Source organism: Pelophylax lessonae (assembly GCF_965119305.1).
Source record: "Pelophylax lessonae genome assembly, chromosome: 1".
Classification (NCBI taxonomy): Eukaryota; Metazoa; Chordata; class Amphibia; order Anura; family Ranidae; genus Pelophylax; species Pelophylax lessonae.
Window position 1 is genome coordinate 890,122,860 of NC_138768.1, and position 144,179 is coordinate 890,267,038.

General features: G+C 46.6%; 2 protein-coding genes across 2 annotated transcripts in view; both read right to left on the reverse strand.

Moving 5' to 3' along the window:
• Positions 1 to 30,959: 30,959 nt before the first annotated feature.
• Positions 30,960 to 88,899, reverse strand: LOC309549422 (uncharacterized protein; the record flags this gene model as incomplete). Its single annotated transcript, XM_082249708.1, is given in 7 exon segments — positions 30,960 to 31,036; positions 45,293 to 45,881; positions 65,328 to 65,749; positions 83,116 to 83,287; positions 83,289 to 84,220; positions 88,553 to 88,634; positions 88,750 to 88,899. Coding segments are annotated over 7 exon segments (2,424 nt in total).
• An 18,279-nt stretch (positions 88,900 to 107,178) lies between these two features.
• LOC309550850 (uncharacterized protein) overlaps positions 107,179 to 144,179 on the reverse strand; it is a gene marked incomplete at both ends in the record, with an annotated part of 169,452 nt that continues 132,451 nt past the window's right edge. Inside the window, 6 exons of the mRNA XM_082251209.1 lie at positions 107,179 to 107,951; positions 108,036 to 108,623; positions 108,786 to 109,103; positions 122,232 to 123,119; positions 123,877 to 123,961; positions 142,285 to 143,803. Coding sequence (XP_082107335.1) covers positions 107,179 to 107,951; positions 108,036 to 108,623; positions 108,786 to 109,103; positions 122,232 to 123,119; positions 123,877 to 123,961; positions 142,285 to 143,803 — 4,171 coding nt within the window. The remainder of the gene's footprint in view (positions 107,952 to 108,035; positions 108,624 to 108,785; positions 109,104 to 122,231; positions 123,120 to 123,876; positions 123,962 to 142,284; positions 143,804 to 144,179) is intronic.

Below are 144,179 nucleotides of genomic sequence, written 5' to 3' on the forward strand. Positions count from 1 at the left end.
CGCATAGTAGGGGGTATGTATAATTTATCGTTGTAATAGAGGAAGCCTTCTGCGTCGGTAGTTAGTTGTGGTGGAGGTGAGTCCAGTCCTATGCTGTGCAAAATTTCTTCCTTCAGGGAGCGAATGACACCGATAATACGTTCAAGTGGTATTATAGGAACTGAGGAAACCTCGGTAGAATCCTTCTCGGTTAGTCGTGAAAGTGCATCCGCTTTTTTATTTTTGTCTGCGGGCGTATAAGTCACTAAAAAATTAAATCTCAGAAAGAATAACGACCACCGAACCTGTCGGTGGGAAAGAGTTCTATTAGTCTGAAGGTATTGAAGGTTTTTGTGATCAGTATATATCAGAATTGGCAATTGAGTGCCCTCAAGTAGATGTCGCCAATTCTCCAATGCCAGTTTTATGGCTAATAGCTCCTTCTCTCCTACTGGGTAGTTCACCTCGGGGCTGCTTAATGACTTTGAGAAGAAAGCAACTGGGTGAAGAGGTGAGGTGTTTGTTGGTCGTTGTGAGAGAACTGCTCCTACTGCCATATTTGACGCATCTACCTCCAAGATGTATTGAAGGGATGGGTCTGGATGGCATAGTATGGGGGCAGTAGTGAAGTTTGATTTCAGCAGACAGAACGCTTTATCTGCTTCTTTTGACCAATTAAATGGTTTCTTCGTGCTTGTAAGTTGTGTGAGGGGTTTTACAATCGCAGAAAAGTTTTTAATGAATTTCCTATAATAGTTGGAGAATCCTAGGAACCTTTGCAATGCTTTGCGAGTGGTTGGCACAGGCCAATCTAGAATGCAGGATATTTTGCTCATGTCCATCTTGATTCCATTTTTTGATATAATATATCCTAGGAATAGTACCTCCTCTTTATGGAACAAACATTTTTTTGATTTAACATATAAGTTATGTGCAAGTAGTCTTGATAACACAAGTCTCACATGTTTTATGTGCTCAGATAAGGAATGAGAATAGATAAGTATATCGTCCAAATATACTACAACACAAATGTCAAGCAAGTCTCTGAATATCTTATTTATAAACCGTTGGAAGGCTGCGGGAGCATTACAAGGTACTCAAACAGTCCGTATCTGGTTCTGAATGCCGTCTTCCATTCATCGCCTTTACGGATTCGAATTAAATTGTATGCCCCTTTTAGATCCAATTTTGAGAAAAGAGAAGCTCCACGCACCTGTTCGATAAGTTCAGGAATAAGAGGCAAAGGATAACGATCCTTTATTGTAATGGCATTTAATTGTCTGAAATCAATGATAGGCCTAAGGCTAGAATCCTTATTGTGGACAAAGAAGAGTCCAGCAGCAGTTGAGGAAGTAGAAGGTCGGATGAATCCTTTTGCTAGGTTCTCATCCAGATACTCCTTAAGATGAGAGAGTTCATCCTGTGAGAGAGGATAAACATGTCCGAAGGGCAACTTGCTATTAGGGAGTAGATCGATACAACAATCATAGTCCCTATGAGGAGGTAGCATTTGAGCGTTTTTTTCCAGGAAAACCTCCGATAAGTCCTGATAACACTTGGGTATAATGTCATCCGACACTACTGACAGGATCCTATCATGTGTGGGAAGATTACACGTCATTTCACAATAGTGAGAAGAGAAGGCTAGCGTTCTCGTTTTCCAATCGATAATTGGTTGATGTAAGTGTAACCAGGAAAGTCCCAAAATGATTGGGAAATGTGGTGATGTTAACACATCAAAGGTGGTGGTCTCCACATGACACTCTTCAGCAGTTACAAGGAGTGCCTGTGTCTGACTGGTGATAGGACCAGAGGATAGGGGGGTGCCGTTAATAAAACTAACGGAGACAGGTTTGGGTTTAGAAACAATAGGTATTTTATTAAGGGAGACAAAACAAATGTCAATGTAGTTTCCACAAGATCCTGTGTCGATCATAGCCTGGGTGGTAATCCTAGTTTGGTCCCACTGCAATGTTAAATGAACAAAAAGATAAGGATTAGAAAAGGAAGTTGTGAGTCCGCCTAACAGGACATTTGAACACTCACCCTCTTTTCTGCGGACAAGGGGACAGCCGTTTATCAAATGATTCGGGGATGCGCAGTACATGCAGAGATGTTCGGTCTTCCTTCTGGCACGTTCAGGAAGGGTCAGAGGTGGGCGTATCATTCCTACCTCCATAGGAGTAGGGTCAACAGGCAACATCCGGGAAGGACTGGAAAATGGTGAGCCCATCTTCTCAGCCTTTCTTTCTCGTAGTCGTCTGTCAATATTGATACTGGTCTGTATCAGTCCCTCCAGAGTGCCAGGTAAATCCGCTCGGGCGAGCTCGTCTTTAACGGCCTCAGACAGGCCGAGTCTAAACTGCGTTTTCAAAGATGTGTCGTTCCACCCTGAATCAGGTGACCATCTTTTAAAATTTGCCACGAAATCTTCAACGGGTCTCCTTCCTTGTTTCAAGGCCCGTAACTGGGTATCAGCGGTACTTTGCTTATTGGGGTCTTCATATAAGCTAGCAAGTTGTGCTAGGAATAGAGGGTAAGAATTAAGAAGTGGATCATCCTTTTCAAAGAGGGTGTCTGCCCAGGCCCGGGGTTCACCCGTTAAATAAGAGATGGTTGTGCAAACTTTAATTTGCTCAGTAGTGTAGGTTAAAGGTTTTAACAGAAAAAGTAAACGACATGCGTTTTTAAATTCACGAAACTTGCTCCGATCACCAGAAAACATTAGAGGAGGGTTTATCTTAGGCTCACGGGGCTGAGTAGCAGTAAGCTGTGTGAGACAGCCAACCTGCTGTCTCAAGGTCTGATTTTCGTTTTGTACCTCTGCAAGAGCAAGGATCAATGCATCTACTTGCTGTTTTAATTGACGTACATGAGTGGGTAATTCTGCTGAATCCATATTTTTTTTTTTTTTTTTAAGGCTCGTTCAATCTGTAACGTTCATGCGTTTTTGTTAATGGATGGATTTTCAGCTGCAGAATTATCACACTCAGCAGTCTTGCAGAGATAATGTTGAATAAACCTATCCAACTCTCAGGACTTCATCACGGTGTACAGCCTGTTATGCAATATACATATACTCAATCAGATGTTTAGTGGAGGGACAGAACATATGAGAATGTATAGATGAGAGACAGGTTTGTATGGTGATTACTAGGAGTAGTATAGGAGAGTTGCAGATGATGGTAATGCAGATAGGTTCTGATGTCTAGTATAGTGCAGATGGTAAGAGGACACAGATGGAGTATACTTTAGACAGAGTAACCTAGTGCAAGGATAGTTCAAGGTAGTCCCAAGAGCTAGCAATCTATGCAGATGGTATGGAATAGATAGATAGTCCAGGTAATTGTAGTAGATGACAGTAGGAGATTGGTTAGTAAGGAATCCCCTGTGGGGTACTTATCACTTAGATAGTTAGTAGTACTAATGTCCAGATAGTGAGAGATGATCCCGTAGCGAGATACGGATCAGCGGCAAGGTTCCGGCGTCAGTTCAGCAAAAGGGAAGGTCAGCAGCTCCGACTTCACAGGAGAAGATGCGGTGAACATGTGGGTTTGAACGAGCGATGAGTGAGAGAAAGCCGGCGATTGAAGTAGCCGTTCATAGCGGTGCTCGGCAATGATGTCATCGCTCTTAAAGGTATATGCGTCTCATATGTAAGAAGATGGGACGCAATTTAGTAAGGAGAATTTATGGAATAAGGGTACCATAGGTACCAGAACATTACAGCTGGACCGCAGAGTAAAGGCAAAAGGGCCAACAAGTGCTAAGCATCTCTGGGAACTCCTTCTAGACTGTTGGAAGACCATTTCAGGTGACTCCTCTTGAAGTGTGACTCTACAATTTTCATAGTCATGAAAATAAAGAAAACTCTTTGAATGAGAAGGTGTGTCCAAACTTTTGGTCTGTACTGTATATATATATATATATATATATATATATATATATATATATGTGTGTGTGTATGTATATTAGTATTGAAACAAGCCTTCCCATTTTTAGTTCACTCCCTCCCCTTCCCTACAAATTCTGATTAATCAGTCTGAGGCTTGCTGGCAAACTGTGTGCAGCCTCGTCAGGTCGTGTTGTTGATCAGGTACGTCTTTTTCTGCTATTTCCTTAAAAAAAGGAGCATTAGAATATCCTTTCTTTTTTTTTTTTGGCACGATTTTGAAGCTTTCTTCCTCCTCCCTATTTTCAGCTGATCCTCTTGCTATAGCCAACATGAGCCATTCACCTCATGATCAAGATCCGTAAATGTCTATTCGGTATGGGACCACCCTTGTGTGAGTATCAAAAGAGCGCACTGACAAATGTGTTTTAAAAAAAAAAAACACATTTCTCTCTCGATATTTTTTAGCCCTGTTTACTCGAAGAGATTGAGAAAGTCATTCCGGACATTATGCTTACCACCTAACAAGCTGGTCTTTCAGAGCTGCTTTAAGGAATACGCAGCTGACCGAGACCAAGAAAGTCTACAAGTGGCCAACCTTTTGAAATAGACCATGAAAGATTCTCTTTCTGAACTGGCTGCCATGATGCCTGCTCAGGCAATACCTCAGGACCTGCAGGCAACGGACGTTGATCCATAGGTGCCAGGCCCCTCTATGGCCAGCATGCCAATTCCCCTTTCAGGGCACAGGGCCAGAACCCCTTCTCAGGAAAAGGTGATTGAGGAGGAGTGGAAGAATATGGAAAATAAGTTTTCACTTGCAAAGTTTGGGAAACTTTACCCTCTAGTTCCAGCTGATTCGGAGCCCCTGGTTTCGATGCCAGTGGTGGATGCAGCAGTGACCCAACTAGCAAAGAATGTTACTCTTCCTATGGATTCAGCATCCTTTAAAAATCCTTTAGAGAGGTGTATGGATCTGGGTCTTAAAAGGAGCTATCTAGCTTCAGGTGCAGCATGTAAGCCAGCAATCGCCCTTACATCAGTGTCCACAGCAATAAAAACCTGGACAGAAAATATAAGAGTCGGCTATCAGATGAGATGTGCCAAAGCAAGACATCATAAAGGCAATGAATGAGCTGAAGATGTCAGCCGATTTCGTCAGAGAAGCAGCAATTGACACCATTTGCTGCTCAGCCAGAGCAATTCAGTCATGGCCAAAAGGGCCTTATTGCTAAAGCTGTGGGCAGCGGATATTGCTTCAAAACAGAACTGGTGCAGGATTCTCTTTGACGGGAAGGCGCTGTTTGGGGAGAGATTGGACAAAGCAATCTCCAGAGTGACTGGTGGCAAGTCAGGCTTACTTCCACAAGACAGATGGGTTGGGAGATCCAGAAACTTCTCTTCTAGATTTCAACAATCCAGGTCAAGAAATTTCAGACAGTCTCGCCAAAATAGAAATGGCCGGGAAACCTGGAGGGGTACCGAATCTTCCTTTCTGGGGACAAGAAAAAGTAAACCTTTCTCCGCCCTCCAGGATAAAACAAAATCCTTTTGACATAGGGCAGGCCCAAACGCTCCCTGTGGGATCCAGGCTCAAACATTTTGTGCCAGTTTGGGCAAACAGATGCCAGGACCCTTGGGTCCTATCTATAATAAAACACTGACACTACTGGACTTTCTCTCCTCGGCCTCCTCAAGATTATTTCAAGAGGACAGAGATCCCAACATCACCACAAAAAGCGGAAGCTCTTCTTCAGTTATAACGTCTCTCCAAGTACAGAGCGCAGTGGTTCCAGTGACCACTTCGGAGCAATATACAGGTTTTTTACTCCACTCTATTCCTCGTTCCAAAGAAAACTGGGGGATGGAGACCAGTAACAGACCTGAGGAAGCTCAATCGACATATCGATCTAGAAAGTTTCAAGATGAAATCTCTGCAGACAATAATACAAGCAGTACAACCAAAGGATTGGTTACTCTCAATACATCTTCAGGATGCCTATCTGCACATTCCAATCCTTCCGTCCTTTCAGAGATACCTGAGGTTTACGGGGGGGGGGGGCATTTACATCTTCAGTTTCAGTGCCTTCCACTCGGCCTATGCACTACTTCTCGGGTCTTCACCAAGGTCCTGGTCTCTACCATAGCCCTTCCCATGGAAAAGGACCTTCGGGTATAGCATTACCTGGACGACATCCTCTTGCTCGCGGACAGTCAGAGTCGCCTTCTTGCACAAAGGGACATCTTGTTACAGTCTTTGACCCAGGCAGGGTGATTAATAAACAATCAGAAGAGCCATCTCATGCCTACCCAGCAGATGATTTATCTTGGAGCATTATTCAACACCAGTCAGGGTACAGTGTCGTTACCCATACAGAAGGCAAAGATCATCATTCAGAGAGTTTCCAAGATTTTGCGCAACCCCCACCTGACAGCTTTTCTCTGTTTTAGCCTCATAGGTTCATTGTCAGCATGCATTCCGATAGTGCCATGGTCACGTTGGCATCTGAGGTACTTTCAGACCGGCTTCCTAAAACAGTGGAAGAAACAACATCTCTCACAGCCCATCCTCTTAACACCATGCATGCGCAGAAGTCTTCATTGGTGGACGAAGCTTCAGAACCTCTAGTTGGGTTCCCTCTCCTGGGCCACAATTACTTCAGATGCCAGCGGAAAAGGGTGGGGAACCCATTGCGAGAAAATCGAGGTCCAGGGAAGATGGTCCTTTATAGCCGAGAGCCTAGTCTCAAACATCCTGGAGTTGAGAGGAGCATTCCTAGCCTTAACCTCTCTATCTCCCTACATCAGAGGCAAAATAGTTTTTCTATGACTGAACAACAGGGCAGCAGTCTCCTATATTCAAAAACAGGGCGGGACTCGCAGCAGGGCACTTCTGTCAGAAGTAGAACCGATCATGCTCTGGGTAGAGAGAAATCTCCTAGACCTCAGAGCAGTGTATCTCCCAGGCAGGCTAAACAATCAAGGGGACATTCTCTCCAGATCTTGTCCAGACAACAACGAATAGGCCCGGCATTCGCACGTATTTCAGCAGATCGCCAATCACTGGAAATATCCTCAGGTGGATCTGTTCGCTACACCACGGAACACCAAGCTTCCCAGGTTTATCTCCCGTAAACTTTAATTTGCTCAGTAGTGTAGGTTAAAGGTTTTAACAGAAAAAGTAAACGACATGCGTTTTTAAATTCACGAAACTTGCTCCGATCACCAGAAAACATTAGAGGAGGGTTTATCTTAGGCTCACGGGGCTGAGTAGCAGTAAGCTGTGTGAGACGGCCAACCTGCTGTCTCAAGGTCTGATTTTCGTTTTGTACCTCTGCAAGAGCAAGGATCAATGCATCTACTTGCTGTTTTAATTGACGTACATGAGTGGGTAATTCTGCTGAATCCATATTTTTTTTTTTTTTTTTAAGGCTCGTTCAATCTGTAACGTTCATGCATTTTTGTTAATGGATGGATTTTCAGCTGCAGAATTATCACACTCAGCAGTCTTGCAGAGATAATGTTGAATAAACCTATCCAACTCTCAGGACTTCATCACGGTGTACAGCCTGTTATGCAATATACATATACTCAATCAGATGTTTAGTGGAGGGACAGAACATATGAGAATGTATAGATGAGAGACAGGTTTGTATGGTGATTACTAGGAGTAGTATAGGAGAGTTGCAGATGATGGTAATGCAGATAGGTTCTGATGTCTAGTATAGTGCAGATGGTAAGAGGACACAGATGGAGTATACTTTAGACAGAGTAACCTAGTGCAAGGATAGTTCAAGGTAGTCCCAAGAGCTAGCAATCTATGCAGATGGTATGGAATAGATAGATGGATAGTCCAGGTAATTGTAGTAGATGACAGTAGGAGATTGGTTAGTAAGGAATCCCCTGTGGGGTACTTATCACTTAGATAGTTAGTAGTACTAATGTCCAGATAGTGAGAGATGATCCCGTAGCGAGATACGGATCAGCGGCAAGGTTCCGGCGTCAGTTCAGCAAAAGGGAAGGTCAGCAGCTCCGACTTCACAGGAGAAGATGCGGTGAACATGTGGGTTTGAACGAGCGATGAGTGAGAGAAAGCCGGCGATTGAAGTAGCCGTTCATAGCGGCGCTCGGCAATGATGTCATCGCTCTTAAAGGTATATGCGTCTCATATGTAAGAAGATGGGATGCAATTTAGTAAGGAGAATTTATGGAATAAGGGTACCATAGGTACCAGAACATTACAGCTGGACCGCAGAGTAAAGGCAAAAGGGCCAACAAGTGCTAAGCATCTCTGGGAACTCCTTCTAGACTGTTGGAAGACCATTTCAGGTGACTCCTCTTGAAGTGTGACTCTACAATTTTCATAGTCATGAAAATAAAGAAAACTCTTTGAATGAGAAGGTGTGTCCAAACTTTTGGTCTGTACTGTATATATATATATATATATATATATATATATATATGTGTGTGTATGTATATTAGTATTGAAACAAGCCTTCCCATTTTTAGTTCACTCCCTCCCCTTCCCTACAAATTCTGATTAATCAGTCTGAGGCTTGCTGGCAAACTGTGTGCAGCCTCGTCAGGTCGTGTTGTTGATCAGGTACGTCTTTTTCTGCTATTTCCTTAAAAAAAAGGAGCATTAGAATATCCTTTCTTTTTTTTTTTTGGCACGATTTTGAAGCTTTCTTCCTCCTCCCTATTTTCAGCTGATCCTCTTGCTATAGCCAACATGAGCCATTCACCTCATGATCAAGATCCGCAAATGTCTATTAGGTATGGGACCACCCTTGTGTGAGTATCAAAAGAGCGCACTGACAAATGTGTTTTAAAAAAAAACCACATTTCTCTCTCGATATTTTTTAGCCCTGTTTACTCGAAGAGATTGAGAAAGTCATTCCGGACATTATGCTTATCCTCGTGAACGCAGTCCGGGCCACAGATCGCATTCATCTAAACATAGATCTTCCAGTCAATCTAGATCTCATAGGAGCTATCACTCTCCCTCTCCTCATACGTGTTCGGGGAGAAAAAAATGCTGGGCCTGTGGCACCACACCCCTACCTAACAAGCTGGTCTTTCAGAGCTGCTTTAAGGAATACGCAGCTGACCGAGACCAAGAAAGTCTACAAGTGGCCAACCTTTTGAAATAGACCATGAAAGATTCTCTTTCTGAACTGGCTGCCATGATGCCTGCTCAGGCAATACCTCAGGACCTGCAGGCAACGGACGTTGATCCATAGGTGCCAGGCCCCTCTATGGCCAGCATGCCAATTCCCCTTTCAGGGCACAGGGCCAGAACCCCTTCTCAGGAAAAGGTGATTGAGGAGGAGTGGAAGAATATGGAAAATAAGTTTTCACTTGCAAAGTTTGGGAAACTTTACCCTCTAGTTCCAGCTGATTCGGAGCCCCTGGTTTCGATGCCAGTGGTGGATGCAGCAGTGACCCAAGTAGCAAAGAATGTTACTGATGTCGTGGCATACCTATCTCACATTTTCTGGATACCTTATTGGCCTTTACAGGATGCCTTGACTGGCATTTAGAATGGTTATCTTAAACAAAATGTCTTTCGAGTTAATCTCATTTTACTTTGATTTCTTTACATGTGTCACTGAGCTTGCAAAGGCTAAGAATATATCAGATGAACGAAACAGTGGAAATTCCCTATCTCTCAGAATATCAACTCTGTCTGGACAGCTGACCACAAAGCCAATAATATCTTCTAAAAGCCCCTTTGGAACTTTTATTGTGTGTCACCAAGAAATTTCCCTTTATGACAGAGAATCACGATCTAGATTGACATAATGCTTACTATAATTAGTTGTTAACTTTGATTGGATAAAAGATGTTAATAACAACCCATTTCTTGAACGTCAGATTGTAATGACAAACCCATATTTGAGTATATATAAACTCCAGCAATGTTGTAATAAATCAGGTCACTATGATTCAGCCATCTTGAGTCTTGTCTGATCTCATTATATATATAGCTATATATTGTCTGATTTGGTATCACTGACTAACAGGTAACAGGTGTTTTGTACCTGAGGAAAAATTCCACAACAATTTGGCGAGCCAGCCAGGAGAGGTGACGTCATCTGCGGACGGAGTGAGACATCTGGACTGCATTGGATACACTGAAAATATCTGGCCAGGTAAGCCCATTGTCTGCTTACAATGTTTTTCAGTCCATCCAATGACGTCCAGGTAACTCTGTTTTATTTTTGACGTAATACCCTCTTAAAGAACCGAAACCCTTAGTCGGTGTATATATTGCTACTAAGTACTAACATTTGTTGTTTGTTGCGAAAGGTGAGGTTGGGTCAACCCTCACCACTGTGGGTGTCTTGGACACGCAGGAACGTGACCCCCAGTTGTGTTCTGGTAAAGCGGTCTCATTTCGGAGTGTCCATTTGAGACGTAGCAAGCATTGAATGTATATGACTGTTTTAGCCTGACATTTCATATACATGTAAAGGTTTCTATCTCTATGTTATAGTATATATGTAAACATATGCATATGGTAATAGGCTGATTTTAAGTTAGAAGTTATCCTGACATTGTGTATCGGTTGTGAGGGCCGAAGTCCAGGTCAGGGTACTTGGAAGTTACCCTGACATTGTGTATCGGCTATGAGGGCCGAAGTCCAGGTCAGGGTACTTGGGAGTTAGCCTGACATTGTGTATCGGCTATGAGGGCCGAAGTCCAGGTCAGGGTACTTGGGAGTTAGCCTGACATTGTGTATCGGCTATAAGGGCCGAAGTCCAGGTCAGGGTAGTTAGAAGTTAATCTGACATTGTGTATCGGCTATGAGGGCCGAAGTCCAGGTCAGGGTACTTGGGAGTTATAGGTAGTTATTCTATTTTTGGATAACAGTGAAATGGGAAACTGGGTTTCCGTAGATACCGACCAGGGGTCGATGAGAAAGGTCATTAGGACCATGGCCTTAGAGTGTATGGGTAACAGGGTTACCAGATAAATGGGGCAGACCAGGGAGTTTGCATTCGAAGATTAAATGCTCTGGGAGCATAGTTTTTGGGCTACACAGCCAATTAAAGTGTTCTGTAGTTGGACAGCTAATAATCCTAGTTGTAGGATAAGATAAGATAGGATATGGCAGATTTTTGTAAAGTGTATGAAACAGATTTGGCAAGAACAAACTTAAAATCAGTTGCAGAAATATGGAAGCAGGAGAGTATGAAGTTGAATGAGTATTATGATAAATGAGTTGAAACAAGTATAAACAATAATGTGTTGAATTGTTTCATAAGAAAGCACAGCAATCTTGTATTCAATAGTAGAATGTAAGGATGCTCATTGCCCTTTAATTCTGAAAAAAAAACAGGCTCTGTGTCTTTGATATAAAATGAGGAAGTAGTTTATAAGCTGGGAGTTTGTAGCACGGAGGAAAAGATTGTTTCTTTATATGATAAATGAACGGCATATGATATTTTTGGGGTTATTCTGTATTAAATTAAACTAAGATGAAAAATAATATGTTGCCCTTTAAACCAGGAATCTTTGTTTAGACATTAAGGGTTACCGCAATTAACATGACCATTGAACCCTATTGGCACTGAGCCAAAAGTTTTAAAATAGAATAACTTTTTATATAATTATGGTATATTAAGTGGTATTTCAGGGGCATCCTCTGTAACCAAAGGGGAACCTCTGATAAGATTTTTGAAATTCGGGACAAAGTTTTAGAGGATATTTGTTTGAAAGATAAAAGTACATTACTTCCTGTCATTATGGGTGTATAAAAAGTGACCTACTACAAATAGTGTAAAGACAGGACATTAGAGCAAAGAATTGCAACCACCCCCTCTACCCCCAGATAGACAGTAAATAAGGTATACAGCTAACCTGTGTCCGCATGTCCCCATCAGAAGCGTCCGAAAGGTTTACAGAAGGAATAACAGTAGCAGGGGTGAGAGTGGTTTCCTGCCTGGCTTCAAAGGAAAAGGGGAAGTCATTTAAAAAAAAAAAAGTAATGTTTGTGTTGAGTTAAAATTTCAGTGTTCAGTTTCAGATGAAGTGCCCATTAATCCAGTATGTAGCATATGTCTCTTGCCAACTTGACCCAGTGATAAAAGGATCCTCAGCTGTGTGCGGGCCACAGCCTGCAAAAGAGCTGCTGGATAAAACAGGTGCAATGTTTTTAAGCCAGTTTACTTCCAGTACAGGAGCAGGCATTAGAGGGGGAGGGGAAAAAATGTTTGTTAAATATCCCCCATGACTGTTTTTGAGCTGATGATGGCAGAATCTGAATTGTTGAGCCCTGCCAAAAAGGCTCCTCTCTGGAGCCCTGATGAGACCCTTTATGTAGATATATCATGTTTATAAACAGAGGAGGGTAAGCCTGTAACTGGGTATGCAGTAGTAACAGCAATAAATAAACAAAAAGAATGCAGAGGCATTAAATCTAAAGTTCTAAGCACAAGCAGCTGATGGTTTTGGCAAAGGCCTGTGAATTTTAAAGAGTTAACATTCACATTGACATGATTTTGGTCATATTTTTGAAAGCTTGTAACTTTTTGACCTCAGCCCAAGTTCTCTCGGTAAGCCAAGAAAAAGCATGCAGATATAATAGAGACTGTTCTTAGTCTTCCAGTGTTTCACCAAGGTGGCCATTTATTAAAAAAAACCAAGGCACATGCAAGAGAGGACACAGAAGAAGCTGCAGGAAACGCAAGGGCCGACAGAGCAGCGAAGAAGGCTGCACTGCAACAGGTCCCTATCCGGGTACTGACACTCCTAGGAAAGCAACCAACTCCTGTAAGTATGGCAATCTTGATATCATTGCAGAAAAAGCCCCCTCACAGGAGCGTGAGAAGTGGCGGAAGAAAGGTGCAACACAGGATGTAACTGGTTGCTGGAGGATGGAGGAGCATTTCTGTCTGATCTCAGGCCCTATACCCGAGGGTGGCAGCCGCAGCTCACGGATCGTGTCATATCTCAAAGACTCTAATGACCACCTTGGTAATACAACACTGGTTAGCACCAGGTTTTCCTGGAGTAGCTGCAAAATATACTGCTTCTTGTCTTACCTGTGCTAGGTACAATGTTGGTAGAGCTGTAAGCACCCCATAAAAGCACCGCCTAAGTCAGACTGTCCTTTCCAAGGAGTTCAAATAGATTACATTGATTTCCCACAGTCTGGTCCCGATGCACATGTTTTAGTTTGTATAGCCATTTTTCAGGATGGCCTAAGGCCTGGCCAGTCTCTTAGGGTAAAGTACAAACCACAGGAAAAAGGCCTTTGCCCCAGGTAATGTGCAGGTATAGAATCATTTGGAAGGATTGGGAAACAGGGATTTCGGGCACAAGAGTTTTTTTAAAAAAGATTTCTTTTATTCAACAAAAAACTAAATATTTTAAAATCATAGAAAAATACAGGCAGATAATTGTGTATTAAGGACACAGTGAGACCACACAACAATGGTCTATGTTGTACAATATCTCAGTGCATAGAACTTATACAAGTAATTTATATACAGTTCAAAGTACAAGATCATTAATAGTCATATAATTCTTGGAAACGTGTCACTTGATATCAGAAGAACCGCCGACGGACACCCAAGCAATATGGTGCCGGTCAGCGGGGTCGACTGAAAGTATAAGTTAACATTCACCATGTAACATATGACCTTTGCTCGACATGTTTCGCTTTCTTAGACAAAAAAGCTTCATCTGGAGCATATCATTTCTTTTGTCTGTGTGAAAAATAACAGTGTTTAGATAAATTACATATATATGTTACCTCATTTTCAGTGTGTTATAATTACAATTGCATATCATTTATCTCTCCTTTTAATTACATACAATCGTCTTACACATCTCAGATAAGTCCTTCTATTTTTGCAATATCAACACAATATAACATTGGGTCTTAGGTTGCATTCAGACACTAGAGGGGTTTAGGGGAAAAAACAATGGAGGCTGCCAATAGTGAGTATATGTGGGGATCCATGCTGTAGTTATAGTATCAGCATATATATCCTGTTTATATACCTAGTATATGGACAAGAAAAATGTATACATACCTGTACATATAGTAATCAGGCACATATCTCAATTTCCATAGAGAATTCTTTAACGAGGAGGACTGTGCGTTTTGGGAAGCTCAAAAAAGGCAATGTATAGTGACATAGTAGTGAGGGTAGTCACTCCATGTCTCATATCTGAGTGGATGAGAGCAGAAGAACAATGTTTCTCAGAATAGTAGGCGTTTTTATTCTATGATATCACTTTAAGGGAGAGCCCATAAAAGTGCTAAACCATAAACTCAAGTGTTCAAAAGTGGTAAAATCAGTGTGCCTCATGCTTGTTATAAGAGTGTGTAAGTACCTATAGAGCCCATAGATTATCTGCTTTGAAAGGGGCAAAAGAAAAGACATATAGTCATTCTGGACCGTAAGAATGGACAGGTGCCATGCGTTTCTAAACGATTATACACCAACATACAGAGTTTACCCATTCGTGTATGGGCTACCCCTATAGTAAAATATATATCATGTATATTGGTTTGCTTTCATATACATATGTGAGTATGTGTGTGTAGTCAATTTGGTATCCAGCCCACCCTCCTCCATAATAGTAGGGGGGTGACCAGGATTATATATAGATAGGCAGTTGCCACATAGGGTCCAAGATGAGTACATGCAAAGCGTACTTAGAACAAACATAGGCAGCAAACATGGTGGTAAATACATAGAGTGCCACCCAATACAATAGATCCCTATGCAGTACGAAAGTTCCAAACACAAACAGACACCCTAGCACGGCTCACCAAACTTGGGAAGGACCAGAGCTTAAATGTAGGGAGCGTATCTCCTCTGCTTGTATGTCGGCTGTTAAGCACAGTAAGATTGAGGTAAATTCCCGGGTATCACAAAAGTGTAATGTTAAAGTATTGGTACTAGCCATATAAAGCTTACCCCTTGCCACGCTGTTCCCAGCTTCCGCACAGTCCTCACCGGATGGGGAACCTCCACCATACCAGGGCTTGTAAATGGCGCCCTTAAGTAGCATGGATCCCGGGCGGTTTGTCAAAAGGACGTCACCGCCCCGGCCACTCCCACCGGACATCGCTCGAGAGCAAGCGCGGGGGCACCCCAGCGAAGCTCTCGGCTCAGTCACAGGTGTATGCAGATCATACAGAGGCAGGAAGTGCCTCCGTAGTCCGCTCAAGTGCCACAGGAAGTTCCGCCCGGAAGGGGCGGGACTAACCTGCGGCCTATCTGGCCGCACATATCTCACTGATGAGGCCGACCTCCATGCTTACCCACACTGCCCCCACAGGATCGGTCCGCAATTACATGAGAATTCTAATTGCCTGAAATGAAAAAACAACACAACAAGACAGAAATTATATATTTAAAAATACAGATATAAAAGCATATTTCACTAAGGTGCAAAGATGTTCCTGGTAGGCCAGGAGATATATATCGGTAATATATTTGTTTATCAAAAATTATTATATAACCATGTTTATTTTTTGACATTAACCACTAGTAAGGGCGTTCAATAGTAATAGCCCTAATGAAAGAACAGGGGCTGAACTGCCCCCTACTAGAAACACTTCCATACTTCAAACCCCAAGGGAAAGTTGCATATTTTGACTTATTACAAATCCTCAAGATCATAATATTGATGAGATAGGGATTATAACACAAAAAACTATTTGTTGTACGTAAGAAAGGAAGAGGGGTATATGTGCCACAGAACCTATTTAATGTGAAGAGGTATCAGAATAATTAAATATATACAGGGGGAGGATGACCACGCCAAAACCAAGCAGACACCCTGACCCATATATCCCACATAGGGCCAATTGAGGATAGGGGCACACCCTAAATTGGATACGTCATGGCCAAGATGGCTGCTATCTGTGGACACATGACTTGTAAAATAATGCAGGTATAGAATCCCAGAAACTATGGAAAGTGACAGGGGTACTCACTTTAAAGGAAGGGTTCTACAGAGATCCTATCCGCACTAAATATTGAGAAAGCCTTTTACACTCCATATCACTCACAGAGTAGCGGAAAGGTACAAAAGGTTGTATGGTAAAAAAAAAAAAAAAAAACACAAGTTGAGTAAAAAAATAGCAGAAACAAGTAGATTGTTTTACGTTTTTTCCTTTGTCAGGAACACTCCCAAGAGAGGTGTGGATACCTGAAGCAGGTCTCTATTTACCACAGAAATTGCAAGCTGCACACTCAGATCTCACTAGATGTGTTGCAGCGCTTTAAAAGCAATTGACAAAAATGCATAATAGTGTGTTTTCATCCCTACCAGATCCAAATGAGGATACTAAGTCATAAAGTAAGGCTACTAAGAGTGCAATTGGTTACACCAACATCCCTCAAGGTAGAAGGGATACATGGATTCACGCCAGTCATTGAAAAAAGGTGGTACAATGATTTTCTTTTAATTTTTAATATGTATGGGAATGTTGGGTATAATGAAGGGGCAGGACAATAAAAGAGACAGACAACCTAAGGCCCAATGTACTGTTAAGTTTAAAAACCAGGTAGCCAGGAAGTCAGGGTACTCAGGGTGCTAGATATGTCCACAATTACACCCAGAGTCCCAGACTATACCTGTGCTAGTAAACCCACTTGCATTAGAGGATCTAAATCAGACAGAGTTTTCAAAATCCTATAGAAACATTACCAGTGCACAAAAGGACATGTTAATTCCCCCAAAAGTCGCAGGTTTCAAGAATCCTACAGTGTGTATAGAGTTCTATGGAAAAAACTGATGTAGGGAGGGTGGACTGTTCACAAGCACTGATAAACATATCCTGCCTACAGCTGACTGTGAACAGCCCATGAAATGAAACTTGCATGCATTACAGAAATAAAACTGTTAAACATAAAATATGAGCCATATTAAATGACAATATGGACATTTCTCACCTAGGAGAAGCCCTCAGGTTTCTGTTGTTCAGACAGAAACTGGGGTATTATGCAGAAAGTTATTAATACCCATTTTCACCCCAGGGTGGTCACATTCAGGGTTGGGAATCTATTGTGTCTGTGGCAATAAGGCCCATAGTTGACTTTCTCAGTGTGTCACAGGAACAGGCACTATAGCCTCTTTATTTCCAATAGTGTCCGCCCATCTTAATGAACACAGTCTTTTGGAGGTTTTGCTTTATCTCCTAAAATAATGAAAGTGGTGTATTCATATTGATGTTTATGATAATTATGATCTCTAGTTATCTGTTGAATTAAAATAATTATGTGTTTGGTTGATAAGGTTACCAAGGCCAAGAAGACAACCTATTTCAACTCTATACGGAAATAAGAAGGGATTGATGATGCTGAGTATGCTGTAATGAGAAATCTGTCACCTCAAACCCCCATGTATGAAGTAATCTCCGCCTCAGAACCTTACCAAGACTCGGACACCCCCCACTGAGGTTTGCCCTCTGGGCCAGTGTTCCAAGCGTAAGGGGCTGCTCCCTTGGATGAATCTGATAAGCGGAATAGGTAGTTAGTTAGCCTGATCAATAAATTCTCAAGAGGGGGGAGATGTCGTGGCATACCTATCTCACATTTTCTGGATACCTTATTGGCCTTTACAGGATGCCTTGACTGGCATTTAGAATGGTTATCTTAAACAAAATGTCTTTCGAGTTAATCTCATTTTACTTTGATTTCTTTACATGTGTCACTGAGCTTGCAAAGGCTAAGAATATATCAGATGAACGAAACAGTGGAAATTCCCTATCTCTCAGAATATCAACTCTGTCTGGACAGCTGACCACAAAGCCAATAATATCTTCTAAAAGCCCCTTTGGAACTTTTATTGTGTGTCACCAAGAAATTTCCCTTTATGACAGAGAATCACGATCTAGATTGACATAATGCTTACTATAATTAGTTGTTAACTTTGATTGGATAAAAGATGTTAATAACAACCCATTTCTTGAACGTCAGATTGTAATGACAAACCCATATTTGAGTATATATAAACTCCAGCAATGTTGTAATAAATCAGGTCACTATGATTCAGCCATCTTGAGTCTTGTCTGATCTCATTATATATATAGCTATATATTGTCTGATTTGGTATCACTGACTAACAGGTAACAGGTATTTTGTACCTGAGGAAAAATTCCACAACACTCTTCCTATGGATTCAGCATCCTTTAAAAATCCTTTAGAGAGGTGTATGGATCTGGGTCTTAAAAGGAGCTATCTAGCTTCAGGTGCAGCATGTAAGCCAGCAATCGCCCTTACATCAGTGTCCACAGCAATAAAAACCTGGACAGAAAATATAAGAGTCGGCTATCAGATGAGATGTGCCAAAGCAAGACATCATAAAGGCAATGAATGAGCTGAAGATGTCAGCCGATTTCGTCAGAGAAGCAGCAATTGACACCATTTGCTACTCAGCCAGAGCAATTCAGTCATGGCCAAAAGGGCCTTATTGCTAAAGCTGTGGGCAGCGGATATTGCTTCAAAACAGAACTGGTGCAGGATTCTCTTTGACGGGAAGGCGCTGTTTGGGGAGAGATTGGACAAAGCAATCTCCAGAGTGACTGGTGGCAAGTCAGGCTTACTTCCACAAGACATGGGTTGGGAGATCCAGAAACTTCTCTTCTAGATTTCAACAATCCAGGTCAAGAAATTTCAGACAGTCTCGCCAAAATAGAAATGGCCGGGAAACCTGGAGGGGTACCGAATCTTCCTTTCTGGGGACAAGAAAAAGTAAACCTTTCTCCGCCCTCCAGGATAAAACAAAATCCTTTTGACATAGGGCAGGCCCAAACGCTCCCTGTGGGATCCAGGCTCAAACATTTTGTGCCAGTTTGGGCAAACAGATGCCAGGACCCTTGGGTCCTATCTACAATAAAACACTGACACTACTGGACTTTCTCTCCTCGGCATCCTCAAGATTATTTCAAGAGGACAGAGATCCCAACATCACCACAAAAAGCGGAAGCTCTTCTTCAGTTATAACGTCTCTCCAAGTACAGAGCGCAGTGGTTCCAGTGACCACTTCGGAGCAATATACAGGTTTTTTACTCCACTCTATTCCTCGTTCCAAAGAAAACTGGGGGATGGAGACCAGTAACAGACCTGAGGAAGCTCAATCGACATATCGATCTAGAAAGTTTCAAGATGAAATCTCTGCAGACAATAATACAAGCAGTACAACCAAAGGATTGGTTACTCTCAATACATCTTCAGGATGCCTATCTGCACATTCCAATCCTTCCGTCCTTTCAGAGATACCTGAGGTTTACGGGGGGGGGGGGGCATTTACATCTTCAGTTTCAGTGCCTTCCACTCGGCCTATGCACTACTTCTCGGGTCTTCACCAAGGTCCTGGTCTCTACCATAGCCCTTCCCATGGAAAAGGACCTTCGGGTATAGCATTACCTGGACGACATCCTCTTGCTCGCGGACAGTCAGAGTCGCCTTCTTGCACAAAGGGACATCTTGTTACAGTCTTTGACCCAGGCAGGGTGATTAATAAACAATCAGAAGAGCCATTTCATGCCTACCCAGCAGATGATTTATCTTGGAGCATTATTCAACACCAGTCAGGGTACAGTGTCGTTACCCATACAGAAGGCAAAGATCATCATTCAGAGAGTTTCCAAGATTTTGCGCAACCCCCACCTGACAGCTTTTCTCTGTTTTAGCCTCATAGGTTCATTGTCAGCATGCATTCCGATAGTGCCATGGTCACGTTGGCATCTGAGGTACTTTCAGACCGGCTTCCTAAAACAGTGGAAGAAACAACATCTCTCACAGCCCATCCTCTTAACACCATGCATGCGCAGAAGTCTTCATTGGTGGACGAAGCTTCAGAACCTCTCCAAACCGCGATAGTTGGGTTCCCTCTCCTGGGCCACAATTACTTCAGATGCCAGCGGAAAAGGGTGGGGAACCCATTGCGAGAAAATCGAGGTCCAGGGAAGATGGTCCTTTCAAGCCGAGAGCCTAGTCTCAAACATCCTGGAGTTGAGAGGAGCATTCCTAGCCTTAACCTCTCTATCTCCCTACATCAGAGGCAAAATAGTTTTTCTATGACTGAACAACAGGACAGCAGTCTCCTATATTCAAAAACAGGGCGGGACTCGCAGCAGGGCACTTCTGTCAAAAGTAGAACCGATCATGCTCTGGGTGGAGAGAAATCTCCTAGACCTCAGAGCAGTGTATCTCCCAGGCAGGCTAAACAATCAAGGGGACATTCTCTCCAGATCTTGTCCAGACAACAACGAATAGGCCCGGCATTCGCACGTATTTCAGCAGATCGCCAATCACTGGAAATATCCTCAGGTGGATCTGTTCGCTACACCACGGAACACCAAGCTTCCCAGGTTTATCTCCCGTTTCCACACCCCCAGGTGGAAGCAGTGGACGATCTGACTTGCACCTGGGACTTCGACACAGGGTATGCCTTCCCACCGCACCCTCTTATTCTAAAATTCTTCCTGAGGCTCCTGAAGGAACCAGTACTTATCCTGGCGATTTTCCCTTATTGGCCCAAGAAACCTTGGTTTCCACTAGCCATGCGGTTGTCTGTGAGCACACCTTTGACACTTCCCCTGCTCCCTCAACTTCTACAGCAGGGCAGAGTCTCTCATCCAAACCCACACAGATTGGATCCACGGGTGTGGAATTTGAGTGGCGGAGGTTTGAAGCCTTAGGCTGTTCTTTGGAAGTAATTTCAACACTCCTTCAAACAAGGAAACCATCCACAAACTACATCTACTCAAGAGTCTGGGAAAAGTTCCAAACCTTTGTGGCTGGAAAAAATTTTGATCGATTCTCACCTTCAGTCTCCAATATTTTGGGGTTCCTACAGACTGGACTAGGCCTAGGTCTCAGTTCATTAAAGGTCCAGGTGGCCGCATTATCAGCGGCAACAAATTCAAGATGGGCAGTCATCCCTCTCGTAATTACGTTCCTTAGAGGGGTGTTAAATTCACGCCCTCCGGTCAGAGGCACCTTTCCAAAATGGGTCCTAACTCGAATCCTGGAAGCCTTGGCGGAACATCCTTTTGCTCCTATGGAACAAATATCGATTTGGAACTTATCCTTAAAAATGGCCTTTCTTCTAGCCATTACATCTGGCAGGAGCATTTCAGAATTGCAAGCCCTGGGAATCGGCGAGGATCACGTTTCTTTCTTTCCAGACAGAGTGGAACTGCGACCTATTCAATGTTTCACCGCTAAAGTCGCTACCGCAAGTCACCTCAGGGAACCATGGGCCTTGCCAGTTTTTTTCCCAGTCAGAAATCTATCCAAGCTTGGACATAGCGAAAGTCCTCAAAAAGTATCACTAGGCTACAGAAAAATTTAGAACATCTAACAGGCTGTTCGTTATCCCATGGGGAAAGAACAGAGGGAAGGAAGCCTCTAGCAGGACTTTTGCATCCTGATTGTCAAACTAATACGTAAAATGTACAGGGCTAAAGGCATGGTTCCTCCAGAGCAGGTGAAGGTTCATTCAACGAAATCAATTTCTGCCTCATGGGCAGCTAGAGCGAACCTCTCCCTGGTTACCATCTTCAGGGCTGCCACATGATCGTCTCAGCACACATTTATAAAACATTATAGAATTGACCCTGGAACGCTCACCACTGTAGAATTTGAAAGAAGGGCAGGAAGCCCTTTCTTCATCTAAATTAAAAAAAAAAAAAACACATTTCTTTGTGTTTTAGCATCTACCCACCCTTTTGTCAGCTAGTTATTTATCACAGGTATGCTGCCATGGAGGCGCCAGGAAAATGGAAAATTGTATCATACTTACTGTAATTTTCCTTTCCTGGTGCCTATCCATGGCAGCATACGCTCCCTCCCTCGGTATTCTATAGCACAGGAGAATTCTGGGAGTAGGGGGCGTCTTTCTTTTAAGCTATTCACTAGTCCTGAAGGCGAAGTAGAGTCGGAGCTCTATCACAAGTATGCTGCCATGGATAGGCACCAGGAAAGGAAAATTATGGTAAGTATAATACAATTTTAAGTTTTTTTTCCCAAATACCATGTGACATAAAACATTGCAACGACCGCCATTTTATTGCCTAGGGTCTCTGTTATAAAAAATATATATAATTGGCGGTTCCGAGTAATTTTCTAGCAAGAAATTATTTTTACAACTATGGTACTTAAAAATATCCATAGGCGATGCTTAAAAAGCCTTCACAGGTTACCTGTTTAGAGTTACAGAGGAGTTCTAGTGCTAGAATTACTGCTTTCGCTCTAACGTTCGCGGTAATACCTCACATGTGTGGTGCGATTACCGTTTACATATGCATTCGTGACATACATATGCATTCGCTTCTGCGCACAAGCACCACTGTCCTTTTTAATCGTTTTTTTTTTTTATCACTTTTATTCCTGATACAAAGAATGTAAACATCCCTTGTAATAGAAATAAGGACGACTGGTCCTCTTTATGGAGACATCTGGGGTCAAAAAGACCCCAAATCTCTTCTTTAATTTTAACTTTAAAAGCAAAAGATAAAAAAAAATGATTTACTTCCAGCCTGGACCAGAAGTGACATCATGGCGTTGCTCCGGTCCTCCAAGGCCATAGAGGCGATGAAAGAGTATCCACTCTTTGATCGTCTTTGAGAGCAGCCAGTCGCACCATTGGATCATTTTCCAGGCAAAAACAGTAAGCCCAAGCAAGCGGCTGGAGGTGGAGGAACATCCCTTCCCACTGCTTCCGACAGCTCATGAACCGCTCGGAATGAGAAAGCCAGCTGCTAGCTGGAAAAACCAATACAATGATAGCTTCAGCCATAACCCTGGTAAACCACAACGTATACAGTGAGGACACCAACAATGGGGTCCACTGACACAAACGATGGGGCACAATTCCTCCCCCATAACACCAATGATGGGGCATGATTTCTCCCAATGAAACCAAATATGGGGGCATTGGGTTTTTTTAACCACTGACGGGACCTTTTCTACTCCCAATGGCCACAGTCTGGTCCCCCCCAAATCTGAAGGACAGTAAAGTGGCTCTTTGTTTAGAAAGTTTGGAGACCCCCCTGGTCTAGAAGAACACTACTATGAGCCCCAGAACTCTCATAAAAAAGCAAAAAATTGGGTGACACTTGGACTGAAGAGTCCGAGCCTGGGAAAAGAAAGTTTGACATTTCTCTTGGGGAACAAAAACTCTGGCCTAAGTTGTGTTTAGGATGAGGCCCAGATATTCCAAGCAATGAGTTGGTTCCAGTGCTGGGATCTGAAGGTTCGGGACCCAGTTGAATCTTTGCAATGTCAGGACAGTTCTAGCTATGCTGTCAGCCATAACCTGAGCGAATGGAGGTCTTCCAGACTTCCCACAATGGGAATGCCCTGGAAGAACAGCAAGGCTAGCCCCTGGGGCCAGTGCCTGAGTGAACAATCAAAGTGCCTACTCCCTACTTCTGAATAGGATTTCTGAGCCTCCAGTTCAGGGACAACCTGATTTTCAATGTCAGGTGACCTGGACTGTCCAAAGAAGGGACTAAATTATCCCACCATTACACAATGTTGTGTTTTTGGGGTCTGTAGTGGAACTGGGCAAATGGATCTGTCTAGAACAGTGGTTTCCAAACTGTGGCCCTTTGATTGCTTTTATCTGGCCCTTGGGGCACCATTTCATCCACTGAGACCAACAATGGGGCATAATTCCTCCCACTGACCTCAATGATGGACAGAATTCCTCCTATTGTCACCAACCATGGGTGCACATTTCCTTTCACTGACACCAACGATGGGGCACAATACCTCTCACTGACATAAATGATGGGGCAGAATTCCTCCCAATGGCAGCAATGATGGGGCACAATTCCTCCCACTGACACCAACAATGGGGCACAATTCCTCCCACTGACACTAACAATGGGGCACAATTCCTCCCACTGACACTAACAATGGGGCACAATTCCTCCCATTGGACCAATGATGGGGCACAATTCCTCCCACTGATGTAAATGATGGGGCAGAATTCCTCCCAATGGCACCAACGATGGGGCACAATTCCTCTCACTGACACCAACAATGGTGTACAATTCCTCCAATTGGACCAATGATGGGGCACAATTTCCCCCACTGACCCCAACAATGGGGCACAATTCCTCCCATTGGACCAACAATGGGGCACAATTCCTCCCACTGACACCAACGATGGGGCACTGCGTTACTTTAACTGAGAATTGCGTGGTTGTGTGACGCTGTACCCAAATAAAATTTATGTCCTTTTTTCCCACAAATAGAGCTTTCTTTTGGTGATATTTGATCACCTCTGTGGTTTTCATTTTCTGTGCTATAAACAAAAAAAAAAAAAAAAAGACAGATGATTATAATATTTTTTACTTTCTGCTATAAAACATCCTATTAAAAAAAAATAAAAATAAAATTTCTTCATCAATTTAGGTCAATATGTATTCTGCTACATATTTTTGGTAAAAAGAAATCCCAATAAGCGTATATTGATTGGTTTGCGTAAAAGTTATCGCGTCTGCAAATGATGGGATATTTTTATAGAATTGTAATTTTTACATTTTTTCTAGTAATGGCGGCGATCAGCGACTTATAGGGGGACTGCGACATTGCGGTGGACAAATTGCACAGCTAACTGATACTTTTGTTGGGGGACCAGTGACACCAATACAGTGATCAGTGCTAAAAAAAATATGCACTGTCAATGTACTAATGACACTGGTAGGGAAGGGGTTAACATCAGGGGGGGATAAATGTGTTCATAGGGAGTGCTTACTTACTGTGGGGGAGGTGTTTTAACTGTGGGAAGGCAGAGATCCGTGTTCCTGCTTAGCAATGTTACCCATAAGTTATATTTTGAGATTTAATAGATCTCAGATAGGATTTGGGTTAATAAGGGTTCTCTGACCATGAGTGAAAGCTTGAACACAACAGAAATTTATTGGTAAATAGCAAGGAGGCCTAAACTAATACACAGCAATCTATCTATAGTACAGAAAAGGGGAACAAAATCATAGGGTAAATGAAGGAATACAGAGTATAACACTCAAACCATTAATATACAAACAGCAAGATGGACAACACATAGGACAAGCGTTTTAGATATAAGTGCCAGAGGTATCTTCCATAATTACCATGCACACAAGGGCCCCTTCCAGGCTGATGTTTTCAGAGCATTCTCTCTTCCAACACTTAACTAATATAAATCTATTTCTCATAGACTTGCATAGGGCCATTCCGATGGGTGGAGCTATCTTACCCCTCTCCTCCCTCCGGGCGTATCTCATCCAGGATTGGACAATTTCCCCATCCCCTAGCTTTAGCATAACTCAGCCTCTTGCTATCACCTCCTCTCGGGGGGGGGGGGGGAGTTAGGCAACCTCCTCTTGAATGGGGCATTAGGTATGCAAGGTCGCCCCCTTGTAAAATTGTCCATTCCCTAACAGATGGCCACCTTCATTGGATAACTAAAGAGAGCGTCTTTGAAGTGGAGTCAGAGATAATGAAGGAAGTGAAATGGCCTGGTCTAAATTATTACCTCGGCCCCATAAGGTCTGCGAAAACAGAAAATTGTATACTCACCTTTCCGTAATTTTCCTTTCCTGGTGCATCTGCATGGCAGCATACAATGGGGGGGTTGTGGCTCCGCCCCCACAACCTGATAGGACAGGTTAACTCTAAATCAAAGACAGACCCGACTTGCAGCATTCTCTGTAACTCTTATCATTTGGGTGGGAATCTGTATGCTGCACCAGGAAAGGAAAATTACGGAAAGGTGAAGATACAATTTTCCATTTTCCTGGGGCATCATGGCAGCATACAATGGGAACTAACTCGCCATATGGGAGGGTGCAAGAAAATTTTGTAATGGTCAGTAGCGTAAGTATGCATTTTCCAAATTTTACTGTCATGAGCCGGTTTCACCTAATAAAGTGTAATGAAGGTTTCCTAGGAGGACCATATATATTGCTGACTTGCAAATATCCTCAGGAGACGCTCGGCACTGCTCTGTCCACAGAGCTGGCACTGTCCTAGTTGAATGTGCTCTTAAGTCCTCCAGAACAGGAAGGTCTTGTGAAGAGTAGGCTTTTTTAATTGTCTTAACAATCTAGGACAGCCTTTCTCAAGCTTTTTAACAACAGAGGATCCATTAAAATAAATTTCTGGTCTCGGGGAATCCCTGCTAAAAATTAAAAATTTGCAACTCAAGACACATTAGCCACTTAAGCCCCGGAGGATTTGGCTGCTAAACGACCAGGGGGTATTTTGCGATTCGGCACTGCGTGACTTTAACGGACAATTGCGCGGTCGTGCGACGCTGTACCTAAACTAATTTGGCGTCCTTTTTTTCCCACAAACAGAGCTTTCTTTTGGTGGTATTTGATCACCCGTGCGATTTTTTGATCACGCGCTATAAACAAAAAAAGAGTGTAAATTTTGCAAAAATAACAATATTTTTCCCTTTTTTTTATATGAAATTCCCCCAAAAAAAATGTAAAAATCAAAATTTTTTAAAATTTTCTGCCAATTTGTTTTATGCTACCTATGTTTGGTAAAAAAAATCGCAAAAAGCGTATTTTGATTGGTTTGCGCAAAAGTTATTGCGTTTACTAACTAAGGGAAAGATTTTTGTCATTTTTGTTGTTTTTTTTTTTAACGCGTAATGGCGGCGATCTGCGATTTTTTTTGCGGTACTGCGACATTGTGGCGGACAGATCGGACCCTTGACTGACATTTTTGACACTTTTGGGGTTACCAGTGACATTTCTACAGTAATCAGTGCTATATATATGCACTGTTACTGTAAAAATACACTGGTAGTGAAGGGGTTAACTTTATTTGAGAGGGAGGGGCTGTGTGTGTCCCTAGGGGCGTGATTCTAACTGTGATTGGCTGTGGCTTCAGCTGTATGCAGAGTGATCAACGGATCTACATAGTAGATCCATGTGATCATCTCTGATACAGTGAGGAGAATGACAGGCAGCTTGTTTACACAAGCTGCCTGACTTTCTCCCTCTCCCCCGCCGATCGCCGAGTGGCCGGTGGACATCGGGTCCGCCGGTCACACGCGCGGGGGGGTCCGTGACCACGCGGGAGCGCGCCTCCGGCGGCGCGCGCTCGCTCCCTAAACCCTCACAGGCGAGCGACGTAGACCTACGTCACTTTGCCTGTGAGGGGCTGACCGCCGACGTAGATAGTCGTGCGGCGGTCGGCAAGTGGTTAGTGTGAACCAAAAAGATGGCCGCCGTGTCCTCCAGGGTAATGTTCGTCACGCCAGCCAAAATCCTTGTTTCTCTTTAAGGATCATGAGCCTATTATAGCGTAATATCATCTTTTGCATTGTATTAAAGAGGAAGTAAACCCTCCTCAGGAAGTTGTACCTATAGGTAAGCCTATGATAAGGCTTACCTATAGGTACTGTAAATATCTCCTAAACATGTACGGTTTAGGAGATATTTACCTTTAATGCAGCCAGTGACGTCACTGGCGCATGCGCTCTGAAGGAACGGCTGATCGTGCCGTTCCTTCAGAGCCCCGTGCCGTGACCGTCGGCTTCCGCGCGCGTGCGCAGGAGTGACGTCACCGCGGCTCCGGCCAATCAGATGGCCGGATGCCGCGATCCCGGAAGACGGGCGACTGAACATGTCGCTCGTCATACAGGTAAGAGAGCGGCACGGCGGGGGCTCGTTCTAAGGTAAGTATTTCATAATGAGCTAGTATGCGATGCATACTAGCTCATTATGTCTTTCTCTTGCAGGTTGCAAAAGAAAAAAAAAAACTTTTAACGAGTTTACAACCTCTTTAACAAATTGGGCTAACTTCAGTGTTTCTTTTTTTTTAATTGATGAAACCGTTTTTCCTGGTGCCTCCATGGCAGCATACCTGTGATAGAGCTCCGCCTCTACTCCACCTCCATGGCAGCATACCTGTGATAGAGCTCTGCCTCTACTCCGCCTTCAGGACTAGTGAATAGCTTAAAAGAAATACGCCCCCTACTCCCAGCATTCTCCTTTTTTTCCTCACACCTCTGGACTGGTGAAGAGTTTGCAGTATGTCCTTACCACTGCCTCTGTGCAGCTTCCGTTGGGTTAATCCTCTCCCAAGCGCAGTCCCTGTACTCAGGCCGCTCTTAGCGCTACAAAGTCTGGGAACCCCTTCTGTGGATCTTTTGGGGTATGCAGAGTTTCCTCTGAGGAACGCAGTCTGCCATAAACTCTTTTCCATAAAGAGCTTGTTTTGTGATTGGCATTGATGGCGGCAGCAGCAGGATCAGCATTCTTTGACCCCCCCCACCCCGCTATCTTTCTTCAGATATCTATGTTTATTTTCCCCCCTCTCCAGGTGAGTTTGTTCCATTTTTTTTTTAATCTCTCCTTCCCCTCCATCTGCTTAATTTTCCCTTTTCTATTTACCAGCCAGCCAGGTGTTCCTTGGGGTGTAGATTTTCCTTCCTCCATTCATTCAGAGGATCATTTATTTAAAGGAGAAAAATGTGTGTGTGTGTGTATATATATATATATATGTGCGTGTATGTAGATTAGTAATGAAACAAGCCTTCCCATTTTTAGTTTAAAAAAAACCCAGCAAACAAATATTGCCTTTTTTTCCGGTAAGAGCAAGTCCCAGGGATTTCACTCCCTCCCCTTCCCTACAAATTCTGATTAATCAGTCTGAGGCTTGCTGGCAAACTGTGTGCAGCCTCGTCAGGTCGTGTCATTGACCAAGTACGTCTTTTTCTGGTATTTCCTTTAAAAAAAAAAGAGCATTAGAATATCCTTTCTTTTTCTTTTTTTTTGGGCACAATTTTGAAGCTTTCTTCCTCCTCCCTATTTTCAGCTGATCCTCTTGCTATAGCCAACATGAGCCATTCACCTCATGATCAAGATCTGCAAATGTCTATTAGGTATGGGACCACCCTTGTGTGAGTATCAAAAGAGCGCACTGACAAATGTGTTTTAAAAAAAAAAAAAACACATTTCTCTCTCGATATTTTTTAGCCCTGTTTACTCGAAGAGATTGAGAAAGTCATTCCGGACATTATGCTTATCCTCGTGAACGCAGTCCGGGCCACAGATCGCATTCATCTAGACATAGATCTTCCAGTCAATCTAGATCTCATAGGAGCTATCACTCTCACTCTCCCTCTCCTCATACGTGTTCGGGGAGAAAAAAATGCTGGGCCTGTGGCGCCACACCCCTACCTAACAAGCTGGTCTTTCAGAGCTGCTTTAAGGAATACGCAGCTGACCGAGACCAAGAAAGTCTACAAGTGGCCAGCCTTTTGAAATAGACCATGAAAGATTCACTTTCTGAACTGGCTGCCATGATGCCTGCTCAGGCAATACCTCAGGACCCGCAGACAATGGACGTTGATCCATAGGTGCCAAGCCCCTCTATGGCCAGCATGCCAATTCCCCCTTCAGGGCACAGGGCCAGAACCCCTTCTCAGGAAAAGGAGGGGATTGAGGAGGAGTGGAAGAGGACGGAAAATATGTTTTCACTTGCAAAGTTTGGGAAACTTTACCCTCTAGTTCCAGCTGATTCAGAGCCCCTGGTTTTGTTGCCAGTGGTGGATGCAGCAGTGACCCAACTAGCAAAGAATTTTACTCTTCCTATGGATTCAGCATCCTTTAAAGATCCTTTAGAGAGGTGTATGGATCTGGGTCTCAAAAGGAGCTATCTAGCTTCAGGTGCAGCATGTAAGCCAGCAATCGCCCTTACATCAGTGTCCACAGCAATAAAAGCCTGGACACAAAACATAAGAGTCGGCTATCAGATGAGATGTGCCAAAGCAAGACATCATAAAGGCAATGAATGAGCTGAAGATGTCAGCCAATTTCGTCGGAGAAGCAGCAATTGACACCATTTGCTGCTCAGCCAGAGCAATTCAGTCATGGCCAAAAGGGCTTTATTGCTAAAGCCATGGGCAGTGGATATTGCTTCAAAACAGAACTGGTGAAGGATTCTCTTTGACGGGAAGGCGCTGTTTGGGGAGAGATTGGACAAAGCAATCTCCAGAGTGACTGGTGGCAAGTCAGGCTTACTTCCACAAGACAGATGGGTTGGGAGATCCAGAAACTTCTCTTCTAGATTTCAACAATCCAGGTCAAGAAATTTCAGACAGTCTCGCCAAAATAGAGATGGCCGGGAAACCTGGAGGGGTACCGAATCTTCCTTTCTGGGGACAAGAAAAAGTAAACCTTTCTCCACCCTCCAGAATAAAACAAAATCCTTTTGACATAGGGCAGGCCCAAACACTCCCTGTGGGATCCAGGCTCAAACATTTTGTGCCAGTTTGGGCAAACAGATGCCAGGACCCTTGGGTCCTATCTACAATAAAACACGGACACTACTGGACTTTCTCTCCTCAGCCTCCTCAAGATTACTTCAAGAGGACAGAGATCCCAACATCACCACAAAAAGCGGAAGCTCTTCTGCAGTTATAACGTCTCTCCAAGTACAGAGCGCAGTGGTTCCAGTGACCACTTCGGAGCAATATACAGGTTTTTTACTCCACTCTATTCCTCGTTCCAAAGAAAACTGGGGGATGGAGACCAGTAATAGACCTGAGGAAGCTCAATCGACATATCGATCTAGAAAGTTTCAAGATGAAATCTCTGCAGACGATAATCCAAGCAGTACAACCAAATGATTGGGTACTCTCAATACATCTTCAGGACGCCTATCTGCACATTCCAATTCTTCCATCCTTTCAGAGATACCTGAGGTTTGCGGGGGGCATCTACATCTTCAGTTTCAGTGCCTTCCACTCGGCCTATGCACTACTTCTCGGGTCTTCACCAAGGTCCTGGTCTCTACCATAGCCCTTCCCATGGAAAAGGACCTTCGGGTATAGCATTACCTGGACGACATCCTCTTGCTCGCGGACAGTCAGAGTCACCTTCTTGCACAAAGGGACATCTTGTTACAGTGTTTGACCCAGGCAGGGTGATTAATAAACAATCAGAAGAGCCAGCAGATGATTTATCTTGGAGCATTATTCAACACCCGTCAGGGTACAGTGTCATTACCCATACAGAAGGCAAAGATCATCATTCAGAGAGTTTCCAAGATTTTGCGCAACCTCCATCTGACAGCTTTTCTCTGTTTTAGCCTCATAGGTTCATTGTCAGCATGCATTCCGATAGTACCATGGTCACGTTGGCATCTGAGGTACTTTCAGACCGGCTTCCTAAAACATTGGAAAAAACAACGTTTCTAACAGCTCATCCTCTTAACACCATGCATGCGCAGAAGTCTTCATTGGTGGACAAAGCTTTAGAACCTCTCCAAACCGCGATAGTTGGGTTCCCTCTCCTGGGCCACAATTACTTCAGATGCCAGCGGAAAAGGGTGGGGAACCCATTGCGAGGAATTCGAAGTCCAGGGAAGATGGTCCTTTCAAGCCGAGAGCCTAGTCTCGAACATCCTGGAGTTGAGAGGAGCATTCCTAGCCTTAACCTCTCTATCTCCCTACATCAGAGGCAAAATAGTTTTTCTATGACTGGACAACAGGGCAGCAGTCTCCTATATTCAAAAACAGGGCGGGACTCGCAGCAGGTAACTTCTGTCAGAAGTAGAACCGATCATGCTCTGGGCAGAGAGAAATCTCCTAGACCTCAGAGCAGTGTATCTCCTGGGCAGGCTAAACAATCAAGCGGACATTCTCTCCAGATCTTGTCCAGACAACAACGAATAGGCCCTGCATTTGCACATATTTCACCAGATCACCAATCACTGGAAATATCCTCAGGTGGATCTGTTCTCTACACCACGGAACACCAAGCTTTCCAGGTTTATCTCCCGTTTCCACACCCCCAGGTGGAAGCAGTGGATGCTCTGACTTGCACCTGGGACTTCAACACAGGGTATACCTTCCCACCGCACCCTCTTATTCTAAAATTCTTCCTGAGGCTCCTGAAGGAACCAGTACATATCCTCGCGATTCTTCCTTATTGGCCCAAGAGACCTTGGTTTCCACTAGCCATGCGGTTGTTTGTGAGCACACCTTTGACACTTCCCCTGTTCCCTCAACTTCTACAGCAGGGCAGAATCTCTCATCCAAACCTGCACAGATTGGATCCACGGGTGTGGAAATTGAGTGGCGGAGGTTTGAAGCCTAAGGCTGTTCCCCAGAAGTCATTTCAACACTGCTTCAAACAAGGAAACCATCCACAAACTCCATTTACTCAAGAGTCTGGGAAAAGTTCCAAACCTTTGTGGCTGGAAAAAATTTTGATCGATTCTCACCTTCAGTCTCCAATATTTTGGGGTTCCTACAGACCGGACTAGGCCTAGGTCTCAGTTCATTAAAGGTCCAGGTGGCCGCATTATCAGCGGCAACAAATTCAAGATGGGCAGTCAACCCTCTTGTAATTACGTTCCTTAGAGGGGTGTTAAAGTCACGCCCTCCGGTCAGACGCACCTTTCCAAAATGGGTCCTAACTCGAATCCTGGAAGCCATCCTTTTGCTCCTATGGAACAAATATTAATTGGAACTTATCCTTAAAAATGGCCTTTCTTCTAGCCATTACATCTGGCAGGAGCATATCGGAATTGCAAGCCCTGGGAATCGGCGAGGATCACGTTTCTTTCTTTCCAGACAGAGTGGAACTGCGACCTATTCAAGGTTTCACCGCTAAAGTCGCTACCGCAAGGGAACCATGGGCCTTGCCAATTTGTTTCCCAGTCAGAAATATACCCAAGCTTGGACACAGAAAAGGCTACAGAAAAATTTAGAACATCTAACAGGCTGTTCGTTATCCCATGGGGAAAAAACAGAGGGAAGGAAGCCTCTAGCAGGACTCTTGCATCCTGATTATCAAACTAATACGTAAAGTGTACAGGGCTAAAGGCATAGTTCCTCCGGAGCAGGTGAAGGTTCATTCAACAAAATCAATTTCTGCCTCATGGGCAGCTAGAGCGAACCTCTCCCTGGTTACCATCTTCAGGGCTGCCACATGATCGTCTCAGCACACATTTATAAAACATTATAGAATTGACCCTGGAACGCTCACCACTGTAGAATTTGAAAGAAGGGCAATGCAGGAAGCCCTTTCTTCATCTAAATAAAAAAAAAAAAAAAAAACACATTTCTTTGTGTTTTAGTATCTACCCACCCTTTTGTCAGCTAGTTATTTATCACAGGTATGCTGCCATGGAGGCGCCAGGAAAATGGAAAATTGTATCCTACTTACCGTAATTTTCCTTTCCTGGTGCCTATCCATGGCAGCATACACTTCCTCCCTCTGTATTCTATAGCACAGGAGAATGCTGGGAGTAGGGGGCGTCTTTCTTTTAAGCTATTCACTAGTCCTGAAGGCGGAGTAGAGGCGGAGCTCCATCACAAGTATGCTGCCATGGATAGGCACCAGGAAAGGAAAATTATGGTAAGTATAATACAATTTTAAGTTTTTTTTCCCAAATACCATGTGACATAAAACGTTGCAACGACCGCCATTTTATTCCCTAGGGTCTCTGTTATAAAAAATATATATAATAGGCGGTTCTGAGTAATTTTCTAGCAAGAAATTATTTTTACAACTATGGTACTTAAAAATATCCATAGGCGATGCTTAAAAAGCCTTCACAGGTTACCTGTTTAGAGTTACAGAGGAGTTCTAGTGCTAGAATTATTGCTTTCGCTCTAACGTTCGCGGTAATACCTCACATGTGTGGTGCGATTACCGTTTACATATGCATTTGTGACTTACATATGCGTTCGCTTCTGCGCACAAGTCCCTTTTAATCGTTTTTTTTTATCACTTTTATTCCTGACACAAAGAATGTAAACATCCCTTGTAATAGAATTAAGGACGACCGGTCCTCTTTATGGAGACATCTGGGGTCAAAAAGACCCCAAATCTCTTCTTTAACTTTAAAAGCAAAAGATAAAAAAAATGATCTACTTCCAGCCTGGACCAGAAGTGACATCATGGCGTTGCTCTGGTCCTCCAAGGCCATAGAGGCGATGAAAGAGTCTTTGAGAGCAGCCAGCCGCACCATTGGATCATTTTCCAGGCAAAAACAGTAAGCCCAAAAAACACCGGCAAGCGGCTGGAGGTGGAGGAACATCCCTTCCCGCTGCTTCCGACAGCTCATGAACCGCTCGGAATGAGAAAGCCAGCTGCCAGCTGGAAAAACCAATATAATGATAGCTTCAGCCATAACCCTGGTAAACCACAACGTATACAGTGAGGACACCAACAATGGGGTCCACTGACACAAATGATGGGGCACAATTCCTCCCACTAACACCAATGATGGGGCATGATTTCTCCCAATGAAACCAAATATGGGAGCATTGGTTTTTTTTAACCACTGACGGGACCTTTTCTACTCCCAATGGCCACAGTCTGGTCCCCCCCCAAATCTGAAGGACAGTAAAGTGGCTCTTTGTTTAGAAAGTTTGGAGACCCCCCTGGTCTAGAAGAACACTACTATGAGCTCCAGAACTCTCATAAAAAAGCAAAAAATTGGGTGACACTTGGACTGAAGAGTCCGAGCCTGGGAAAATAAAGTTTGACATTTCTCTTGGGGAACAAAAACTCTGGCCTAAGTTGTGTTTAGGATGAGGCCCAGATATTCCAAGCAATGAGTTGGTTCCAGTGCTGGGATCTTAAGGTTCGGGACCCAGTTGAATCTTTGCAATGTCAGGACAGTTCTAGCTATGCTGTCAGCCAGAACCTGAGCAAATGGAGGTCTTCCTGACTTCCCACAATGGGAATGCCCTGGAAGAACAGCAAGGCTAGCCCCCGGGGCCAGTGCCTGAGTGAACAATCAAAGTGCCTACTCCCTACTTCTGAATAGGATTCCTGAGCCTCCAGTTCAGGGACAACCTGATTTTCAATGTCAGGTGACCTGGACTGTCCAAAGAAGGGACTAAATTATCCCACCATTACACAATTTTGTGTTTTTGGGGTCTGTAGTGGAACTGGATAAATGGAGATGTCTAGAACAGTGGTTTCCAAACTGTGGCCCTTTGATTGCTTTTATCTGGCCCTTGGGGCACTATTTCATCCACTGAGACCAACAATGGGGCATAATTCCTCCCACTGACCTCAATGATGGACAGAATTCCTCCTATTGTCACCAACCATGGGTGCACATTTCCTCTCACTGACACCAACGAAGGGGCACAATTCCTCTCACTGACATAAATGATGGGGCAGAATTCCTCCCAATGGCAGCAACGATAGGGCACAATTCCTCCCACTGACACCAACAATGGGGCACAATTCCTCCCATTGGACCAATGATGGGGCACAATTTCTCCCACTGACACCAACAATGGGGCACAATTCCTCCCACTGATGTAAATGATGGGGCAGAATTCCTTCCAATGGCACCAACGATGGGGCACAATTCCTCCCACTGACACCAACGATGGGGCACTGCGTTACTTTAACTGAGAATTGCGTGGTTGTGTGACGCTGTACCCAAATAAAATGTATATCCCTTTTTCCCACAAATAGAGCTTTCTTTTGGTGGTATTTGATCACCTCTGCGGTTTTCATTTTTGTGCTATAAACAAAAAAAAAAAAAGACAGATGATTATAATATTTTTTACTTTCTGCTATAAAACATCCAATTAAAAAAAAAAAAATCAAAATCAAATTTCTTCATCAATTTAGGTCAATATGAAATTCTGCTACATATTTTTGGTAAAAAGAAATCCCAATAAGCGTATATTGATTGGTTTGCGCAAAAGTTATCGTGTCTGCAAATGACGGGATATTTTTATAGAATTGTAATTTTTAAATTTTTTCTAGTATTGGCGGCGATCAGCGACTTATAGGGGGACTGCGACATTGCGGTGGAAAAATCACACAGATAACTGATACTTTTGTTGGGGGACCAGTGACACCAATACAGTGATCAGTGCTAAAAAAAATATGCACTGTCAATGTACTAATGACACTGGCAGGGAAGGGGTTAACATCAGGGGGGGGGGGATAAATGTGTTCATAGGGAGTGCTTACTCACTGTGGCGGAGGTGTTTTAACTGTGGGAAGGCAGAGATCCGTGTTCCTGCTTAGCAATGTTACCCATAAGTTATATTTTGAGATTTAATAGATCTCAGATAGGATTTGGGTTAATAAGGGTTCTCTGACCATGAGTGAAAGCTTGAACACAACAGAAATTTATTGGTAAATAGCAAGGATGCCTAAACTAATACACAGCAATCTATCTATAGTACAGAAAAGGGTAAATGAAGGAATACAGAGTATAACACTCAAACCATTAATATACAAACAGCAAGATGGACAACACATAGGACAAGCGTTTTAGATATAAGTGCCAGAGGTATCTTCCATAATTACCATGCACACAAGGGCCCCTTCCAGGCTGATGTTTTCAGAGCGTTCTCTCTTCCAACACTTAACTAATATAAATCTATTTCTCATAGACTTGCATAGGGCCATTCCGATGGGTGGAGCTATCTTACCCCTCTCCTCCCCTCCGGGCGTATCTCATCCAGGATTGGACAATTTCCCCATCCCCTAGCTTTAGCATAACTCAGCCTCTTGCTATCACCTCCTCTCGGGGGGGGGGGGGGGAATTAGGCAACCTCCTCTTGAATGGGGCAGTAGGTATGCAAGGTCACCCCCTTGTAAAATTGTCCATTCCCTAACAGATGGCCATCTTTATTGGATAACTAAAGAGAGCATCTTTGAAGTGGAGTCAGAGATAATGACAGAAGTGAAATGGCCTGGTCTAAATTATTACCTCGGCCCCGTAAGGTCTGCGAAAACAGAAAATTGTATACTCACCTTTCCGTAATTTTCCTTTCCTGGTGCATCTGCATGGCAGCATACAATGGGGGGTTGTGGCTCCGCCCCCACAACCTGATAGGACAGGTTAACTCTAAATCAAAGACAGACCCGAGCATTCTCTTTAACTCTTATCATTTGGGTGGGAATCTGTATGCTGCCATGAAGATGCACCAGGAAAGGAAAATTACGGAAAGGTGAAGATACAATTTTCCGTTTTCCTGGGGCATCATGGCAGCATAAAATACGAACTAACTCACCATATGGGAGGGTGCAAGAAAAATGTTGTAATGGTCAGTAGCGTAAGTATGCATTTTCCAAATTTTACTGTCGTGAGCTGATTTCACCTAATAAAGTGTAATGAAGGTTTCCTAGGAGGACCATATTGCTGACTTGCAAATATCCTCAGGAGACGCTCGGCACTGCTCTGTCCACAGAGCTGGCACTGTCCTAGTTGAATGTGCTCTTAAGTCCTCCAGAACAAAAAGGTCTTGTGAAGAGTAGGCCCTTTAATTGTCTTAACCACTTCCATACAGAGCAGTTAGACCCCCTTCCTGCCCAGACCAATTTTCAGCTTTCAGCACTCTCACACTTTGAATGACAATTGCTCAGTCATGCTACACTGTAACCAAACAAAATTTTTATCATTTTTTTCACACAAATAGAGCTTTCTTTTGGTGGTATTTGATCACAACTGGGGTTTTTTTTTTTCGTGATATATGCAAAAAAAGAGCAAAAATTTTGAAAAAAAAAACACTTTTTTTTAGTTTCAATTATGAAATTTTGCAAAAAATAAATTTTTCTTCATACATTTGGGCCAAAATGTATACTGCTACATGTCTCTGGTAAAATTAACCCAAATTAGTGTATATTATTTAGTCTGTGTGAAAGTTATTGAGTCTAGAAGCTATGGTACCAATTACTGAAAATTGATCACACCAGATGTACTGACTGCCTATCTCCTTTCTTGAGGCCCTGAAATGTCAGGACAGTACAAATACCGACCAAATCACCCCTTTTTGTAAAGTAGACAGTCCAAGGTATTTAGTAAGAGGCATGGTGAGTTTTTTGAAGTTGTAATTTTTTCCCACAATTCTTGGGAAAATGAAGAAAAAAAATTTTTTTTCTTTTTTTTCCCACAAAGTTGTCAATTTATAAGCTATTTCTAACACATCGCATGTACACAGCAAAAATTACACCCAAAAATACATTCTGCTACTCCTTCCGAGTATGGCGATACCACATGTGTGAGACTTTTACACAGCCTGGCCACAAAAAGAGACTCCACGTTCAAGAAGCACATTCAGGCGTTCTAGGAGCATAAATACACATAAAACTTTCTTACTACCTATCACACTTTTCAAGGCCCTAGAGCACCAATACAATGGAAAAGTCCACAAAATGACCCCATTTTGGAAAGCAAACACTCCAACGTATATTCTATGAGGCATTATGGGTCGTTTGAACATATCATTTTTTTCCACAGGTTTTTGGAAAATGTGGGAAAAAAATGAAAACTTTTTTTTTTTTTACACAAAGTTGTCAATTTATAGGATATTCCTAACACATAGCATGTACACAGCAAAAATGACACCCCAAAATACATTCTGCCACTCCTCCTGAGTATGGCAATACCACATGTGTGAGACTTTTTCACAGCCTAGCCATATAGAGGGGCCTAACATCCAAGGAGCATCATCATGCATCCTAGCCACTTGCCTAGGCCTATTTTTGACATTTGGTGTTTACAAGCTAAAATCAGTTGTTTTGCTAGAAAACTGCTTAGAACCCCCAAACATTGTATATTTTTTTTTAGCAGAGACCCTAGAGAATAAAATGGAGATTATTGCAATATTTTTTATCACACCGTATTTGCGTAGCGGTCTTCCAAACGCAATTTTTTTGGAAAAAATTCACTTTTTTTAATTAAAAAATAAGAAACCAGTAAAGTTAGCCCAATTTTTTTCCATAATGTGAAAGATAATGTTACGCCGAGTAAATAGATACCCAACATGTCATGTTTCAAAATTGCGCACGCTCACGGAATGGTGACAAACTTTGGTACTTAAAAATCCCCATAGGCGACAATTTAAAAATTTCTACAGGTTGCGATCTTTCAGTTACAGAGGAGGTCTAGGGCTCAAATTATTCCCCTTGCTCTAACGATCGCGGCGATACCTCACATGTGTGGTTTGAACACCGTTTACATATGTGGGCGGGGTTTCTGTATGCATTTGCTTCTGCGCGCGAGCTAACGGGGACAGGGCGCTTTAATTTTTTTTTTTTTTTACTATTTATATTATTTATTATTTTTTATTTTTACACCGTTTAAAAAAAAAAAAAAAATTGATCATTTTTATTTCTATTAAAAGAAATGTAAATATTCTTCGTAATAGAAATAGGCACGACAGGACCTCTTTTTTGTGAGATCTGGGGTCAAAAAGTCCTCAGATCTCACAAGTACACTAAAAGATAGAAAAAAAAAAAATAAAATAATTATAATATAAAATGAAAAAAAAAAAAAAAGGACCTTTAAACCGGTTGCTAGGCAACAACATTTTCCGTAGCTCCGGTCCTCCAAGACCATAGAGTCAAGTGAGGGCAAGCTTGCCCTCACTCGACATCCTGTCTGTGAGGATTCGGGACCGGATCGTTTTCCCCGCTGCCGGCGGGTCCGGTAAGCGGGGAAAAGGACCGGAACGCGTCGGGAGGGGGGGGGGGGGCGCCTCTTCCGCCATCCCGGAAGGGTGATCCCACGGCGAATCCGCCGCTGGGACCACCCTTATCGGAAAGCCAACCGTCTACCGTTTAAAAAAATACCAGGGTTATGGCAGCTATCTGCTGCCATAAAACCGGTATTTAGGTTTAAACGGAGGACGTATATAAACCTTTTTGGACTTGGACATGGTGGCTGTATGAAGGGTGACAGGTACTCGGGTACTTTGTTGGGCAGGTGACAGGTACTCTGGTACTGATGAGCAGGTGGCAGGTACCCGGGTACTCCGATAGGCAGGTGACAGGTACTCGGGTACTCTGATGGGCAGGTGACAGGCAGGTGATAGGTACTGATGAGTAGTACTCACTGACTGATAGGTGATAGGTGATACTGTACTGATGGGTACTGATGATCAGTACTGATACGTGATAGGTACTGATGAGTACTGATGAGTAGTGATGGGGACTGATGAGCAGGCGGCAAGTACTTGGGTACTTCAGGCGTCAGGTACTCTGATGAGCAGGTGGAAGGTACTCGGGTACTCTGATGGGTAGGTGACAGGTACTCAGGTACTCTGATGACGGGTACTCCGTTGACAGGTACTCAAAGTACCCGAGTACCTGTCATCAGAGTACCCGAGTACCTGTCATCAAAGTACCCGAGTACCCGTCATCAGAGTACCCAAGTACCTGTCATCGGAGTACCCGAGTACCCGTCATCAGAGTACCCGAGTACCTGTCATCAGAGTACCCGAGTACCTGTCAGAGTACCCGAGTACCCGTCATCAGAGTACCCGAGTACCCGTCATCAGAGTACTCGAGTACCTGTCATCAGAGTACCCGAGTACCCGTCATCAGAGTACCCGAGTACCTGTCATCAGAGTACCCATCAGAGTACCCGAGTACCTGTCATCAGAGTACCTGAGTACCTGTCATCAGAGTACCCGAATACCTGTCACCAGCCCATCAGAGTACCCAAGTACCTGTCATCTGAGTACCTGATGGGCTGATGACAGGTACTCGGGTACTTTCATGGGCTAGTGACAGGTGCTCTTTATTGGGGGGGGGGCAATCAGTGTGTTTAGGGTGCACTGTAGTTGGTAACTAGCTGTTACCACAATCTCCTCCTCACACAGGATCAGTGTGTGAGGAGGAGAACACGGTGACAGCTAGTTACCGTGTTCTCTGTTGACATTTGTGACCGGCTGTGATTGGACACAGCCGGTCACGTGGTAAAGAGCCAATTTCATTGGCTCTTTACCTAGATCGGGGATCGACTCTGTCCGAGGGACGAGCCTCGTCCCCGATCGCTGCTCTGCGCGCCCCCGGGGGCGCGCATTGCAGAGAGAACGAGCGGCTCGTGCTGGAGCCGCTCATGTGATCGGCTGTGATTGACACAGCCGATCACGTGGTAAACAGCCAATTTCTATTGGCTGTTTACCTTGATCAGGGATGGGCTATGTCCGAGGGACGAGCCTCATCCCTGATCGCGCCGCTGCGCGCCGCCGGGGGCGCGCAGTAGCAGCTAGAACGGGCCGACGTCATATGACGGCGGCCCGGATCTAGACAACCACTTTGCCGACGTCATTTTACATGACTCGGTATGGAAGTGGTTAACAATCTAGGACAGCCTTTCTCAAGCTTTTTAACAACAGAGGATCCATTGAAATAAATTTCTGGTCTTGGGGAAACCCCTGCTAAAAATAAAAAATTTGCAACTCAAGACACATTAGTGTGACAGTCAGTGGGAAGAATGCTCTTTACTCTTGTCATCATTGGGAAGAATTTCCCCCCTACAGATAGCTAAAAGGAACAATGGGGTCATTGGAAACGTATCTGAGAGGCAGAATTTGCCCATTTCTCAAGGAACCCCTAGCAACCTCAGGAGAAACCCTAGGATTCCACTGAACTCTGGTTGAGAAACCCTGATCCAGGAGATGACTGTACGTGTTGATGATGACTGACCCTGCCTTAAGCCATGCTGGAACCAAGCACAGATTTCAGCTTTCCTCAATGAAAAGGTAGCTGCCAAGCAGGTCATCAGAGTTAGATCAGCATCCAGGGGATGTGGTTCTCTCACTTAACCAAGAAAGACGATAAATTGGCTTCCTAGTTACAGTGGAAGGAGAAAGATCCCCCATGGATAAAAAGCAGTCTGGGGTTTTAGGACTGTTCTGTCCAGGTAGATCGTTAAGGAGAATGCTGCGAGCCGGGTCTGTCTTTGATTTATAGTTAACCAGTCCTATCAGGTTGTAGGGGCGGAGCCACAACCCCCCATTGTATGCTGCCATAATGCGCCAGGAAAGGGAACTTAATGAAGGTGTTGTCATTTCTCAGATACAAGTTTACGACGGGTAAATAGCAGAACATCTTTAGGGACGCCACACATGTTTAGCCCAACCTAACATTCCTGTGCTTCAAAAAAAGGAATTAGTAAATTAATTATTTCTTTCTTTTCTTTTCCAATAGTTTTTTGAGATTTTTTTTTTAAAAAGAGGAGTAAGAACAAAAATCAATAGGTACATCAACATCAACAATTTTTTTTTTTTCCAAAATCAACATCAAATATTACTCAAAAAATTTGTATATCCGGTTACAAAAAAATACTGATCAAGATGGTTCAATATATTTGCCTCTAGAACCATTTATTTAACATGAAGAAAAGTATCTTCTCTCGCCCTATTATACCTCACCCCCCCCCCCCACCCGAGTCGCACAGGCATTGGAGAGGAACAGGATCGCCGCCGCAGTGTTAGCGACGTTACCCAGCCTCTCCATCAGAGCCCAATAAACAGGGTGGGGGGGGGGGGGGACAGGTGAAGCAGATTGTGCTGGCTGTATTCCACCTGCAGCACATCCCGGGGCACAGAGTAAAGAATGACTTTTAATAAACACAACATCACTATAATAGGCTCATGATCCTTAAAGAGAAACAAGGATTTTGGCTGGCGTGACGAACATTACACCGGAGGACACGGCGGCCATCTTTTTGGTTCCCAGAGCTGCTGATCATCAATGCTGCACCAGATAAGCGATTGCTCGTCTTGATTGTGTAAGTGGCCTCTTTTTAAGCTTAATAAACTTGTTCAAGCATACTGTACCATGAGGAGTGTTTCCTTTTGTCCCTGATCTGAGGTCTGATATCGGGCTGCAGGATAAGGATTTGCTGAGAGTGGCGCAGTATATAACCTCCATTCTGAATATTGAAACCCGGACACGCGATTCAAAACCCGAACTGTCCACGTGAATCCTGGACGGGTGTCAACCCTACAGGAAGCACCAGCTAGGTGTAGTATCCCGGTTAAAGGGTTTTAATAGCAAAGGATTAAAACACTCACAAGAGGTAAAATATACAAGTGCTCATCTGGTGTCAGAGTCTGTGGATCCTCCTAGAACTGTCCTGTAGGACCGCTGTCATCTGTTCAGGCTGCTGGGCAGAGAGGGGGATGGCTTGGGAGCCTGGAGGAGCCCCAAGAAGCCACACTAACCAGCATGGAAGGCACAGCGGAAGTGACATCACCGGAAAGATGGGAGGTACCAGATGAGAAGAGAACCAAAGCTACGCGCTCAGAGTATTTGGCTTGTTCTACAGGCCTTCCCTCTTGGTCTATACAGAGCCAGTCACAAGGACAGCAGCCATAGGTGGTCCTGTGCTTTCCTTTCTGGAAGCCTCATAACCAAAGACCAGTGACGTTTTCTGAATTACCCTTTACCCTGATCATTGGTATTTTTAGATATTTATTGCTGGCTGGACTATATATAAACTCTGCGCCAGTATCTCCTTCCTCCATTAGCAGAAACACAGGATCTCCATCTTCCCTACTAACAGAACCGCGATCTGCCTTGTTTACATCGACTGACCACTGCCTCTCTCTGGAACGATTGCAAGGTGCCGGTGGACATCATGTCCTCTGGACTCGCTGATTAGCTCCCACTGTATCCAGCGGAAGCTGAGCACCGACGGCACACGTGCATGCCGTAGACCCAGGGAATGCAGATGACGTACAGGTATGTGATTCTGTGCAGAACGGCTGCCCTGCTGCAGGACATGTACATGGGGTGGTCAAAACAAAATATCTCCCTGATAAGAGAGGCTATGACCTGGTGGATTACATGCAGAACTCTTGGGCCCAGCTGAGGACATTTAGGGCCTTAAGATTGAAGATGTGGTGGATGTCTCCTTTTGGTTTGGGAACTGTGGACAGAGAAGAACTCCTGGAACTCTTCTGGCCTTAGCTCAGTGAGATAGAGTTTGGAAGACGAATGTCATAGACAGGTTAGGGCTTTAGAAAGGGCCTCCAAAGGCTGTCAATGTGGTGCCTTCTCCACTCTCCATCTCACTAATAAAACCCCAATGGATGACTCTCTATGAACTGATCACATTCCAATCACCGATCATCTAATCATTGGTAAAAAAGAAGACTCGGCACAGAATATTGTATGAAGAGTTTTTATTGGACAAGATCAGAATAAGCGATTACCACACAGTAATTATATGAATAAAATAAAACTTAAATCTTTTATAATAGAATTAACAAATGTGTCAAATGTATTAATAATCATACATTGGTTGGACCAATAAAAAGCCGGCTACTTCAATAAATCAAAAAGGATCAAAAAAATTAAGCAACCAATCATCAGGTATGCATTCTTGACCTTGATGCAATTGAGGACCCTATAATCAATGCAAGGTCTCAACTCACCCCCCTTCTAAGAAGGTACATCAGTGAAAGATAAATCCTGATTGGCTGCTGTGGGTTAATGCATTTTACAGTGATCTTTTTCCATCCAGTAGGTTAGATCTATATACATATTTATAAGTAGAACACAAAAAGAATGTATTGTCAGAATTGTTTGTCTGCTGCCCCATGTATTGTCATGAATGCCCACTTGTTGCCCCCATGTATTACCAACAGGTGCGCACACCGTGGTGAAGAAGCACGATATTACGTGTGAAACGCGTCCACCTTTCTGTATCCCGTATTGACGGTCTGCAATAAATATCATTGCTATAACCTATTGGTAGTGCGATCATTTTCATTGGTTTTATGCCCCATACATTGTCAGGATTGCCCACTTATTATCCCATGTATTGTGCGGATTGCCCACTTATTATCCCATGTATTGTGCGGATTGCCCACCTGTTGCCCCATGTATTATCATGATTTCCTGCCTGTTGCCTCATGTGGGGAGGGATCGGTAAAGGTAGACAGTTGAGTCATGATTTTACCACCCCCTTAACCTTAAATGGGGCGGTACACATGACACTGCAATTTGTGGCTGCTGCAAACCTCACACCCCCCGGTCACATTGGGCAATGCTATTCAACTGAATGGGGTTGTGCCGCAACAGCCCCTATGCATACGGTTGGGGCGTTCTGGTGTGGGCTTTACAGGGTTAACATAAGGGCTCCCAGCTGCCTGCCAACCCCACAGCGGGTCAGAGGGCGATGCGGGTGTAAACCAACCCCCGAGTGGACTGTGGTGGTTTCACATTTGTTTATGGACTAAACAGTTCCACCCGTTACAATCCAGCGTCCATTTCCCGCAGTACCAGCAGGGGGCGCACTCTGATGTTTCATTATATTTCCTGTATTTGTAAACTTTCCCGCACTCTGAACATGAAATAGGACGCTCGCCCGTATGAACTTTCTGGTTTCTAAGAAATAAACCTTTGTTTGGAAAACATTTCCCGCACTCGTAACATTAAAAAGGGCGCTCACCTGTGTGTAAGTAGGTGTTCTTTCTTAGTTAAACATTTCCCGCACTCTGCACAAGATGAGAGATGCTCAACTGTGTGTATTCTCTGATGGTTAAGAAGGGTTCCTTTCTCAGTAAAACATTTCCCGCACTCTGAACATGAATAGGGACGCTCACCTGTGTGTATTCTCTGATGCCTAAGAAGGTTTCCTTTCTCAGTAAAACATTTCCCGCACTCTGAACATGAATAGGGAAGCTCACCTGTGTGCATTCTCTTATGTCTAAGAAGGCTTCCTTTACGATTAAAACATTTCCCACACTCTGAACATGAATAGGGACGCTCACCTGTGTGAATTCTCTGGTGCTGAAGAAAGTGTCCTTTTTCATTAAAACATTTCCCACACTCAGAACATGAATAGGGAAGCTCACCTGTGTGCATTCTCTTATGTCTAAGAAGGTTTCCTTTATGATTAAAACATTTCCCGCACTCTGAACATGAATAGGGATGCTCACCGATGTGTATTCTCTGATGCATAAGAAGGTTTCTTTTACAAATAAAACATTTCCCGCACTCTGAACATGAATAGGGACGCTCACCTGTGTGAATTCTTTGGTGCTGAAGAAGGTGTCCTTTTTCATTAAAACATTTCCCGCACTCAGAACATGAAAAGGGAAGCTCACCTGTGTGTATTCTCTTATGTCTAAGAAGGCTTCCTTTACGATTAAAACATTTCCCGCACTCTGAACATGAATAAGGACGCTCCCCTGTGTGTATTCTCTGATGGCTAAGAAAGTTTCCTTTATGATTAAAACATTTCCCGCACTCTGAACATGACAATGAATTCTCTCCTGTATGAACCCCTGTATGGTATAAAGAAGATTCCCTGAGATGAGATGGTTTCCCGCACCCGTCTGCACTGTCAGATATTAGAGGACTATGTGAAGTATCAGGAGATTCCAATGATCTCCTCCAATGGTGAGGTCTGTCATGTATATTATGAGGAACGAGATTTACTTCTGGAGAAGATGCCATGTCATTATCTTCTGTAGTCACATCTTCCTCCGATGTCCTTCTATTCCCACCACAGAGTCCGTCTGTCAGAAGACAAGAAAAATTACCAAGAGTTTTCCACACTCATATACACTGCTCAACACTTTATAATCAGAGTATAGCATCAAGTCAGGGAAACTCCTGGGATATTCATCTGGTCAGTGAAGTAGCAGAGGGGGTTGTTACCAACAGGTGCACTAGATGGGCAACAATGAGACGACCTCCAAAACAGGAATGGTTTTACAGGTGGAGGCCACTGACATTTTCCCTACTCATCTTTTCTGAGTGTTTGTCACTAGTTTTGCATTTGGCTGGGGTCAGTGTCACTACTGGTAGCATGAGGCCATACCTGGACCCTATAGAGGTTGCACAGGCAGTCCAACTCCTCCAGGATGGCTCATCAATACCTCCCATTGCCAGAAGGTTTGCTGTGTCTCCCAGCACAGTCTCAGGAGCATGGAGGAGATTCCAGGAGACAGGCAGTTACTCTAGGAGAGCTGGACAGGGCCGTAGAAGGTCCTTAACCCATCAGCAGGACCGGTATCTGCTCCTTTGTGCAAGGAGGAACAGGATGAGGACTGCCAGAGCCCTACAAAATGACCTCCAGCAGGACACTGGTGTGAATGTCTCTGACCAAACAATCAGAAACAGACTTCATAAGGGTGGCCTGAGGGCCCGACGTCCCCTAGTGGGCGCTGTGCTCAATGCCCGGCATTGTGGAGCTCGATTGGCATTGGTCATTGAACACCAGAATTGGCAGCTCCACCACTGGCACCCTGTGCTTTTCACAGAGGAGAGCAGGTTCACCCTGAGCACATGTGACAGACGTGAAAGGGTCTGGAGAAGCCGTGGTGAACGCTGAGCTGCCTGTAACATCGTTCAGCATGACCAGTTGGGTGGTGGGTCAGTGATGGTCTGGGGAGGCGTATCCATGGAGGGACGCACACACCTCTACAAGCTAGACCAGGGGTGGGCAAACTTTTTGACTCGAGGGCCGCAATGGGTTCATATATTGGACCCAGGGGACGGACCAAGAGTAGATGGACGGTGTGTATGTGTGAATTAATATAAATTAAATTTCAATGCCGATATGTCAGCGTGCCCCCTTTCAATGCAGATATGCCAGCGTGCCCCCTTTCAAAACAGATATGCCAGGGGGCCCCCTTTCAATGCAGATGTGCCAGCGTGCCCCCTTTCAATGCAGATATGCCAGTTGGCCCTGTTTCAATGCAGATATGCCAGCGTGCCCCCTTTCAATGCAGATATGCCAGGGGGCCCCCTTTCAATGCAGATATGCCAGCGTGCCCCCTTTCAGTGCAGATATGCCAGGGCCCCCTTTCAATGAAAATATGCCAGCGTGCCCCCTTTCAATGCAGATATGCCAGCATGCCCCCTTTCAATGCAGATATGCCAGGGCCCCCTTTCAATGCAGATATGCCAGGGCCCCCTTTCAATGCAGATATGCCAGGGCCCCCCCCCCCTCGAGACCAGTGCACTTACCTCAGGCAGTGCTTCTCTTCAGTCCCCCGATGTCTCCTCGAGTCCTCAGTCCTCCCACCTCCTCCTCGGCCAATGGCATGGGATTTGCCTTTCAGCCAATCAGGCAGCGGGAGGACCCGCTTCCTGATTGGCCAGGAGGAGGATCCGTGTGACAATAGCGAATTTTCATTTGCTATTGTCACACAATGTACGGGCACAGAGCAGTGCGCCCCGGCCGCCACTGCCGAAGTTCCCAGGGCGGCCCGGTACCGTTTGATCCACAGTACCGGTCCGCGGCCCGGGGGTTCGGGGAACACTGCGCGCTCCACGGACCGGAATAAAAAGGTCCACGGGCCGTAGTTTGCCCATTCCTGAGCTAGACAATGACACCCTGACTGCCATTAGGTATTTGGATGAAATCCTTGGACCCATTGTCAGACTATATGCTGGTGCAGTGGGTCCTGGGTTCCTCCTGGTGGACAACAATGACCGGCCTTATGTGGCGAGAGTATGCAGCCAGTTCCTGGAGGATGAGGGAATTGATACCATTGAATGGCCCCCACGCTCGCCTGACCTGAATCCAATAGAACCACTCTGGGACATTATGTTTCAGTTCATTCGATGCCGCCAGGCTGGACCTCAGTCTGTTCAGGAGCTCAGTGATGCCCTGGTCCAGATCTGGGAGGAAATATCCCAGGACACCATCCGTCGTCTCATTAGGAGCATGCCCCGGTGTTGTCAGGCATGCATACAAGCATGTGGGGGCCATACACACTACTGAGGACCATTCTGAGTTGCTGCAATGACATTTCACCAAAATGGATTCGCCTGCTGCATCAATTTTTTCACTTTGATTTTCGTGGTGTCTTTGAGTTCAGCCCTCTGTAGGGTGATCATTTTCATTTCCATCAAACTATGTGGCATCCTTTCCTTCCTAACACATTACCCAGTCCATACCAGTATAGACCCTAACACATTACCCAGTCCATACCAGTAGAGATCCTAACACATCACCCAGTCCATATCACTATAGATCCTAACACATTTCCCTGTCCATACCAGTATAGATCCTAACGCATTACTCAGTCCATACCAGTATAGATCCTAACACATTTCCCATTCCATACCAGTATAGATCCTGACATATTATCTGGTCCATACCAGTATAGATCCTAACACATTACCCTGTCCATACCAGTATAGTTCCTAACACATTACCCAGTCCATACCAGTATAGATTCTAACACATTACCCTGTCCATACCAGTATAGATTCTGACATATTATGTGGTCCATACCAGTATAGATCCTGACACATTACCCAGTCCATACCACTATAGATCCTAACACATTACACAGTCCATATCACTATAGATCCTAACACATTTCCCAGTCCATACCAGTATAGATCCTGACATATTATCTGGTCCATACCAGTATAGATCCTAACACATTAGCCAGTCCATACCAGTATAGATATCCAGAAATGATGTTTCTCCTTTCATCCTTCCAGGACGGCCTACATATGAGAGATTGTGGCTCCGCCTCACAGGAAACACAACTAATTTGCAGCTGTTAAAAGGGTCCCACCCATCCTTGAGCTTCAGTTCAGTTGTGTTTCCAACCTCACATCGGAACGTTTGTTTTTTTTTCTAACCTGAAGGCAAAGGACTGTCTGAGAGGTACCCCTGGAAGGCAGCTTCGGTCGGCCTAATGGCAGGTTCCTCCCTAGCTGCATCCTGGAAACAGGAGCTTTCAGGTCGCCAACATGCCAGGTAGTGCGGTTTACCTTACAGTGAAGGTCCCTCTATACCTGAAGTCCTGTTGTCTCTGCAGGAAGTCTCCTACATTTGCTCCTCTAAGGTGGTAAGGATTTTGCCGGATAAGTGAAAAATTTAACGCCAAGGAGCGCGCCGCAAGCCTCGCTGTGAAGACCGGACAGCGATACCCGGAAGAGAGCGCAGCATGGAGGAAACGCCGGGTCCATGTGATGTTCATGACAGAATCTCCGGCTACGAAGGGGCTGTAAATTGCCCAAAAAGAGACCAAAGCACAACTCATCCCTTTGGGGTATAAGTCGATACACAGGTGACTGCAGGGACATGAGACCGGGTAAGTGAAATTTACCGGATAATGGGGCCTACTGCTGCATACGGTCTAGGATCAGCAAGCCTTTAATTGTTCCCTTACTGACAGCCCTGTTAACGATCTGTGTCTGGGAGTAGCACATATGTTAAATAAGAGAGCGAGTTAATCACTTTGTTTCTCTCTTTTATTGTTGCAGGTCGTTCCTCGGCCAGAAGGCCTCTGTCAGACCCTCCTCTACTTTAATAGCACAAACATGCTGGAAGTGCGGTACTGTGGAGTAGTCTGTGTAAGCCTTGCACACAAACCCTTTGAGCCATACATGTGTTGGTAAATTGGCTGAGAGTATCTGTTTTAATGAAGTTTTTCTTAAATCAGTGCAGGAGGGTTGCCGAATCCAGTCCTTGTGGACTACAGCTGCTACTCATCAGAGCTTAACGCTTGTGATCACAGATTAAGATAGTCTGTCTGCTCTGGAATGTATGTTCTCTAGAGCAGGACTCTTTCCTCTTGTCAGAATCTCAAGACATTTCCTCTGCAAACAAGGAATGAACGAGATCCAAGGAAAGACACTAGCCAGCCCAGGTCCTTAACTAAGTAAGGAGGGCTCGGGCGGTAACAGATTTAAAGAGAAAAAAGTTCCACAAAAGGACAAAAAACTGAATTTTTGTAAAATCTTACCTGTAAAATTCCTTTCTCTGAGTCCTCCGACAGTTGCCGCCATCTTCATATTCGTCACAATGGGGTATTAGACTTTGCTCAGAAGGAGTAGCTAGGCAACAGAATATGTTATTACAAAAGCTTTTAACATATCCCACCCCCAGGGGGTGGTCCCCTCAGTCAATACCCTCCTACTTCCTGTATCCATGCTTCAGTTTCAGTGGAATAGCAGTAGAGTATACAACCAACCCCAAAAGAGGGGCGGGGGCGGCGACTGTCGGAGGACTCAGAGAAAGGAATTTTACAGGTAAGATTTTACAAAAATTCCGTTTTCTCTTACGTCCTCCGACAGTCGCCGCCATCTTCATATTCGTCACAATGGGGACGTCCCAAAGCAGTGCAAACATGAAGGGTGGGAAACGCAGCCGCGCCTAAGGCAACGCCGTCTCCACATCAAAGAAAGGAACCTTACCAAAGGAAGGAAACCAGCTGGGCAACATGAGAAAAAAACTTGCTCAACAGAAGCAATAACCCAGGAAAACAAATAACCCAGGGATAAGAACATATATCCCAAACAGCCAAGGAGCCTAAACAAGAGGCTCTAAGGAACTGCCGCACTAAGAACCTTGCGGCCAAAGGAAGCATCCGCCGATGCCTGAACATCCACTCTGTAGAATTTTGTGAAGGTGTGCACGGTCGACCAAGTCGCCGCCTTACACACCTGGGCCACAGAAGCCCCATGACGACAGGCCCAAGACGTACTCAAAGATCTGGTAGAGTGCGCCTTCACAGGCACAGGGGGAACTTTCCCCTTCAAAGCATAGGCCTGTTCAACAGTCTGTCTGATCCATTTGGCGATGGTAGAAGCCGACGCCGCCATGCCCTTCCGAGGTCCCTCAGGAAGGACAAACAAGAAATCCGACTTGCGGAAAGATTCAGTCGATTTCAGGTAAACCCTAATCGCCCGAACAACAACCAAGGAATGCAATTCCACCTCCTTCGGATGTTTGGGCTTCGCGCAGAGCGAAGGCAGGACAATGTCCTCATTAAAATGAAAATCCGAAACTCTCTTCGGAAGAAAAGAAGGATTAGGTCGCAAGACCACCTTATCTAGATGAATGACCAGATACGGAGACTTGCAGGACAAAGCTGCTAGCTCCGAAACCCTGCGAGCCGAAGTGATCGCCACCAAAAAGGCGACTTTTTTGGACAACATGGACAACGAGATCTTCCTGATCTGTTCAAAGGGATCATGTTGTAGCACGGACAGAACAAGATTCAAGTCCCAAGGAGGTAAAGGTTCCCTCCTAGGAGGGACCAGATGTCTCACCCCTTGAATAAAAGTACTAACCAAAGAGTTAGACGCCACAGGACGTTGAAAAAGAACGGCCAGCGCAGACACCTGACCCTTGACCGTAGCCAGCGCCAAACGGTGGTCGACACCCGTCTGAAGGAAGGATAACACCCTAGACACCGAGTACGTGTGAGGTGAAAACCCCCTGGACTCACACCAGGCAAAATAGGCCTTCCAAGTACGGTAATAGACCTTCCCCGAGGAAGACTTCCTCGCGTTAATCAAAGTGTGAATGACCTCCGGGGAGAGACCCCTATCCTTCAGGACCTTGGTTTCAACAGCCAGGCCGTCAAAGCCAGCGACTGTAAAGCAGGATGGAATATCGGCCCTTGAGACAGAAGATCTGCTCGAAGAGGCAGACGCCAAGGAGCGTCGACCACCAGATTCACGAGGTCCCCGTACCAGGACCATCGAGGCCAGTCCGGCGCCACAAGAATCACTGTGTGAGGTTCCGAGTGCAACCTGCGAAGGAACCTGGACAGCAATTGAATCGGCGGAAACGCATACAGCAGTCGATACTGATGCCACGGGGCTACTAACGCGTCCGACGCGTCTGCCCGAGGATCGTGCGTTCTTGCCACGAACCTTTCGACCTTGTTGTTCAGACGAGACGCGAACAGGTCCACCTCCGGAAGACCCCACTTCGCGCACAACATCTGGAAGACATCCGGGTGGAGAGACCATTCCCCCTGATCCAGGGTCTGGCGGCTCAGATAATCCGCCTGCCAGTTCTCCACCCCCCGGGATGTGTACCGCCGATATCGCCGGGACGTGTGTCTCGGCCCAAGACAGAATGTCGGCCACTTCCCGAGCCGCTCGGGCACTCCTGGTGCCCCCTTGGTGATTGACGTAAGCCACTGCCGTGGCATTGTCCGTCTGCACCCGAACCGGACAGCCGTGAGCCTGTCCGTCCAACGTTGAAGGCAGAGATTTATCGCACGCAACTCCAGAATGTTGATCGGAAGGGAGGATTCCTCCTCCGACCAAGTTCCCTGGGCGGACAGAACGCCCAGAACACCACCCCAGCCCGACAGGCTGGCATCCGTGGTGATCACCGTCCACGAAAGAGGACGGAAAGACTTTCCCCCCGACACCGCCGGGGACTGGAGCCACCACAGAAGATCCCTTCTGGTGCGATGGCTCAACGAAATCTGGATATCCAGAGATTGTGGACGCCCGTCCCACCTGGACAGGATCTCCGCTTGGAGACCCCGCGTGTGAAACTGGGCAAAGGGAATCGCCTCGAAAGCCGAGACCATCAGTCCCAGACACCGCATGCATTTCCGCAGAGACGAACAACGTCCCTGAGGGACTGGACTTCTCCCTGAAGAGTCTTGAGTTTGTCGTCCGGTAGGAAGACCTTCGCCTGGACCGAGTCCAGGATCATCCCCAAATAGGGAAGACGAACCGACAGACACAGCGTCGACTTTGGATAATTTATCGTCCAACCAAACTCCTGCAGAGTGCACCGTGACGGACAGATCCGTCTCCAGACCCTGGCTGGTCGCAGACCGAACCAGAATATCGTCCAGATACCCCAGGACAGAGATGCCCTGGGCTCTTAACAAAGCCAGCAGTGGTGCAAGCACCTTGGTGAAAACCCGCGGAGCCGAAGCGAGGCCAAAAGGCAACGCCACGAACTGGTAATGATCCTCCGCAATGGCGAATCGAAGGTACCTCTGGTGACCCTCGAAAATGGGGATGTGTAGGTACGCATCCTTCAAGTCGATGGAGGCCATGAATTCCCCCGGAACCAGGGCAGCCACCACCGACCGCAGAGATTCCATGCGGAACTTGCGAACCCGCACAAAGCGGTTCAGAGCCTTCAAGTCCAGAATTGGACGCACCTTGCCCTCCTTCCTGGGCACGGTGAACAGATTGGAATAGAACCCCCGAAATCTGTCCCGATGAGGCACCGGAACCACCACTCCCTGAGCTCTCAGGTCCCGCACCGCTAGGCGCAGATCCCGCAAACGCTCCGGAGACAGTTGAAGATTTGAGGGGAAAAATCTGCTCTCCGGCCGAGAGAGAAACTCGATCTTGTAACCAGATCGAACGATTTCCTGAACCCACCTGTCCCGAACACGGGACAGCCATGGTCGTGGAAAACCGAGCAAGCTCACCCCACCCCAGAGCCGGGTGAGGGCGCCCCTTCAGGCCGCACTGTTGTGGGCAGCGGATCCGGACTGGCCGGACTTCTGTTTACCTGTCCACGGCTTCTTTTGGGAGCCCTGACCTTTGAACGGCTTGCCCTTATAGTGTGGCCGAAAGGCACGAAAGGACCCCTGAGAGGGCCGAAAGGAAGCATGCTTCTTACCAGAAGTCGCCTTAGCCTTGTGAGATTGGGGCAAGAGCGTGCTCTTACCACCCATGATCCCCTTTATCAGTGTATCCAAGGATTCGCCAAAAAGGCGAGACCCATCATAGGGCAGATTGGCTAAGGTCTTGCGCGAAGATTGGTCCACCGACCAACATTTCAACCAAACCAAGCGGTGAGACAACACCGCCACACCGTGTACACGTGCGGCCAACGGAACCATATCCAGGTCCGCATCGCACAAATACATGACACCCTGATGGATTTGATCCACCATATCCAATGTCGCCTGTGGGGCAGAATCAGCCACCAAAACGCGCCTAAGCACCTGCGTCCAGCTCGCGACCGCCTGGGCCGCCATAAGGGAAGCAAACAGAGCTTTTAGCATAGAACCCATAACAGAATAGGTATGACGGGCAAGAGACTCCAGCCGCTTGTCCGTGGCATCCCGGAACACCGGGGTATCCTCAGCAGGAATCGCAGTGGACTTATTCAAAACCGCTATCGCGTGATCCACCGGAGGCGGTACACACCAACGCTCGTCAGTAGCGGGCGTGAAAGGATAACGCAGTTTGAACCTACTGGGTACAGCAAAAGGCTTGCAGATATTACGCCATTGTTCCACCATTTCATCCATGAGTGCAAGCTCTTCAGACGAGCCAGGGGAAGAATTATCCACCCCTTCAACCTCAGCCTCCACCTCGGACCCCACGAGATCCAGGGAGGAACGGGACCCTGATAAGGAGACCCCGGCCATATCAGCCCCATCACCCTCTGAACCAGAGGAAATTGAAGCTCTGGACCTTTTTGTGGATTGAGCAGCCACAAGCATTTGCACCTGAGCAGCAAGGTTAGCCACAATCGCAGCCAAATCCCCCCCTGGGGGGGAAACAGCAGTCCCCTGGCTTCCCACCAAGGTGGCAGGAAATTTGCCCTCCTGAGAATCCATTGCCCCAAAAAAAATATATGCCGGAGAATAAAGGGTAAACTGCCCCTTTAACAAGCGCGGCGAGCGCAGCCCACCGCACACACACACAAGCACAATGAGACCCCCACAGGGATAAAACAGACACAGGCAATGGATATAAGAAGAACAGAAAGATAAAACCTGAGGAGACCCCTGCTGCTGCTGCCGTCTCGATCGGTGCACACCAGGAAAGAGGAAGTGATGAAATCAGGGCGCTCTATTAAAACCTATGGAAGGCTACAAGAAAATGGCCGCCCGCAGTGAAAACATGCGGCTGGGGCGAGTGCAGGCAAAATGGCGCCGTTTGGCGCCGAAACCGCCGCTCCCCCAGTACTGTGATGCAGTATAACACCACCCATGTCTTAAAAACATGGCTGATCGCCGCAGCGATCGCCGTATTGTGCCCCAAACATGACAAAAACATGCCCCACAGCACACAGCCCTTCACACTGTACACAGGCTGACACAGACAGTGTCACACAGCCCCCCCCCCCCCCCCCTGCAGCCCACAGCGTGCAGCCAGAGCGACAGGGAGCTAAACAGTGTGAACAGAGGCAGGTTACACAGTCCCAGACTGACACCCCTCCCGACAGACAGGTCCCCACATAGATACACTTACCTCCTAATGGCGTGGGGAACCCGCACAGGCGAACAAGCCGCTGTGCATGAGGCAGGGAGAGTCGCATCCAGGACGCACAAAATCGGGGTTAAGAAACCACCCAGCGTCCAGTGAGGTAGCCACCTCACCGATCATCCCTGCACCGAACAGGGATGGGTCGTTCACTGTGCCAGGAGCGCTACCTGGCTGAACGCTCGATGGCAGGCTGGAAAGCCACTGACCCACGACCTGCGACCAGGGGGATCAGCCCGAGACCCAGCCCGCACTAATCCTCTTCATCAGTAGAACTAACTAATGCTGACAAAAGTAACAGCTAAGTAAAGCAAGAGAAAAAAACTCAAAGAAAATCAAAAGAGAAAAGAAAGGCTGAGACAAAATGCCCCAGCATAGAGACAACCAGCTACTCCTGACAAGCTAGACAATGAAACTGGAGCATGGATACAGGAAGTAGGAGGGTATTGACTGAGGGGACCACCCCCTGGGGGTGGGATATGTTAAAAGCTTTTGTAATAACATATTCTGTTGCCTAGCTACTCCTTCGGAGCAAAGTCTAATACCCCATTGTGACGAATATGAAGATGGCGGCGACTGTCGGAGGACGTAAGAGAAATCTCTTTTTCCTGGAAACTGTGGTGTAGTGGGCTATGCTCGTAAATAAAGCTTGCGGGATCATGAGCCAAGACCCAACCAGGCTAAACACCCTGTAGGTCACAATAGGTGTGTGATTAGTTACTATGGAAAGGATTCCTTAAAGCAGTGTACACCACTCAAAGGATCCCTACACCAGCCTAGAATGTACAAGGACTTGGGGACACCCAGTCCAGAGTTATTTCTATTCACAATCACGGAAATATATCATTTTTCATGAATAGATTCGCTGGTAAAATTCTCTACCGACTAATTGACCTACACACTATAAGATTTTCGGAAGATTTTTTCCGTTAGACTCGCCAAAAACCATATGATATGAGAGCGGATCTAAACACTTTCAATTTGTATGCAATGACAGGCCCTTGCACTACATTGAAAAGGGTAAATCTGAAGGAAATCTACCAACAAAAGTTAGATGGTGTGTTTCAGCTTTAGACTGACTGGGTGTGGTGATATCTTGCACAGGTCCTCGGATTCATTATCTTGATCAGCTGTAGCTGCAAGTTAACCATCCCCACCTAAAGTGGAAGTAATCTCCCCTAAATAACTTCCCACGTATGTGTAAGATTCTGGTTCCTCTGGTACCCTTATTTTCCATTTTCTTTTCAACATTGCGTCCCACCTTTCTAGTTAGGTGGAACGCATACACCTTTAAGACGGATGACGTCATCGCCGAGCGCCACAGAGCGGCTATTTCAATCGCCGGCGTTCTCTCTCACGTTGTTTGTTCAATGTGCCTACATGCTTACAAGCCTTGTCTTGCTGCCGGAACCTCCAGCTATTTGCCTTTACCTGGAACAGACCGGAACCTCGCTACTGATCCCGTATCTCGCTACCGGATCACTCCCTCACTACTGGACCCCTCTACTTACTAACCTTACTAGTGATAAGTACCCCACAGGGGAATCCTCCATAACTAACTTACACTAACTACCTCTGCACATTAAGGACTGTTACTATCTATGCATACTAATTCTATCATCTGCACTGTTACATAGATTGCTAGCTCTTGAGTCTACTACCATCTATCCTTGCACTGGGTTAGTCTATCCTGTATATGTCATCTGCTGTCCTTACCACCTGTTACCATACATGATTACTAACCTATCTGCATTCTACCTATTACCATCTACTACTCTCCTGAACAATACTATCAAGTGCTTACCATTACTGTCACTGCTCACACCTGTCCCTTCAGCACATCACCTCCATACTATTATATACATCCTATCACTCCAGGAACATCTTATTGAGTGTGTGTATATCTGTATGCTGAAGCTGACAGGCCCACAGTGATGAGTCTGGAGAGTTGGATCTGGTATTTCAACGCATCTCTACATGACTACTGAGTGGAGATTCTGCAGCTGCAAATCCAGCTTACTATAAAAACGCAGGAGCGTTACAGTATGAAGTATTTAGGAATTGAGATCTTTTGAGTGCTGGTCACAATAAGGACAGAATCCTTGTTAAAAGGAGGCATGAATTGCTAATTCTTATTATGTGGTTACAGCTATAGCAGACACCTGCTTACTATCTGGCCAAAAAAATTTTGGAATTCAGGAGCTTACTAAGTTTATCTCAGTAATTAAAAGCTCACAAGACATCTTAAAGTTCCCTGTCCATAGTTGGGGGGTATGATGTCGTACTTAACAGACTCAGCTGTTCAGTCAGTTATAGCCTCTGCAAGAACAGCGGCTCTCATGAATACTGCTAGGAGAGCAGTGTGTGCAAAGCTTATGAAGGAGATGTCTCTTCCGAGTTAAGACTTTGTGCCTGGCCTGGCAAAAGATCCTTTTTGTGTGATCAAGGCCTGGAGGATGTCTATCTAAGATCCTCAGGGAACAGGTTATCCCAATTTTTTTCCCGCAATGGAAAAACATCTCAACCAGCCCCGATGTCCTCCCGATCATTCAGAGAGGATACAGACTGAAGTTTTTCCTCTCAGCCAGTGGCAGAGATAACTGTATCATATCCCTCAAAGAGTAACCCTGTTAAAGGGGATTCAAGAGTGGATGGAGCAGAGGGTAAATACCCCTATACCGTGAAATCAGGTCTTCAAAGATTTTTTGACTCTCAGTCATTGATACCCTCCTTTCAAGTAGAAAGCCAGTGTCTAGGAATTTTTTTTTTTCCAAAAATCTGGAAAACATTCTGTACTTGGCAGAGTCAGAAGAAAAAATTCCTCTGCCTCAATCCCCGTTATCCTGGAAATTTTACAGGATGGGGTAGATAAGGGGGTGCCAGTTAACACCCTTAGAGTACAGGTAGCGGCACTTCTGTTTTCTTAGATAAAAGGCTGGACAAAGAGCCTTTTTTAATTAGAAATATTGGTTAGTTCAGGGATGAACGACCCCGATCAATAGAGCTAATGTTTCAGCTCGGAACTTAACGCAAGTACTAGAGACATTAGCTAATGAACCCTCGGTACCTTCAGAGAAGGTTACTCTAAATATTTTGGCAAATAAGCTAACTTGCTGTCGGCAATTACCACAGCCAGAAGAGTGGGAGATTTACAAAAATTCGTCCATAAAGGAACCCTTTATGCTAATTCTCTAAGACAGAGTGATTCTTAGATCAGACCCACTGTACCTACCCAAGGTAGTTTCTTCTGTTCACAGAAATCAAGAGATGGTCTTGTCACCTTTTTGTGTGAAAAACCTAGCTGTGCAAAAGAACGGAAATTCCATTGTCTGGATGTAAGAAGTGTCTTCTCACAGATCTGGAAAGAACCAAGGGCTTTAGAAGGTCTAGCCACCTGTTGGTTCTATATTCTGGACCAAGAAAGGGATTGCAAGCATCAAAACCCTCGATCTCGAGGTGGATTAAGCAAGCCATTAGCATGTCATATAAGGTGTCAGGTAAACCCACACCCGCAAAGCTAAAGGCACATTCCACAAAGGGCATGGCAACTTCCTGGGCCTAAAAAGCCGGAGCATCCTAGGAGCAGTCCGGCATGTATCCATCTGGTCCAGTCAAGATACATTCCTAAAACACTATTGTGTGGAAGTACTGTCGCAACAAGACCTTGCCTTTGGCAGAAAGGTTTTACAGGCAGTGGTCCCGCCCTAACGTAGGCCAGTATGGATTCCTTTATTATCCTCTCATATGTAGGCCGTCCTGGAAGGATGAAAGGAGAAAACTTACCGTTAGTATACTGGTAACGGCCTTTCTCTTAATCCTTCCAGGACGGCCGGCCTACTTCCCGCCCAAGATGGTGGTGAGTTAAAAAATATGTATATATATGTATATATGTGTAGCTGTATGTTATTGAATAACTATATTCCTTGAAAGTTCGGTTGGAAAGCTACTTTTATATTACTGAAGCTCAAGGATGGGTGGGACCCTTTTAACAGCTGCAAATTAGTTGTGTTTCCTGTGAGGCGGAGCCACAATCTCTCATATGTAGGCCGTCCTGGAAGGATTAAGAGAAAGGCCGTTACCAGTATACTAACGTTAAGTTTTTTTCTGGGTGCAATCACAACACCAAACTATGACAACTAACCAGATCAATGATACCACCCAACCAAACATCACTAAGAAAGCTTTAACCCATTCTTGCATAATTACCCGAGCTGATATCTGGAGAAGTTTCTTCCTTTTTAACTGCGTCCATCATCCCAACCTCCTCTGTAAAATGCTGATCACCCCTCACATACGTCTTTTCCTTTATAACCTCAATTTGTACATTTATCAGATCTTCATCCTAAACCAACAAAATGGTAGAAATAATATTAAATACACAAAATAATAATAATAATAATAGAAGAATGATATCTCTTACGGCTTGGGATCACTTTCCTACATTCTTATCTACCTGATGATGGTGAGGGATGGTGTGATCTTCCTGTGTGGAATCCCGGGAATATGGAGGACGGGGACATCTCTCTGGTGGATTTCTGTAACTGGATGACTCCACCACGGTGTCCTGGTACTGCTTTCTGTGACCTTTTGGAAACTCAGCCTCCTCCATTACAAAATTCTCATCATCCTCCTCTTTTATCTCTTCTTTAATGTTGACCTGTGTGGAATTCGGGGAATACAGAGGACAGGGACATCTCTCTGGTGGGTTCTCATTACTGGATCCATCTGTAGGAAACACACACACTGACTGAATACATTGTTTCTATGTGTTTATCAGATGATGGGGGATCTAGGTGGACCCTCCGTACTGCTCTCTCCTTTACAATAAAGTCTCCTCTTACCCGGTGATGTGAGGGGCGGCTGATTCTCCATCATGATGTCTTTGTAGAAGTGGATCTACTGATCCTCAAACATCAATCCATATACCCAAACAGTTTTTGTATTTAGTGGCCATCACTCACCTGTGCTGATGTCTGGAGAAGATTCCTCCTCTTTAACTTTGTCCATCATCCCAACATCTTCCCTGAACTGCTGATCACGCCTCACATACGTCTCTTCTTCCTCTTTAAACTCATCTCTGGTCAGGTCTGTGTTTTGCTAATAGAAATAAGAGTGATGTCATGTGACCTCCCAGAATCCTCCTCACCTCTCCGGTCAGGTCTGCGCTTTTTTAATAGAAATAAGAGCGATATCATGAGAGACGCAAGAGAAAGAAAGGTGGCAGCATTGGGTAGTGAGTGGGGGACAACAGTGTCAGTGGGGGTTGTGAAATATAGGTGAGCAGTGTGGGAAGGGGGGTGAGGAGATGGGAACAACAGTGTTGGATGAGGAATGAGAAGTAGGGAACACGGGTGATACATGGGGGGGTGAGGAATGGGGGACAGCAGTGTTAGATGGGGGACAGCGGTATTAGATGGGGGGGTGAGGAATGGGGGACAGCGGTGTTAAATGGGGGGGGGAGGAATGGGGGACAGCGGTGTTAAATGGGGGGGAGAGGAGTGGGGGCCCAGTTGGTGTTGGGGCAGAGGACGGGATTAATGTTAGTAGTGATGAGGAAGGAAAGCTGCTGAATATTTCCAGAGGTGAGTGTCGGGATCACCCCGAGCTCTGCCTCCTCCCCAGATAGGTTATGAGTACCTCGGCTCTGCCTGGTGAGGGCGCTACAGGAGAGCTGGAGGAAGTTTTGCTGCTCATCCTACTTATGTGATTTCACCGGGGGACTGAAATCTGATTCTCAGTGTTTTGTGTTCCTCTGTTTCTGTTCCCCCAGCATAAAAACGGAAGGAGAACATTTTCCTTATGTAATTAAAGATTATATATAGAAAATAATATCTTATTACCTCCTCTGCTGCCACTTCCAGCTACGTCTCCTCTCTTCTTCCTCCGGACTTGCTTCTGAAATTTATTATTTATATCTGACATCACTTCCTCTGTGGACCTACATCACTTCCTGTCAGTATCTTACATCACTTCCTGTCTGTACCTCATCACTTCCTGTCTGTGCCTTCCATCTGAGAGAAGTCAGGTCACCACCTTGTGGACCATATTGTAAGGTGACCATATTTTTAAAATGAAATCCGGGGACATATTTGGTTTTTTGGGCAAATGGTAAACTATTTTATAAGCATTTTTCCTTGAAATGATCTATGCAGTGTATGTGGGATGTGTTTATGGAATGATTGTATGATATATATGTTATTTCTCACATTTCGTCCATGAGATAGAAAAGAAATACGGCAGAGCTTCAATGTGCAAATAGTGGTGAAACACCCTATATAATAATAAAATGTAAAATATGCACATAAATTTTACTATGTATTGTGATTATATATGGGGGAGGGGGGGTCACCACTTTTTGCATATTGCAGCTCTGCGATATTTCTTACCTTTTGTAGAGAGGGTGTCACCATCACTAATATATTGTAATACATTGGTTGATTTGCACACGATATTCATTTATAGGTTTTACCATTATAAGTCCATTTGTAGAATTTTATAGATGAAGTGTAGGGCAGTGCGGCATTTTTTGTTTTTTATTGTTGCACGTTAGATGAGGGAACCGATAACAAGATTCTCTTATTGCTTTTCAGATTTTTTTAGTTGCATGGTAGTTGTTTTACTTGATTTGTTATGTCCCCTGTGGACAGGTAACCAGTGGCCCGGCATGTATGTTGGTGGTCAGTGTGCCCCTGTATGCTGGTGGTCAGTGTGCCCCCTGTATGCTGGTGGTCAGTGTGCCCTCTGTATGCTGGTGGTCAGTGTGCCCTCTGTATGCTGGTGGTCAGTGTGCCCCCTGTGTGCTGGTGGTCAGTGTGCCCCCTGTATGCTGGTGGTCAGTGTGCCCTCTGTATTCTGGTGGTCAGTGTGCCCCCTGTATGCTGGTGGTCAGTGTGCCCCCTGTATGCTGGTGGTCAGTGTGCCCCCTGTATGCTGGTGCTACGTGCAGGGTGTAAGAGGATTCTACATGCAGGAGGATGCTATATGCAGGAGGATGCCACGTTCAGGGTGCAGGAGGATGCCAGGTGCAAGGATCAGGAGGATGCCACATGCAGGGTTCAGGAAGATGCCACGTGGAGGGTTCAGGAAGATGCCACATGCAGGATTCAGGAGGATGCCACGTGCAGGGTTCAGGAGGATGCTACAGAGGGCAAGGCTATTACCTATTCTTTTTTCTACTGTATGTAATCACAGTATACATGTAATTATTTTTGTGTGTGTATGTTTTGTCAGTATATGTGTGAATATTATTTTCTGTGTGTGGGTGGGTCTGTGTAAGGTCACTCACACCCAGCCTGTATAAAACATATACACCTCACATCACCTCACCACCAGAGATACACTACAGGAGATGGTGAGAGACTGCAGACACATTATTACAGGAGACTGCAGACATGGTACAGAAGATGGTCAGAGACTGCAGACATGGTACAGGAGATGGTCAGAGACTGCAGACATGGTACAAGAGATGGTCAGAGACTGCACACATGGTACAAGAGATGGTCAGAGACTGCAGACATGGTACAAGAGATGGTCAGAGACTGAAGACATGGTACAGGAGATGGTCAGAGACTGCAGACATGATACAGGAGATGGCCAGAGACCGCAGACATGGTACAGGAGATGGCCAGAGACTGACGACATGGTACAGGAGATGGGCAGAGACTGCAAACATGGTACAGGAGATGGCCAGAGACTGCAGACATGGTACAGGAGATGGTCAGAGACTGCAGACATGGTGCAGGAGATGGTCAGAGACTGCAGATATGATACAGGAGATGGTTGGAGACTGAAGACATGGTACAGGAGATGGTCAGAGATTACAGACATGAAACAGGAGATGGTCAGAGCCTGCAGATATGATACAGGAGATGGTCATAGAATGAACACATGGTACAGGAGATGGTCAGAGATTGCAGACATGGTACAGGAGATGGTCAGAGATTGCAGACATGATACAGGAGATGGTCAGAGACTGTAGATATGATACAGGAGATGGTTAGAGACTGCAGACATGATACAAGAGATGGTCAGAGACTGAGATTACAGCTGAACCTGGTGTAAAAGTGTATATTATCGCAGCGCTGCTCCACTCTTTTTAAACTGGCTCTGCAAGGTCAAGTCAGTAATCCTCCTTTGAAAGTACAACCAAGTGACAGAAGACAGCAGCACATCCAATTTCCAAAATAAAAATTGTCTTACAAACAGTTAACTGCTCAAGATTAGTGGAGGACAGTAAACAGTTAATGGGTCTCTAAAGCTTCCAGCGTGAACCAGCAGTAAATCCTCCAACAAAACATAAAAAAACCATGCAGCACACACAGAGCTCCAGCTAAATAGCTGAACAGAAGCTGAAATGGGTAACGGCCATGTGTCCCTGGTTTTGGAGAATGCTGCTGCAGGGTCTTCTTATCAGTGTATCAGGCAATGTGCAGCTCAAGTTAGGGAGATAAAAAAGGTAAGGAGTGAGGGGAGAGGAGGCTGATTGGTGACCTCACACTGCCTGAACACCTAGATATCTGGAAGACACTGCAGCCGACCAGCATTACATGTAACAGTGCTTGCTCTAATTGTAGTCATACCTTCTTGCATCTCCCTTCTGGTGCCCTCATTCAGCCCTGCTCCCAGTCAAATGTGGCGGGCTGGAGAGGGGTGGGGGGGAGTGTTATACTGCCTGCTGACTGGCTGTGGATGGAAGGGAGGAGGAGCTCCACATTTCAGCCCGCCCATCCCCGACATCAGAGCTTTGATTTGACAGCTCTGCTCCTCTCACTCTCACTGACACTATGCTGAACGGATGGTCACACTGCTAAATGTACTGCTAGGCTGTCAGCAATAGGTACACCGCCCCTGAATCCGGGGGCAGAATCGGGAACACACGTGGTCCGGGGACAGTGTCCTCATTCCGGGGTCTGTCCCCAGGCACTGGGGACATCTGGTCACCCTACCATATTGGTATTTTTGTACTTAGCGTACTTATGGTGATTGTAGGCGTATTTGTTCCTCGCAGCAAAACAGTTGAGTACTCTCGGTGATGTTTTGGTTATTTGCTCTTACAGGTAAATTTTTAGGACTGGCCTTCAGGGTGTTCTCATCTTCTTCCGAGCAGTATCAGTATTTCTTGCTAGAAAACTACTTAGAACCCCCAAACATTATACAATTTTTTGTATTTTAACAGAGACCAAAGAGAAAAAAATGGCGGTCATTGCAATTTGTTGTGTCACACGATATTTGTGCAGCGGCTTTGCAAACCGCATACATCTTTGGGGTTCATTGATAATAGCAGGGTTGTGGGTGCACCTACAAGCATCATCCAGGTATCATTTTGTTCAGCCATCGATTCTGTACAAGGCAGAAGTGATCTGAGTGGTGTGACAGGAAGTCAGGAAAATCTGTGGGTGTTGTCACAGACGGGAGATACATTTCTGCCTTGTTTAGACAATTCGCCAATTACTATCGGGTGTCAGCTGCAGAGTTAGCTAGAAAGGTTTAAGGACGTTGGAGAGCTTCAGCTATTCAGAATGAGGCAATTAAGGCCTCTATAAGTTATACAGAGGATGACTACTGATTGCTGCATCCTGAGGCTGTGTGCATAAAGGAGAGCAGTGAGCTGAGAGACTTCTGAAGGTGAGGTGGTCTTGACTTTTTTTCTCCAAGCTTTATATCACTTGACTTCTTCACCAGACTTTCAGCCTGAACTGATAGATCATCACTTTTCTTACACAGCTCCTTTGCCTGCTGAAGTTCTAATGATACATTTTCCAGTGTTTCAAAGTTCAAGGGTCGTTCAAGTGTAGGTCCTATCTGCTTCAAATGATGGGCAATGGACTCTTTTCCAATTTCTATGGTCTCCCAATTATGGATTGTGTCCTTTAATTCTTCTTCTTGTTGCACCAATGCTGTCTCTACATTTTCCATTTCAGCTTCCATCTTCATGAACTCCTCTTGGACATCTCTGGACAATCCCTTTTCAGTCTGTATTTGTTTGGCACGAGTAATCTGGAGCTGAACATCCTGTTTCTTTGAACGTATTTTCTTTATATTTTTCTCATAATGAAGAAGTAGCTCCTGGGCCTCCTCAAGGCTTTCTGTGTTCAAGATCTTCTCAGCTTGTGATTGAATATCCTTAGAGCTTGTCACTAACTCGCTGAGTTTATTCTTTACTGCCTCCTTGCACTCTACACAATCTCCAACAGTTCTTAAAATCTTCTCAGTCCGAAAAGTCAGTATGTTACTGGCCTGACTCCCAGCCTCGGTCTGCTGTCTCTGAAGCGGTTTCACGATGGCCTCCATTTTTGCTGCTGGTGTCTCTGTTCCAGGCCTGCAATTCTCTCTTGGTGAGCCTGTTGTTGAGCTGCAAGGCTCCGCTGAAAATCCGCATTTGCCTGCTGTTGATTTGCATTTGCTATAACCAGTTGTTTCAGTATCTCCTCCATTTTGGGTTTACTCTAACTGCCCGCGGCACTCGACCATGTGTAAGGGGTTAGCTCGGGAGTGGGTGTTGGTGACCCCTTGGGGGGGGTTCGTTACACAGAGAGACAGCCAAGGAGTGGTTGAAAACAACGGTCTATGGTTTATTCTTCCAATTTGCTGGAAACAAGTGCAAGCATCCAAACAGCATAAATCAAACAAACATAAAATAAACCCTGGCCACTTGGGGCGTCTACCTTCACAACACAGTCACCAACCTATGGTGTCTGTCCCAACCTACTGCTGGGCAGACACTGCTGGTCATACAGCAGAAAACCAATAGTATATTTGGTTTCTTTTTCACACAGAAAAAGTCAAGACAACCTCACCTTCAGAAGTCTCTCAGCTCACTGCTCTCCTTAACGCACACAGCCTCAGTATGCAGCAATCAGTAGTCATCCTCTGGATAACTTATAGAGGCCTTAATTGCCTCATTCTGAATAGCTGAAGCTCTCCAACGTCCTTAAACCTTTCTGGCTACCTCTGCAGCCGACACCCGATAGTAATTGGTGAATTGTCTAAACAAGGCAGAAATGTATCTCCCGTCTGTGACAACACCCACAGATTTTCCTGACTTCCTGTCACATTGGATAATTAGCCACTCAATCACTTCTGCGGGTGATGAAAGGAGGTTCCACCCCCTTCCCACCGCCTCTGCCGCGCTCTCCGGTCCCATCGCGGAGGTTGGGAGCGATGTGGCCGGCGGTGATGGCTCCCCTGTACACAGAGATAGGAACAGACATCATTCCCCTCGCTCTGTAAACCTGGAGACCAGGAGCAGCGAGTATTCCCCACTTCCGGTTCTGCCCCTTTGTTTACCTGGCCACCAATCTCAGTCTGATCGGCTGCAGGGGGGGCCAGAGGAGAGATTTGGAGCTCTAATAGACCCCAATCTCCCCATAAAGAGGACCTGTCATGCCCTATTCCTATTACAAGGGATGTTTACATTCCTTTTATTAGGAATAAAAGTGATCAAAAAAAATGTAAAGGGAAAGTGTAAAAAAAGGAAATGAATAGAACATTTTTTATAAAATAAACAATTCAAAAATATCTAAATAATAAAGGCCCGTCCCCGTGTACTTGCACGCAGCAGTGAACGTATATGTACGTCACGCCCACATATGTCCATAGGCGATGCTTAAAAGCATGGCACAGGGATGGGGTCTCTTAAATTTTTTTCTTCTATTTTTTACTTTTTTATTTTTACACTGTCCCTTTTTAATTGTTTTTTTTTTTTTATCACTTTTATTCCTATTACAAAGAATGTAAACATCCCTTGTAATAGAAATAACGATGACAGGTCCTCTTTATGGAGACATCTGAGAGCAGCCAGTCTATGAGAGCAGCCAACCGCACCATCAGATCATTTTCCAGGCAAAAACGGTAAACCCAAAAAACACCGGCAAGCGGCAGGAGGGGGAGGAACATCCCTTCCCACTGCTTCGGAAAGCTCATGATCCGCTCGGAATGGTTTCATGAGAAAGCCAGCCGCCAGCTGGAAAAACCAATACAATGATAGCTTCAGCCATAACCCTGGTAAACCACAACATATACAATGAGGACCACAACAATGGGGTCCACTGACACAAACGATGGGGCACAATTAATCTCACTAACACCAATGATGGGGCACTATTCCTCCCAATGAAACCAAAGATGGGGCATTGTTTTTTATACACTGACGGGACCCTATCTGCTCTCAATGGCCAAAGTCCAGCCCCCTATGAATTCTGAAGTAAACTGGCTCTTTTGTTTAGAAAGTTTGGAGACCCCCCTGGTCTAGAAGAACACTAATATGAGCTCCAGAACTCTCGTGCAGAAGCAAATTGGGTGACCCTTGGACTGAAGAGTCCGAGCCTGGGAAAAGAGAGTTTGAAACTTCTCTTGGGGAACAAAAACTCTGGCCTGAGGTGTGTTTCGGATGACACCCAGATATTCCAAGCCATGAGTTGGTTCCAGTACTGAGATCTGAAGGTTCAGGACCCAGTTAAACCTTGGCAATGTCAGGACAGTTCTAGCTATGCTGTCAGCCAGAACCTGAGCGAATGGAGGTCTTCCAGATTTCCCACAATGGGAATGCCCTAAGAGTACAGCAAGGCTAGCCCTGGGGCCAGCACCTGGGTGAACACTCAGAGTGACTACTCCCTACTTCTGAGTAGGATTCCTGAGCCTCCAGTTCAGGGACAACCTGATTTTCAGTGCCAGGTGACCTGGATTGTCCAAAGAAGGGACTAAATTGTCCCACAATGTTGTGCTTTTAGGGTCTGTAGTGGAATTGGGCAAATTGAGCTGTCTACAACAGTGGTCTCCAAACTGTGGCCCTTTGATTGCTTTTACCTGGTCCTTGGAGCACTACTTCATCCACTGAGACCAACAATGGGGCATAATCAGTGGTGGGATTCAAAAATTTTAGTAACCAGTTCCGACTTTCAATGCACAGTGACCAGCGTGCCCCCATTCAATGCACAGTGCCCAGCGTGCCCCCTTTCAATGCACAGTGCCCAGCGTGTCCCCTTTAAATGCACAGTGACCAGCGTTCCCCCTTTCAATGCACAGTGACCAGCGTGCCCCCTTTCAATGCAGTGACCAGCGTGCCCCCTTTCAATGCAGTGACCAGCGTGCCCCCTTTCAATGCAGTGACCAGCATGCCCCCTTTCAATGCAGTGACCAGCGTGCCCCCTTCAAAACAGTAAACAGTGTGCCCCCTTCAATGCAGGGACCAGTGTGCCCCCTTTCAATGCAGAGACCAGCGTGCCCCCTTTCACTGCAGAGACCAGCGTGCCCCCTTTCAATGCAGAGACCAGCGTGCCCCCTTCAATGCAGAGTTCATCGTGCCCCCTTTCAATGCAGAGACCAGCGTGCCCCCTTTCAATGCAGAGACCAGCGTGCCCCCTTCAATGCAGAGTGAGCAGCGTGCCCCCTTTCAATGCAAAGTGAACAGCTTGCCAAGCCCCCCCCCCCGAGTCCAGTGCACTTACCTGTAGCGGTGGCTTCTCCTCAGTCCCCCAGCGTCTCCTCGAGTCCTCAGTCCTCAAGCCTCCTCCTGGCATGGGGTTTGCCTTTCGGCCAATCAGGAAGCGGGTCTCGAGCCAGGAGCAGGATCCGTGTGACAATAGCGAATTTTCATTTGCTATTGTCACACAATGGGTGGGCTCGGGGCGCACTGCCCTGGGTCCAACCTTTGCTGGAGCCAAATTGTAATAGGCGGGGACTGGGAGGAGGCAGCGCGGCGCCCTGGAGGCGAAAGAGGGTGACGTAACTGGTTGCTAGACGCTAAGCGGCTCTAGCCTAGCAACCAGTGCAGTGTGTGGGCTCCAGCCGCCTCCCCGCAGGGAGAGAGCGCCGTCATGGACAGAGGCAGAGAGAGCCAGAGCAGATGATACAGATGGTCACAGTAAGGCGGCTCGGCGAACTTTCAAATGTTTAGTAACCGGTTCTGTGGAACCGGTGCGAACCGGCTGAATCCCACCACTGGGCATAATTCCTCCCACTGACATCAATGATGGGCAGAATTCATCCTAATGTCACCAACCAAGGGTGCACATTTCCTCCTATTGACACCAACAATAGGGCACAATTCCTCTCACTGACCTTAATGATGGGGCACAATTACTCCCACTGACACCAATGATGGGGCACAATTTCTCCCATTGGACCAACGATGGGGCACAATTTCTCCCATTGGCACCAATGATGGGGCACAATTCCTCCCACTGACATCAACAATGGGGCACAATTCTTCCCATTGGACCAACGATGGGGCAAAATTTCTCCCATTGGCACCAACAATGGGGCAGAATTCTTCCCAATGGCACCAACAATGGGGCACAATTCCTCCCATTGGTGAACACTCAAAGTGCAAAAGAGAAGATGAACCAGAGAAGATGAAGACCCACAGCAAAGGGGAAGAATTGCTGGTGCGCCAGAAAAACAGCAACATTCAAGTATCCATCCTTGATGTCCACAGCGTTTAGAAAGTCTTATTGATTATATAAGTATTGGCAGGAAGTGTTAGCTAAGCGAAATTCTGTATATGATATTGTGCTGACTCTAGATCCCATTCTATTTCTTCTGGGTTATGTAGATTCTCCACAATGGATCATGACCAGGTAGTGGCTATTGCGAGATCCCTTTTTTTGCAGTGAGGGAAAAAAGTATTTGATTCCCTGCTGACTTTGTACGTTGGCCCACTGACAAAAAATGATCAGACTATAATTTTACTGGTCGATTTATTTTACCAGTGAAAGACAGAATAATAACAAAAATATTGAGAAAAACGCATTTCAAAAAAGTTATAAATTGATTTGCATTTTAACGAGTGAAAACATGACTTGGTACTTGGTGGCAAAACCCTGGTTGGCAATCCCAGAGTTCAGACGTTTCTTGTAGTTGGCCACCAGGTTTGCACACATCTCAGCAGGGATTTTGTACCACTCCTCTTTGCAGATTCTCTCCAAGGCATTAAGGTTTCGAGGCTGACGTTTGGTAACTTGAACCTTCAGCTCTCTCCATATATTTTCTATGGACTTAAGATCTGGAGACTGGGGCCTGTACATGTACTTTCTTGAGCAGGGGGGCCTTGCGGATGCTGCAGGATTTCAGTCCTTCACGGTGTAGTGTGTTACCAATTGTTTTCTTGGTGACTATGATCCCAGCTGCCTTGAGATCATTGACAAGATTCTCCTGTGTAGTTCTGGTCTGATTGCTCACGTTCTCATGATCATTAAAACTCCACGAGGTGAGATCTTTCATGGAGCCCTAGACTGAGAGGGCTGTGAATTATCGCACCAACTGTTGTCATCCTCTCACCAAGCTGCTTGGCGATGGTCTTGTAGTCCATCCCAGCCTTGTGTAGGTCTACAATCTTGTCCTTGACATCCTTGGACTTCTTTGGTTTTTGCCATGGTGGAGAGATTGGAATCTGATTGCTTCTATGGACAGCTGTCTTTTATACAGGTAACAAGCTGAGATTAGGAGCACTCCCTTTAAGAGAGTGCTCCTAATCTCAGCTCATTACCTGTATAGAAAACACCTGGGAGCCAGAAATCTTTCTGATTGATAAGGCATCAAATACTTATTTCACTGATTAAAATTCAAATCAATTTACAACTTTTTTAAAATGCCTTTTCTGGATATTTTTGTTGTTATGCTGTCTCTCACTGTTAAAATAAACCGACCATTAAAATTATAGACTGATCATTTCTTTGTCAGTGTGCAAACTTATAAAATCAGCAGGGGATCAAATACTTTTTTCCCTCACTGTAGCCCGTAAGCCTCGCGTTGGGTTTCATCCAGTCCTGCTACCCTCGGAGACTGGATCTGGGAAATGGATAAACTAATTGTGACAAAATGGAAGTTTTGCTTGTAAGGGAGAGGGTTAGTTGTCAACAATGTCTCTCCAGGGGTGTGAAGATTTTGTCCCAAGTTGCCATGCTGCCGCCTACTTCTTGTGACAGATACTAATGTCATCAGCTCAACCCTCTGTCTTCTCAGACATCATTGAATATGCTGATGTGTATTATAGTTCATGAGCTCGAGGACGGCCGTCTTCCAGGTACAGTAAAAACTTGGTTTGAGAGCGCTTTGCAAGACAAGCAAATTTTTAAATACATTTTGACTTGATATACAAGCGAAGTCTTGATATACAAGTAGCGTCATGTATAAAAAAGAAGAGAGGAGCCTCTAAAGTGTAGCAATATGGTTACATTTAATGAAGGTTCAATATTTAGCAACTCACATGGTTGATGATTAAAACAGGCACATCTAATGCCTCGTACACACGCATCGATTAGTGGCCGGGAATTTTCGGCCAACGTCCGATCGGCCGATTTTCGGCTTGTTAGTATGATGTTTCTGACAACCGAAGCCGACTTTTCGGCCGAAAAAAATCTGGTGTGCAGGCTATAAAATTTTTGTTGGCCATCAACACGACGGCTGATTTTCCATCAGTCAGTACAGATTTCGGCAGACAAAAATCTGATGAGCAAAATGGGGCATGCTCAGAGAAGAAAAAACACACGGAAAGTAAACCAGCACATGACATCACTTCTGAAGTAGATTTTTGTTGGCCGAGAAAATTCGTGTTAAGTCTAGGCACATTCCAACCAACAAAACACCACTCTGGACAAAAGTCGGACGATCGGTCGGCCGATAATCGTTGCGTGTGTACGAGGCATAAGTATGCAGGCATCTGGGGTAAGTCTGTCCACATCATAGACCATCCTCTGCACAGTCATCTTCATCATCCCTTCCCCGCTGCACTCTATGAGTGATTCAAAGCCTCACATTCAGATCACTCTACTGCAGGCTATTCTTCCCGGTCATGATTGCAGACTGACAGTGGTGAGAGCCGGTGGTTCAGAAGATGGTCTATGTGGACAGCGTTACCCCGGATGCCTGCATACTTAGATGTGCCTATTTTAATCATCAACCATGTGAGTTGCTAAATGTTGAACCTTCATTAAATGTAACCATATTGCTACACTCTCATCTCTCTTATATTCTGTAGCTCTGCTAGATTTTGCTTCTAATCCCCTTGGGAAGGCTGCATATTGTGGATGGACATTTTATGGTTACACAACCTATCACATTGTGTATAATCTTTGTATATAGACTATAAACTGAAGGACTTATGAATAAATGGTTGTGGAACGAATCATCTGAATTTCCATTATTTCTTATGGGGAAATTCGCTTTGATATAAGAGTGCTTTGGATTGCAAGCATGTTTCCAGAATGAATTATGCTCGCAATCCAAGGTTTTACTGTAATTGGCTCAGGCTGATTGAGTCATTGTCATCTGTTAAGAATACTGTTTGTGGTTGTTATTCCTTAGAAATATTCATGAACTCCCATTGCTTCTATTCAGAGGGCTAGATAATTAGTTCAGTTCTTGTATAAAATTTCATCTACATGTGATAATGTAATCATTCAACCCCTGACCTGTGTGTAGTAATTTGATGAGGAGGGGTCCATGTGTGTATAAATTGACTGTGTGTGAGTTTAATAAAGAGTTCGTTTTACTCCTTCATGAAGTCTGGACTCATGTTTGGGGGAATGGGGAGCTTGATGGTGTTGTCACTGGGATTTCGGGAGAAGATGCACGGATCTCTCTCATAGAAACTATAGGATCCGTTACACTGGTGGCAAGCGGTGGGATTTTTCTCCCGAATGGATATCCTGAACTGAAAGAGGTGATAAATGGCGCATATATACGAACGGCTGAAACGAACGACGCTTAAGGAACTGCTGGAAGCTCGAGGCTTAGGGGCGAACAACAAGCCAAAAGTCACGATAATAGCCGAACTACTGGAGAGCGACCGAACCAGCAACCTGCAAATGGAAAACACAGAGGAAACAGAGTTCCAAAAGACTAATGCCTCGTACACACGTACCGATCGTCGGCCGACCGATCGCCCGTCTTTTGTCCAGGGCTGTCCTGTCCGCTGAAAAGTGCAAAAGACTGCACACGAATTTTGTCCGCCGACTGTAGAAGTGATGTCATGTGATGGTTAACTTTCCCTGTGTTTTTTCTTCTCTGAGCATGCCCAGTCTTGCAAATCTGCTGATTGTCAGCCGAATTCTGTACTGACTGGCGAACAATCGGCCGTTCTGGTGTTGGCCAACAAAAATTTTAATGCTTGCACGACAGATTCTGTTCGGCCGAAAATGCGCTGTCGGCTGTCGGAAGCATCATACTAACAATCCTACAATCGGCCGATCGGTCGTCGGCCGACAATCGGTACATGTGTACGGGGCTTTAGTATGCTGGGACCTAACCCCTCACAAGAAATTGTGGTGCAAATCATGGCACAAGCTACGGAAGCACAGAGTATCCGGGAAGCTCGGGAGGCCAGAGCCAGATCACCACAAGGGGATATGTTGTCGCTACCTGGATCTACACTAGGACGGCCACATAAGATCAACTATGCTGCATTTAAATGCTTCACAGAGGGTGAGATGGATATTGATAATTATTTCCAAGACTTTGAGAGACAGTGTGTATTAGAGGACCTGGAAAAAGCTAGCTGGGCTGCGATATTGAGCAGCAAGTTATCAGGCAGAGCAGCAGAAGCCTTTAGAGCAATGCCTAACGAGGACATTCACAATTATGACAAAGTAAAATAAATTTTGTTGGCTCGTTATGCTGTTACACCGGAGGCACACAGAAGAAAATTCCAGGCTCTCAGGAGACAGGGCAAAGAGTCATATACAGAGTGGGCATTCCGCATGCATCGCGCTGCCAGCAATTGGATGCAGGGATGCAAGGCAACTACATTAGCAGATGCTCTACAGTTGCTACTGCTGGAGCAATTCTTCGACTACACTCCAGCAGATGTCAGAAACTGGGTCAAAGACAGGAAACCTCAGACAGTGGAGGAGGCAGCCAGGCTGGCGGACGAATTCTATGAGAGCAGGCGGGTCGACCTTGACAGAGGATCATCAGGATTATGTCCCCAGTACTATCCTCAAGCACCAGCACCACAACAATCAGGACTAATCCCTAACGCCCGGGCAAATCTATACCATAGGCACAATGGAGTGCAGTGCCATTTGTGCAAGAAATTTGGGCACTATCAGAGAGACTGCACTCGGAAACTGAACCACGCTTCATGGATTCGTACAGGGCCACCTTCCCCAGCGCAAGCAGCAGTTCACTACTACCACACCCACAGGCAGACACCCAGATACCAGTCCCGCAGTGGGGTACAGTGCCACAGGTGCAAGCACTTTGGGCACTATCAACGAGACTGTACCCAGAGCAGGAACCAAGCTGCATGGATCCGACCAGGGTCACCCCCCTCAGCACAGACAATGGTCCCCCACTATCCCGCAGAGGTTTCCCCAGTCATAGCCAGGTTTGAACCCACTGAGGAGCAATTGGGTACCCTTCACGAGGCTAACCCAGTGCAAGCAGCTGAGGACAACAGGGCTCACCACAGACAGACAGTGAGACTAAATGGACAAGAAACCAGGGGACTGAGAGACACTGGAGCCACCATAACCCTGGTACAACCGAACATGGTTAAACCCTCACAGCACACTGGGGGTGCTGTGGCTGTAAGGGTGGCAGGGGGAGCCATCCACAAGTTACCTGCCGCCAGGGTGCATATTGATTGGGGCACTGGGGCTAAGTCAGTGGAAGTTGGCATCATGCCAGATTTACCAGCTGAGGTCTTGTTGGGGAATGATTTAGGGTGTTTAACCTCACAATTTATACCCCTGACTTCGGAAGGAGCACTCCCAGTCACCACCAGACAGCAAGAACGAGCTATGAATGCCTCACCCTCTCCAGATACGCACATGCCTCAATGTTTGGACTGGGAGCTGTTTAAGGCAGGTTGGGGAGGATGGCATGGAGCCTCTGGTGGCATATCTGAGCAGAAAACTTATACCCAGGGAGGTCAGTTATGCCACCGTTGAAAAGTGTTTGGCCCTAGTTTGGGCACTCAAGAAACTGCAGCCGTATTTGTATGGACGTTCCTTTACAGTAATGACGGACCATAACCCACTTATTTGGCTCAACCGAGTAGCCGGAGATAACCCCAGACAGTTGAGATGGAGCTTGGCACTGCAGCCCTACAACTTCACTATACAATACCAGCCAGGGAATCAGAACGCCAATGCTGATGGGTTATCCCAGCAGACAGGAGAAATAGACTCTACTACCTGGACATCCCCAAGCCGACCCGTTAGGCTTTAGGCGGGTATGCCGTCCCATGGAACTAAGGGGGAGCTATGTGACAAAATGGAAGTTTTGCCTGTAAGGGAGAGGGTTAGTTGTCAACAATGTCTCTCCAAAGGTGTGAGGATTTGGTCCCAAGTTGCCATGCTGCCGTGTACTTCTTGTGACAGATACTAATGTCATCAGCTCAACCCTCTGTCTTCTCAGACATCATTGAATATGCTGATGTGTATTGTAGTTCATGAGCTCGAGGACGGCCGTCTTCCTGGTAATTGGCTCAGGCTGATTGAGTCATTGTCATCTGTTAAGAATACTGTTTATGGTCGTTATTCCTTAGAAATATTCATGAACTCCCATTGCTTCTATTCAGAGGGGTAGATAATTAGTTCAGTTCTTGTATACAATTTCATCTACATGTTATAATGTAATCATTCAACCCCTGACCTGTGTGTAGTAATTTGATAAGGAGGGGGATGTGTCCATGTGTGTATAAATTGACTGTGTGTGAGTTTAATAAAGAGTTCGTTTTACTCCTTCATGAAGTCTGGACTCATGTTTGGGGGAATGGGGAGCTTGATGGTATTGTCACTGGGATTTCGGGAGAAGATGCACGGATCTCTCTCATAGAGACTATAGGATCCGTTACACTAATGTTTGAGAAATATACTCATGCTCAACGTAATGCCTCCCGGAATTTTTTAAAAAGTTGAAAGTAATGGAAGGATGCATCACATTCCAATTTTTAATTTTAATCCTAACTCTAACGTATAATAAAGGTTGGGTATGTTCTCTTTTATTGGTGGAGAGGGACAGGTCAGGGACAACCTGGTTTTCAGTGCCAGGTGACCTGGACTGTCCACAGAACGGACTGAATTTTCCCACAATGACACGATGTTGCGTTGTTGGGGACTGGGATGGAACTGGGCAAATGGAGATATGTAGAGCAGTAATCTCCAAACTGTGGCCCAGGGGCCAGATTCCCTTTGCGTGTGTAGCACAATTCCCAGCCACGGTGCTGTATATGGGTCCTCCTGGGTCTCCGGTACCAACAACAGCACATTTAAGCATGTTTCTCCAAGTGTGAGCACTGAGACAAGAACCAGTCCAGTATCTTTGGGTTTTTAGATTTATTTAGGAACTTGGATGGGAGAAGGGATGAGTGGGATACTCCTGCAACTGAACTATGCACAATCTGGTGGGGACTCTGAAAAAATGCTGCTTGACGCTGGTTAACACTGGCCGAATGCCGTTTAACGCTGGATTGACTCTGTAACTTTGCCTTTGACTAAGGAAGTCATTTCTAGCTCCCTGAGGTACTCTTGCCTGAGGTAGCTATTTGTACACCTTTGCTTTACTGCTGAACGCTTCAGGCCCCACACTGGCACCCCCTTTTACTTCCCTATCTTCAGGATTTGGACACTTGGCACCCCCTTTTACTCCCACAACTGTTGGTTAGCTGGCTCCTGGATCCCCTTGACCTTCTGGAGTGGTCCCTTCTCTTAGGCAGACTCCTGGGCAGATCTTAAGTACTCACGATACTGTTTTTCCTGAAGGCCTCTGCCCAGCAGCTCCACTCGGTCAGCAACACTCTGGATCCCTCTCTGCAGCGCAGCTCAACCTCCGGTTCCCTAGGCTGACTGCCTGGACCATCTTCACTCTCTGACAGGAGGAGAAAAAGCATTCACCTCCTCCTGGGACTGATGCTCCCGCCAAAAGATGCTCTGTCACATGCTCCCTCAGGATTTATTTCCAATCCCAGGGTGCACTGCGGCAAACTCCGACCACTGAGACAGTCATAAACCCTGGTGTGCTATTAGCAAGGTTTCCTCCACCGTCCAACAAGATCCCTTATTGGATACAGTGGGGAGACTCCCCAGTCTCAACAGACACACCTGGAAACATGTGACAGACTAGCTGAGAATTCAGGCCCCCCTGATAAGCAGACAGGGCCACAGGGCTGGCCCTACCATGGGTCCCGGTGGGACCATGGGACCCAGGCGGCACTTAGAGAGGGGCGGCCCCCGGCCGCCTCTTCTCTTCTTCGGCTATTGTTAAAAAAAAAAATCCAGTGCTGAGTATGTGTTTTCTGTTATGAGTAGTGTTCCCTCCACCTGACCGATCCCTCTCCTCCTCCTCCTCCCTTCCCCCAGCCTTCTCCATCTCCTCCTCCTCCTGCCTCCTTCCTCCACTGCAGCCAGGGCTGTGTGTGCCGGCCGGCGCCACCGAGATGAGCAGCCGCAGCGAGTTCTATCGGAAAGAGCTGAACAAGACGGTGTGGGAGGTGCCGGAGCGGTATCAGCACCTCACCCCGGTGGGCTCGGGGGCCTATGGCTCTGTATGGTAGGTATGGGGAGGTGAGGGAACAAGTGTCCTCCTAGGCCTGTGCCTGGAGCCCGCCGGCTTCCCCTTTTATATAGAGCGTATTTGTGGGGGGAGGGGCGCCGGTGTGTGGTGCACGGCTCCTGGCCATGTGTGCCATAAAGGTTCATTCATCTGATTGGATGAGGAGAGGTGCAGCCCTTATAGGGACCTATTGCACTCTGTCTGTATGTCTGCACAATATTCTCCTGTTCCCTTATATTGTCTGCACTGTGCATTCATACAGCTGTGTCTGCATTCTCTGTGCTGTCATTGGGTGACTTCTATAGGTCTACAGCTTGTGTCACCTGTGTGATTGGACATGGTGTGCTGTCATTGGATGGCTTCTATAGATCTACAGCCTGTGTGATTGGACATAGTGTGCTGTCATTGGATGGCTTCTACAAGTGTACAGCTTATATCACCTGTGTGATTGGACATGGTGTGCTGTCATTGGATGGCTTCTATAGGTCTACAGCCCATGTCACCTGTGTGATTGGACATGGTGTGCTGTCATTGGATGGCTTCTATAAGTGTACAGCTTATATCACCTGTGTGATTGGACATGGTGTGCTGTCATTGGATGGCTTCTATAGGTCTACAGCTCATGTCACCTGTGTGATTGGACATGGTGTGCTGTCATTGGATGGCTTCTATAGGTCTACAGCCCGTGTCACCTGTGTGATTGGACATGCTGTGCCCTCCTGTGTCACCTGTGTGATTGGACATGGTGTGCTGTCATTGGATGGCATTCTCCTGTACTATGCCCGCAGCCTCGCATTCTCCTGTACCATGCCCGCAGCCCTGCATTCTCTTGTACCATGCCTACAGCCCTGCATTCTTCTGTATTATGCCCGCAGCACTACATTCCCCTGTACCATGCCCGCAGCCCTGCATTCTCCTGTTCCATGCCTACAGCCCTGCATTCTTCTGTATTATGCCCGCAGCACTACATTCCCCTGTACCATGCCCGCAGCACTGCATTCTCCTGTACCATGCCCGCAGCCCTGCATTCTCCTGTACCATGCCCGCAGCCCCGCATTCTCCTGTACCATGCCCGCAGCACTGCATTCTCCTGTACCATGCCCGCAGCACTGCATTCTCCTGTACCATGCCCACAGCCCTGCATTCTCCTGTACCATGCCCTCAGCCCTGCATTCTTCTGTATTATGCCCGCAGCACTGCATTCTACTGTACCATGCCTACAGCCCTGCATTCTTCTTTATTATGCCCGCAGCACTGCATTCTACTGTACCATGCCCACAGCCCTGCAGGGCACTGTGGCACTATAGACAGTAGAAAGCCTGGTGCGGTCATCTGCCCAGTGTCTACTGCTCTGTCCTGCTCCTGCTGTCACTCTGTACACACTCACACCCCTCTGATTGCTTTCATAGTCCTATAGAATGTGGGGGCCTCTTGGAGGGCGTGGATTTTTTTTTTGGGGGGGGCAGCATTTCATTCTTGGACCCAGGCAGCACAATGTCTTGGGCCAAGCCCTGCAGGGCCATATATGTTTTACCTAGCACCTACCTAGGAGGGTGCTACACGTGCTTTTATCTGGCCCTTGAGGCACGATTTCTCCCACTGACATGAATGATGGGGGAGAATTTCTCCCAATGACACCAGTGATGGGGCACAATTCCTTCCATTGGCACCAACAATTAGGCATAATTCCTCCCATTGGCACCAACGATGGGGCACTGCGTTACATTAACTGACAATTGTGCGATCGTGCGACGCAGTACCCAAATAAAATTGATGTCTTTTTTTTCCCACAAATAGAGGATTATTTTGGTGGTATTTGATCACCTCTTCAGTTTTCATCTTTTGTGCTATAAACAAAAAAGACGGATGATTTGGGAAAAAAACAAAAAAAAACAATATTTTTTACTTTCTGCTATAAACATCTAATAAAATTTTTAAAAAAAAAATCAAATTTCTTCATCAGTTAAGACCAATATATATTCTGCTACATATTTTTGGTAAAAAAAATCCCAATACGCGTATATTGATTGGTTTGCGCAAAAGTTATCGCGTCTACAAACGGTGGGATTTTTTATGGAATTGTTATTTTTTTTATTTTTTCTAGTAATGGCGGTGATCAGCGACTTATATCGGGACTGCGACATTGCGGTGGACAAATCGCACAGCTAACTGATACTTTTTTGGGGACCAGTGACACCAATACAGTGAAAAAGATATAAAAGAAATATGCACTGTCACTGTACTAATGACACTGGCAGGGAAGGGGTTAACATCAGGGGGCAATCAAAGGGTTAAATGTGTTCCTAGGGAGGGCTTACTCACAGTGGGGGAGGTGCTTTAACTGTGGGAAGGCAGAGATCCGTGTTCCTGCTAGGCAGAAACACACAGGAAGCTACGGTTGCCACCTTTTCTTTAAGCCAAACCCGAACACTTTGGCCGCGCACGGCAACATTTATTTTTAAGGGGGAGCGCTGCAGACTCTGATGTAAAGGGGAACTCTAATATAAGGGGGTTTCTGCTCACCAAACCTCCCACTTACATCAGAGTTCCCAGCGTTCCATCTATAATTAGGGTTCCGAAAGCCCCCCTTACATCAGTGTCTACATGGCACCCCTTAAACCTTATCTTAGGGTACTCACTCACTTGGAGGCAGGAGAAAGAAGGGAGAGCGGGCGGAGACTTCAGTCATAGACATTGGATGGTGAGCTCATTCACCTGAGGATGGAGGCTCAGGCATCAAAGCCTTTCATCCACTGTGTATCTGCCAGTTGCTGAGCTTCAAACGTTCAGCCCACACATCCCTTTCCTGAGGCACAGAACGCCAGGGATTGGAGTGTGGGTGGGCAGACAGATAGGAAGGGGTGGGAGGAGGAGGAGTAGATCAAGCCCTTTCTCCTCTCCTGTCTGTGTATGGGGGTGGGGCCGGTGTGAACATCTATGCACTCAGGGGTTGTGGTACTTGGTTACTTGGGGAGCCACAGTCCATTTTGAATATTGTGTCCGGGATTCAGGTGACCTGAAACCCAAACACATGATTCAAAACCCAAACTGTCTGGGTGAATCCTGGATGGGTGACAACCCTACAGGAAGTGCCAGCTAGTGTAGTTTTGGGGTTAAAGGGTTTGAGTAGCAAAGGATTAAAAACACTCCAAAGAGGTAAGATATACAAGTGCTTATCTGGTGGCAGAGTCTGTGGATGTGGATCCTCCTAGAACCGTCCTGCAGGACCGCTATCACCTATTCCAACTGCTGAGCAGAGAGATGGCTGGCTTGGGAGCCTGGAGGAGCCGGTGTGGAAGACACAGCGGAAGTGACGGCACCGGAAGGATAGGAGGTACCAGATGAGAAGAGAAGCAAGGCTACGCATGCAGAGTATTTTGCTCCTTCTACAGGCCTTTCCTCTTAGTCTATACAGAACCAGTCACAACTCTGAGGACAGCAGCCGCAGGTGGTCCCATGCATTCCTTTATTGTACCCCCATAACCAAAGACCAGTGGCATTTTATGGAATACCCTCTACCCTGATCATTGGTATTTTTAAATATTTATTACTGGCTGGACTATATATAATCTCTGTGCGCCAGTATCTCCTTCCTCCATTAGCAGAAACACAGGATCTCCATCTTCCCTACTAACAGAACGGTGATCTGCCTTGTTTACATTGGCAGACCGGTGTTCTGCCTCTCTCGGGAACGATTGCTGGGTGCCGGTGGACATCATGTCCTCTGGACCTGCTGATTGGCTCTCGCTGTGTCCAGCGGGAGCTGAGTGCCAGCAGCATGCGTTGACGCCCCAGACCCGAAAATGCAGATGATGTAGAGGTACGTGATTCTGTGCCCAATGACCACCCTGCCGCAGTACATGTATGTGGGGGGACCAAAAAAAAAGTTTCTCTGATACAGAGAGATCTGGTGGATTGCATGCAGAACTTCTGGGCCCAGCTGAGGAGATTTAGGGCCTTAAGATTGAAGATGTGGTGGATGTCTCCTTTTGGTTTGGGAACTGTGGACAGAGAAGAACTCCTGGAACTCTTCTGGCCTTAGCTCAGTGAGATAGAGTTTGGAAGACTAATATCATAGACAGGTTGCCAAAAAGTTTAGAGCTTTAGAAAGGGCCTCCAATGGCTGTCAATGTGGTGCCTTCTCCACTCTCCATCTCACTAATAAAACCCCAATGGATGACTCTCTATGAACTGATCACATTCCAATCACCGATCGTCTAATCATTGGTAAAAAAGAAGACTCGGCACAGAATATTGTACGAAGAGTTTTTACTGGACAAGATCAGAATAAGCGATTACCACACAGTAAATGATATGAATAAAATAAAGCTTAAATCTTTTATAATAGAATTAACAAATGTGTCAAATGTATTAATAATCATACATTGGTTGGACCAATAAAAATCCGGCTACTTCAATAAATCAAGCTCATGTATTGTCATGATTTCCTGCCAACCCCACAGCGGGTCAGAGGGCGATGCGGGTGTAAACCAACCCCGAGTGGACTGTGGTGGTTTCACATTTGTTTATGGACTAAACAGTTCCACCCGTTACAATCCAGCGTCCATTTCCCGTAGTACCAGCAGGGGGCGCACTCTGATGTTTCATTATATTTCCTTTATTTGTAAACTTTCCCGCACTCTGAACATGAAATAGGACGCTCGCCCGTATGAACTTTCTGGTTTCTAAGAAATAAACTTTTCTTTGGAAAACATTTCCCGCACTTGTAACATTAAAAAGGGTGCTCACCGGTGTGTAAATAGGTGCTTTTAGTTAAACATTTCCCGCACTCTGAACATTAACAGGGAGGCACATCTGTGTGTATTCTCTGATGGCTAAGAAGCTTTCCTTTATGATTAAAACATTTCCCACACTCTGAACTTTAATGAGGAAGCTCGCCCCTGTTGATTCCCTGATGGCGAAGAAGGTGTCCTTTCCCATTAAAACATTTCCCACACTCTGAACATTAATTCCCTATTTATTTGTGTGTATTCTCTGATGGATAAGAAAGATTTCTATAAAATTGAAACATTTTAGGTACGCTCACCTGTGTGCATTGTCTGATGGGTAAGAAGGTTTGCTTTCTGATTAAAATGTTTCCCACACTCTGAACATGAATAGGGACGCTCACCTGTGTGTATTCTCTGATGGCTAAGAAGGTTTTCTTTATGACTAAAACATTTCCCGCACTCTGAACATGAATACGGACGCTCACCTTTTGTGTATTCTCTGATGGTTAAAAAGACTTCCTTTCTGAGTGAAACATTTCCCGCACTCGGAACATGAATAGGGAAGCTCACCTGTGTGAATTTTCTGGTGCTCTAGAAGGTTTCCTTTGTGACTAAAACATTTCCCACACTCTGAACATGAATAGGGATGCTCACCTGTGTGTATACTCTGATGGCTAACAAGGCTACCTCTATGACTAAAACATTTCCCGCACTCTGAACATGAATAGGGACGCTCACCTGTGTGTATAATCTGATGGCTAACAAGGCTACTTCTATGACTAAAACATTTCCCGCACTCTGAACATGAATAGGGACGCTCACCTGTGTGTATACTCTGATGGCTAACAAGGCTACCTCTATGACTAAAACATTTCCCGCACTCTGAACATGAATAGGGACGCTCACCTGTGTGTATACTCTGATGGCTAACAAGGCTACCTCTATGACTAAAACATTTCCCGCACTCTGAACATGAATAGGGACGCTCACCTGTGTGTATAATCTGATGGCTAACAAGGCTACTTCTATGACTAAAACATTTCCCGCACTCTGAACATGAATAGGGACTCTCACCCGTGTGTGTTCTCTGATGGCTAAGAAGGTTTGTTTTATGATTAAAACATTTCCCACACTCTGAACATGAATATGGACGCTCACCTGTGTGTATTCTCTGATGGCTAAGAAAGTTTTCTTTACGATTGAAACATTTCCCGCACTCTGCACATGAATAGGGATGCTCATTCCTGTGTATTCTCTGATGGCGAAGAAGGGTTCCTCTATAATTAAAACATTTCCCGCACTCTGAACATGAATAGGGACGCTCCCCTGTGTGAATTCTCTGGTGCTGAAGAAGGCTACTTTTGTGTTTAAAACATTTCCCGCACTCTGAACATGACAATGAATTCTCTCCTGTATGAACCTCTTTATGGTATAAAGAAGATTCCCTGAGATGAGATGGTTTCCCGCACCCGTCGGCACTGTCAGATATTAGAGGACTATGTGAAGTATCAGGAGATTCCAATGATCTCCTCCAATGGTGAGGTCTGTCATGTATATTATGAGGAACGGGATTTACTTCTGGAGAAGATGCCATGTCATTATCTTCTGTAGTCACATCTTCCTCCGATGTCCTTCTATTCCCACCACAGAGTCCGTCTGTCAGAAGACAAGAAAAATTACCAAGAGTTTTCCACACTCATATACACTGCTCAACACTTTATAATCAGAGTATAGCATCAAGTCAGGGAAACTCCACGGAATATTCATCTGGTCAGTGAAGTAGCAGAGGGGGTTGTTACCAACAGGTGCACTAGATGGGCAACAATGAGACGACCTCCAAAACAGGAATGGTTTTACAGGTGGAGGCCACTGACATTTTTCCCTACTCATCTTTTCTGAGTGTTTGTCACTAGTTTTGCATTTGGCTGGGGTCAGTGTCACTACTGGTAGCATGAGGCCATACCTGGACCCTATAGAGATTGCACAGGCAGTCCAACTCCTCCAGGATGGCACATCAATACCTCCCATTGCCAGAAGGTTTGCTGTGTCTCCCAGCACAGTCTCAGGAGCATGGAGGAGATTCCAGGAGACAGACAGTTACTCTAGGAGGGCTGGACAGGGCCGTAGAAGGTCCTTAACCCATCAGCAGGACCGGTATCTGCTCCTTTGTGCAAGGAGGAACAGGATGAGGACTGCCAGAGCCCTACAAAATGACCTCCAGCAGGACACTGGTGTGAATGTCTCTGACCAAACAATCAGAAAAAGACTTCATGAGGGTGGCCTGAGGGCCAACGTCCCCTAGTGGGCCCTGTGCTCACTGCCCGGCACTGTGGAGCTCGATTGGCATTTGCCATTGAACACCAGAATTGGCAGCTCCACCACTGGCACCCTGTGCTTTTCACAGATGAGAGGAGGTTCACCCTGAGCACATGTGACAGACGTGAAAGGGTCTGGAGAAGCCGTGGTGAACGCTGAGCTGGCTGTAACATCGTTCAGCATGACCGGTTGGGTGGTGGGTCAGTGATGGTCTGGGGAGGCGTATCCATGGAGGGACACACAGACCTCTACAGGCTAGACAATGGCACCCTGACTGCCATTAGGTATTGGGATGAAATCCTTGGACCCATTGTCAGACTATATGCTGGTGCAGTGGGTCCTGGGTTCCTCCTGGTGGACAACAATGCCCGGCCTCATGTGGTGAGAGTATGCAGCCAGTTCCTGGAGGATGAAGGAATTGATACCATTGAATGGCCCCCACGCTCGCCTGACCTGAATCCAATAGAACACCTCTGGGACATTCTGTTTCAGTCCATTCGATGCCGCCAGGCTGGACCTCAGTCTGTTCAGGAGCTCAGTGATGCCCTGGTCCAGATCTGGGAGGAAATACCCCAGGACACCATCCGTCGTCTCATTAGGAGCATGTCCCGGTGTTGTCAGGCATGCATACAAGCACATGGGGGCCATACACACCACTGAGGACCATTCTGAGTTGCTGCAATGACATTTCACCAAAATGGACTCGCCTGCTGCATCATTTTTTCACTTTGATTTTCGGGGTGTCTTTGAGTTCAGCCCTCTGTAGGGTGATAATTTTCATTTCCATCAAACTATGTGGCCTCCTTTCCTTCCTAACACATTACCCAGCCCATACCAGTATAGATCCTAACACATTACCCATTCCATACCAGTATAGATCCTAACACATTACCCAGTCCATACCAGTATAGATTCTAACACATTACCCAGTCCATACCAGTATAGATCCTAACACATTACCCAGTCCATACCAGTATATATCCTAACACATTACCCAGTCCATACCAGTATAGATCCTAACGCATTACCCAGTCCATACCAGTATAGATCCTAACACATTACCCAGTCTATACAAGTATAGATCCTAACACATTACCCAGTCCATACCAGTATACAGAGGCGTAACTAGAACCTTCAGGGCCCCGGTGCAAGAAACCATGAAGGGCCCCCCCGGACCCCTGGCCGGGGCCCTTCCCTTCAAGCCTGGGGCTCTTCCCACTGATCCTGGGGCCCTTTTCTCTGCTTGCGGGGCCCTTTATTGCGGTCCCACAGTGGGTCCCTTTCACAAGTTTTGCAGTGGGCCCCCTTCCTGCCATCTTGCGGCCTCCCCACTGTGGTGGAATGCCAGGGCCCAGTTGCAAGTGTGACCTTTGCGATCCTGGAAGTTCACCCACTGGTGTCAGTAGTTTTTATTTTTTGGTATTTTAATTGTATTATTTTTTATCATTTTATTTTATTTTTTTACAATGTCACTGACTATGACTCTGTCCATTTAGAGAAGCAAGGAGCTGGTAAATTACATATTTACCGACCCCTCCTGGTTCTCTATTGTTACACATCCCCTGCAGCAGCCCGCATGAAAGGGGAGGGATCACAGTGGGGTGGGGGGGGGGGGGACCAGGGGAGCACACAGGGGCCCAGAGACAGCAGAACACAAGTGAACTGGATAGGAGGAGTGGCGGGGGCAGCATACAGAGGATCCAATCTCCTTAATTTTCTTTCTGCAGCTACAGGAGGAAAAAGGAGGACAGTGATTTCTCTACATGCTGCCCCCGCCTCCCCTCCTATCCAATGCTGGGCCCCCTGGAGCATTGGGCCCGGTTGCAATCGCAACCCCTGCAACCCCTGTAGTTACGCCCCTGCCAGTATAGATCCTAACACATTACCCAGTCCATACCAGTATAGATCCTAACACATTACCCAGTCCATACCAGTATAGATCCTAACACATTACCCAGTCCATACCAGTATAGATCCTAACACATTACCCAGTCCATACCAGTATAGATCCTAACACATTACCCAGTCCATACCAGTATAGATCCTAACACATTACCCAGTCCATACCAGTATAGATCCTAACACATTACCCAGTCCATACCAGTATAGATCCTAACACATTACCCAGTCCATACCAGTATAGATCCTAACACATTACCCAGTCCATACCAGTATAGATCCTAACACATTACCCAGTCCATACCAGTATAAATCCTAACACATTACCCAGTCCATACCAGTATAGATCCTAACACATTACCCAGTCCATACCAGTATAGATCCTAACACATTACCCAGTCCATACCAGTATAGATCCTAACACATTACCCAGTCCATACCAGTATAGATCCTAACACATTACCCAGTCCATACCAGTATAGATCCTAACACATTACCCAGTCCATACCAGTATAGATCCTAACACATTACCCAGTCCATACCAGTATAAATCCTAACACATTACCCAGTCCATACCAGTATAGATCCTAACACATTACCCAGTCCATACCAGTATAGATCCTAACACATTACCCAGTCCATACCAGTATAGATCCTAACACATTACCCAGTCCATACCAGTATAAATCCTAACACATTACCCAGTCCATACCAGTATAGATCCTAACACATTACCCAGTCCATACCAGTATAGATCCTAACACATTACCCAGTCCATACCAGTATAAATCCTAACACATTACCCAGTCCATACCAGTATAGATCCTAACACATCACCCAGTCCATACCAGTATAGATCCTAACACATTACTCAGTCTATACCAGTATAGATATCCAGTGTGATGTTTTTCTGGGTGCAATCACAACACCAAACTATGACAACTAACCAGATCAATGATACCACCCAACCAAACATCACTAAGTAAGCTTTAACCCATTCTTGCATAAATTACCCGAGCTGATATCTGGAGAAGTTTCTTCCTCTTTAACTGCGTCCATCATCCCAACCTCCTCTGTAAAATGCTGATCACCCCTCACATACGTCTTTTCCTTTATAACCTCAATTTGTACATTTATCAGATCTTCATCCTAAACCAACAAAATGACAGAAATAATATTAAATGCAAAAAAATAATAAAAAATAATAGAATAATGATATCTATAAGGCTCCGTTCACATGTAGGCGTTTTGGGGCGTTTTTGGGGAGTTTTTCTGCACTAGGATCAGCTCTCAAAACGCCCAACAAGACAAATCCTATTCATTTCAATGGCCCCTGTTAACATCTGAGCGTTTTGTTGCTGTTAGCAAAACGCCCAATGCTCAAAAAAGTACATGAGCTTCTTTTTGGGCAGATTACAGGTGTTTTCCATTGGTCTCTATTCAATCTAAAAACGCCTGCACAAAAAACGCCTGTAAGTCGCGGTAAAAAAACGGTGGTGTGATCTTCCTGTGTGGAATCCTGAGAATACGGAGGACCACCCTCCTCCATAGACTGCTGATCCCCAAACATCTCTTCTTTTTCCACTTTAACCTCAACTTTGATGTCTTTCTGTTCCTCACCCTATAGGGCAAATAATAGATTTGTAAACGGAAGAAAGAGATGATTCAGAAGAATGTCATCTCAAAGCGTAGAATTCTACAATGTATTTGAGCTCTGGTAGCTCAGTCCCATCTACCTGATTATGTTGTGCATAGTTATGTTCTTCCCATGTGGAATCCGGGGAATACAGAGGATGGGGACATCTCTCTGGTGGATTTGTATCACTGAATGGCTCCATCAAGACATCCTTGAAGGGTTCTTTGTGTTCTTCTGAAAATGCCTCCATCAAGCCAACCTCATCATCCTCCTCTTTTATCTCTTCTTTAACCACTTTACCACTGAGTACTGGAATAGTACTGCGGCAAAGTGGTCAGTTCCCGTCTGACGACGTAGACCTATGTCGCCAGACTCCTCCCCTGTAGGCGGCGCTCGCGCGCCGCCGGAGGCGCGCTCCCACTGTTTTCATTCATAGCGGAAGTCGGGCCAGGGGAGGAGCAGCGGCGATCTAGTGTGGAGATCCGCCCGCCTGTGTAAACAGAGCGGGCGGATCTCCTCAGTGACAGGAAGTGACAGATCGGACTGTTCAGCATAGCTGGACATGTGATCTGTCCCTGTGTCACACAGTCACCTCCCCCCCCACACGTCAGTAAGCACCAGGCATACATTAACCCCTCCCTCTCCAATAAAATTAACCCCTTCCCTGCCAGTGTCATTTTTACAGTAACAGTGCATATTTTTAGCACTGATTACTGCAGTAATGTCACCGGTACCCCCAAAAGTGTCAAAAATGTCAGTCAAGGGTCCGATCTGTCCGTCGCAATGTCGCAGTCCCGCAAAAAAAAAAAAAAAAATCGCATTTCGCCGCCATTACTCGTTAAAAAAAAAAACACCAAAAATGACATAAATCTTTCCCTTTGTTAGTAAACGCAATAACTTTTGCGCAAACCAATCAAAATACGCTTATTGCGATTTTTTTTTACCAAACATAGGTAGCAGAAAACAAATTGGCCAAAAATTTAAAAAAAAAATTGATTTTTACATCTTTTTTGGGGGGAATTTCATATAAAAAAATGTTAAAAATATTGTTATTTTTCAAAATAAACGCTCTTTTTTTGTTTATAGCGCAAAAAGTAAAAATCGCACAGGTGATCAAATACCACCAAAAGAAAGCTCTGTTTGTGGGAAAAAAAGGACGTCAATTTCGTTTGGGTACAGCGTCACATGACCGCGCAATTGTCAGTTAAATTCGCACAGCGCCGAATCGCAAAAAGTGGCCCAGACGTAAGACAGCAAAATGCTCTAGTGGTAAAGTGGTTAACCATATGTGTGATGGTGTGATCTTCCTGTGTGGAATCCCGGGAATACAGAGGACAGGGAATTCTCTCTGGTGGGTTCTCATTACTGGATCCATCTGTAGGAAACACACACACTGACTGAATACATTGTTTCTATGTGTTTATCAGATGATGGTGGATCTAGGTGGATCCTCCGTACTGCTCTCTCCTTTACAATAAAGTCTCCTCTTACCCGGTGATGTGAGGGGCGGCTGATTCTCCATCATGACGTCCTTGTAGAGATCCTTGTGTCCTTCTAATAATCTTCTGAGAATCCTCCTCACCTTTCCAGTCAGGTCTGTGTTTTATTAATAGAGATAAGAGTGATGTCATGTGACAAATGAAAGAAAGCAAGGTGGCAGCATTGGGTCTGGGTGAAGAGTGGGGGACAGAAGCATTGAAAAGGGGGTGTGAGGAGTGGAGATCTGCAATGTTGAATAAGGGAATGAGGAGTGGGGGACAACAGTGTCAGTGGGGGTTCTGTAATATAGGTGAGCAGTGTTAGATGTGGGGTGAGGAGCAGGGGACAGCAGTGTTACATGGGGGGGTGAGGAGTGGGGGACAGCGGTGTTAGATGGGGGGTGAGGAGCGGGGGACAGCAGTGTTAGATGGGGGGTGAGGAGTGGGGGACAGCAGTGTTAGATGGGGGGTGAGGAGCGGGGGACAGCGGTGTTAGATGGGGGGTGAGGAGTAGGGGACAGCGGTGTTAGATGGGGGGGTGAGGAGCGGGGGACATCGGTGTTAGATGGGGGGTGAGGAGTAGGGGACAGCGGTGTTAGATGGGGGGGTGAGGAGCGGGGGACAGCGGTGTTAGATGGGGGGTGAGGAGTAGGGGACAGCGGTGTTAGATGGGGGGGTGAGAAGCGGGGGATAGCAGTGTTAGATGGGGGGTGAGGAGCGGGGGACAGCGGTGTTAGATGGGGGGTGAGGAGTAGGGGACAGCGGTGTTAGATGGGGGGGTGAGGAGCGGGGGACAGCGGTGTTAGATGGGGGGTGAGGAGTAGGGGACAGCGGTGTTAGATGGGGGGGTGAGGAGTGGGGGATAGCAGTGTTAGATGGGGGGTGAGGAGCGGGGGACAGCGTTAGATGGGGGCAGGTAGCCATGTCTGGTGTCTTCTGGACACATGCAGATTATAGATGGCACAGACATGGTGGGGTTCCCAGTCATCCAGTATATATACAGATCTGGGGGCCCTGTTGGTGTTGGGGCAGAGGACGGGATTAATGTTAGTAGTGATGAAGGAGAAAAGCTGCTGAATATTTCCAGAGGTGAGTGTCGGGGTCACCCCGAGCTCTGCCTCATCCCCAGATAGAATATGAGTACCTCGGCTCTGCCTGGTGAGGGCGCTACAAGAGAGCTGGAGGAAGTTTTGCTGCTCATCCTACTTATGTGATTTCACCGGGGGACTGCAATCTGATTCTCAGTGTTTTGTGTTCCTCTGTTTCTGTTCCCCCGGCATAAAAACAGAAGGAGAACATTTTCTTTATGTAATTAAAGATTATATATAGAAAATAATATCTTATTACCTCCTCTGCTGCCACTTCCAGCTACGTCTCCTCTCTACTTTCTCCCGACTGGCCTCTGAAATTCCTATTTATATCTGACATCACTTCTGTGTACCTACATTACTTCCTGTCAGTATCTTACATCACTTCCTGTCAGTATCTTACATCACTTCCTCTCTGTGCGTTCCATCTGAGAGAAGTCAGGTCACTACCTTGTGGACAATATTGGGATTTTTGTACTTAGTGTACTTATGGTGATTGTAGGCGTATTTTTTCCTCAAGACAAAGGCATAATGAGCTAGTATGCATCGCATACTAGCTCATTATGAAATACTTATCTTAAAACGAAGCCCTCGCAGTGCGGCCCGCTCAGCGACAGGGCGGCCAACATGTCCGGCCTTCCTGCTTCCTTGTTCGCGTCCTCTGGCCATCTGATTGGCCAGGGACGCGATTACATCACTCCCGCCGTTCACGGCATAGGGCTCTGAAGGAACGGCACGGGTGGACGTTCCTTCAGAGCGCATGCGCCGATGACATCATCGGCTGCATACACTGTAAATATCTCATAAACTATGCATGTTTAGGAGATATTTATAGCACCTATAGGTAAGCCTTAATATAGGCTTACCTATAGGAAAAAGCATTTAAAGCGGGTTTACAACCTCTTTAGGTACTCTCGGTGATGTTTTGGTTATTTGCTCTAACAGGTAACTTTTCAGGACTGAATAAATAATATTGCTGCGCCAAGTAGATAAATCAATCCTTAAAAGTAAATTCTATATATATGTGTTACGTGACCAAATCTTAACACAATCAATCTGAATCAATCCATAGACTGTGATACCAAGTGATAGATCAAAACATAAACCGTGATTATAATAATAATAGTAATAGTCCCAATTCGCAGTGAAAAAAGTGACACAGTAATAACTAAAAAACAATCTTCATCCGTGAACGTGATCAAAGGTGCTGCATGCTTCACTCCAAGTGCTCCTGGTGACTTGTGAAAGATTAGCAGCTCACCTTAAAGATAGACTCCTGAGAGTCAACATACACTCTGGGATAATCACAGTTGCCTGGTCCGCCTTCCTATCACCGCCTCCAGATAATCTCTCCGGGTATATACAGCATCGGTGTGGAAATAAAGAAAAGATCTAGTGCTCTCTGATTTAAGGCTATTTATTTATATAAAGATGAAATTGCACTTACACTTTCAAGCACTTAAAGTAGTGCGGACTTTCTAAGCATCTAAACACTGCCTGTGATCTCCGGGAATCGACGTGATGACGTGCAGGCTCCTTCCCCGTACGTGCTGCGTCATAGACTTCGTCAGGACTTCAGGGTGTTCTCCCTTCATCTTCTACCGAACAGTATCGCTATTTTTGCTAGAAAATAACTTAGAACCCCAAACATTATACATTTTTTTTTAGCAGAGGCCCAAGAGAAAAAAAATGGGGATAGTTTAAATTTTTTTATGTGACACGGTATTTGCGCAGTGGTTTTGCGCAAACACGCAAAAACACAATTTTTTTGGAGAAAAAAAAAACTTTCATTCATTAAAAAAACACAATACCCCTGAACCTCATTTTTTTTTTAATATAATGTGAAAGATGATGTTATATCTAACATGTCATGCTTCAAAATTGCGCACACTCGTAGAATGGCAACAAACTATGGTACTTAAAAATCTCCTTAGGCAAACCTTAAAAAGCCTTCACAGATGACCTGCTTAAAGTTACACAGAAGATCTAGCACTAGAATTACTGCTCTCGCTCTAACGTTCGTGGTGACGCCTCACGTATGTGGTGTGAATACTGTTTACATATACGTGTGTCACTTACGTATGCATTCGCTTCTGCGGGACGGGGCTCTTTATATTTGTTTTTCCTATTTTTTTCTACTTTTTATCTGTACACTGTCCCTTTTTTTGTTTTAAATCACTTTTATTCCTAATACAAGGAATGTAAACATCCCTTTTAATAGAAAACAGGATGACAGGTCCTCTTTATGGAGAAATCTGGGGTCAAACCCCAAATCTCTTCTTTAACTTTAAAAGCAAAACATTTAAAAAAAAATTATTTACTTCCAGCCAGGTTTCAGAAGTGACGTCATGACGTCGCTCCGGTCCTCCAAGGCCATAGATGACTCTCGACTCAACTCGAACTATCCTTTCGGCCCCACATCCAGTCACTGTGCAAAGCTTGCCGCCTCAACCTCCGCACCATCTCCAAGATACGGCCCTTCCTAACCAACGACACCACCAAGCTTCTAATCCACTCCCTGGTCATCTCTCGTCTCGAATACTGCAACTCCCTCTTCATTGGCTTACCTTTCAAGAGGTTGTAAACCTCAGAATTTTTTTTTTTTAAAGTACACCTGAAAGACAAACACACAATGAACTAGTATGCATCGCATACTAGCTCATTATGAAATACTTACCTTAGAACGAAGCCCTGAAGCTCCGACCGCTCACCTCTCTCATGGGTGACATGTTCTGTCACCCTTCTTCCGGGTTCGCGGCATCCGGCCATCTGATTGGCTGGACCCGCGATTACGTCACTCCCGCGCATACGTTTGGGAGCCGACAGTCATGGCACGGTGCTCTGAAGGAACGGCACCAGTGGCTGTTCCTTTAGAGCACATGCGCCAGTGATGTCACTGGCTGCATTTAAGGTAAATATCTCCTAAACAGTACATGTTTAGGAGATATTTTCAGTACCTATAGGTAAGCCTTATCCTAGGCTTACCTATAGGTACAAGTTGCAGAGGAGGGTTTACTTCCTCTTTAAATAGGCTATCCCCTCTTCAGTCCATCATGAACGCTGCTGTCAGGTTCATCCACCTTACAAACTGCTCGGTGCCTGCTTCCCCTCTCTGTCAATCCCTCAATTGGCTGCCACTTAACCTACGAATTTAATTCAGGATACTAACCATAACTTACAAAGCCATCCATAACTTGGTCCCCAGCTACATCACTAACCTGGTCTCAAAATACCAACCAAATCTTTCCTCCCAGGACCTCCTGCTTTCAAGCTCCCTTGTCACCTCTTTCCATGCTCGCCTCCAGGACTTCTCCCAAGCCTCTCCCAACCTCTGGAATGCTCTACCCCAATCTGTCTGACTATCTCCTACTTTGTCCACTTGCAGACGATCCCTGAAAACTCATCTTTTCAGAGAAGCCTATCTGGTCCCACCCTACAACTGTACATTTATTTTCTCCATCAGCACATCCCCCCACAATTATTACCTCTTGTATCTCTTGACCCTTCCTCTTAGATTGTAAGCTCTAACGAGCAGGGCCCTCTGATTTCTACTATCTTAAAGTGTATTGTAGTTGTACTGTCTACCCTCAAGTTATAAAGCGCTGTGTAAACTGTTGGCGCTATATAAATCCTGCATAATAATAATAATATTAATAATAATAATAATAATAATAGAGGCAATCAAAGAGTATCTACGTGAGCGGAAGGGCGGGACATCCCTTCCTGCTGCTTCGGGAAGCTCATAAGCCGCTCAAAATGGTTTCATGAGAAAGCCAGGTGCCGGCTGGAATAAACGATACCAGCGTTGTGGCTTCAGCCATAACCCCGGTAAACCACAACGTATATATACGTATTGCAATTGGCAAGTGTCAGTTTGTTGTTCCCAAAAAATGTGTATTCAGGTTAGGGGGTGCCTGTAGATGAAAACTAGCTGTGCAGATTTGATTAAAGTTGAATAATGCCCATCCTATAGGTGTAGGTCATTTATGTACCTCCTAGAGCCTAACCCAAATAACCCTCCTGAGATGTCATCCTCCCCATCCTGCCTTGTTGCTAGGATGCTGCTAAGATAATCCCTGCCATTACTGCTTACCCTCACTATTACAAGAGGGAGGTCTCTACAATGCAAACCCTGCAACTGTGTGCCCCAACTTACTTTTCGTAGAAGCTCCGAGCTCAGCGCTGCTGCGACAGAGGAGACAGAAAACTGCGCTTGGAATTGAATCAGGTAGGCATATGACAATCATCTTATGATTGGGTGACAAGTCTGGTGTTTGAAAAAAACGTGCAAGCAAGCACTATTTGAAGCAAACTGAAAGCTCATCCCTACTCCTGCGTAGGATTCCTGAGCTTTCAGTTCAGGGACAACCTGGTTTTCAGGTGCCAGATGACCTGGGCTGTCCAAAAAACAAACCAAATTGTCCAACAATGACACGATGTTGTGGTCTGAAGTAGAACTGGGCAAATAGAGCTGTCTAGAACAGTGGTCTCCAAACTGAGGCCCTTCGTTTGCTTTTATCTGGCCCTTGGGGCACTATTTCATCCACTGAGACCAACAATAGGGCATAATTCATCCCACTGACATCAATGACAGGGCACAATTCGTCCCAATGTCAGCAACAATCGGGCCCACTGACACCAACGACAAGGTACACTTCTTCCCATTGGCAACAACAATGGGGCACAATTCCTCCAACCCTCCAACTGACACCAACGATTGGGGCACAACTCCGCCCATTGGAAAATGATGGAGCATAATTCCTCCCATTGGCACCAGAAATGGGGTAGAATTCCTCCCAATGACACCAACGATGGGGCGCAATTTCTCCCAATGGCACCCCACAACGATGGGGCACAAAATTGCTCCCAATGACACCAGTAATGGGGCACAATTCCTCCCATTAACACCAACAATGAGACTCACTGACACCAGCAATGGGGCACAATTCCTCCTCCTGACAGCAATGATGAGGCACAATTCCTCCCAATAACACCAGTGATGGGGCACAATTCCTCCCAATGGCGCCAACGTTGAGGTACAATTCCTACCGCTGACACGAACGATGAGGCACAATTCCTCCGAATGACACCAACAACGGAGCCCACTGACACCAATGATGGGGCAAAATTCCTCCCATTGGCACCAACGATGGGGCACAATTTCTCCCAATGACACCAACAATGGGGCCCACTGACACAAACGATGCGGCACAATTCCTTCCACTGATACCAATGATGGGGCACAATTCCTCCCATTGAAACCAAAGATGGAGCATTTTTTTTTGCCACTGACGGGACCCTTTCTGCTTCCAGTGGCCACAGTCCACCACTCCCCCCCCCCCCCCAGATTCCCCATGCAGAAGCAAAAAGTTGGGTGACCCTTGGACTGAAGTGTCCAAGCCTTGGAAAAGAGAGTTTGAAGTTTCTCTTGGGGAAGAAAAACTCTGGCTTGAGCTGTGTTCAGAATGAGACTCAAATATTCCAAGTGATGAGTTGGTTTCAGTGCTGAGTTCCGAAGGTTTAGGACCAGTTGAACCTTCGCAATGTTAGGACAGTTCTAGCTATGCTGTCAGCCAGAACCCAAGCTAATGGAGGTGTTCCAGATATCCCACAATGGCGATGCCCTGGGAGCACAGCCAGGCTAGCCCTGGGGGCAGAACCTTGGTGAACACTCAAAGTGCAGAAGAGAAGATGAACCAGAGAAGATAAAGACCCAGAGCAAAGGGGAAGAATTGCTGGCACGCCAGAAAAACAGGAACATTCTAGGAACAGGAACATCCATCTTTGATGTCCACAGAGTTTAGAAAGTCTCATTGATTATATACTGTAGGTATTGGCAGGACGTGTGAGATAAGCAGAATTCTGTATTTGATATTGTGCTGACTCTGGATCCCGTTCTATTTCTTCTGGAGTACATAGATTCTCCTCAATGGATCATGACCAGGTAGTGGCTATAACGAGATATCATTGACAAGATTCTCCTGTGTAGTTCTGGGCTTATTCCTCACCGTTCTTATGATCATTGAAATTTCACGAGGTGAGATCTTGCATGGAGCCCCAGACCGAGGGAGATTGACAGTTATTTTGGGTTTCTTCTATTTGTGAATAATCGCACCAACTGTTGTCATCCTCTCTCCAAGCTGCTTGGCGATGGTCTTGTAGTCCATCCCAGCCTTGTGTAGGTCTACAATCTTCTCCCTGACATCCTTGGACAGCTCTTTGGCTTTGGCCATGGTGGAGAAATTGGACTCTGATTGTTTCTGTGGACAGCTGTCTTTTATACAGGTAACAAGGTGAGATTAGGAGCACTCCCTTTAAGAGAATCCTCCTAATCTCAGCTCATTACCTGTATAGAAAACACCTGGGAGCCAGAAATCATGCTGATTGATAGGGGATCAAATACTTATTTCACTGATTAAAATTCAAATCAATTTATAACTTTTTTGAAATGCTTTTTTCTGGATATTTTTGTTGTTATGCTGTCTCTCACTGTTAAAATAAACCGACCATTAAGATTATAGACTGATCATTTCTTTGTCAGTGTGCAAACGTATAAAATCAGCAGGGGATCAAATACTTTTTTCCCTCACTGTAGCCAGTAAGCTGATAGCCTCACGTTGGGTTTCACCCAGTTCTCCTACCCTCAGAGACTGGATCTGGGAAATGGATAAACCTCTAATGTTTGAGAAATACTTAAGCTCAATGTAATGCCTCCCGGAATTTTGAAAAAAAAAGTTGAAATAATAGTAGGATGCATCACGTTCCAATTTTTCATTTTGATTCTAAATCTAACGTATAATAAAGGTTGGGTATGTTCTCTCTTATTGGTGGAGAAGGACAGGCCAGGGACAGCCTGGTGTTCAGTGCCAGGTGACCTGGACTGTCCACAGAATGGCCCGAATTGTCCCACAATGACACGATGTTGTGTTGTTGGGGACTGGAATGGAACTGGGCAAAAGGAGCTGTCTAGAACAGTGGTCTGCAAACTGTGGCCCAGGGGCCAGATTCCCTTTGCATGCTTTTATCTGGCCCTTGGGGCACGATTTCTCCCACTGACATCAATGATGGGGCAGAATTTCTCCCAATGACACCAGTGATGGGGCACAATTCCTTCCATTGGCACCAACAATGGGGCATAATTCCTCCCATTGGCACCAACAATGAGATCCACTGACAGTAACAATGGGTCACAATCTGTCCCATTGACACCATCTATGGGGCACTGCGTTACATTAACTGAGAATTGCGTGGTGGCACGACGCTGTACCCAAATAAAATTGATGTCCTTTTTTCCCACAAATAGAACGTTCTTTTGGTGGCATTTGATCACCTCTGCCGTTTTCATTTTTTGCGCTATAAACAAAAGAAAGACGGATGATTTTGAAAGAAAACATTTTTTTTTTACTTTCTGCTATAAACATCCAATAAAATGTAAAAAAAATCAAATTTCTTCATCAGTTTAGGCCAATATGTATTCTGCTACATATTTTTGATAAAAAAAATCCCAATACGCGTATATTGATCAGTTTGCGCAAAAGTTATTTTTATGTCATTTTTATTTTCTTTAATTTTTTCTTGATTTCGCGATCAGCGACTTATAGCGGGACTGCGACATTGCGGTAGACAAATCGCACAGCTAACTGATACTTTTTTGGGGACCAGTGACAGCAATAGAGTGAAAAAGATATAAAAGGAATTTGCACTGTCACTGTACTAATGACACTGGCAGGGAAGGGGTTAACATCAGGGGGCGATCAAAGGGTTAAATGTGTTCCTAGGGAGTGCTTACTCATTATGGGGGAGGTGCTTTTACTGTGGGAAGGCAGAGATCCGTGTTCCTGCTTAGCAGAAACACACAGGAAGCTACTGTTGCCACCTTTTCTTTAAGCCAAACTCCAGCATTTTAGCCGCGCATGGCAACATTTTATCTTTAAGGGGGAATGTTGCAGACTCTGATGTAAAGGGGAATTCTAATATAAGGGAGATTCTGCCCACCAAATCTCCCACTTACATCAGAGTTCTGTGTTCCCCCTTTAATTAGGGTTCCGAAAGCCCCCCTTACATCAGAGTCTACATAGTTACATAGTTACATAGTTACATAGTAGGTGAGGTTGAATAAAGACAATAGTCCATTCAGTTCAACCTGTGTAGGTGTGTGTGGCTGTAATCATCTCACATAGCCCTGAATGTTCTGATCCTTAGGATGTACGTCTAAGAATCTTTTGAAAGCCACCATACTTCCCGCAGAAACCACCTCTTGTGGTAGAGAATTCCACAATCTTGTAGCCCTAACAGTAAAGAACCCCCCACGTTGCCTGAGGTTAAAACGCTTCTCCTCTAATTGCATTGTATGCCCTCGAGTCCTCATGCAATCCCTTCGACTGAACAGCTTTTTTTCTAGGCTGAGATCCCCATTGAGATATTTATAAGTTGTTATCATGTCCCCCCTCAGGCGTCTCTTCTCCAGGGAGAATAAATCAAGCGATTGAAGACGCTCTTCATAATTAAGGTCCTCCAATCCCCTAATCAGTTTAGTTGCCCTTCTCTGGACTCTCTCCAGCTCCAACACATCCCCCCTGAGGACTGGCGACCAGAACTGGACAGAGTACTCCAGATGTGGGCGGACCAGAGTTTTAAAAAGTGGAAGGATTATGGTTTTATCTCTGGAATACATCCCTTTCTTTATGCATGCTAATATTCTGCTGGCTTTGGCAGCTGCCGCTTGACATTGCATGCTGTTGCCTAATCTATCATCAACCAAGACTCCCAGATCTTTCTCCATTTTTGATTCCCCTAAGGGTTCCCCTCCTAAAGTGTATTGTGTTTTTATGTTTTTAGTCCCCGAATGCAAAACCTTACACTTCTCCACATTAAACCTCATTTGCCATGTCGTTGCCCACTCCGTTATTTTGTCCAGGTCATTCTGTAGGTTATCTGCTTCATGCTGTGTAGTTATTGCCTTGGCCAATTTTGTGTCGTCTGCAAAAACTGCTATTGAACTACTGATCCCGTCCTCAATGCTGTTTATGAATAAATTGAACAAGGTTGGTCCCAGGACTGAGCCTTGGGGGACCCCGTTTACTACCTCAGACCAGTCTGAGTATGCGCTGTTTATTACCACCCTTTGGACACGCGCTTTTAGCCAGTTCAAACATGGCTACCCCTTAAATCATGGTACCCCTTAAATCTTACCTTAGGGTACTCACTCACTTGGAGGCAGGAGAAAGAAGGGAGAGCGGGCGGAGACTTCAGTCATAGACATTGGATGGTGAGCTCATTCACTCGAGGATGGAGGCTCAGGCATCAAAGCCTTTCATCCACTGTGTATCTGCCAGTTGCTGAGCTTCAAACGTTCAGCCCACACATCCCTTTCCTGAGGCACAGAATGCCAGGGATTGGAGTGTGGGTGGGACGACAGAGAGGTAGGGGTGGGAGAAGGAAAAGATCAAGCCCTTTCTCCTCTCCTGTCTGTGTATGGGGGTGGGGCCGGTGTGAACATCTATGCATTCAGGGGTTTTGGTACTTGGTTTCTTGGGGAGCCACAGTCCACTTTGAATATTGTGTCCGGGATTCAGGTGGCCTGAAACCCAAACACATGATTCAAAACCCAAACTGTCAAGGGGAATCCCGGATGGGTGACAACCCTACAGGAAGTGCCAGCTAGTGTAGTTTCCGGGTTAAAGGGTTTTAGTAGCAAAGGATTAAAAACACTCCAAAGAGGTAAGATATACAGTACAAGTGCTTATCTGGTGGCAAAGTCTGTGGATGTGGATCCTTCTAGAACCATCCTGCAGAATTGCTGTCATCTCTTCCGGCTGCTGGGCAGAGAGATGGCTGGCTGGGGAGCCTGGAGGAGCCCCAAGAAGCCACGCTAACCAGTGTGGAAGGCACAGCGGAAGTGACATCACCGGAAGGATGGGAGGTACCAGATGAGAAGAGAAGCAAGGCTATGTTGTGGAAATTTAATTGTGGACATTTTCTTTAGTTAAATAGTCATAATGTCTCCCAGTGTCGGTTTTACAGATAATCGCTATTCACAGTGATTATCGCTTTAACTGTCATTGCAGGAAAGACTTGTTAGTGAAAACCTTACATTGGATGAGATGGCACAATACTTGTAGCAAAGAGAGTCCATCGCACAGATCTATATCCGCAGTTCGGGCCCCTGTACTGCTGAGTTATGTTTGTGATATGGAAATTCTTATCATTTTACCAAGATTAATAGATGGCACCTTTTAGTCACATTCGATCGGTATGACTGAAACACTGCTGCTATTATCTAATGCAGATAAAGCCTCATCAACTGGAACAAATAGAATGGTCACTATCAAATCTGGTTTATATATGAATCACGTTTGATTAGATCCACTAACAGGTAATGTTTATGGATGAACACAGACAGGTTCATAAGATGGCAGCCATTTCTGCTCATCTCTGCACATGGCTGTGTTTCTACATAAGCACTGCCCATTGTACTTTTTGAATGTATACATGTTATGTGATTGGTGGTCTTGAAGCCACTCCCTGTAACTCCCTTTTGTTAAATAAACCTACTGTGTCTTGGAGGAGTCAGTTACTCAGAGGAAACCTCCAGATAGCATCGAATTGACTACAGCAAGCGTGTCTGTTCATTTCCTTTGCTGCCGAGCTCTCGGAAACCTTATACAAAAGAGCTGCACATTGTACTTTTCAGTACAAGCTATTAATAGCGTTTGGTGCGTATTAATCTTCAGCGCACTGAGCGGGTTTCTATGCTCCAAGCCCTATTAAATTTCCAAGACAGGCTATGTGCTCATAGTATTTTGCTCCTTTTACAGGCCTTTCCTCTTAGTCTATACAGAACCAGTCACAACTCTGAGGACAGCAGCCGCAGGTGGTCCCATGCATTCCTTTATTGTACCCCTATAACCAAAGACCAGTGGCATTTTATGGAATACCCTCTACCCTGATCATTGGTATTTTTAAATATTTATTACTGGCTGGACTATATATAATCTCTGTGAGCCTGTATCTCCTTCCTCCATTAGCAGAAACACAGGATCTCCATCTTCCCTACTAACAGAACGGTGATCTGCCTTGTTTACATCAGCAAACCACTCTTCTGCCTCTCTCGGGAACGATTGCTGGGTGCCGGTGGACATCATGTCCACTGGACCCGCTGATGACTCTTGCTGTATCTAGCTGGAGCTGAGTGCCAGCAGCATGCGTTGACGCCGCAGACCCGGAAATGCAGATGATGTAGAGGTACGTGATTCTGGCCAAATGGCCACCCTGCCGCAGTACATGTATGTGGGTGGACCAGAAAAAAGTTTCTCTGATAAAGAGAGATGACCTGGTGGATTACATGCAGAACTCCTGAGCCCAGCGGAGGACATTTAGGGCCTTAAGATTGAAGATGTAGTGGATGTCTCCTTTTGGTTTGGGAACTGTGGACAGAGTAGATCTCTTGGAACTGTTCTGGCCCCAGACCTGGAAATGCATCTATATTAATAAAAGCCATGTGTCTCTTCGTCTGCTTTCCCTGTGTGCGTGGAAATGTGCTACTGTGCATGTGCCGCACCGACAGCCAATGGGACGCAGAGCCTGGCGCTGGGTGGGCGTGTATATAAGCGGATCCCCGCCCACCTTTTAACATCCGCCTCAGATGTGGAAGGAAACGTACCTATGTGGTGGAGAAGACCGCGGCTCCGGTATGGAGAACACCGCGGCTTCTGTCTGATAATGCCTCCTTTGAAACAATCCATCTTACAGGGTGTCCTGGATTGAGAAGACCGCGGCTCCATAATGCCTCCACTGCGCATGCGCCACTGCTCGGGAAAGGCCATACACGTTTGGCTATTCCCAGGAATAGCCGAACCTATACGAGCTTTCCCGAGCGGCAGCGGCACATGCGCAATGACGTGTTGGCGCCGGGTGGCGCCATTTTTAAATCTAAGGCAACTGATCGGAACTCTGCCTCCCCAGCACATATCAACCTCAGGAACAGGTAAGTGAGACTCCTCCACTGCTGCACTGCCTGCCATTATGCGGGGCTGCAGGCATACTACAAGAGATGCAGTGCTGCAGGCATTGTACTCCTGTACCATGCCCGCAGCACTGCATCTCCTGTAGTATGCCCACAGCCCCGCATTCTCCTGTACCATGCCAGCAGCACTGCATCTCCTGTAGTATGCCCACAGCCCTGCATTCTCCTGTACCATGTCCAGAGCCCCGCATTCCCCTTAACCATGTCCGCAGCCCCGCATTCTCCTGTACCATGTCCGCAGCCCCGCATTCTCCTGTACCATGACCTCAGCCCCGCATTCTCCTGTACCATGTCCGCAGCCCCGCATTCTCCTGTACCATGCCCGCAGCCCCGCATTCTCCTGTACCATGCCCGCAGCCCAGCATTCTCCTGTACCATGTCCGCAGCCCCGCATTCTCCTGTACCATGTCCGCAGCCCTGCATTCTCCTGTACCATGTCCGCAGCCCCGCATTCTCCTGTACAATGCCCGCAGCCCCGCATTCTCCTGTACCATGCCTGCAGCCCCGCATTCTCCTGTACCGTGCCCGCAGCCCCGCATTCTCCTGTACCGTGCCCGCAGCCCCGCATTCTCCTGTACCGTGCCCGCAGCCCTGCATTCTCCTGTACCATGTCCACAGCCATTGCAAACTTATATTCTGAGGTTTTAATTACATTATTTTAATATAGTGAGTCGTGAACTAAAGTGGGCCGGTCTAAGGCATGAAACTCCAGGGCTAAAAATGAGTCCCACTCCGGCCCTGTCAGAGAGTCTACACTCACCCGCATGCTGGAGCCGAGCAGGAGCACCCCATCATGGGTCAGGAGAAGAGGCAGGCATCGGGGGATCTGGATAGAGCCGCTAGAGGCCTTGACCGGCCACACACACAATCCTCACACTGACCGACCGAACTCACTGACAGATCCGAGTCCGGGCAAAGAGCAGCAAGACTACAACTACGGAGAGAGGCCGGAGACAAATCATCTCCGCCTGAGGAAACCACCGCCATCTACTGGCCAACTGTGAGTATTACAACTGGGAGTTCACCTCACAGAGCTGAGGACAGAAATCACCTCATCATATATTGTGATATCCTACATACTATACACCCCAATATAATCACCTCATCATATACTATACACCCCAGTATCATCAGGATATCTGATAAGGTGATGATACTGGGGTGTATAGTATATGATGAGGTGAATATATTGGGGTGTATAGTATATGATGAGGTGATAATACTGGGGTGTATGTAGGATATCACAAGATGGTGGTGGTTTCCTCAGGCGGAGATGATTTGTCTCCGGCCGCTCTCCGTAGTTGTAGTCTTGCTGCTCTTTGCCCGGACTCGGAGCTGTCAGTGAGTTCGGTCGGTCGGTGTGCGGATTATGTGTGTGGCCAGTCATGGCCTCTAGCGGCTTCATCCAGATCCCCCGGCGCCTGCCTCTTCTCCTGACCCATGTGAGTGTAGACTCACATGGGTGAGTGTAGACTCTCCGGGGAATATGAATCTGGTCCAGGGCAGCCTGCTCAGAGGAACTTCCCTGAAGAGCACCATTATCGGGGTGACCCCCAACACCCAGCCTCCGACACCGAGGAGTTCCCCATCCTACACAGGTCAGTGTGACTTACTTCTGGGGCCCCTGACATGGTGCCCACCCTCAGTCCCAACGGCTGTCCGTGGGGCACATGCGCAGTAGCGCAATCCCACAGACACAGGGACGGACGCAGAGACACTTGCATATTATTAATATAGAATAGATATCCTACATACACCCCAGTCGGGCGGCCAGCCAAAACTCTTGAAGCGGCCGGTGTGCGCGGGCACGTGGCGGGTACGCGCTCGCATGCGAGAGCCGCACGGTCAGCTCTGCACGTGTCTCTGTTGCTAGGGCATGCCTCATGCGGCTCTCGCGTTGTTAGAAAAAAAAAAAGAGATAAGCGAAAGCCGCTCAGTCAGCCATATGTTCTAGCGCCCGTTAATTTAACGGGCTCAATGTCTAGTCTCATTAATAAAACCCCAATGGCTTGTCAATGTGGTGCCTTATCCACTCTCCATCTCACTAATAAAACCCCAATGGATGACTCTCTATAAACTGATCACATTCCAATCACCGATCATCTAATCATTGGTAAAAAAAAGAAGACTCGGCACAGAATATTGTACGAAGAGTTTTTATTGGACAAGATCAGAATAAGCGATTACCACACAGTAAATGATATGAATAAAATAAAGCTTAAATCTTTTATAATAGAATTATCAAATGTATTAATAATCATACATTGGTTGAACCAAAAAAAAGCCGGCTACTTCAATAAATCAAGAAGGAGCAACAACATGAAGCAACCAATAGAAAAGGTTCACCAGTGAAAGATAAATCCCGATTGGCTGCTGTGGGTTAATGCATTTTACAGTGATCTTTTTCCATCCAGTAGGTTAGATCTATATACATATTTATAAGTAGAACACAAAAAGAATAAAGAATTTCCCGTTAGGTCCTCATGCAGTTGCATAATAGGCCATGGATTGTAATGATTGCCCACTTGTTGCCTTGTGTATTGCCCGTCCATTGCCTAATGTATTGTCCTGAATGATCACCTGTTGCCTCATGTATTGCCATAATTGTCCATCTCTTCCCCCCTATAATGTAATGATTGCCCATTGCTATATAACATTTGCAAAAAAATAAAAAAATATTTTTTTTTTTTACATTTTAGGCCAATTTGTTTTCTGCTACATATTTTTGGTTACAAAAAAAAAAAAAAAATCCCATTAAACGTATTTTAATTGGATTGCGCAAAAGTTATTGCGTCTACTAACTACGGGAAAGATTTATGTCAGTTTTATTGTTTCTTTTTTTCTTACTAACAATGGCGGCGATCTGCGATTTTTAGCGGGACTGCAACATTGCGGCGGACAGATCGGACCCCTAACCGACACTTTTGGGGGGACCAGTGACAGTAATCAGTGCTAAAAATATGCACTGTCACTGTACTAATGACACTGGCAGGGAAGGGGTTAACCCTGTGGGTGATTAAAGGGGTTAAATGTGTACCTAGGGGAGTGATTCTAACTGTGGGGGGGGGGGGGGCGTGGCTTGTGAAATGACCATAGAGACCTGTGATCCTATATAGAAGGCGCTCTATGATCATTCCAGGGAGAAGGATGGTTGGATGTGTTTACAACAGCGGGTAACGATCGCGGGTGCCGGCGGCAATCGGAGCCGCCTGCCCCACGCATCGGCTTCCCTGCTGATGGGCGGGGGCCGGAGTGTGTCGGCGGCGGCATGCGCTCGCCCCCTAGCTGCCTCCAAGCGACTGACGTAGACCTACATGGGTTTGCCTGGGAGAGTAAAAAGGCGGCGTGTTGTCGGGAAGTGGAGAAGTTTGAGTTGAGGTGACGGGGCGGAATATATGGAGGAAATCTTCCCCCAATCCGATCTGTGTGAAAGGAGAAAACATCGATTCCCACTTCTCACCATCAAACGCTCCCCACCGACACACGCGGTAGGCGGGATCTATCTGCTATGTGTAGGAGGGGCCTTCCTAGTATTATCTCTCACTTCTCTATTCCATATAAACCGCACTTCATCTAAACCGCTCTGCGCAAAATTATACCGGCACATGTTCGGTATCTTTTTACTCGGCCTGACATCATCTTTCACATTATACAGAAAAATTATAACTTTACTGTTTACTTATTTTTAAACGCTGCGAAATGTAATTTTTTCCCCACAAAATAGAATTGGAAAGACCGCTGCGAAAATACTGCGTGACAAAAAAAATATTACAACGACCGCAATTTTATTCTCCAGAGTCTTTGCTAAAAAAATATATTTAATGTTTGGGGGATCCGAGTCATTTTCTAGCTAAAATATTGATTTTAACTTGTAAACCACATGAGTCAGAAATGGGCTTGATCCTGCAAGAGCTAAAACATTTCCCGCACTTTGAACATTAACAGGGAAGCTCACCTGTGTGTGTTCTCTGATGGTGAAGGAGGTTTCCTTTATTATTAAAACATTTCCCACACTCTGAACATGAATAGGGACGCTCACCTGTGTGTATTCTCTGATGACTAACAAGGGTTCCTTTATGACTAAAACATTTCCCGCACTCTGAACATGAATAGGGACGCTCCCCTGTGTGTATTCTCTGATGGCGAAGAAGGTTTCCTTTATTATTAAAACATTTCCCGCACTCTGAACATGAATAGGGACGCTCAACTGTATGTATTCTATGATGGCTAAGAAGGTGTGCTTTACTGTGAAAACATTTCCCGCATTCTGAACATGAATAGGGACGCTCAACTGTATGTATTCTATGATGGCTAAGAAGGTGTGCTTTACTGAGAAAACATTTCCCGCATTCTGAACATGAATAGGGACGTTCACCTGTGTGTATTTTCTGATGTCTTAGAAGCTTTCCTTTTTCATTAAAACATTTCCCGCACTCTGAACATGAATAGGGACGCTCACCTGTATGTATTCTCTGATGGATAAGAAGGGTTTGTCTATAATTAAAACATTTCCCGCACGCTGAACATGAATAGGGACGCTCACCCATGTGAGCTCTCTGGTGCTCATGAAGGTATCCTTTGTAACTAAAACATTTCCCGCACTCTGAACATGAATAGGGACGCTCACCTGTGTGTATTCTCTGATGCGTAAGATGATCTCTTTTATCCTTAAAACATTTCCCGCACTCCGAACATGAATAGGGACGCTCACCTGTGTGTATTCTCTGATGGCTAAGAAGGCTACTTCTATGATTAAAACATTTCCCGCACTCTGAACATGAATAGGGACCCTCACCCGTGTGTGTTCTCTGATGGCTAAGAAGGTTTGTTTTATAATTAAAACATTTCCCGCACTCTGAACATGAATAGGGACGCTCACCTGTGTGTATTCTCTGATGAGTAAGAAAGTTTTGTTTACGATTGAAACATTTCCCGCATTCTGCACATGAATAGGGATGCTCATCCCTGTGTATTCTCTGATGGCAAAGAAGGCTTCCTTTACGATTAAAACATTTTCCACACTCTGAACATGAATAGGGACGCTCCCCTGTGTGTATTCTATGGTGCTGAAGAAGTCTACTTTTCTGGTCAAAACATTTCCCACACTCTGAACATGAATAGGGAAGGTCACCTGTGTGTGTTCTCTGATGGCTAAGAAGGCTTCCTTTACGATTAAAACATTTCCCGCACTCTGAACATGAATAGGGACGCTCCCCTGTGTGAATTCTCTGGTGCTCTAGGAGGTTTCCTTTGTGACTAAAACATTTCCCGCACTCTGAACATGAAAAAGGTTGCTCCCCTGTGTGAATTTTCTGGTGCTGATGAAGGTTCCCTTTGTGACTAAAACATTTCCCGCACTCTGAACATGAATAGGGAAGGTCACCTGTGTGTTTTCTCTGATGGCTAAGAAGGCTTCTTTTCTGTTTAAAATATTTCCCGCACTCTGAACATGAATAGGGATGCTTATCCCTGTGTATTCTCTCATGTCTAAGAAGGCTTTCTTTACGATTAAAACATTTCCCGCACTTTGAACATGAATAGGGACGCTCCCCTGTGTGAATTCTCTGGTGCTGAAGAAGGTTACTTTTGTTTTTAAAACATTTCCCGCACTCTGAACATGAATAGGGACGCTCACCTGTGTGTATTTTCTGGTGCTCTAGAAGGTTTCCTTTGTGACTAAAACATTTCCCGCACTCTGAACATGAAAAAGGTTGCTCCCCTGTGTGAATTTTCTGGTGCTGATGAAGGTGTCCTTTGTGACTAAAACATTTCCCGCACTCAGAACATGAAAAAGGTTGCTCCCCTGTGTGAATTTTCTGGTGCTGATGAAGGTGTCCTTTGTGACTAACACATTTCCCGCACTCTGAACATGAATAGGGAAGGTCACCTGTGTGTATTCTCTGATGGCTAAGAAGGCTTCTTTTGTGTTTAAAACATTTCCCGCACTCTGAACATGACAATGAATTCTCTCCTGTATGAACCCCTTTATGGTATAAAGAAGATCCCCTGAGATGAGATGGTTTCCCGCACCCGTCGGCACTGTCAGATATTAGAGGACTATGTGAAGTATCAGGAGATTCCAATGATCTCCTCCAATGGTGAGGTCTGTCATGTATATTATGAGGAACGGGATTTACTTCTGGAGAAGATGCCATGTCATTATCTTCTGTAGTCACATCTTCCTCCGATGTCCTTCTATTCCCACCACAGAGTCCGTCTGTCAGAAGACAAGAAAAATTACCAAGAGTTTTCCACACTCATATACACTGCTCAACACTTTATAATCAGAGTATAGCATCAAGTCAGGGAAACTCCTGCTGGGATATTCATCTGGTCAGTGAAGTAGCAGAGGGGGTTGTTACCAACAGGTGCACTAGATGGGCAACAATGAGACGACCTCCAAAACAGGAATGGTTTTACAGGTGGAGGCCACTGACATTTTTCCCTACTCATCTTTTCTGAGTGTTTGTCACTAGTTTTGCATTTGGCTGGGGTCAGTGTCACTACTGGTAGCATGAGGCCATACCTGGACCCTATAGAGGTTGCACCGGCAATCCAACTCCTCCAGGATGGCACATCAATACCTCCCATTACCAGAAGGTTTGCTGTGTCTCCCAGCACAGTCTCAGGAGCATGGAGGAGATTCCAGGAGACAGGCAGTTACTCTAGGAGAGCTGGACAGGGCCGTAGAAGGTCCTTAACCCATCAGCAGGACCGGTATCTGCTCCTTTGTGCAAGGAGGAACAGGATGAGGACTGCCAGAGCCCTACAAAATGACCTCCAGCAGGACACTGGTGTGAATGTCTCTGACCAACCAATCAGAAACAGACTTCATGAGGGTGGCCTGAGGGCCTGACGTCCCCTAGTGGGCTCTGTGCTCACTGCCCGGCATTGTGGAGCTCGATTGGCATTGGTCATTGAACCCCAGAATTGGCAGCTCCACCACTGGCACCCTGTGCTTTTCACAGATGAGAGCAGGTTCACCCTGAGCACATGTGACAGACGTGAAAGGGTCTGGAGAAGCTGTGGTGAACGCTGAGCTGGCTGTAACATCGTTCAGCATGACCGGTTGGGTGGTGGGTCAGTGATGGTCTGGGGGGGGGGGGGGGGTATCCATGGAGGGACGCACAGACCTCTACAGGCTAGACAATGACACCCTGACTGTCATTAGGTATTGGGATGAAATCCTTGGACCCATTGTCAGACTATATGCTGGTGCAGTGGGTGCTGGGTTCCTCCTGGTGGACAACAATGCCCGGCCTTATGTGGTGAGAGTATGCAGCCAGTTCCTGGAGGATGGAGGAATTGATACCATTGAATGGCCCCCACGCTTGCCTGACCTGAATCCAATAGAACACCTCTGGGTCATTCTGTTTGTCCATTCGATGCCGCCAGGCTGGACCTCAGTCTGTTCAGGAGCTCAGTGATGCCCTGGTCCAGATCTGGCAGGAAATACCCCAGGACACCACCCGTCCTCTCATTAGGAGCATCCCCCAACATTGTCAGGCATGCATACAAGCACGTGGGGGCCATACACACCACTGAGGACCATTCAGAGTTGCTGCAATGACATTTCACCATAATGGACTCGCCTGCTGCATCATTTTTTCACTTTGATTTTCGGGGTGTCTTTGAGTTCAGCCCTCTGTAGGGTGATAATTTTCATTTTCATCAAACTATGTGGCATCCTTTCCTTCCTAACACATTACCCTGCCCATACCAGTATAGATCCTAACACATTACCCAGTCCATACCAGTATAGATCCTAACACATTACCCAGTCCATACCAGTATAGTTCCTAACATTACCCAGTCCATACCAGTATAGATCCTAACACATTACCCAGTCCATACCAGTATAGATCCTAACACATTACCCAGTCCATACCAGTACAGATCCTAACACATTACTCAGTCCATACCAGTATAGTTCCTAACACATTACCCAGTCCATACCAGTATAGATCCTAACATTACCCAGTCCATACCAGTATAGATCCTAACACATTACCCAGTCCATACCAGTATAGATCCTAGCACATTACCCAGTCCATACCAGTATAGAGATCCTAACACATTACCCAGTCCATACCAGTATAGATATCCAGTATGATGTTTTTCTGGGTGCAATCACAACACCAAACTATGACAACTAACCAGATCAATGATACCACCCAACCAAACATCACTAAGTAAGCTTTAACCCATTCTTGCATAATTACCCGAGCTGATATCTGGAGAAGTTTCTTCCTCTTTAACTGCGTCCATCATCCCAACCTCCTCTGTAAAATGCTGATCACCCCTCACATACGTCTTTTCCTTTATAACCTCAATTTGTACATTTATCAGATCTTCATCCTAAACCAACAAAATGGCAGAAATAATATTAAATACAAAAAAATAATAATAATAGAAGAATGATATCTCTTATGGCTTGGGATCACTTTCCTACATTCTCATCTACCTGATGATGGTGGGGGATGGTGTGATCTTCCTGTGTGGAATCCCCGGAATACGGAGGACGGGGACATCTCTCTGGTGGATTTCTGTAACTGGATGACTCCACCATGGTGTCCTGGTACTGCTTTCTGTGACCTTTTGGAAACTCTGCCTCCTCCATTACAAAATTCTCCTCATCCTCCTCTTTTATCTCTTCTTTAATGTTAAGTTGTGGGGAATCCCGGGAATACAGAGGACGGGGACATCTCTCTGGTGGGTTCCCATTACTGGATCCATCTGTAGGAAACACACACACTGACTGAATACATTGTTTCTATGTGTTTATCAGATGATGGGGGATCTAGGTGGACCCTCCGTACTGCTCTCTTCTTTACAATAAAGTCTCCTCTTACCCGGTGATGTGAGGGGCGGCTGATTCTCCATCATGATGTCTTTGTAGAAGGGGATCTACAGATCCTCAAACATCAATCCATATACCCAAACAGTTTTTGTATTTGGTGGCCATCACTCACCTGTGCTGATGTCTGGAGAAGATTCCTCTTCTTTAACTTTGTCCATCATCCCACCCTCTTCCCTGAACTGCTGATCACCCCTCACATACGTCTCTTCTTCCTCTTTAACCTCATCTTTTATATCTATCAGATTTTCATTCTAAACAAACAAAATAGCAGGGAATGGTTTCTTTAAAATGTGAGCACAAATAACCTTATACCTAAAAGTGGAATATATTTTCATACAGTCAGATCACTTTTATGATCTCTACATTCATCTTCCCCTACCTGATGATGGTGAGGGATGGTGTGATCTTCCTGTGTGGAATCCCGGGAATACAGAGGACAGGGACATCTCTCTGGTGGGTTCTCATTACGGGATCCATCTGTAGGAAACACACACACTGACTGAATACATTGTTTCTATGTGTTTATCAGATGATGGAGGATCTAGGTGGACCCTCCGTACTGCTCTCTCCTTTACAATAAAGTCTCCTCTTACCCGGTGATGTGAGGGGCGGCTGATTCTCCATCATGACGTCCTTGTAGAGATCCTTGTGTCCTTCTAAGAATCTTCTGAGAATCCTTCTCACCTCTCCGGTCAGGTCTGTGCTTTATTAATAGAGATAAGAGCGATATCATGAGAGAGCGAGAGAAACCAAGGAGGAAGCATTGGGTCTGGGTGAAGAGTGGGGGACAGAAGAGTCAAATATGGGGTGTGAGGAGTGGAGATCTGCAATGTTGAATAAGGGAATGAGGAGTGGGGGACAACAGTGTCAGTGGGGGTTGTGGAATATAGGTGAGCAGTGTGGGAAGGGGGATGAGGAGAGGGGAACAACAGTGTTGGATGAGGAATGAGAAGTAGGGAACACGGGTGATAGATGGGGGTGAGGAATGGGGGACAGCAGTGTTATATGAGGGGTGAGAAATGGGGGACAGCGGTGTTAGATGGGGGGTGAGGAGTGGGGGACAGCGGTGTTAGATGGGGGTGAGGAAAGGGGGACAGCGGTGTTAGATGGAGGTGAGGAATGGGGGACAGCGGTGTTAGATGGGGGTTGAGGAGTGGGGGGCAGCGGGGTTAGATGGGGGTTGAGGAATGGGGGACAGCGGTGTTAGATGGGGGTGAGGAATGGGGGACAGCGGTGTTAGATGGGGGTTGAGGAATGGGGGACAGCGGTGTTAGATGGGGGTGAGGAATGGGGGACAGCGGTGTTGGATGGGGGCTGAGGAGTGGGGGCCCAGTTGGTGTTGGGGCAGAGGACGGGATTAATGTTAGTAGTGATGAGGAAGGAAAGCTGCTGAATATTTCCAGAGGTGAGTGTCGGGGTCACCCCGAGCTCTGCCTCTTCCCCAGATAGATTATGAGTACCTCGGCTCTGCCTGGTGAGGGTGCTACAGGAGAGCGGGAGGAAGTTTTGTTGCTCATCCTACTTATGTGATTTCACCGAGGGACTGCAATCTGATTCTCAGTGTTATGCGTTCCTCTGTTTATGTTCCTCCGGCATAAAAACGGAAGTTGGACATTTTCTTTATGTAATTAAAGATTATAAATAGAAAAACATATCTTATTACCTCTGCTGCCACTTCCAGCTACGTCTCCTCTCTTCCTCCTCCCGTCTCGCCTCTGAAATTCCTATTTATATCTGACATCACTTCCTCTGTGGACCTACATCACTTCCTGTCAGTATCTTATATCACTTCCTGTTAGTCACTTCCTGTCTGTGCGTTCCATCTAAGAGAAGTTAGGTCACCACCTTGTGGACCATATTGGGATTTTTGTACTGACGGTGATTGTAGGCGTATTTGTTCCTCGCAGCAAAACAGTTGAGTTCTCTCGGTGATGTTTTGGTGATTTGCTCTAACAGGTAACTTTTCAGGACTGGCCTTCAGGGTGTTCTCCCTTCATCTTCTTCCCAACAGTATCAGTATTTATTGCTAGAAAACTACTTAGGACCCCCAAACATTATACATTTTTTTTTTAGCGGAGGCCCAAGAGAAAAAATGGGGAAAGTTGCAATTTTTTATATCACACAGTATTTGCGCAGCGATTTTGCAAGCTCAATTTTTTGGGGGAAAAATACATTTTAATTCATTAAAAAACACAATACCCCTAAACCTCAATTTTTTTTGTATAATGTGAAAGATGATGTTATGCCGAGTAAATAGATACCTAACATGTCATGCTTTAAAATTGCGCACACTTGAGAATTGCGACAAATTACGGTACTTAAAAAACTCCATAGGTGACCTTTAAAAAACCTTCACAGGTGACCTGTTTAGAGATACACAGAAGATCTAGCGCTAGAATATTTGCTCTCGCTCTAATGTTCTCCTCACATGTGTGGTGCGAATACTGTTTACATATGCGTGCGCAGCCTACTTATGTGTTCGCTTCTACGTCCGAGCACGGAGGGACGGGGCTCTTTGCACCCGAAGCGAGAATCATACCCCTAGACCAACGAGCCAAGAATGTCACCTTAGCTGAAGAATTTTTTTTTCTCAAGAAATAGTCTTCTCCTCTGCAAAAAGTCTTCTTCCTTGGATGAAAGAAGTTTAAAATCTTTGCCTATTTCGAAAATATCGAAAGCCAAGGAGAAGTTTGGTCAGGGCAAAATCACCCCCTTTCTACCAGTAGGGTCTGGAAACAAACTCATGGTCTGGCAGCTTGGACCTCCTGTACCCAAAGGTGGATAATTACCCCTTGACTGAAGGAGGCAGAACCCAAGCGTCACCTATCGGCAATTTCTCAGAAGCCGCTTTTCCCACACTTTGGAGATGCAAGAGCCATTAAGCAATTTTGCCTGCACAGATTCAGCCATTGTATAATCAAAGCTGAAAGTTAGAATGCTAAGTCATATGCTAAACAATGGGCTCATCCGGGATTTGAACCCGGGACCTCTCCCACGCTAAGCGAGAATCATACCCCTAGACCAGGCATCACTAAATGGCAGCTTGTGGTCCGAGTCTGGCCCCCATCACTCGCCCTCCCAGACCGCACCGGTCATGCCATTTATCAGCCTGTTTTCCTTTCAGCTGTCGTGCTTTCTTTTTTTGCAGAGCCGACAGCGTGAGGCGGGACAGTTCTGGAGGGAGGGCGGGAACTGCCAGAGGTAAGCAAGCCAGTGATTGGTTGCCAAGATGAATGGCAATGTAAACAACCAATCACCAGCTTGCAGCTTCCTTCTTCCAGACCTGCTATGCCTCGAGTCCTCCTGTCTGTGTAAAGTAGGGGAGACGTACTGTAGGAAGGGGGAGAGACACGGAGTACAGCAAAGAAGAGAACTGTGATGTGTGTGTGGGGGCTGAGGACTCTGATGTGTGTGGGGACTGAGGGCTCTGATGTGTGTGGGGGCTGAGGGCTCTGATGTGTGTGTGGGGGCTGAGGACTCTGATGTGTGTGGGGGCTGAGGACTCTGATGTGTGTGTGGGGGCTGAGGGCTCTGATGTGTGTGTGGGGGCTAAGGACTCTGATGTGTGTGGGGGCTGAGGACTCTGATGTGTGTGTGGGGGCTGAGGGCTCTGATGTGTGTGTGGGGGCTGAGGGCTCTGATGTGTGTGGGGGCTGAGGGCTCTGATGTGTGTGTGGGGGCTGAGGGCTCTGATGTGTGTGGGGGCTGAGGGCTCTGATGTGTGTGTGGGGGCTGAGGACTCTGATGTGTGTGGGGGCTGAGGACTCTGATGTGTGTGTGGGGGCTGAGGGCTCTGATGTGTGTGTGGGGGCTGAGGACTCTGATGTGTGTGGGGGCTGAGGGCTCTGATGTGTGTGGGGGCTGAGGGCTCTGATGTGTGTGGGGGCTGAGGACTCTGATGTGTGTGGGGGCTGAGGGCTCTGATGTGTGTGGGGGCTGAGGGCTCTGATGTGTGTGGGGGCTGAGGACTCTGATGTGTGTGTGGGGGCTGAGGGCTCTGATGTGTGTGTGGGGGCTGAGGACTCTGATGTGGGGGCTGAGGGCTCTGATGTGTGTGTGGGGGCTGAGGGCTCTGATGTGTGTGGGGGCTGAGGGCTCTGATGTGTGTGGGGGCTGAGGACTCTGATGTGGGGGGAATGGGGGTTAAGGCTGAGTACTGTAATGTCAGGGGGGGCTGAGTACTGTAAAGAGGGGAACTGAATACTGTAATGGGGGGCCTGAGGACTGTAATGGGGGGGGGGCTGAGGACAGTAATGTGGGGGAACTGAATACCGTATTGGGGGGCTGAGGACAATGTGGGGGAGCTGAGTACTGTATTTGGTGGGCTGAGTACTGTGATGGGGGGCTGAGGACAGTAATGTAGGGGAGTTGGGTACTGTAATTGAGGAGGCTGAGGACAGGAATGTGGGGGCTAAGGACTGTAATGGGGGGGGCTAAGAAGGGTGTTGATGTTAAGGGGGTATGAGAACACGGGGGGGGGGGGATCTTGGTGAAGGGAAGGGAACTGTGATGTGCAGTGGACACTGTGGAACTGATGTAAGGATGGGATTGTGATATTGGGCTCAGTGTCACAGGTGGGTCAGCCCATTCATTTTAATGGGCTGCACTACCCATGTGAAATGCAGGAAAACAAGTCCCTGGCCCTTTTTTTTTAAATTGCGCAGCACCAAGCTGTGCTGAAGTGTGGCGTGTTCCTCTGCGGGCCGGGGACATGTGCAATTTCACCTGCGTTCCCCAGCTGCAGAGATGGGAATGCCTAGGAGAGGGTGCTGTAATGTAAAGGATCCGAATGAAATCACAAATGTGATTCGGACCTCTGCTGAAAGAAGATTTTACTAAGCGGACCTCCGTGAATTCAAATTCAGTACCCCTGCCCTAGACCAACGAGCCTTGAATGCACATAAAGATTTTTTTTTTTTAAGTCCAACAAGTGCCTTTTGATAGCCCAAGCCAAGTGCCTCCAACAATGCCATCTGCATATTTTGCTAAAAAAATATATTTTCTAGGGTCAAGTACACTGGGAAACTTGGAGACAAGGTCCAAATCCTTTTTTCCTAGGGATTGAATTGTAAGCTGATCAAACTTTTCCCACTATGCTGAAAAGTGGCAGCAGTGAACGGGGGCTAGTCAGCACTTGTTGCAGTTGATGTGGAAATTGAACAGGGTATCACTAAAGGCCCGTACACACGTACCGATCGTCGGCATACAAACATCGGCGGACGAAAGATCTGCCGATTGTACGCTTGTTAGTATGGTGCCTCCGACAGCCGTCAGCACACATTCTGCCGACAAGAATCTGTCTTGCAAGCATTTAAATTTTTGTATGCCGACACCAGAGCGGCCGATTGTTCGCCAGTCAGTACAGAATTCGGCCGACAGACAGCAGATTTGCAAGACTGGGCATGCTCAGAAAAGAAAAAACACAGGGAAAGTTAACCATCACATGACATCACTTCTGCAGTCGGCTGTAGTCGGCGGACAAAATTCTTGTGCTGTCTTTGCACTTTTCAACAGACACCGACAGCCCGGGGACAAAAGATGGCCGATCGTTCGCCGACGATCGGTACGTGTGTACGGGGCTTAAGAGTGCTAAGCTTTGGATGCAATTTCAACTTTATACAAATGGGAAGGCGGAGCCTGGAGTTGTGGGAGGGGAGGAGCTGCCTATTTAAGGTCGGGCCCCCCGCCTCTTCTGGGCTGGTGCAGGGATCGCTTATTTTTGGGTCACGCCCACTACCAGGAGTCTGCCGTACGCCGCCATTCACCAGCAGCAGCACCACCTAGGAGGACGCTTCTGGGTCAGCCAGCAGGCACCCGGCTTCCCGTGAGCACAGGGGAGAGGCTGGGGCTCAGTCTCCCCCACCTCCGTTCCCCCTCCACCAGCCGCACAGCCTCCCTGCTCCCTCTTTCACTCACATAGCGTGGACTGCAGCTTCCCTCCCCGGATCTCCCCACTGTCCTAAGCTGCTGCAGGCGGGGATCTCGTTTCAGCTGGTCCCGCCCTTTCTGTGTGGTCATATCCGCACTCCCTCTCTCCTCCCTGTCATCCATTCGTCTTTACCAAGTCAGTTCTGTGCTGCAACTGCCGAACACTGTGTCACATGTTCCCACTGTTCACATGCACATTCCTATATTCATTCATCCTCTGTCTCTGCCATGGTTGTCCATCCCAGTCTGTCCCCTAAAGGCCCGTACACACGTACCGATCGTCGGCATACAAACGTCGGCGGACGAAAGATCTGCCGATTGTACGCTTGTTAGTATGGTGCCTCCGACAGCTGTCAGCGCACATTCTGCCGACAAGAATCTTTCATGCAAACATTACAATTTTTGTATGCCGACACCAGAGCGGCCGATTGTTCGCCAGTCAGTACAGAATTCGGCCGACAGACCGCAGATTTGCAAGACTGGGCATGCTCAGAAAAGAAAAAACACAGGGAAAGTTAACCATCACATGACATCACTTCTGCAGTCGGCCGTAGTCAGCGGACAAAATTCTTGTGCTGTCTTTGCACTTTTCAACCGACACCGACAGCCCGGGGACAAAAAACGGCCGATCGGTCAGCCGACGATCGGTACGTGTGTACGGGCCTTTACTCTCTTCTCTCTGTACAGGCTGTGTGACAGCCTTCACATCACCGCTGCAACAGGATCATCCTCCGGGTCAAGTTTCACTAAACTTCCATACGAACGTTCACAGCAGTTCCCCTCTCGTTATAACAGACTGTGTTTTTTCCGGGTACTGGTGACACCTAGTGTTCTTGTAAAAAATTACACCATGCTGCAGCCTGTTTACTTGTCATTATTTTGCAAGCCTGTTTTAGGAACCTGTTTTTTTTTTTATTGGCAATTTGTTTTCTTCCTTTGTGTCATATTTCCGATAACCTTATTTCCTGGAACAGGTCACATACACATGTTTTGATGGGTAGGGTTCAGGAACTCTACTTTCACAAGTACTTGGGGGGCAAGTTCTCCAGTTACATTACCTAGATACAAAATTTCCAAATCAGCAGTCCTTTCAAATTCCTCCGCCATTCTGCCTGCCCCCCCCCCAGTTTTGCACATCTCAAATGCCATCCCTGATTGCCATCCAGATGGTTGGTTGCTGCATCAAAAAAAAAAAAAAAAAAAATTATAAATATCTCATGGGAAGCTTTTCTTTGCCACTTAATCGCACCTTGGTTGCACCAGCTCTCATCCTGTACAGGCAGCCCCCTGGCCGTATCACCCTCCCACCATCCAGTCTCACTCTGGCATCCACCTTGGGGGGGGGGGGGGGGGTTACCAGCACAGACTTTCATGCAAATACTTCATTTTGTTTTCTTTGCTATCATGTTGAGCTACATGGCCATTTTGTTTGTAACATATGTCTTGTTTTGACGTTTCCAGCAGATACCACATCTCAAAAAAGGAAAAAATGTTTTTCTCAGTCGCAACTCTCGGGCGATTTGGCCATAGCTCCCGCCCCCCTCGCCTGGCTTCCTGCCTATCGCCCGGGCCTTGACTTGCAAGGACACGCTCCGACCACGCTCCTTGTTCACATCCTAGCAAATACATTCTTTTGGGGGTGGGCCTAGTCCAACTCTCCCCCCCCCCCCTCAGTCGCAGGTTCTGGTGGGCATTTCAGTACAGCCCCTCTCGACACGCATAGGGTTGGCGTTCACAGGGCACGTCAGTTGTTGAGTCAGGCGCTTATGTCATCTCACTTCAGGCGCCAACCGTTCTTGTTTCACCCATACAGGCGGAACGCATGAGCATGATTGGGGTATAACCGATGCCCACTCTTGATCTTACGTGTACTCACCCCTTTCTCTTAATTCTAAACAAAATACTGCTGACAACCGACTTGGAGAAAATGTGGCCTGGTAGGCCATTTTATTAACAAAAACACAATACCAAAATAAACATTTTAAACATGAACCATAAATACTCCAGTATCATATCAAGAAAAGGGGTTGTTGGTCTTGGGAGGCACCAAAAATTCCAATTCAAAAACGGTATCAGTATCCAAAAATCCAACGGTCCCCAGCCGCAAAACACCAGCACGGGAACAAACACACTTCACCCCTGATACCACTTCTTTACCACTTCCCGGTTAATCCCCTACTAACCGGGATCCACTAGAGGGCTCCATACCTTGGATGGGTCACCCTATGCACTGACCAAAATCTGTTAACGCCTCCAAAGACCCCCAACCGCCACAGCACACAGGTGTGACACCTTACACCTGTGAGCGCCGCCACACTCGCAGAGCCCGTTGAACACCGTCCTGGATGCCGAGGGCCCACAAGTCGGTGCCCACAGCATTCAGGTGCACTCCGTCGCTCCGCAGGTAACGCCATGTGTCAACCTCCAGCTCCCGGTGTCTAACCACCAAACCCCCATTACGGCAAACAAAACGGCCAACAGCCTTGTTCACTTTAATACGGGCCTTATTTATCCTCGCAGCCGACCTCGCAAAACGCCACGAGGTACGGCCAACGATTTCCGACCAAACAATGATCATATCAGGGAAGGAGGTGCGCAGCCGCAGAAAATCAAATTTGATATCGCGGATCAGGTGGCGCATGGACCGGACACCCAAATCGTTACCCCCAGCGTGCAGCACCAAGACGCCCGGCGCCCTGTCCAGCCGAGCAAAGCGGTGCACTTCCCGCAGGACCTTGCACCAGATCAATCCCGGAACGCCTATCCACCGAACAACGGCCTCCCCCCTGGAAAACCCCAATTGACGCCCGTTTGGACGAACCTCCGCCCGCCTAGCCCCCCAGAACACATAGGAATGCCCCAGGATCCATATAAGGCAGGCCAGTCCCTCTGTAAGGAAAACAGCAAGAAACATGACAACAAAGCAACACACATTACACAAGGGCAACCACTCACAACAAATGAGGACGAACGTACAGCCTAAAACGGTTAGACTCCCACCTACCAATACGTTTCAGAACAGAGTCATCCACTCCCCACCTGGCGGCCTCAGTAGCCGCCCCGATGCGGAAGGAGTGCGACGAATATTCGCCAGGACTGTAACCCAAAGCAGACAAACACCCCCGGAGCACCGCCCGGAATTGAAACTTGGACAAGGACGTCCCGTCCAAGTGCACCAGGAAGGAACCCCCAAACGGGGGGCGTGCCCTCAGAAACTCCCGCACCACCAAAACGGGGCAAAGGGGAGACCCCTCCACCCGATACAGGCGAACATACTTACCCTTGCCCAACTGGTCGGTCTTGGACCTCCGCAGAAGAATCGCCACTGAAGAGCCAGAGCAACTCACCTCACCCGCCAAAAGGCCACCAGGAACCCTCCGGTTGCAACTTACCAATTCGCCAATACGGAACGCCCCGAAAAAGGCCAAAACGAAAGCCGTTTTGAACAACAAGGCCTCATACTCGGAAGAGCATGCGCAGCCCGCTTGCCGCACCAACTCACCTAGTATGCCAAACGAAATTGGGCGACGGCCATCCGGCCGATGCGAACCCCTCCTATAACCTTTCAAGGCCTGTCGAATCACAAAATCCTTTGTAAAGTCGGGGAGACCCCCAACTTTGAACATAAAAGCCAAGCCCGCCAGCTTGCGGCCGATGGCCGAGGGCGACACCCCTCGTTCAAAATTCAGACACAAGAAATACATTACCAGGGACGGATAGACCATACTCACCGTACCAGCTCCAACCCGCTCCAGAAGGTCCGCCCACTCCCGCCATACCTTCGAATAGGCCATCCATGTAGCAGCACTCAGCGACCTTCTGAGCAGGCTCGAGGCGATCCCAATGCAATGCGCCACAGTCCCGGCGGACAAGGCTCCCCCCGCTGCTCCGCCTCCGGCGCCAGCTCCCGGAATCGGTCCAGCTGAAACCGAGACAAAGCATCAGCCACTGAGTTGTCCACACCGGGCAGGTGAACAGCATATAAATAAATATTCAACTGTAAGCAACGTAAAACCAAGTGACGTAACAATCCGATCACCGGCGGAGACGAACCGGAGAGCCGATTGATAACCTGCACCACACCCATATTGTCACAGTGCAGCCGCACCTTCTTGTCCCTGAAATCCGCCCCCCACAGTTCCACCGCGACCACCACCGGAAAAAGTTCCAGCAGAACCAAATTCCGCAAGAATCCCGCCTCACGCCATACCGCCGGCCAACGCTCCGCACACCATCGACCCCCGAGGAAGGCGCCAAAACCCGTTGAGCCAGCCGCATCCGTGTACAACTCCAGATCGCAGCTGCTGACCGGGCCCCCTTGCCAGAGCGACCGACCGTTAAAGGACGACAGAAACACATGCCAGACCCGCAAATCTTCCACGTGATCCGCCGTCAACGTGACAAAATGATGCGGCGACCGGACACCAGCCGTAGCAGCAGACAAACGCCGGCTGAAAACCCGACCCATGGGCAGGATACGGCACGCAAAAGCAAGCTTGCCCAACAAGGACTGCAACCGCCGAAGCTGCACTTTACGCTTGCCGACCAGCCAGCATATTTCCGCCTGAATGTCCAGCAGCTTGTCCTCCGGCAAGCGACATTCCATAGCCACCGAGTCAATAATGATTCCCAAAAAACTAATCACGGTCTTCGGGCCTTCAGTCTTGTCTGCCGCCAACGGAATGCCAAAGCGCTCCGCGACATGCTGAACAGTGGCCAGCAGAGTGCCGCACAAAGTGGACGAAGGAGGGCCTACACACAGGAAATCATCCAAGTAGTGTATGACCGAATTCACCCCGGCCACCTCCCGCACGACCCATTCCACAAAGGAGCTGAACTGCTCAAAGAACGCGCACGAGATGGAACAACCCATGGGCAAACACAGATCCACATAGAACGAGCCCAGCCACTGGCAGCCCAACAGCCGAAAACTCTGCGGATGGACGGGAAGCAACCGAAAAGCCGCCTCAATGTCCGTCTTTGCCAGCAGCGCACCCCGCCCGTATTGACGCACCCAAAATATGGCCGCGTCAAAGGAAGTATAGGACACCGTACAGGCCTCAGGGTCAATGCCGTCATTGACCGACCCCCCTTTGGGAAAGGACAAGTGGTGAATCAGCCGAAACTTACCCGATTCCTTCTTGGGCACCAAACCCAAAGGGGACACCACCAGGTCGACCAAAGGCGGCCGGGCGAAAGGCCCCGCCATGCGACCCAATGCCACCTCCTTGGCCAACTTGTCCGACACCACCCCCGGATTCAGTCGCGTCGACCGCAAGTTGTCCGCCACAGGGGGAACAGCGGACATAACACACGGAATGATAAACCCCACCGAAAACCCAGCTTCTAGCAAACGAGCAGCCGCCCGATCCGGATACCTACCTAGAAAAGGACGCATCCTTTCCACCATCACCGGCGTCCTCCCTCTTCTGCTGAGCGTCTCCTGAACGCGACTTATCTTGTTTAAAACAACGGGAGAGGGGGTGCGCGCCACCGCAGCCGGAGCACTCATGCTTGAAACGGCACGCGGACCCAAACTTGCACGCCCCTTCGTTAAACTGCCAGCAGAAACCCCTACGTTTTGCGGCCGGCTGTCCAGGGGAGTTCTGACCTCCGGCCGTCCCTGGAAAAGGGGATGGCGAGGCCCTCGCCGACGTCATGAGGCGCATCCACAGGCTAATGTCCTTATGATCCCAGCGCAACGCAGGGCGAACCGCCTTGCGTTGGCGGAATTGCTCGTCATACCGGAGCCAAGCAACCCCGCCATACACCCTGTACGCCTCCCCAATCGCATCCAGGTAACAAAACACCACGCTCGCAAAGATGGCGAAGGCCTGCAGCCAATTACCAAAAGTGCGCGGAATCAACCTATAGCGCCGACGCTCCTCGTCCTCCTTCTTCGACTCCTCCGGCTTCACCCGATCCAGATTGAACTTCTCCAAGGGAAGCAACGTGAAGATTTCGACATATTCATCCTTCCAAATCTTCTCCCTGACCTCGGGCTTAAGGTGCGCCCCCAAGGGGCCCTCAAAGCACACATACACCTCACACCTGGCCGCATCCGCGAGCCGAACAACATCCGCATCCTTACCTGCAGTCTTGGGGTCCGCGGACTTGTCCCCCGCCGTCTGCGCTGGCGGCGCCACCACCGACTCCGGAACGGCCGTCCCAGGAGCGGCAGACACCGCCCCCGGCCCAGCCGCGACCCCACAATCCACTGCCGGGCAGGGGGGCGGCACCGGGCCCCACGCCGCAGTTGGCGCACCGCCTCCAGATCCCTCGAAGCGTTGCACCAAAGAGCGCAGCCCCGCCAACAGATCCCCCAGACCAGCCCCCACACCAGAGGCAGCGGGCCCTCGGTCCCCCCGGGCGCTGCAGCAGGAGCCCCCGACACCCGAGGCACCCCCCCAGCCCCCCCGACCCCATGTCCCGCCAGAGGAGGGGCAGCAGGAGCCCCTAACTCACAAGGCACCCCTTTCGCCCCTCCGAGCCCCCCCCGGCTAGGCCCCGCCCCTGACCCCCCAGACAGAGCCTGCAACACAGACAAAACAGAAGTCACATTGAAAGACTCACCAAGCCGAGCGGGGCCAGGCCCCGCCGCCGCCGATCCGGCATCCCCCGCTGGCAAAGGATCAGGGACCATTCCTTCTTCAGAGCCCGACAGCTCCCCCTCGGACAGCTCCTCCACCGCAGCAGGCTCCACCACCGAAACAACACTGGAAGGCATCACGGGGTCAGGCCGACTGCCCTCCCCCCCCTGCCGCCGACAGGCCGCCGCTCCTCCGTCTCCCCGCCTGGGCCTCTTCTGACTAGGCCCCGCACTGCCATCCACCGCCGAGCCATCCGCACCGGGCGTGCGCCGATCGGAGCCACCGGCCGCTCCCTCCGATAGGCCGGCGCTCGCTGGAAGCCGCCTCCCTCGCTGAGCCGTCCCGGCCGCACGATCCACACCGGCCGGGGCGGCCGAAGATCCGGGATCCATCAGATGAGCAGGCGGGGTCGGCAAGGACGTGCGAGCGGGACCCCGCCCGGCCGAGCTCCGCCGCTGCAGGGGATTCCTCCCAGAGGCCCCGCCGGTCCCCGCAGGAGAACGCCGGACCGGCGAGCCTGGAGGGTCCACGGGTGGGCTCCCAAAATGGCGCACAGCTCGGGGGGACACAGGAGGGCTGTAACGCTCCGGCGGCCGAACCCGCCGAGCGCGGGAACGCCCGTCCCCCACCGCAGCAGGCTCCCCCTCGAACAGAGAGGAGACCTGCGCCCGCAACCAGTCCGGCCCCCTCGAGGCGGCAGCCTCCCTGAGCCGGCCAAACAATGCATCAAAGTCCTCCATAAGGAAACAGCAGTGCTGCAAAGCAGGGATTCTTCTTCCTTCCAACGGTCCCCACGCGGCACTGCTGTAGATTCCGAGCCCCCTCCCAGTATTACCAGACCATTGACCCCACCCCACCTTACTGCTAGCCAATGGCCCCCTTTTACCACCGGCCACAGCCCCACCATTAACCCCTCCATTGTCGTGTCCCCTGTCCACCCCCTCATGAGGCCCTACGCCTATTTTTTTTTTGCTCCGGGCCTGTCTTTATCGGACGTACAGCCAAGTCTTTTCAGACCCCTCACAGGTTATTGCAGGCATGCTGTCTCACTTGGTCATACTCTTCCATGGTTACCTGGGTTTGGGGGGGGGGGGGTAGTTAGGTAGGTCAATTACAGTTAGCCCAAGACCAACACCCATCCTCACGCGGAGGTTTTCGCCCATCGGTCCAAATCATAGCTAGTGTCTCGGTAACCCCACTAGTGTAGAGAGGGCGTCACCTTCCCAGAGGCCTACACCCCGCCATTTCATTACTTGGCATAGCGCAGGCCCAACTCATAGACAGCGCCTCTACCTGCCGCTGGGTTAGTTAGGGCCTCACGTCCCGCTCGCTAGTACTGGTCTATTCCCAGGAAACCTTGGGGGGGGGACACGGCAGTTAAACATGTTCATCCGCTCATGTTTCATGACCTTTGCCTTCATGTTTTCCAGGTTGTCTCACGCGTCAGATATAGGGGATCGCTCCTCCCTACCTAGTACGCCAGCCAGGCCTCCTAAGCCGGTTCCGGTCCCCACCACAGGAGGAAGCCAAGGCTTGACAGGGAGGAATTCCGTTTCCGGCCACCGTCAGGAAGGCTGAACTTTTCAGGTTTTGTCGACCTATACAGTTCCGCAGTCGGGGTCCGGCTCGCAGGACAATATGCACAATACCTTAGTCAGGATCCAGGCCACTATGGCATCCGTCTTATCCTCCATCAACAGCCTGATTCAAAGGATGGAGAAATCTAGAAACCCCGGCTCCCGCCCCTTCATCCCGGGGTTTCCCACACTCCCAGGTTGCTGCCCCAACAGTTTTCAGCATGTCATTGCAGGTACTCCAACCTCCCCGGCCGCTATTGCTCATATCACGCCAGCTCACATGGTCCCTCCCAGCATCAAGAAAGACATCCGGGAGGGCAAAGACGTTTACCTCATGTCCCTGTTGTTAGCATCTTAGGATGTCATAGGAAGTAAGACCCATAACCACGGCGATCCTGTCTGGGGTGCTCAAGGTCAAGAAGCCCAGGTTGAACAAGGATTTGTCCATCCCTGAGTTTGTGTTGGCTTTGGTCTGGCTAGGGATTGTGATGTGCTTTAATTTCCCAAACCGCAGGGGGGGATTTGGATTTGTACTTGCACAGGGTGGTTGATTTGGGGTACAAGTACGGGGGCTCAGCATTCCACGTTACCATTGTTTTTCGGCCAAGGCGGCCGCTGCCTCAGCCCAGTTTAACTTTCAGGGCAGACTGGGGCTAGTTGGATATGGACTTGTTCTGCCACCACTTCGCCGAGCTCACTCCTCCAGCCTGCGCCAACTGTGCCTTCCCATTCCACCAACTTATGTTCCTCCAATCCAATTCCACCGTCATCAGCGACGTCAACCCCAGTACCAGCAGAGTCGATCACAGAGCTTCCACAGACAGGCTAGACAGGTATCGTGTTCCCGGGCAAGACGCAGGTTGCAACAACTTCAATGCAGGAGGTTGTAGGTTCAATACCGCAAGTTGTTGCATGTCTGCTCTACCTGCTCTTGGGCGCACGCTAAGACCATGCGCCCCAACCGACTCTTTCCGAAGGAATTGCTGACCAAATGACACGTTGACACCCGGGCTTTCTTCCTGGAGTTCCACCCTTCTCAAAGATTTAGTCAAGTTTCTTACAGGGCTTCCCAGAAGGGTTTCAGTCGGGGCCAGTCGCTCTACCGGTGGAGGGTAACAATTTACAGTCGGCCTTATCCGACCCCTCCGCAGTCAACACCGTTGTCAGTCAGAGGTTGACAAGGTTTTATGTTTGGGCCTTTTGGCACGCCGTCTTTTTGGTTTTTCTTGTTGGCGTACCAACCCATTGGGCTCACCACCGGCAAGTACAACAAAAAATGCTTGATTATTGACCTTTCAGTGGCTCATTCGGTTATCACGCCTAGCCTCAATTTTCTCCTCCCCGCTGAGGAATTTTTTCTCTACAGTACGCCTCTGTGGACAATGCCATCCAGGCGATCTTGCAGGCCAGTGATGCTGCCTGGCTCAACTGAACGGACATATCCGATGCCATCAAACTACGGCCCATTCACCAGTCGTTGTGGCACCTGCATGGTGTCAGGTGGGAAGGGTCTTACTTTTCGCTGTCCGCTTGACCTTTGGGGCCAAGAACAGCCCATTAATGTTTGACATGTTAGCAGAAACGCTGTGCTGGCTCTTTTGAACGTCAGCCGCCGTCCAGTGATAATTCATTACCTAGATGATTTCCTGACCATGGAAGTCGCACCTTCAACATCAACTTTCAAGCGCTTTTGTGTACCGACTTCTCAGTCTTCCCCCGGGTCTTCAGCGTGGCGGCAGCTTTATCTCACAGAACGGTCAGGCCAGGATGGACTTGTCCATGTGGGATGAGTTCTTGGCCCAATGGTAAGGCATGAACTTGGTCATTGCCGTAGTTCAGACTGCTCTCCAGTGTTATGGACTGACGCGGCGGGCCATGCCGGGTTTGTGGCCATTGTTGGGACAACAGGTGGTTCAGGTACAGTTGTCCTAGAAACGCTAAATCTGCAATCTTTCAATTCCACCTTGGCCCTTTTCTAATATTACCCCTCAATGGCTGCTGCTAGAAAGGGGGGGGGGGCTCCTTTGGGCGGGCCAAACTACAAGTGCTTCACCGGCAACGGGGCAGCAGGCGACTTCATCAACGGGGGCGGTCCTCCTCCCTCGCCATCAGGAGGTTAGTCAGAAGACTTACTTGGTTGGCCGACACATTGCACTTCCACCTGGTTTGCGAGCATGTGCCAGGCGTTCTTAATTCAGCAGCTGATGCCCTTTCTCGCTCCAAACTTACAGGTCTTCCTCTGGGCACATCCCACGGAAGAGGAAATCCAGGACGAACCACCACCGTTCCAGGAACTCATCCTGGATTAGCTGTTTTCATGGCCCATGGGTTTATGCTAGCCCAGTCAGCACTGTCACCCAACACCAGACGCTCCTACGTGCGAGCTCTGATCATCTTCACGTTCAGCACAGAGTTCAATATTTCTGTTTGGACCCGTTGTCGTTAGAACCATCGGGGCATTTTCTTCCTTTTGCCATTTTAACTTAGAACTGGTGCACAGTATAATTAAACCATACCTCTCCGGAGTTCAGTTTCACATCAACACGTACCCCAGTCGCGGTACCTTCATGGCATCAAGGCCCATCAAGAACATTCCAAAAGGCATCCTTCGGTTGGAAGGCTGCAAGCCTAAGTTTTGTCAACCAATCAACGGCTGCTGGTTCTGGGCTTTGGCTGACTTGTCGGACACTAAGCCGTTGAGGCAGAGTCCTATGATGCCATCAAGATAGCCATGTACCTGGCCTTCTACAGGTTCCTGCTGCCAAACAAGTTCACCGCGGGAACTCGCTCAGTACCACCACATGTCGAGGGCAGACCTAGTTAGGGTGGACGTTCATTGTCCTGACACTCCAACAGTCCAAGACCAATCAACTGGGGCCACCAGTCGACCTGCCGCTGTATGCTTCTTTCAACAGATGGTGCCCTGTGCAATTGCTGAATCGACTTATCCGGGTGGGACAGGTTAGTGATGCTCTCCTGCTGAGCCTCTATGGCAGGCCTTTCGCCACGCCCAGGTTCGTCAAGTACTTGAGAACCCTGCTGGGTAAGTTAGGGTGCGATCCTGTCGCCCTCTCCGGTCAATCCTTTCGCTTAGGGACAGCAATGGCGGCCTCCAGCCTTAGCATTCCTGTGCATATCTTCAAGAGACCAGGGCAGTGGGAATCCCCCGCCTACTGCAGTTGCATACCCCAATGTGAAGGCAAGCTCAGACAAGAGTTACCGAGTTAGCCAATGAGTTTTGTTTTGCATACAATGCACTTGTATTAAAAGTTACTCGCATGCTCTCCTTTTTGCCCTCTTTATTTTACAGGCCTGCCCGAACAACGGTTTTGGCACGCTACTACCGTAGTTATTTAATTATTGTCATGTTCTCTATCTCGGCTCATTTCCCTGACCACGAATGGGAAGGCGGAGCCTGGAGTTGTGGGAGGGGAGGAGTCGCCTATTTAAGGTCGGGGCCCCCCGCCTCTTCTGGGCTGGTGCAGGGATCGCTTATCCCTCCCACCACTGCCCCTTTTCTACAACATTCCCTTCTTCTTCCTTCCTTCTTTATTTTACAGGCCTGCCCGAACGACGGTTTTGGTACGCTACTACCGTAGTTATTTAATTATTGTCATGTTCTCTATCTCGGCTCATTTCCCTGACCACAACTTACATTGTCGGGAGCATGTTCAAAGAGGGCTGCAGGCTCCTTTTGAAACTCTTTGTCAAATAAAGGTGAAAACCATCTGGATGTAGGTCTCAACTGACTGCCGTGAGAAAGGGTTTGGTGATGACTGATATTTGCAAGTGACGGTAAAATCATCTCTGTGCTGATGGCTTCCTCAGAGGTGAAAATTAATTCCACATGGGCTCGTCCGTGATTTGAACCCAGGACCTCTCGCACCCAAAGCAAGAATCATACCCCTAGACCAACGAGCTGAAAGCTGGCTGCCTTTATTGGCCTGCTTCCTGGACTAGGCTGAGTAGTAGACAAGGGCACTGCAAAAGTTCAAGCATAGCATAAAAGCGCCTTGACTGGGACCAAGAAGACGATGTGAAATCAGGCCTTTAGCCTAAAGCTTGGGCTCATCGGGGATTTGAACCCGGGACCTCTCACACCCAAAGCGAGAATCATACCCATAGACCAACGAGCTAAGAATGTCACCTTAGCTGTAGAATTTTTTTTTCTCAAGAAATAGTCTTCTCCTCTACAAAATTTGTTCTTCCTTGGATGAAAGAAATTTAAAATCTTTGCGTTTTTCGAAAATATGGAAAGCCAAGGAGAAATTTGGTCAGGGCAAAATCACTCCCTTTCTACCAGTAGGGTCTGGAACCAAACTCATGGTCTTGCAGCTTGGACCTCCTGTACCCAAAGGTGGATAATTACCCCTTGACTGAAAGAGGCAGAACCCAAGCGTCACCTATCGGCAATTTCTCAGAAGCCGCTTTGGACACTTTGGACACTTTTCCCACACTTTGGAGATGCAAGAGCCATTAAGCACTTTTGCCTGCACAGATTCAGCCATGGTATAATCAAAGCTGCAAGTTAGGGTTTTGGGATTTGAACCCAGGACCTCACGCACCCTAAGCGAGAATCCTACCCCTAGACCAACGAGCCTTTAATACACATAGAGATTTTTTTTCTTTTTTTTTTTTAAGTCCAACAAGTGCCTTTTGATGTAGGGGTTTTTTTGGTGCCTCAGGCCAAGTTGTGGGACTTTGCGGGCAAGTGATTGATACACAATTAAATATGTATATATAAAATCTTGGGTAATTTATTGTAAAGACATGCGTTCAATTAAAATATAACAAGCAGTCATAATGTGCATAGGTGTTGGGTTATAGACCCAAGGTGCATAGAGGAAAGATTAGTTCGGAAATAGTTTCCGTGACATAAGTGAAAATAAGGTGACTTTTTTTTGGATGAGATTCTCTGTTTTTCCAGGCTTGCTTGCTTGGAACTGTGTTCACAGAGGTCATCCAGTATTTATCCTACACGTTTCGGCTAACGATGTAGCCTTTATCAAGGATATTTTGTAGCATCAAACTCATGATTTTGCAGCTTGGACCTCCTGTACCCAAAGGTGGATTATTACCCCTCGACTGAAGAAGGCAGAACCCAAGCGCCACCTATCGCCAAATTCTCAGAAGTGGCTTTTCCCACACTTTGGAGATGCAAGAGCCATTAAGCACTTTTGCCTGCACAGAATTAGCCATGGTCTAATAAAAGCAGCAAGATAGAATGCTAAGTCGTATGCTAAACAAGGGGCTCATCTGGGATTTGAACCCAGGACCCTTCATACCCTAAGCAAGAATCATTCCCCTAGACCAGGGGTATTGATTTAATATTTATCGAGGTCCAGTCAGTAAAATTTTCTTGTAGCAGAGGTCCGAATATCATGTCAGAACCCGTGGCGTCTTTTCGCATGTGCCAAACAGCATGTTGCCTCAGCACCATGCAGCTTGGTTCTGCGCGATTTTGGAAAAAAAAGGTCAAGGACTTCTTTCTCTATGTTTCTCGCGGGTAGTTCAGCCCGCGATGTGTGCACCACATGCACAGATCTGAATCCCTCAGTCCCCACTGCTCATCACAGTCCCCTCCGCCTTCACATCAAGATCCCCTCTTGATGAGTGTCCTCAGGTTCCCCTTTACATCACCCCCCTCCACTCCTTTCACAGTAATGTTCTCACGCTTCCTTGTCATCGACCCCCTCCCCCCCCCTGACAGTACTATCCTCTGCCCCTATTTACATCACCCACCCCCCATATTACTGTTCTCTGTCCCCACAATCCCCCCCCCCCCCCCCACAATACAATCCTGAGCTACCCCGCATTACTGTCCTCAGCCCCTTTCACATTACTGTGCTTATTGTCCCCCACATTACATTTCTTAGCCCACCCACATTACAGTCCTCAGCCTCCCCCAATTTAATGACACACACACCCACATTACAGTCCTCAGTCCCCCACTTTATTGTCCTCAGCTCTCTCCACATTACAATCATCAGTCCCCCCCACATTACAGTCCTCAGCCTCCCCCAATTTAATGTCCCCCCTACACACACACACACACACACACACACATTACTGTCCTCAGCCTCCCCCAATTTCCCAATTTAATGCCCCCCCCCCCCACACACACACACATTACAGTCCTCAGTCCCCCACTTTATTTTCCTCAGCTCTCTCCACATTACAATCATCAGTCCCCCCCCCCCACATTACAGTCCTCAGCCTCCCCCAATTTAATGTCCTCAGGGCCCACCGAACATCACAGTCGTCAGGGCTCCACTTTAATGTCCTTAGCCCCCCCCCCCACTATGATGTCCTCAGCCCACCACATCACAGTCCTCAGCCTCCCCACTTGAATGTCCTAACCTCCCCCCAACACCCCACATTACAATCCTCTGTCCTCCACTGTAATGTCCTCAACATACACACACACACCACAGCTCTTCCACTTCGATGTCCTCAAATACACACACACACATCACTGTCCTCAGCACACACATTCCTCATTTTCAGCTTTTCAAACTAGTGTCCTCACTCCCTGGGACTTCACACCCTCCCTTACTGTCTTACCTTGCTTACACAGATCGAAGGTTGGAGGGAGGCACAGGCACAGCATATTTGGATGGAGGGGGGTGTTGCAAGATCGTTATTGGTTGCTAGGACTGCCCTTCATCCTAGCAGCCAATCCCTGCTTGTTAAACTCGGGCAGCTCTGCCCAGCTCCGCCCTCCATCCAGAACTGTCCTCCCTTCTGCTGTCTGCTCTGTGAGGAATGGATTACAGAGCGACGGCAGGGGAAGAAAAGGCTGCTAAATAGCGGTACCGCGGTGGTCCGAATGGAAACATGACACGGCCATGTGTGGCCCGCGGTCCGCCATTTAGTGATCACCGCCCTAGACCAATGACTCTTGAATGCACTTAGATATTTTGTTTTATTTTAAATCCAACAAGTGCCTTTTGATAGCCCAAGCCAAGTGCCTCCTACAATGCCATCTGCATATTTTGCTAAAAAATATATTTTCTAGGGTCAAGTACACTGGGAAACTTGGAGACGAGGTCAGCATGCATTTCTAAAGCCAAGAGCAAACAAATCCTTTTTCCTAGGGATTGAATTGTACGCTGATCAAACTTTTCCCACTGTGCTGAAAAGTGGCAGCAGTGAACGGGGGCTAGTCAGCACCTGTTGCAGTTGATGTGGAAGTTGAATACGGTATCACTAAGGGCGCTAAGCTTTGGATGCAATTTCAACTTTTTACAACTTACATTGTCGGCAGTATGTTCAAAGAGGGCTGCAGGCTCCTTTTGAAACTCTTTGTCAAATAAAGGTGAAAACCATCTGGATGTAGGTCTCAACTGACTGCCGTGAGAAAGGGTTAGGCGATCACTGATACCTGCAAGTGACGGTAAAATCATTTCTGTGCTGACGGCTTCCTCAGAGGTGAAAATTAACTCCACATGGGCTCCCCCCTGCGATTTGAAGTGTGGGAAAAGCCTCTTCTGAGAATTTGGTGATAGGAGACGCTTGGTATATGCCTCCTTCAGTCAAGGGGTAACAATCCACCTTTGGGTACAGAAAGTCCAAGCTGCAAGACCATGAGTTTGTTTCCAGACCCTACTGGTAGAAAGGGGGGGATTTTGCCCTGACCAAATTTCTCCTTGGCTTTCGATATTTTCGAATTAGGCAAAGATTGTAAACTTCTTTCATCCAAGCAAGAAGATTTCTGCAGAGGAGAAGGCTATTTCTTGCAAAAAAAATAAAATAAATAAATTCTGCAGCTAAGGTGGCATTCTTGGCTCGTTGGTATGATTCTCGCTTTGGGTGCGTGAGGTCCCGGGTTCAAATCCCGGACGAGCTCAAGTTTTAGGCAAAAGGCCTGACTTCACATCGTCTTCTTGGTCCCAGTCAAGGCGCCTTTTAGAGATGGCCTTTGCGGTTTGTCCGGAGGTCGGTTTGTGGCGAACTTTGCTAGTTCGCTGTCCGTCGATCATGCGAACATATGGCAATGTTCGCTGCGGCCATATTCTTTCACATTGTAAAGAACTTTGACCTATGACACATCCATCAGGTGGTACAGTACAGCCAATTGAGACATTTCAGCACATGGACATACCCCATACCTTATAAATAGACCTGATCTGGCTGCCATTTTACATTCTGCTTTTTGTCAGTGTAGGGAGAGGTTTGCTGTGTGGAGCAGGGATAGATTGTCAGTGACACAAATCGCTCGGTAATAGGTCCACAAAAGTCCTTTTAAGGACTGATTTTTGGTATAGGTGTACTATCCATATTCTGTCTTTTGTCAGTGTAGGGAGAGGTTGCTGTGGGGAGCAGGGACAGATTGTCAGTGACACAGATCGCTTGGTAATATGTCCACAAAAGTCCTTTTAAGGACTGGTATAGGTGTACTATTGTTTGCTGTGCAGTATATAGGGGTGTAATACATTTATAATATACTTTCTAATATAGAAAGCATATTCTAGTGAATTTGGGTACTGCAGAAATTTTGCCTCTTTGGCTGTGTTAACTCTGCTAGACACAGTGACAAAAGTTACTAGAAAATATTTTTCATAACTGGTGTGATAAACTAGTGGCCCCCCATTTGCGATGCGCAGCCATTGTTGGCATCGGATCAGGTAGAGGAGGTAGCAACAGCCGCCACCCAGCAGTCTGACGACAGTACCCAGATCAGCCCAAGGAGGATGGTCCCCGCTGTTGCTGCCTACTCCGAGATCTCAAATCTTAGTGGCGGGGAAGGTGACGTCGATGATGTTGTGTCTATGGACATCACGTGGGTGCCCACAAGAGAGGAAGAGGAGAAGAGTTTAGAGGGAGAGATGGACCAACAGATAGGGAGGAAAAGCTGGCTGAACTTACATTGCACACGAGGGACAAAGCCATCAACCATGTACGGTCACATCTGGCGCTCCCAGGACACCGGCACATGGCTCTGCAGTGTGGGCTTTTTTTAATGTGTCCGTAGCTCACAACAGCGTTGCCATCTGCAGCCTTTGCAGTCAACGCATAATTTGCGGTAAGCCCAACACTCACCTAGGGACGACCGCCTTAAGAAGGCACCTAGACTCCCATCACCGAGCCCAGTGGGAGCAATGCCGTCAGAACCCACAAAGCCACACTCCAGGCTCTCACGTCCAGCCTCTTCTCCTTCTCCTTCACCTCTCTGCTCACAATTGTCCTCCACTCCACCTTCCATCATGCCGTCCTCAAGTTTTTCTGGAAAAAGACAGGCTTCCGTGGCCCAAATGTTGGAGCGTAAAAAAATTATGACGCTGGATAACACTCTTGCCCACGGTTGACCGCTGCCTTGTCGGACTCGGAGGCCTTTAGAAAATTTGTGGCCATTGGAAAACCACAATGGAAGGTCCCAGGAAGGAAATATTTCTCACAGAAGGGCATCCCAGAGCTATATGGCCATGTTCAGCGGCAAGTGAATGTATCTCTGGCACGCAGTGTCGGTGCCAAGATACATCTGACCACAGACACGTGGTCTAGCAAACACGGGCAGGGAAGGTATCTAACTTTTACTGCCCACTGGGTGAACCTTCTGACGGCCGTCAAGCATGTAACCCGTGGCACCCGTGTAGATTTGATTTTACCACCACGGATTGCATGCAGGCCTGCCTCTTCTTCTCCTCCTCCATCCTCCCTCTCCTCCTTGGCTGACTCCTCCTTTTCCACTGCTACCGTCTCTTCCGCTGCGCCCCCCAAGATCCCCAGAACCTATTCGGCATGCCAGGTGAGACATTGCCATGCTGTGCTGTGTCTGTTGTGTCTGAAAGCCAAGAGCCACACTGCTCCTGCACTCCTTTCAGCTTTACATACACAGGCAGATCAGTGGCTAACACCGCTGATCTGACAGTTGGTAAAGTGGTGTGCAACAATGGTGCCAATCTGCTGAGCGCACTGAAACAGGGCAAAATTACACACGTGCCATGCATGGCACATGTCCTGAACTTGGTCGTGCAGCGATTCGTTGTCAAATACCCTGGGGTCCAGGACGTCTTGCGGCAGGCCAGGAAAATCTCAGACCATTTCAGAAGATCTTACACAGCCATGGCTCTCCTTGCTGAGATTCAGCGGCGACACAACCTGCCCGTCGGATGTCTTTATTGTGACTGCCCAACGTGATGGAACTCAACCTTGTATATGCTTGATAGGCTGCTCCAGCAGAAACGTGCAGTTAACGACTACCTGTACGAACTCTGCGGCAGAACAGGTTCTGGGGAGCTTGGGTTTTTTTCACCGCGCCAGTAGCTTCTCATGCGCAATGCATGCAGACTTCTGCGGCCATTTGATGAGATCACCAAACTGGTCAGTCGCAGCCAGGGCGCCATCAGTGACATCGTACCTTAAGCCTTCTTTCTGGAGCGTGCATTGTGTCGTGTCATTGATCAAGCCGTCGAGGAGCAGGAGCAGGAAGATGAGAAAGTAGCAATGCTGGATGAATTCCCAGGGGGGGCTACTCCATCTGAGACAAGTCAACAACAGGAGTCTGAAGAGGAGTCAGAGGAGGATGGTACCGGGGCGGATGAGGAGAAGCAAGAAGAGCATGCTTTAAATCTTTCTGGGATACCTGGTGTTGTCCGTGGATGGGGGGAGGAGAAAGAGGATGACATTATCCTGGATGAGGAGCAGGAGCCAGGCCACTACAACGCTTCCAGTTTAGTGCAAATGAGGGCCTTCATGCTCCAGTGTTTTAAGAGGGACACCCATATAAAAAGCATAAAGGGCAAGGACCTGTACTGGGTGGCAATGTACTAAGAGCCCCGGTACAAACAAAAAATTATGGAAATGTTACCACCATCACAGAGGGCTGTTAGAATGCAGCACTTCCAGGCCTTGCTTCGGGAAATGCTGCATTCTGCTTTTGCGTGCGCTTGCAGAGGAATTTCCACTCACAGAGAAACAGTTGCGGGTAGCAATCCAACAGCGACTGCAAGAAGAGGGCGGTTTGAAGATGTGTTGGTCACTTCTGATATGAGATCATTCTTTCAGCCGACCCATCCACAGCTGTCCTCCGGATCCAGCATCAGGGAATGCCTAGACCGACAGGTGTCCGACTACATCGGGTTAACGGCCGATGTGGACGCTCTGAAAAGTGATGAACCCCTGGACTACTGGGTGGGCAGGCTTGACCTCTGGCCAGAGCTTGCAGAATTTGCAATGGAACTGTTTGCTTGCCCTTCGTCCAGTGTCCTGTCCGAAAGGACGTTCAACACAGCAGGGGGGATCGTGACCATTAAGCGCACTCGCCTAGCTCACGACAGTGTTGACTACCTCACATTTATAGAAATGAATGAGGCATGGATCTTGGAGGAATTCAACACAGGTGACCAGTAGACCATGTTTGATTCAAATTCCTCATGACAGCCCACAAATATCCGCCACCACCCATAACAATTCATGGTCCTTGTCTTAGGTAAATACAGCGGCATAAAAGGCCTTTTATGTCCGTTGAATGCCTAATTTTTGGGGCCTGTAATGACCGACACTTATTTATCCTGTGAATGCCTAATGTACCTCCAGCCACAGAATACCAAGTTCTTTGCTATCAGGTGAACGCCTGTTGGCTAATTTTTGTGGCCTGAACTGGCCGACCCTTACTTCTGTATCCTGTGTATGCCTAATGTACCTCCAGCCACAGAAAATCAAGTTCTTTGCTGTCAGGTAAAAGCCTGTTGGCTAATTTTTTGGGCCTGTACTGGCCGACACTTACTTCTTTATCCTGTGAATGCCTAATGTACCTCTAGCCACAGAATACATTGTTCTTTGCTGTCAGGTAAAAGCCTGTTGGCTAATTTTTGGGGCCTGGAATGGCCGACACTTACTTCTGTATCCTGTGAATGCCTAATTTTTTCAGATTGGCATTGAAATTCAATGGGTCTGTAAACGTTCCGCTAAATTGTGGAATGGATGCGGACCCATTTTACAGACATGTGAATGGGCTCTATATGTATTTGACATGTATTTACCGGCTGCTGTCAGTTCTGGCTGATTTAGAAAAAAAAAAAAATAATTTTTTTGGCTGAAGAAAAAAAATAAATGTTTATGGCAACTTTCCCAATAGCAATACTTCTGGTATGTCAGTGTCCATGTTGTGGGACTATGTGTGCACAGTTAGTAAGTATTTTGTGGCTGCAAATATGACCTGGAGGTTTTTAATGTTCGCCTGCCATTAAAGTGAATGGGGTCTTGCGTTTCGCGAACATTTGAGAAAGTTTGTGGATGGCCTTCACGAACCGCCCCGTCCTATGTTCGTCCATCAGAGGTAAGATATACAGTACAAGTGCTTATCTAGTGGCAGAGTCTGTGGGTGTGGATCCTTCTAGAACCATCCTGCAGAATTGCTGTCATCTCTTCCGGCTGCTGGGCAGAGAGATGGCTGGCTGGGGAGCCTGGAGGAGCCCCTAGAAGCCATGCTAACCAGTATGGAAGGCACAGCGGAAGTGACATCACCGGAAGGATGGGAGGTACCAGATGAGAAGAGAAGCAAGGCTATGTTGTGGAAATTTAATTGTGGACATTTTCTTTAGTTAAATAGTCATAATGTCTCCCAGTGTCGGTTTTACCGATAATCGCTATTCACAGTGATTATCGCTTTAACTGTCATTGCAGGAAAGACTTGTTAGTGAAAACCTTCCATTGGACGAGATGGCACAATACTAGTAGCAAAGAGAGTCCATCGCACAGATCTATAGCCGCAGTTCGGGGCCCTGTACTGCTGAGTTATGTTTGTGATATGGAAATTCTTATCATTTTACCAAGATTAATAGATGGTACCTTTTAGTCACATTCGATCGGTATGACTGAAACACTGCTGCTATTATCTAATGCAGATAAAGCCTCATCAACTGGAACAAATAGAATGGTCACTATCAAATCTGGTTTATATATGAATCACGTTTGATTAGATCCACTAACAGGTAATGTTTATGGATGAACACAGACAGGTCCATAAGATGGCAGCCATTTCTGCTCATCTCTGCACATGTCTGTGTTTCTACATAAGCACTGCCCATTGTACTTTTTGAATGTATACATGTTCTGTGATTGGTGGTCTTGAAGCCACTCCCTGTATCTCCCTTTTGTTAAATAAACCTACTGTGTCTTGGAGGAGTCAGTTACTCAGAGGAAACCTCCAGATAGCATCGAATTGACTACAGCAAGCGTGTCTGTTCATTTCCTTTGCTACCGAGCGCTCGGAAACCTTATACAAAAGAGCTGTACATTGTACTTTTCAGTACAAGCTATTGATAGCGTTTGGTACGTATTAATCTTCAGCGCACTGAGCGTGTTTCTATGCTCCAAGCCCTATTAATTTCCAAGACAGGCTATGTGCTCATAGTATTTTGCTCCTTCTACAGGCCTTTCCTCTTAGTCTATACAGAACCAGTCACAACTCTGAAGACAGCAGCCGCAGGTGGTCCCATGCATTCCTTTATTGTACCCCCATAACCAAAGACCAGTGGCATTTTATGGAATACCCTCTACCCTGATCATTGGTATTTTTAAATATTTATTACTGGCTGGACTATATATAATCTCTGTGCGCCAGTATCTCCTTCCTCCATTAGCAGAAACACAGGATCTCCATCTTCCCTACTAACAGAACGGCGATCTGCCTTGTTAACTTTGGCAGACCGGTGTTCTGCCTCTCTCGGGAACGATTGCTGGGTGCCGGTGGACATCATGTCCACTGGACCTGCTGATTGACTCTCTGTATCTAGCTGGAGCTGAGTGCCAGCAGCATGCGTTGACGCCGCAGACCCGGAAATGCAGATGATGTAGAGGTACGTGATTCTGGCCGAATGGCCACCCTGCCGCAGTACAGGTATGTGGGTGGACCAAAGAAAACGTTTCTCTGATAAAGAGAGAGGCTATGACCTGGTGGATTGCATGCAGAACTCCTGGGCCCAGCTGAGGACATTTAGGGCCTTAAGATTGAAGATGTGGTGGATGTCTCCTTTTGGTTTGGGAACTGTGGACAGAGTAGAACTCCTGGAACTCTTCTGGCCCCAGACCTGGAAATGCATCTCACTAATAAAACCCCAATGGATGACTCTCTATGAACTGATCACATTCCAATCACCAATCATCTAATCATTGGTAAAAAAGAAGACTCGGCACAGAATATTGTGCGAATCGTTTTTATTGGACAAGATCAGAATAAGCGATTATCACACAGTAAATGATATGAATAAAATAAAGCTTAAATCTTTTATAATAGAATTAACAAATGTGTCAAATGTATTAATAATCATACATTGGTTGGACCAATAAAAAGCCGACTACTTCAATAAATCAAAAGGAGCAAAAAAATTAAGCAACCAATCATCAGGTATGCATTCTTGACCGTGATACAATTGAGGACCCTATAATCAATGCAAGGTCTCAACTCACCCCCCTTCTAAGAAGGTTCACCAGGGAAAGATAAATCCTGATTGGCTGCTGTGGGTTAATGCATGTTACAGGGATCTTTTTCCATCCAGTAGGTTAGATCTATATACATATTTATAAGTAGAACACAAAAAGAATTAAGAATTTCCCATTAGGTCCTCATGCAGTTGCATAATAGGCCATGTATTGTAATGATTGCCCACTTGTTGCCTTGTGTATTGCCCGTCTATTGCCTCATCTCCTGTCATGAATGATCACCTGTTGCCTCATGCATTGCCAAAATTGTCCATCTCTTGCCCCCTATAATGTTATATAGCAGTGGGAAATCATTACATTTGCAAAAAAATAAAAAAAATATTTTTTTTTAACATTTTAGGCCAATTTGTTTTCGGCTACATATTTTTGGTTAAAAAAAAAAAAAAAAAATCGCAATAAGCGTATTTTAATTGGTTTGCACAAATGTTATTGCATCTACTAACTACGGGAAAGATGTCATTTTTATTGTTTTTTTTTTTTTCTTACCAACAATGGCGGCGATATGCGATTTTTAGCGGGACTGCGACATTGCGGCGGGCAGATCGGACCCCTAACTGACACTTTTGGGGGGACCAGTGACATTACTACAGTAATCAGTGCTAAGAATATGCACTGTCACTGTACTAATGGCACTGGCAGGAGAGGGGTTAACCCTGTGGGTGATTAAAGGGGTTAAATGTGTACCTAGGGGAGTGTTTCTAACTGTGGGGGGGGGCGTGGCTTGTGAAATGACCATAGAGACCTGTGATCCTATATAGAAGGCGCTCTATGATCCTTCCACAGAGAAGGATGGTTGGATGTGTTTACAACAGCGTGGAACGATCGCGGGTGACCGGCGGCAATCGGAGCCGCCTGCCCCACACATCGGCTTCCCTGCTGACGGGCGGGGGTGGGAGTTTGCCGGCTCGCGCTTGCCCCCTAGCTGCCTCCAAGCCACTGACGTAGACCTACGTGGGTTTGCCTGGGAGAGTAAAAAGGCGGCGTGTGGTCGGGAAGTGGAGAAGTTTGAGTTGAGGTGACGGGGAAGAATATATGGAGGAAATCTTCCCCCAATCCGATCTGTGTGAGAGGAGAAAACATCGATTCCCACTTCTCACCATCAAACGTTCCCCACAGACACACGCGGTAGGCGGGATCTATCTGCTATGTGTAGGAGGGGCCTTCCTAGTATTATCTCTCACTTCTCTATTCCATATAAACCGCACTTCATCTAAACCGCTCTGCGCAATTTTATACCGGCACGTTCGGTATCTATTTACTCGGCCTGACATCATCTTTCACATTATACAGAAAAAATTATGATAACTTTACTGTTTACTTATTTTTAAACGCTGCGAAATTTAATTTTTTCCCCACAAAATAGAATTGGAAAGACCGCTGCAAAAATACCGCGTGACAAAAAAAATATTGCAACGACCGCAATTTTATTCTCCAGAGTCTTTGCTAAAAAAAATATATTTAATGTTTGGGGGATCCGAGTCATTTTCTAGCTAAAATATTGATTTTAACTTGTAAACCACATGAGTCAGAAATGGGCTTGATCCTCCAAGAGCTAAAACATTTCCCGCACTTTGAACATTAACAGGGAAGCTCACCTGTGTGTGTTTTCTGATGGTGAAGAAGGTTTCCTTTATTGTTAAAACATTTCCCACACTCTGAACATGAATAGGGACGCTCACCTGTGTGTATTCTCTGATGACTAACAAGGGTTCCTTTCTGACTAAAACATTTCCCGCACTCTGAACATGAATAGGGACGCTCACCTGTATGTATTCTATGATGGCTAAGAAGGTGTGCTTTATTGTTAAAACATTTCCCACACTCTGAACATGAATAGGGACGCTCACCTGTATGTATTCTATGATGGCTAAGAAGGTGTGCTTTATTGTTAAAACATTTCCCACACTCTGAACATGAATAGGGACGCTCACCTGTGTGTATTTTCTGATGACTAACAAGGGTTCCTTTCTGACTAAAACATTTCCCGCACTCTGAACATGAATAGGGACGCTCCCCTGTGTGTATTCTCTGATGGAGAAGAAGGTCTCCTTTATTCTTAAAACATTTCCCGCACTCTGAACATGAATAGGGACGCTCAACTGTATGTATTCTATGATGGCTAAGAAGGTGTGCTTTACTGTGAAAACATTTCCCGCATTCTGAACATGAATAGGGACGTTCACCTGTGTGTATTTTCTGATGTCTTAGAAGCTTTCCTTTTTCATTAAAACATTTCCCGCACTCTGCACATGAATAGGGATGCTCATCCCTGTGTATTCTCTGATGGCAAAGAAGGTTTCCTTTACGATTAAAACATTTTCCACACTCTGAACATGAATAGGGACGCTCCCCTGTGTGTATTCTATGGTGCTGAAGAAGTCTACTTTTCTGGTCAAAACATTTCCCACACTCTGAACATGAATAGGGAAGGTCACCTGTGTGTTTTCTCTGATGGCTAAGAAGGCTTCCTTTACGATTAAAACATTTTCCGCACTCTGAACATGAATAGGGACGCTCCCCTGTGTGAATTCTCTGGTGCTCTAGGAGGTTTCCTTTGTGACTAAAACATTTCCCGCACTCTGAACATGAAACAGGTTGCTCCCCTGTGTGAATTTTCTGGTGCTGATGAAGGTGTCCTTTGTGACTAAAACATTTCCCGCACTCTGAACATGAATAGGGAAGGTCACCTGTATGTTTTCTCTGATGGCTAAGAAGGCTTCTTTTCTGTTTAAAATATTTCCCGCACTCTGAACATGAATAGGGATGCTTATCCCTGTGTATTCTCTTATGTCTAAGAAGGCTTTCTTTACGATTAAAACATTTCCCGCACTTTGAACATGAATAGGGACGCTCCCCTGTGTGAATTCTCTGGTGCTGAAGAAGGTTACTTTTGTTTTTAAAACATTTCCCGCACTCTGAACATGAGTAGGGACGCTCACCTGTGTGTATTTTCTGGTGCTCTAGAAGGTTTCCTTTGTGACTAAAACATTTCCCGCACTCTGAACATGAATAGGGAAGGTCACCTGTGTGTATTCTCTTATGGCTAAGAAGGCTTCTTTTGTGTTTAAAACATTTCCCGCACTCTGAACATGACAATGAATTCTCTCCTGTATGGTATAAAGAAGATTCCCTGAGATGAGATGGTTTCCCGCACCCGTCGACACTGTCAGATATTAGAGGACTATGTGAAGTATCAGGAGATTCCAATGATCTCCTCCAATGGTGAGGTCTGTCATGTATATTATGAGGAACGGGATTTACTTCTGGAGAAGATGCCATGTCATTATCTTCTGTAGTCACATCTTCCTCCGATGTCCTTCTATTCCCACCACAGAGTCCGTCTGTCAGAAGACAAGAAAAATTACCAAGAGTTTTCCACACTCATATACACTGCTCAACACTTTATAATCAGAGTATAGCATCAAGTCAGGGAAACTCCTGGGATATTCATCTGCTCAGTGAAGTAGCAGAGGGGGTTGTTACCAACAGGTGCACTAGATGGGCAACAATGAGACGACCTCCAAAACAGGAATGGTTTT